Source organism: Rhipicephalus microplus, chromosome X (genome assembly GCF_043290135.1).
Source record: "Rhipicephalus microplus isolate Deutch F79 chromosome X, USDA_Rmic, whole genome shotgun sequence".
In the NCBI taxonomy this organism is placed as follows: Eukaryota; Metazoa; Arthropoda; class Arachnida; order Ixodida; family Ixodidae; genus Rhipicephalus; species Rhipicephalus microplus.
Window position 1 is genome coordinate 126,874,812 of NC_134710.1, and position 112,365 is coordinate 126,987,176.

General features: G+C 45.2%; 1 protein-coding gene and 1 pseudogene across 2 annotated transcripts; one reads left to right on the forward strand and one right to left on the reverse strand.

The window, feature by feature from the left end:
• Positions 1-30,656: 30,656 nt before the first annotated feature.
• LOC119176414 (uncharacterized) lies at positions 30,657-98,164 on the forward strand. Of its 2 annotated transcripts, XM_037427674.2 has the most exons (8): positions 30,657-30,977; positions 34,355-34,477; positions 40,692-40,887; positions 54,275-54,464; positions 65,368-65,631; positions 72,513-72,639; positions 88,174-88,369; positions 97,784-98,164. In XM_037427674.2, exons 1-7 carry the CDS (start codon positions 30,867-30,869, stop codon positions 88,357-88,359), a joined length of 1,197 nt encoding a protein of 398 aa, XP_037283571.1. In that variant the 5' UTR covers positions 30,657-30,866; the 3' UTR covers positions 88,360-88,369; positions 97,784-98,164. The 2 variants fall into 2 exon arrangements, with proteins under 2 accessions (XP_037283571.1, XP_075733756.1); XM_075877641.1 differs by lacking the exons at positions 88,174-88,369; positions 97,784-98,164 and adding an exon at positions 73,488-73,798.
• Positions 78,293-80,045, reverse strand: LOC142776889 (uncharacterized; annotated as a pseudogene).
• Positions 98,165-112,365: the final 14,201 nt, after the last annotated feature.

The following is a 112,365-nucleotide window of genomic DNA, read 5'->3' on the forward strand; positions in this document are numbered from 1 at the left end:
TCTGCAGGGCTAAAACCAGTGCTCTCATGAGGAGCTGATCTCAAAGCAAACATAGCGGGAGGAATACACGCTTCCCAGTCGCATTTGTGCTCGTAGCAAAGAGCTCTCAGTATCCGTTTCAGAACAGAATGCATACGCTCTACCGGATTAGACTGCGGGTGATGGATCGAGCTGTGCACTACTTTTATTCCACATTTATCCATAAATGTAGAGGTAAGGCAGCTGGTGAACACACTACTATTGTCGCATTGGACTTCAGAAGGAAATCCGACGCGTGCAAATATAGATAGCAATGCATCCACGACATGAGGGGAATTGAGCTCCTTAAGTGGTATTGCTTCCGGAAATTTTGTCGCTACATAGAGAGCCGTCAAGATGTACCGACAACCTCGCCTTGACTCTGGTAATGGCCCGACGATATAAATTACTAGGCGGCGAAAAAGTTCTGTGATAATTGGCAAACGCTTCATGGGTGCCTTCCACTTGTCCGTGGATTTCCACGCTCTCGGACAAGTGTCGCATGAGCGTACAAAGTCTTTGATATCCTTCCAGCACTTCGGCCAATAAAACTCAAGGGAAACTCTAGCCTTGGTCTTTTATATGCCGAGATGCCCTGCCCATGCGTTTTCATGCGCTAGTTCTAATAGTTGGCGACGATACTTTTGTGGCACCAAGAGCTGCTCATACTTGCGACCTTGCGCATTTGTGTAGCTCCGATACAGGAGCCTTGCTTTCTTAAAAAAAAGAGGCATTCTTTTTCTTTTTTCCCAAGTTTACGTTTTTCATTAGCGCTTTCATCGAGAGGTCCTCACGCGCGCTGCTCTCGAATGAGCGTTTCTTGATCAACCCTCGACAGCTCACTCCAACTTTCCGCTACAGGCGAGAGCATTGCATCCCTCTCGCTCTGACTCAATGGCGCCATGTCGTCTTCTCCTGCTACGGAAACCGCGCCAGTCGCTTCGGCGACGGGCCGCTCAAGTGACTGCTCACATGACTCACCCGGAGAATTTCCTCTCTGAGGTTCCGTCGACTCGCCGCCAAGGTCACTTGATGCTTCACCGCGTTAAACAACAAGATACAGCTCCTGCGAAAGCTTCCGCGCTTGCGATCGCGTGAGGGCCATGTACGCTAAGTTGGAGAAGAACGCTTTACCCTGCTCTTTCAGAAGCTGCTCTGAGTTGTTAGAGAAAAGATAAGAAAAACGATCAGGAAGCGCGGCAGACACAGCCGCTTCGGTGCAAAGCTTACCAAACGGGCCTTCAATGACAACCGTAGCGATTGGTAAGCAAGCACTCTGCTCCTCGGCGACTTGCCCGATCCACGCGCATTCTCCTGTAACGTCATCCGGAGACACCAATGAAGGATGGACAACGTCCATGGTTGCCGCTGAGTCTCGAAATGCTCGACACGTTTTCCCTTTCACACTAATTTCTTGGAGATACGGCTCTAACAACCGCATGTTCTTTTCCGATTCTCGGATTGTTGCGAAAGCAAACTTTTGCTTACAGTTTCTCGCGATGTGCCCTTTCTTTTTGCAGTTGTAGCAGATTAGCGGCTTCCGCGATTCAAACGCCCGTGTGGTATCAGTGCGTTGTTTAGGAACCGCACTCGATTTCTCCGTTTCCGTTTGCCCTTCCCCTACAGTGTCCTTCGTAAGAGACGGGTCCTTCTTGAAATTACGGTGCGGAGCGGGTTTCTGTCGATCAGGTTTCTTTGAAAAGCCCTCTTTCCTTTCACCCTTTTCAACGCGCACTGCCCTGCTATGCAACTTTCGGCGAGTATAATATTCCTCAGCTAACTCTGCTGCCTTGTTTAGCTGTACTTCACCAAGTTTGTCCTGCAGCCAAAGCTCGATATCCTTCTCGATGCAGTGGTAGAATTGCTCCAATGCAATGCATTCCACCACTTTATCGCGATCGTCATAAACACCTTCACCTTTGAGCCATTCAATTAAATCGGCTTTAAGACGAAACACGAAGTCAACGTGTGACTCATTCCCTTTTTTAGCATACCGGAACCTTTGCCTTAAACCCTCAGGTGGCAACTTATAACGTCTCAAGAGCACTTCCTTAACTTCGTCATTGCTCTCAAACGCTTCCATCGACAAGCAAGTTATCGCGTCGGACACTTCACCGGGAAGAAGAGCTAACAGGTTCTGCGCCCTAAGAGACCACTCTAAAGCATTTCGCTCACAGACGTGTTCAATCTTGACGAGATACTTCGCCATGTCCTCGCCTACTACGAACGTTGGCAGTTGATAGCGAATTCTCTGACCGCTGACCCTAACTGTCGCAGAAGCTACGCTAGGCCCCTGCGAACACATTAGGATTGCCAATTATATTCGTTTCAACTCAAGGCGCTCCTGTCTCTCGGCCTTCTGACGGCGTTCTCGCCTTCAATCAGCTTCTTCACGTTCGCGAACTTCTCGCCTTTCAGCCTCCTCGCGGCGTGCTTTGATATCCACCCAGGCCTCATCGACTTCCTCAGCCGACACTCCCTCATTCTTCATGATCACAAGGATGGCTTGCTTTCGTTTCGCACGGCCCAAAGTAATGCCGAGTTCCTCACAAATTTCGATGAGTTCCTTTACTTTAAGGTTCTCCATCGTTCACACTATAGCCTCTTGCTGTTTGCCCCTGTTAAGGATCTACTTGCCGTACCCACTATAAGTCTACCAGCAAGACGTGCAAGCAATTTTTAACACTCCCGTGTTTGCCCCTTCCGCATTAACTTTGGTTTCAAAGCACTTCGACTTTGCTTGAAACCATCAAAGCTCACTCTAATGCTTCACACAGCCCTTCTCTGAACTACTATAACCTGAGCTAGAGTAGTCTGGTGAACTGAGGGGAAAACATCAAGCACTCACCGCATCGATGTCGTTGACGCCGGCCGATCCCACCGCTGCCAGCCACCACTGTTACAAAAGACGGCGACGCCAACACGGTCCCGAAGGCGCCACTGCTAAAGTGTGATTCTAGCTCACTTTACCACTGCTTCGAACTCCGCCGGGAATGTCACCAGCCGTCTGGTAGCGTAGGTTTCTCAGCTCGCGACTACTTCTGTGCAGAGCTGATAGACGAGCGGACGAGACGACGGTAAGTTAAACAAGATTTACGTACAGCATATATACAGAGGCGTTACAAATTCGGCACTGGGGCCGACAGTTTAGAAACTCAAAGAGCCGAGCTCTTTTCTCTGACTTATAGGTCTACTGCTCGCGCCGCGCCGCAGGGCTTTTTTATATGCACCGGGTAGATTCATTGAGTAACCAAATGTCCAACCAAAAGCGCCGCTGTTCGTGAGATCAGAATCCTCCAATGGGGTCGCCGCTGGGCCGCGTCATTCGCATCAAATCCGGAGCCGCTGCACGTGACTGCACCGAAAGACGAGTGACATCACCACGCATTGCGTAAGACTCGCCAGACCGGAAGGCGCCTATTGCTGTAACGGGCTCGTGTGCTGAGGTGGCTCGCTGTGCGTGCGCGACAGATCGGCGCCGCCGCGTGATGACGCCGTTGAGTTGTTGCGTCAGGCGGGCTCGCGTGCTGGCCTTGACACAGATTGCCTTTTTCAGGGGCATGGACGTTCGGTGTGGACTCGCAGGCATAACAGCGCTTGTCTATTCGCTCGTGGTGCGCAGTGCGTTTCAATGCACGCGGCCGGCACATGCCATATCATAAAGGATGAATTCCACTCACATTTCTGTGAGCTCGTTTTATTGCTCTGTTTACGAAACTCAAGATTCGAGCTTTGTGTTAGTGTTTTGCGCCACTGAGGATGTGTCGTGGTGTCTCGAATGCCGTGTGTCGCTGAAAGCCTTTTTTTTTTCAGCTACAGCTGGAGTCCGTTCTTTGCCAGATGCTCTTGTTAAAGGCGGTATTTAACGACTTGTCTCGAGGAGGGCGCCTCGACGAAGAATGAGAGTCTGAACCGAGAAAGCTGCATCCGGTCGGTCATTGTGCGCTTCACGCCAAACCAGGCACCGCGCCGTGCTTCCGACCGGGCTGCATAAATTAGGTGCTTTTTTTCCTTTTCTAACCACTACCACCACCACCCCAAACGAGCAAACCGTCCCTTGCATCCTCCGGGGCAATCAGGGAGCGACATTTGAGCACTTTTTTGCGCGTCAAGGCCGTTTTAGAGAATGTGCCCGTTTCAAAAAGCCGATACAGTTTTGTTGCGAGGCAGGCTTCACGTGACGATGAAAACTTGTGTTGGATTAGTTATAGGCACCCGACAGTGGACCAGAGGGCGTGACGAAGCTTTTCGGGCCGCCTCAGCATTGTTGGTACCGACCGCCAGAGATACTAAGAAAAGGAAACGCTCGTTGAACAGAGTGACACGCTGAAGTATCAATGCCCTTTTTGGCACGTTTTCAAAGAACGCTTCCTAAGCGCTTACATAATCAGTCGTGAATCCTCTGCTCACAACTAAAAAATAAAATGACATGCACGTGCAAGTCCGATTTTGCTGCGTCTACTCGCTAGGCTACGCATTGGAAGACTCGGTTTTGCTACACCTACTCGCTAGGCTGTGTGTTGTGGCGCTACCATCAGATCTCGTAAACTGCATTGCCAGGTGCCTATACTCGGCTTGCCCGATTGGTCCGCGCACCCGTGGATGCTGGAAAACCCTATTTAAGCAGCGACTCGGGCCCTTTTTGGGGTTGAGCGGACTTGGGGTCAACAGCGCATCCGAGACCAGTCATGCAAGCCGAGGGGTATACCATCATTTTCTATGTTTCGTATTTGTGACTTGGTGCATTGTATAAATTTAAGTTGTATTATGTCGACTTGTCATCGCTTGCCTGTGCGGAATTGCCCCCACGCTTCTTCGTCTGGCTGGTCTTCAGATGTGCCTAGCTTAAACAACCCCGAAGTTTAGTTACAGTGGGCTAACCTCTTGCGAACGCTAACTTAGCATACACCATTCTAAAACTCATGAATGGTTACATTTGATTGACTGATGTGAGGGGTTTAACGTCCAAAAACCACCATATGATTATGAGAGACACCGTAGTGGAGGGCTCCCGAAATTTCGACCTCCTGGGGTTCTTTAACGCGCACCCAAATCTGAGAATGTTTACATTTGGTGGTAAATACGCATGAGGCTGACAGTGCAAAACACACTCGCGGAACAAGATTTCTGACACAAAAACGTGGCGGCATTTTTGCAAGAATCTCTAGCATATGTATCGGCCTGTAGTGCTTTACAAGACCATGCTGAGAGCACAATAAATTTGCTTTTTTGCAGGACGCAACAGTAAGTTCAATGCGGACCACCTAAAAGATGTATATGCCAACAGTGATCTTTTTGAGGCATGGTGTGGGAATAGTGAAAGAGAATAAGGTGTTTTTTGTGTCATGTGTTGCCAGACAATCAACACTGCGTTTCATGGTGTGACTGCAGTGAAGCGCCACTCCAAAGCAAAAAGCACTTGGAGCGTGCGAAGCAGCTACGTGGTCCTCATTGGAAACTTAAGCGGCCAGCAGCGATTTAAGCGGTCCTGAATTTTTCAGCTGCGTGCACCATTGCATCGTATAATGATCGTGTGACAGCCAGTGAAGCACTGTTTGTCGGTTGTCACACTTAAGGGGGTTCCTGATAGTTGGAGAGACACAGCTACACCTCTCTGCCAAGCAATATTTTCTGATTCGAAGGTGGCAAAATACTTTTCGTGTAGGAGAAAAAAAGTGCCTTATGTCGTGTCAGATGGCCTTGGACCCTACTTTAAGAGCCTTGTGCTTATAGAAGTCAACCGACCGAGTGTTTTCGACAGGATCTGTATAGATTGCTTCAAACTGCTGCGCAGTGTGGCCTGCTGAAGGAGCAACAACAGGTGCTTGGATTGCCTGAAGCCATCTTTCCACGGCATGCAAATTGCTGCTGGCTGTCACTCGTGCCAGCAGTAGACAGACTGCTTGAACAGATCGATGTCCTGAAAAGTGTCCTTTCCACCAATACTCCAGTACGCACTGGCGGCAACATTGCCAAAAGGCTAAGGAGCAGTCTAAATGACAAAACCCTTTTTGCCAAAGCTCTGTTTGTGAAAAAAGCTGAACTTTTTACAAGGTTCCTAAAACTCTTTCAGGGAACCGTACCCCTGCTTCACATTCTTTATGATGAAATGGTGATGCTAAAAAAAATCTTGGAAAAGTTTTTAAAGGGACACTAACGCCAACTATTAAGTCGACGTTGATTGGTGAAATGGCGGTCCAGAAATCTTGTAGTGTTACTTTCGTGCCAAGGGAGGGCCTATTTTGAAATAAAATCACGTTTTACCGCTCCGCATCGGGTTAGCGCACTTCAAATCACGTCTCAAACGGACCGACCGGACCGTCTGACGTCCTGTTGCCGTGCACGTTGCCTGGCAGGCTCGCCATTTATTGTAATGAAAATATTCTTCTTTATCGGGGATAAGGCTCGTCAATGCTTGTTTTGCGTGTCATGCGAGGAGAAACGGACCTTGAGAAGACGCGGTAACAACACACACCACGTTTATGACAGAACACGGACACTAAACATATGAAACACTGGGGCCAAAAAGGTGCATACAATGCAACAGAGTGAACTATAAGCTTCATTGAAAAATGACCAATTAGTGTTCAAGTAAGAGCGTTCGAAAAACCTGAGGGCCAGATCGGCGGTAAGACAGACGCCGATGAGGTGCAGGGCAGGAGGCGGTGGAAAGGCGCTGTAGAATGCGCTCACTTGCCGATGTGCGACGCTCTGGTGACGACGGCATTTGGCGGCGTGGGTGCGACTGCGGAGCAGTCAACCCGCATCGGAGACGCGATGCTCCATGCGTGTAAATGGCCAGCCCGTCCAGCGAACAGCTTGCGTCGAGACGCGATGCTCGGCGCAACCGTGACCATTAGCCAGGCCACGTCCGCTCCGAAAGATATTTAAAACAAGAGCTTAATCCTGGCAGGCTCGCCAATTATTGTAATGAAAATATTATTCTTTATCGGGGCCAAGGTTCGTCACGCTTATTTTCCGTGCCGTGTTAGGAGAAATGGACTTTGAGACGACGCAGTAACAATACACACGACGTTTATGACAGAGCCCGAAAGATAAAAACAGAACATAGAACCAGAAAAAACGTTAAGCCGAATAAGTAGCAAAACTGTCTGATCGAACGATAAAACAAATGAACGCGAATTCAAGGCGCAGAGTTCCAAAACCTCACAATGAGATGCGGGCCCCGACGAACGCCGAGGTGCAGGGCAGGAGGCGGGCGACAGGCGATCGGGAGCGGGGTGCGTCTCGATATGTGACGCTATGGTGACGATGACGCTTGGCGGAGTGGGGGCATGGGTACAACTACGAAGCAGTCAACCCGCATCGGAGACGCGATGCTCCATGCGTGTAAATGGCCAGCCCGTCCAGCGAACAGCTTGCGTCGAGACGCGATGCTCGGCGCAACCGTGACCATTAGCCAGGCCACGTTCATCGCTGTGCCGAACGGCTGACCGTGGAGATGCCTCGCCGAGATCCGCGATGCCCTCGGCAAGGAAGAGAACAGCAGGCCAGGCCGCGCCCCGAGATGCAGTACTCGTGCCGGCAATGCCGCCCCTACTGGTGGTTGGACGGCAGCAGCGTGGACGGCCGCGTTCCCTGGCCGGAACCTGGATCCCCTGCGTCTGACACTTCGGCCCGCTGTCTCCCGTCTGCCCCTCCTTCGGCTCATCCCCAGCCACAAAGCTTACCGCCACGTAATGGTCACACGTGGCCCAATCGTGGCACGCCACCTCTATGGGCCACCACAGGTCATCAGCTGATTGGCTGACCTCACGCGCGCAGTTGGCTCAAAATCCCACGCGCCTTGTCCCGCACTTCCATCGTTGTCATCGTTTTCTTCACTCATCACACCTGGCTTTACTGCGCTAATAGCAGCAGACCGAAATCAGCGGGAGCCACAGCAGCAACAACGGCCATTGATCAATTTCCCGCCATTGGCTTCAAGATTGCAGACGCTTTTGTTTCAACTGCGCTCCGCTAGATAGCACGACCTGTCTCGTGTAACCACGCGAAAGTTGAATTTTTAAACCACTCAGGCCATTCCCCATAGTATCGTCCGGCGGTTCTTTTTTCCATGAATTAAATAGCAGCATTTTATTGCTAGCAGCATTTTATTGCGTCTCTTGATGCACAGAAGTTTCTTTATTTAGTGCAGTTATATCGATTACTAGTGATTAATTGTAGGCGGTCCATATGATGTCATCGGAATCATTTTGAAAATGTCCTACTGCGGCGCTTGTGTCCTTGTGCATTTACCTTAATTTCTCAGTAAAAAGGGCACGGTTGTTGATATTATTGTCGTTTAAGATATTGTCATACATTGAGCTTTCACTCTGACGTAAATTGTCAATTGACTTTAGTGTCCCTTTAAGGACCAAAGTGTTTCAGGCAAATTCAGGCATTCAGCTTGCATCCATGGACGTTGAGTCCTCTCGGAACTGGAAACAACATCTGGAGGTAGGCGCAGACACCAAAGAAGCTATTAAGACCTGGAGCTGCTGCAGAGAAAGCTGCGTTCTGGCTAGGAGCAAGGTCGTTCTACATTACATGTTCGAAGTAGTTGATGGCAAAACTTCCTCTTGAGAATCAGATGCTCCAAAATGTCAGGTGCCTGCATTCGAGCAATCATAGTATGGAATCAAGAGACTCCTTCAGATATCTTGCAAAGTGTGCACCCCAGGTGGTTCAACCTGCAGAAGTTTCATCTCTTCTTGATGAATAGACGGTGCTAAACTTGAACCAGTTAGATGCAGGTTCTGACATGCCACTAGACAAATACTGGGATCAAGTTTTCATCATGAAAGATGGTCAGGGTAAGCCAAAATATCCGCTATTGTCCAAGCTAGTCAAGGCACTTCTATCACTTCCGCATGGCAATGGCAATGTTGAGCGTGAATTTAGTGAAAACTAGGAGTCCTGCACGACAGGTCAAATCTTTCTCACTGAAGTGTAAATGACATACGTCACATAATGACATATTCAAAGAGGTTTGACAGTGACCCTTGCTCATTTGCAGTTTATTCCAATGTCATCAAGGCTGTCAAAGGGGGCATCAAGACGGTATGCAGAGAGCCTTAAGTGCAGCTAAAGAGCGACCATCAAAGCGCATGCGTATAGATGCAGAGCAAAGTTCACCGAATGTGGAACTTACCAATGACAACGAAAAAAAAAGAAGTGGCTGAGGCAGAAGGGATGATTAAAAATGCTGATTTATTGATTCAGCGGGGCATGAAGTTGAAGAACTTCTCTGACATCGAGAGTGGGTGAGCAGTGCTTGCTCAAGCACAAAAAAAGATGACTGAGTGTATGCCACACTTGCATGCCATGCAAGTGACATTCATGTATTGTGTATCTGTGTCTTTGTGCCAACCTATCTTCATATATTTGTGATACTAGGCTTTGTTTAAAGCTTGCGTTAGTTGCACCGTCAAAACTCATGCGCACACTGTATTTATACTTCATTTTATTGAATAATAGTAGCATTAAAATGCCATTTTACCAGTTTTTTTTTCATTTTCACAACTTGCTACAAAAATGAGGGCAGCTACTACAAATGATCATTTTTCCTGCTACAAAACTTTATATAAAACACTTTTGACCATTTCCATCACTGTCGCAGCAGCCTACTTCAACATGTGTATACACTGAACATCAGTAATTCTTTTTTGCGAGTGCACTTTCATGTGCCATGCATAATGACGTCTTCAGAATCCTCAAACGTACAAAAATTATTCAGTGTCTCTGTGCACCTAGACAAAAAAAGGAAATTTATGTACTCGGGAATGCAGTTGTAGTCGCGAAAATATGTGAGGAAAAGCGAGCGAAGCATGCCTACTAACACATAGAAAGTTCTACCCGATGTTTGCTTCACACGATTAACGCAATCAAATGCTACCCAAGAGCCCACCATCGTCGTCTCGAAAAGTAATTGCAGACGTGTTCAGGACCATCTTGTTCAATTACAGGCGCCACACACAACATTACTGGCACAAAAACGACACGAAAGCCACGTACGCTACAATGTGCCCATCCGCTTTCTGCCCTGAGCAATACGGCGGCACGGCGGCTTCAGCCACGGAGCCCCTCCAGAAGTTTTAGTATAACCATAGAGTTTTCTAAAGTGTATATTAGAAAACTCTATGAGTATAACCACAGAGCACCTATATACTACCACTTAGAGAAGAGAAACCTTTGACAGTGCAACGAAAATAAGGGTAGCGGTGGCATTCTGAACGAACTTATTCGACCTAGGGATGGAGCTGGTAGGCCTATCATCATCATTGCGCCAGGGCAATATGGAGGCTGCTTTGGAAGAGGTTAGGAGGTCCAACATTTCTTTCCTCCATGGGGTCCAAGGAGGATTAAAAAAATTGCTGGAGTGGAAATGGTTGCGCAGAAGTGAAGCTGTTTCTCTGGCAAGACGGCGGCTGTGGCGGTCATCTTACTAGGGGCACGATAAAGTATCACCGTTAAGCGATTAAAAACGAAGCGTTTCCTTCGCACGCCCAACGTTTTTATTGTGGGAACTTTTTCGGGGCGCATAGTGCACCAAGTGCGTCTTACAGTTACTAGTTTTTCTTAGTTAGCTTCTAATTGGAAGCAAAGTTCTCTGAGGATTCAGTCATTCATACTCGTTTCTGTGTGTTATTTTGTCGGGAACAACTAACCTTTAATATATAACTAACGTAGCATTTACATAATATATCTAAGCCATTTGATCTTTAAGTGGGCACTATCACAAAAGAGCATGTTTCCGCCATCTTGGCAGTGGCAAAAGGTGGCTTCAGTTCTGCTAGCAAGGCATTGCGGGATCTTCCACTCCAGCAATTTTTTTAAATCCTTCTTAGGGTGGTCGCGGTTCGCGCCCGCAGGTTTATGGGTGGTTATTCACTGCTATTGCAGGGTGGTATTCAGCTCACAACACCTTAACGTTACTATAAATATTTCAGCTATGTCGCCAGGTGACTGAGAGGCCTGAACTGGCAAAAAACACGCCAAGCAAGTAAGCGTACATTGTTTATTGACAATCATGAATGCAGCAGTATACATGTAAACAAGGAACACTGTCTCTCACAGAGTTGAGCAATACGCTGCTCTTCAGGTATGCCTGCATATAACATTGTTCTCCATATTGTGTTTATAATCTGGGTTCTTGCTTGCGCGTCCGATCTTTTTACGACAAACTAGATCAACTTCCAGTTGTGGCAAGCATGTGCATCTTGGGAAAACACCATTTACAGAATCACAGAATTTACAGAATGTTGAAAAGGAAACTTGCTTTATGTTTCAAAAGAGGTAAAAGGGTTGCAGTGACAGGCACGTTAATTGAGTAACAGTTGGCGAATAATGAAAGCCTGAGTGAAACATTTCAACATTCGTGTGAAAGTTGTCACGGATGACAAGTTCAGAGAATGAGCTACCCTTGCGCTTGCTCACTCATTGTTGATGAGCTGACACACGAGATAATGGATGCTTGCTTGTATACTCCAAAAAGTAGTCATTTGTAAAAAAAGAATTATGCACCAGTAGATAGCACTCGCAATACACTGCACACAACATATACGCATACAATAAGGACATATGGAACACTAGTAACACTAGACAGCTGCGAAGTGCTGGAGGTCACGGTAGCAATGTTAGAAAAATAGGCAGTGAATAATCATTGCAGTCAAATCTGCATAATGAAATTTTCTACAATGTTTATTCACAAAGTGAGGGCCATTTCCCAATCCTTGCAAGTCAGACTGAAGAGTTATGTGCACAGCACAATCTGCTACTTCTCAGGGAAAGTCTGAAGTGACTGTTCTGGCTCAGTAGTCATCCGCTTGACGGGGAACGCAGACAACAATGTTGGCGAATATTGTTGCTCCTGCCTGTTGTGGGGTGCACACTGTATTTACATTTTTGCATGCAAAAGAATCACTAGCTTTTCCAATTTACGAGGAGTTGTGCACAGTTCATGGACCAACTGTGAGGAATAAAACAAGTGTCGGAACACGGTGTTGAGAGTTGCGAAACGGCTGCACAAATGTGTATGACAAAAAGTGGAGCACCACGGCAAGCATCCAGACCAACCAAACTGTTCAAGAGGACAGTATATTGCAATAGATTGAGGACTAACAGTTAGTGGTCTGTAAGACAATGTTCCCCTTGTTGGCCTTCCTCCAATTTCCACAATTGTAGCCGATATGCCCAGATATCACAAAGCTAGGTTCCAAAAATGCTTACCGACCAACTCAAACACTAAAAGACATCAAGTGGATCAGCGTTTTTGGACTGCTACCGATAAAACAGGGATGACTTGATTTCGCACACTGTTGCACAGGTGACGACGCTTCATAGTGTATGCAATTGCAGAAACAACACAGTAGTGCCGCCACTCCTTTTCTCAAAAACCCAAAAAAGCCAAGCAATTAGCTTACTCCAGTTAGAAAATGATGGCTAGCATTTTTCAAGTTAAAAAGGAAATTTTTAGAGTTTAATTTCACAAAATGTATGCCACACTTATAGCTGGCATATACTGTGAAACACTCACCACAGTAATAAGTACGATAAACAGTGATGACTTCACAAATTCTCGTCCGTAATCGGCTTCCTACATGACAATGTGCATCCTTGTACCACAATCAGAACCAATGGGAAGATCGAATATTTTGGTAGGGAACACTAATTGGTCGCCCTACTGTACTGTGCCAGAACCGTGCGATTATTTCCTATTCTTAACTTGAAACAGTGGCTCGGGGTACAATTTGAAGACAATGAGAAATTCACTAACACCGTTCACAACAGGTTCAATCACCAAGTGGCGATCTTTTATTCAGATTGACTAAAGAAACTAGTGCGACGGTACAAGAAGCACTAGAAAGTTAGCAGTGATTCTGTAGAAAAGTGAAATATGTTTTTGCTAAACTAAGCCCACCAATAAAAGTTTTTGCTAATGAAAATTTACTTGCTTGGAACTAAATGGCCCTTACTTCTTGAATGACCTTCAAAGTTTTTATGCTTTGCATTGACACATGAATAAATGAGTTTTTCTTTTGTGCCAATGGTGCATAGTCATCAAAGACACTGCTCAAACGATGGACAATGGCAGAAGCTGAATTCACATTACATTATTCACTACTTCATAACTGTCTGCCTCACTCTTAACACGGGTATCATACAACACTAGTCCTTTTGGCTACATATTTCACAAAAATATCAAGGAAACAGCTGTTAGTAGACAGTCGAATCATCAACATGTACAAATGCTGGCCAACTTTGATTATACCTACTGAGTGCACTCAGTCATTGTTCTGTAAAAATTATTATACCTTTAAAAGAACCTTGTCATATGCCAGGTATTTTACATAGAACAAATAATTTTATAGTAAAAGGTCCTTATTCAAACTCGGTTAAGTAAAAGCACACAGCCCTGCGTATTTCTATTGAGGGAAATCTCTCGACAATTTGAACACATTGCTATCCACAACAGCTCATTCAGACCGGGAGACCCTTGTTTTCGTTGCTGCTCGCATAAGTCTGTCTAGAGTGATCACAACATTTTGCAAAAACAAACCAAACTAAATTTACTAAACGAAGAAAACAACCGAACAGCAGCATTTCTCACCAGATGAGATTTCGGATGCTAAACTGGAGCCCTTGGATAAGCTACAAATGATGGTCATGGAGTCACAGTGGAAGAAATGCAAGCGAATGCAAATTACTGATTACTTCTCATTTCGATTGCGTTAACTCTCATGTGGCGGCTGCTGCATTTCTGATGGAGGCGGAAATGTCGTAGGCCCGTGTGCTCAGATTTGGGTGCGTGTTAAAGAACCCCAGGTGGTCAAAATTTCCGGAGCCCTCCACTACGGCGTCTCTCATAATCATATAGTGGTTTTAGGACGTTAAACCCCACAAATCAATCAATCAACTCTGTCATGTGAACAAACATGTTTTGAACCACAAATATTGACATACGTTTCAACACTAAGGCTCACTGCTTGTGTGCATGTCGGTGCCTGTTTTTGGTGTATCATCAGCCTGATTACACCCACTGCAATCAACGGCCTCTCCCATGATTGACCAATCAACTTGGTCCTGTGCTTTCTGCTGCCATGCTACACGTACAAACTTTAATATCATTGGCCCACCTAACCTTGTCTTCACTTCGTACGTTTTCCTTCTCTGTGAATCCAGTCAGTTACCCTTAACCCATTACCGCCCAGCGTACTTAATCAAGTACAATGAATAACAAATTTTTCTCTCTCATCGAGGCGAACATATTTCAAAATTGAGTTCAGATTGCTGCCACCAGGGGGTTTCTTTACCGCCCCTGTGTAGGTGGTCATCTCTCGATTCCTCCTACTAGGTGGTTTTTCCCGCCAAATTCCAGGAAACTGGACGCCGCCTCGCTAGCTCCGTACGTGCGCGCACTTTATTTCATAAAGTTTTTCAGCGGGCTCTGTAAGATTCAATATTTGTGTGGATTGTTTATGAAAATGGGTGCTCGGCACGCGCATAATTTTGTTTGCGATGTTTGGTGATAATAACAAGTTATGTTGGATTGAAGTTAGGTGTACTTGATATAGTACAATGGGCGCTTACGTGTGCTACACTAATATCCCATTGCAGACGGTTTGCGCCATGGAGGCTGACTTTTTCTTTGGCCCGAAAAAGTTCTGCCGACTTCAAGAAGCTCTAGAAGAGCTTGACAATGAAGAAGAGGCAGATAATGATGTTGACTTGGTGATCGTGCCCCTGGAGCCTGCTGCAGAAACCGATGAAGAAGAAGGAGATGACGACTGCATTGAAGACCTTGGGATGAATGACGTATGCAGTGAGTGCTACTAATCTTGCAACGATTTTAAAATTGTTCATGCAGTTGTAAAGCTTCATTCATTTTCTAGGTTCGCTAGAGGTCCACGGGCTTCCTGCAGATCCTCTACCACATGCTCAAAGTGCTCCCAAAAAGGCGAGGAGTGGGACCGCCCCTAAATGGCAACATAGTGCGCCTCAGTACTTGGTCTGCGCCTACGAACGGAACTGAAGACCAAAGAAGCAGTTTGAAGATGAAATTTGAAGAAAAATTGCCGAGTGAGATATTTTTCACCATTTTTGATGAGAAGGTCCTCACCCAAATAATAGTTCAGTCAGGGACATATGCGAAACAAAAACAAATGAGCATGGCTTTTCTCTGAGCACAGATGACCTAAAGAAATTTCTTGGTATTCTTCTTCTGAGAGGGTACAACAGATTGCCAAGTCAGAGGATGTACTGGTCTCTTGACGAAGATGTTGGCGTTCCTTGCGTGTTTCGGTGCATGACCAGGACGAGGTTCTTGGATATCAAGAGATTCTTGAATTTTGCTGAAAACAACGCTATTGTTGGAACAACCGACAGGATGTATAAAGTTCAGCCGCTCATGAATTCACTAAACAAAAAGTTCCAGCAGCACGGGTTTTTTTACAGAAACCTTTCCATAGACGAATCAATGGTAAAATATTTAGGACATAACCCGTGCAAACAGTTTATTCGGGGCAGGTCAATACGATTTGGCTATAAAAACTGGATGCTCTGCAGTTCAGATGGCTACTGCTACGCCTTTGTCACCTATTGTGGAAAGTCGTCGAACTCTGAAAACTTGCCCCTTGGCACCCGAGTAGTGCTTTCTTTTTGCGAGAACATTTATATACCTTCGGACCACATCCCTTACTTCGACAATTTTTTCACCGGAATCGATCTGTTAGTGGCTCTTAGAATGAAGGCTTTCAGAGCGACCGGCACTATCCGCGAGAAACCGCCTCAAGAATGCTTCATTGACAGCGAAGTGGAAAAGCGAGATAGGGGCTTCTTCGCTGGCTGCTTTTACACTCAAAATGAAGTGCTCCTCGTGAAGTGGCGTGACAGCAGCGTCGTCACAATGGCCACGAATTATGACTCAGTTGAGCCCATTGGAGCAGTAAGCTGGTGGTCTTCTTCAAAAAAAGAAAAAAGTAAAGGTAGCCCAGCCAAGCATTTTTGGCACTTACAATAATGAAATGGAAGGCGTGGACCTTCTCGATTAACCACCTACAACTACAGGATTGGCATTCGCTCTAATAAGTGGTGGTGGGTATTGTTCACCCAGATGCTAAATATTTCCGTGGTGAATGCGTGGAGGATTCACCAAAGGTCGTCTGAAAACAGACTGGATCTTCTAAATTTCACTAGACTGCTTACTTGTCACTTCCTGCGCCTCGGAGTTCAGAACCGGAACCAATGACGAACATCTGCAAGAGTCCCAATTGACATCATTCTTGACCCCAGAGGGCACTACCCCAGGAATCCGAGAAAGCAGCTCAAATGCAAAGTTTGCCATATGCGAGCCATGTTGGAATGCGGAAAATGCCAATGCACTTTGTGCCTCGAGCACGGTGTAAGAATAGTTTAGGTGAGAGAACGGCGCATAGGGGAGGCTTCGTGGGGAGAGGCGCATGCTGTTCTGGTTAGGAAACCTCTCCAGAGATGGGGGGGGGGCTGAACTAGCCACCCACCGCCGCCGCTTGCTCTCCCACCGCATTCTTGCTGTCCCTTCACTCCACGCTGGACATGTCATTGCTTGTTTTTCTGAACGTGCTCGCGTAAGTTGGCACTTCCACGTCCTTCGTTGTTCAGTGTACTAGTGTGCTTCGCGATGGGGAAGTGCTTTGTACCCTACTGCAACATAGGCTATAGGTCGTGCAAAGAAAAGTTTTCGCTTTTTACGCCACCGCAAGATCAAGCCAGCCTTGAAGCATGGAGGCGGGTGATCCCACGCAAGGACCGCGTCCTTCAACGGACAGACCGTGTGTGCGAAAAACATTTCGCCCCGCATTTTATTTTGAAAGTGTGGTCTGCAGAAACTAATGGCCACGTTCTGATGTCTGGCAGCAGAAGAACAGGACTTTCAAAGGACGCCGGAAGGACTCTACTCACAAGACCCCACCCCATTTCCACTCACACAATTCACCTAAATCCGAGACTCCAGGCTCTGCGATCAAGCAAGCGCTCGAACATGGCGAGGTAAGCTATGCACGAGTTGCTTCTCCCGCTGCTCCTATGACGGATTGGAGACGGCAAGCTGGGCGAATTTTCGCGACTCACTCCGAGGAACCTTACCCACCTCCAAGACATGGGCAATACTGCGCAGCATAATGGAGCTTGGTAAAACCAAAACGGCAGCAAACTGAACTCTTAAGAAGCTCGCTGTTGAATTTTCAGGAACAGATGACGCCCTCCTCACTAAGCTCCGAGATAAGTACATAGGCGCGGTCACCACTCCTCCGTGCACTTTAGCATACCAAGGCCAGGAAAACGCAGTGCTCAATGCACCGATCACCAAGGCAGAACTATTCGCAGCCGCGCAAGCAGTAAAGCGCAATACTGCCCCTGGACCTGACCAGCTAACAAACGCGATGATTCGGAATCTGAGCGACGAACACCTGGAACAGCTTACGCGGTATTTTAATGAACAGGTATGGAAGAAGGGCGTGGTTCCACAACATTGGAAGGAAGCCAAAATTATACTTATTCCGAAGCCAGGAAAAACACCCGACCTAGAAAATCTAAGAATAATATAATTAACATCCTGTCTTAGCAAATTATTCGAAAAGGTGATTCACCTACGTCTTGCGACTTGCATTGAAGATCAGAACCTTTTTCCAACTAGAATGTTTGGATTTCGCCAACATTTGTCACCGCAGGACGTCTTCCTTCTACTTTGGAAAGAGGTCTCTGCAATACCACGGTTGGTGCAGAACATGTTGTCGTAGCTCTTGATTTGAAAAGCGAATTGGACACTATGTCCCATAAGCTCATCTTATCTGAGCTAAATGACATTGGTTGTGGGCAAAATATATATGACTAGATTCGCTCTTTTCTAACCTCTCGCACTGCTACAATAGGTCTAGGCAATACACTCTCAGATCCGTTTCCTATGCCCAGTAAAGGCACACCACAAGGGGTGATACTATCCCCTGTTCTCTTCAAAATCGGCTTGAGACGCTTAGCAAGAAGACAAGATGGCATTTCAAGGCTAGGGTACGCATTCTTTGGACTGCGGCTACAAAGCAACAAGCGAGTGGACCACACAATCAAAACCCTCAGAACAATGGTGAAGCAGATCTCCCATATTATTTATAGTCACCTATTACCAAAAAAATTTCAAGGAAGCTGAGACGCTCCGGCTGGTTCAGGTTTTTCTCCTCAGTCGGCTAACATATAGTCTCCCTTTCCAGGAGATCAATAAAACCAATGTAAAGGCCCTAGATGCGTTGATACGAACATCGTACAAGGCGGCTCTGCCGGCCTACCACTTGGAACGTTCACAGAACGTCTTGAAACCCTCGGTATACACAATCATTATGAGAAGTTACGTGCAGCGGTGCTAATTTCTCAACGGGATAGGCTTACCTTAACCACTACTGGGAGAAAATTGCTACGCCGTGTAGGTTACCCAGCTCGTCCTCAGTATGCGGGTTAGGAACTGGAGTCCATGGCTAAACAGCTACGTGAAAAGATTCTAGTATCCCCCATCCCAAAAAACATGAGCTCCCGATATCACAAAGTTTGTGTAGGAGTGCGCGAGCTCGCAAGTTACAGCGGCAATTCAAGAACAATGCGGACACGGTGTACACAGTTGTCGCCCTATGCGACACGAACAAATACGCGCTCGCAGTCATAGGAGCGGACCCGGGTCAAGGCCTTCTGACTTGCGCCACGGCTCGAGCCGCATCTGCGAATAACGCTGAGGCTTTAGCTATCGCACTTGCTATTAAAGCTAAGGATATAGTGCGACGATCGTCCCTTATTCTCACCGATTCCATGGTCGCATGTAGACTCTTTCTCACGGGAAGACTACCACACAACACCATCCGCCTATTAGGACCAGACCTAACGCAGGACCATGCTATCATTTGGTGCCCGGGTCATGCAGGACTTGATGGCAATGAGAAAGAGGACGGTGCAGCTCGTGTTTTAACCAACCGAGCGGCCTACCACTCCGACGACAGCCCCTTTTTACCGCGAGATATCCTTGAAAACCAACGGCTTGAGCGACGAAGATACAGTGTACCACACACAGTTTTAACCGGACGGCACTCTTATGACTGGCGTCGTATACAAACAAACACATATCCAAATGTTTTGTTGAAGCATGCCAGTCGCCCTGCGATGTACAGCGATAGTTGTCTGTGGTGCGGAGGCAGGCCCACTCTCACCCACATAACGTGGGATTGTCAACCGAAATTAACTCGCCGCTAATAGCCAGCAAAATTTCCGCAAAAGAGCAGTGGGAGACTTTGCTCGCCAGCGAGGATCTAGGGGGTGCAACTAGCGCTCCTCGACGAGGCGCAACTGGCCGCTAAAGCCAGTGGAGCCCTGAAATAGGGGTCCACCCACATGCTCCCCGTATCTGTTTTTCTTTATTTCTTTTCAAATAAACATTTTATTATATATATATATATATATATATATATATATATATATATATATATATATATATATATATATATATATATATATATATATATATATATATATATATATATATATATATATATATATATATATATATACTCTACGGAGTATCACTATCCTTCGGGTCCGCGCAGAGATGCGACATGTGGCGTCTTCATGCCCCGGTAAAAGCCACAATGCTGAGCTTCCGCCGATTACGGACGTCAGACCATCACGCTGTGCGTCTCTGACTGATGAGCCGCCGACGCTCAAATCAGCAACAGATGTCCAGGCATGGCCTCTCGGAGGCACTTAGACCGTGACTGCCGTTTGACAAAGCATGGGTATTCGGCCCGAGCGACGAGATGACAAACTCATTTCACCTTGCTCAAGCAAGATTCGCCGAAGGAGGCAGCATCGCCGGGACGATACACATGTTCGGTTTGTGTGTTTGTGTATGTTGGGGGCGGTGCCGGCATAATGACACTCGTGTGTGCTGCGGGAGATGTTATTAGACAGTACCGTATGGACCTATTCTCCGATCTAGAGATCTGGGGAGATAACCCTGTATTTAAGCAGCCCTCGCAGGCTGCTTAGTGTGGCTCACGGAGCTTGTTCAATAGACAGCCTTTTTCAACGTAGAGCTTCGGGCCAGAGAGCCCGCACCATGTAAATAAACCCTCTCTACGAAGTTCAAGCTCCTCCTGCCTCGACATCTTGATCCCGGATCTCCGGTGCCGCAAACCCCGGTCGCAACAATGTGACATTCTATGAAGTTTGACAGGTAGAGTGAACTACAGTTATGTGCACCCCATGACATGCACTGTCCAAGAATTTCGAAGCCTGCACATTTCCTCTAAACTGAGTAATTCATAAAGCAAGAAACAAAAATCTGTGCACCCAATTTCGTACAGCTGGAACATACTGTACGCTGCTTTCAGTATAAGGCTTCCATTTGTCTGCCTGGCATATTGGTGGCGCATGGGGTTGTCACTATGGCAACTGTTGAGATTCTTACTACTGGATGTTGGTAGCTTGAAAATCAATGGTCTCTCTTAAGTCCAGTTTTCTGAGGAAAACAAAAAAGTTATGAGCAGGGTAATACAGAAATGGTTGCACAAAATATGTTGAATAAATAAAGTGTTTCCAACCATACCTTGCGAGGATTTTGGCCCATGAGCTTGCTTTTTAGTGATGACACATTTACTGCTGATTTGAGGTAGGTTCAGAGCGATGAGGCATCCAGGCGTACACTGATATGAGCAGTTCCTTGGAGGCTGCGGTTGGGTTGTAAGAAAAAAAAAAGAAAGTCCAGGTTACTCTGGTAGAAGCGTGAACGGATTTGTGATGCATGACTAAGAAGAATGTATATGGGAACACTGCATATAAGAAAGATAGTGTGGACATAACATTGCTGTTTTTTGTTAATTTGTCACGTGGATCGCATTATAATGAATTTGTTTTAGTGACGTTCTTCAGAGGACAAAGCTAGATGATTCCCCAACTGGATGGATTATATGGATCGTGCAAATGTAATATGCTTCATTGTAAACTTACGAAAAATGTACAAACATTGTTATGGCGTTTATTAGCCGGCACACAGCGAGTCTACACAATGGCGACAGTAACGGCCAAAACACGGGGTCTCCGCGCGAGCGGCGTTCTCTTTGGGCAGACCCACTAGAAAGCACATAAGAGTTCGACCCACTTCAGTGTTCGGCGGCTTCTGTACAATTACCCCGGGGTCGAAGAGGGAGCCGCCTGGCGACCTAACAGCTTGTCACTACGAGCGGGTCATAGTAAGCCTTCAGACGCTCCACGTTGACTATGTCGCGCCCGCGGCGGCGCATGTCCGAAGATTGTTCAATTGGCTCGATAAGATAGTTGACCGGAGATGTGCGCTCGATCACACGGTAGGGACCTTCATATTTCGGGAGTAGTTTGGAAGAAAGGCCAGCTACAGAGGTCGGGATTGAGAGCCATACAAGGGAACCAGGAAGGAAGGAGGAAGGTGGGCTCAGAAGTGGCGGAGCCATCACGAATACTCTTCTGCCGCTCTTGCTCATGCGTCGTAAAAGTCTTGGCAAGCTCGCGACACTCTTCAGCAAGCCTGGCGGTCTCGGAAATAGGTGTACACTCAGATGGATCCGGTGTGTACGGGAGTATCGTGTCGATGGTGTGTGACGGGTGCCTTCCGTACAGCAAAAAGAAAGGTGAAAAACCAGTCGTGCTCTGAGGGGCGGTGTTGTAGGCGTAAGTGACGAAGGGCAGTATGGTATCCCAATTCGTGTGGTTGGCGGCGACGTACATCGACAGCATGTCGCCGAGGGTGCGGTTAAAGCGTTCGGTCAGACCATTCGTCTGCGGGTGGTAAGCAGTAGTTTTGCGATGGACAGAATGGCACTCAGTGAGAATGGCATCGACGACTTCTGACAAGAAGACACGGCCTCGATCGCTGAGAAGCTCCTGGGGTGGACCGTGGCGCAATATAAATCGATGTAGTAGGAAGGACGCAACATCACGCGCAGTAGCCGCAGGGAGAGCGGCGGTTTCGGCGTATCGCGTTAAATGATCTACGGCGACGATGGCCCAGCGGTTGCCAGTGGACGTCAGAGGAAGTGGTCCATACAAATCGATACCTATGCGCCCAAACGGACGGTCAGGGCAAGGTAGCGGTTGCAGACCGGCTGGTGACATGTGTGCGGACGGTTTGCGGCGTTGGCAAGCGAGACAGGAGCGAACGAACTGCTGGACGTAGCGGTACATTCCGCGCCAGAAGTAGCGTTGTCTAATGCGATGGTAGGTTTTGAATACCCCAGAGTGCGCGCACTGTGGATCAGAATGGAAGGGTTCACATATCTCCGACCGCAGACTGCGGGGTATCACGAGTAGCCACTGCCGGCCATCGGCGTCGTAATTGCGTCGGTGTAGGAGGCCGTCACGAATGGCGAAATGGTGAGCTCGACGACGCAAGGCACGCGTGGATGGCGTTGCGGACGGAGCAGAGAGCAAGTCGATCAGTTGGGCGATCCAATTATCCTTTCGCTGTTCGGTAGCGATGATGTCAACATCAATGGCAGAAACAACAACCGAGGATACTGAGCAGAGCACGTTAGCTTCAGGCAGAGGGGAGCGCGAGAGGGCGTCGGCGTCAGCATGCTGGCGTCCGTTGCGGTAGAGGACGCGGATGTCGTAGTCTTGTAAGCGAAGAGCCCAACGGGCGAGGCGGCCTGAGGGATCCTTCAATGATGACAGCCAGCATAGTGCATGATGGTCAGTGACGACATCGAATGGGCGACCATACAAATAAGGTCGAAACTTTGTAAGAGCCCAGACGATTGCCAGGCACTCTTTTTCCGTGACGGTGTAGTTTGTCTCGGCTCTTGTGAGCGTACGGCTTGCATATGCCACAACATAATCAGGGAACCCGGGTTTGCGCTGCACCAGGACAGCGCCGAGGCCTACACCACTGGCGTCCGTGTGCACTTCTGTTGGGGCCGTAGGGTCATAGTGGCGGAGAATGGGAGGAGACGTCAACAAGTGGCGGAGCTTCAAGAACGCGTTGTCGCACTCTGACGACCACGAATTGCGGGGCCCGTTACTTCCGAGGAGCTTCGTCAGCGGTGATATAATCGTGGCGAAGTTTCGTATAAAGCGTCGGAAGTATGAGCACAGGCCCACGAAACTACGCAGTTCTTTGACGGACGCAGGTTTTGGGAATTCGGCCACGGCCCGAAGCTTGGCTGGGTCAGGAAGAATGCCATCCTTGGACACGACGTACCCTAGGATGGTGAGTTGGCGTGCTGCAAAGCGGCACTTCTTCAGATTCAGTTGCAAGCCGGCATTGCTCACACGTGCGAAAACTTCTTTTAGACGTTGGAGATGGGTGGAGAAATCTGGAGCGAAGACAACGACGTCATCGAGGTAACACAAGCACGTGTGCCATTTCAAGTTGCGCAGTACGGTGTCCATCATGCGCTCAAATGTCGCAGGTGCATTACACAGACCAAACGGCATGACGTTGAATTCGTACAAGCCGTCGGGTGTGATGAAGGCAGTCTTCGGTCGAGCGTCATCAGCCAGGGGTACTTGCCAGTACCCCGAGCGCAGATCGAGAGAAGAAAAAAATTGGGCTCCGTGAAGGCTGTCAATTGCGTCGTCGATGCGCGGCAGTGGGTAGACATCCTTGCGAGTGATCTTATTGAGCCGTCTGTAGTCCACACAGAACCGCACAGAACCATCTTTCTTCGCAACAAGAACAACAGGAGACGCCCATGGACTGTCCGAGGGCCGAATGACGTCGCGTCGGAGCATATCGTCAACCTGCTCGTTAATTTGCCGGCGTTCAGCAGGCGACACGCGGTATGGACGTTGCCGTAATGGTGGATGGGCACCAGTGTCAATACGATGCGTAACAGTGGACGCGCGACCGAGAGAACTTCGCCCGACATCGAAAGAAGAACGGTATTCTTGCAACAGGTCTAAAAGCTGGGAACGCTGCACTGACGTAAGGTTGTCATCAATGAATGGGCCAAATACATCAGGAGATGATGGGTCAGAAGTAGAAACAGCACTGATGGTACGTGAATCGGGACAACGCGAGTCTTCGGGCACGTCCAGGACTTGTGCGTCGTCGACTGCTTCCACTCTGCCGAGACATTCCCCTTGAACCAAGGTAACAGTGTACGGGGATGGGTTGGTCACAAAAATAGCGGCGTTGCCTTGGGTGATTTGCACGGTCGCGAAAGGTACTAGCAACCCTTTCCTCCTGGAAGCACGGTAGGATGGCGAAACAAGTGCAATTGTGTCGGAGAGACCGGTGCAGTAGACCGATACGCCCATCGTCGAGCTTGGAGGCACTATAGTATCGTCTTTCACAAGAATCTTGTTCAGTGTCGAGGGACCGTCTTCTGGCGTCAAATGCGAGAAGGGCGAGAGTTCAATTTCGGCGGCGGCACAATAAATCACGGCGTCGTTGCGGGAGAGAAAATCCCATCCCAAGATGACGTCATGAGAGCATGCAGGAATGATGATGAATTGGGCGACATACAGAACGTCCTGAACGACAACGCGAGCTGTGCAGCCTGCTGTAGGATTAATACGATGTGAGCTAGCGGTACGAAGGGACAGTCCAGAAATCGGCGTCGTCACTTTTCGAAGCAAGCGGCAAAGGTTTTCGCTCATAACTGATACCGCAGCTCCAGTGTCAATAAGAGCAGATGCATGAACACCGTCCACAAGCACGTCAATGACATATAGATGGGCGGCTCTGAGGGCTTTCACAATGCGATAGCGTCGCAGTCCTTGCCTCTGGGACTGCGACGACTAGTTTTCCCGCTCATGAGCAGAAGAACTTGGCCGCATGGGGGACAGAGACCGACGTCGTGAAGACGGCGACCTTCGAGCAGACGGACCTGGGCGAGACGACAGTGGCACAGACGGCAGTTCCTCGTTATACGAACGGCTAAGGTGGCCAGCAACAGGAGAAGTGGGAGCCGGCTGTAGTCGAGAGCAATAACGGGCTGCGTGACCGGCGTAACCGCAAGCAAAGCAGATGGGCCGGTTGTCGGGTGTGCGCCATGGGTTTCCGGGGTGGGTCTCGCCCGGAACGGTGTCTGGAAAGGCTGCATGGTGGGCTGAAAATGAGGCTGAGGGGTTGCACCAACATATGCAGCCGGCATACCCGCTGCAAAGGACGGAGGTCGTGCGGCAGCTTCGGCGTAAGTCACTGGTGCAGGCGCTTGAACGACTGGAGGCGGCCTTGCGACCACTTGGGCGTAACTTGGGGGTGCAGGGGCCGGAAGTTGTTGTGGGTGGTACGCAGGCATGACCTCCGCTATTTCCTGCTCAATCGCTCGGCGGATGGGTGGAAGAATGGTAGGGGCCGATTGTTGAGCAGCCGGTGGGTGGGCAAAGGGCAGGAGAGAGAACTGCCGCGCGATTTCCTCACGTATGAAGGACTTGAGATCTGCCAGCAGTGCCACCTGATCACAGCTCGCTTCCAAGCCTGCAAGCCCTGCATCTCGTGATGTGGAGCGACGGGTCATCGAACGCTGCCGGCGGAGCTCCTCGTAGCTCTGGCACAGCGTGATGACCTCAGCTACTGTGCCTGGGTTTTTGGCAAGCAGCATCGTGAAGGCATCATCGTCAATGCCCTTCATGACATTCCGGATCTTGTCTGATTCGGACATGCTGTCGTTCGACTTCTTGTACAAGTCTAGGACATCTTCAATGTAACTGGTGAATGACTCACCGGCCTGCTGAGCGCGTTCGCGTAAGCGCTGCTCGGCTTGCAGCTTGCGAACGGCAGGGCGGCCAAAAACGTTGGTGATAGCAGTCTTGAAACCGGACCAGGTTGCAAACTCGGACGCGTGGTTGGTGTACCACAAACTTGCAACGCCCGCAAGGTAGAACACCAAGTTTGTCAACTTGCCGTCCTCGTCCCATTTGTTGGGGACGCTCACGCGCTCGTAAATGGCGAGCCAGTCCTCCACGTCAGTGCCATCGGCGCCCGTGAAGACGGGTGGATCGCGGATCCTTCTGTACAACATGTATATGTACTAAGGGTTCACTTATTGGCTCTACTATGCATTCAATTTATGAGCATATATCGCAGCAGACTTATTTTGAGCAGGAACAAGTAGAACTTATGCTGTGATCTGCGTTACAAATTTCAGCAGTAAAGATGTTTCCAGAGAGTGTGACAACGAAGTAAACGATCTCAAACATTCACAAGGTGTGCATCTCATTAGCTGTACAAGTCGAAAAGCCGTACGAAACGATAAAAACTGTACCGCGTGCAGAAGAAAAGGGCCGTGTTCAGATACACAGCAGCGCATTTTCCCTCACCGGCGAACAAGCCCACATTGTGCGAGCTTATTCAGTCTTCGGGCAGGGTTCTGTTCACGACCTCCTATGAGGTCGTGGTTTTGTTGGTCGTCGTTCTGTTTGGCGTTGCATATGTTGTTGCCAAACTTAGAAAGTCAGTGTTGTGAGATTGCGCTAAATTTGGCAGAGAAATTTGCCCCTGTAGTGGTTTTTTCGTAAGAATTTGGTGTCGTCCGCGGTGCATTTTGCAAGTGCATGAGCGACGCTGGCCGTTTTAATTACGGAATGAACCGCGACTTGCAGACGTTGGGACGGGTTTTCTTGGTGTGTGCTGCTGTGCAATTAAGGGGTCGTTTTAATTAACGGAATGAACCGCGCCTTGCGGACATTGGGGCGCGTTCTCTTGCTGTGTGCGCTGCTGTGCAATCAAGAGATCGTGTCTCAGTATTAGGAACGACGGGGAAAACTGAATATAGTCACAGCAGGCGGTGCGCTGCGCCTCCCCCCTCTTCTTTTTTTTTTCACAGCTGATCTTGCCGCGTCGACCGCGTACCACGACGGGTACTAAGCTACCCCTAGCTGTGTCAGCACAAGACATGTCGTTCGGACTCGTGCACATGTGACGAATAAACGTCTCAAGGCTGGCTAATCGGGGTACGTCAGATATGCCTGGAAGGCTGCTTTATCGACGCAGTTAATTGGAGCGAATTAAGCGCGACTCGCGCGTACCTGTAAATAGGACCCGCCGACGAGCCGCCGTCGCTTGCAGGACCCCACCCACAATAAGCACAAACGACCAAAATTCCAAATAATGAATGCTTATGCAGGGTCTTATTTACAGGTACGCGCGAGTCGCGCTTAATTCGCTCCAACTGCGTGGATGAAGCAGCCTTCCAGGCGTATATTGCTGTAGCATATCCGACGTACCCTGATTAGCCAGCCTTGGGACGTTTATTCGTCACATGTGCACAAGTCCGAACGACATGTCTTGTGCTGACCACGACCTGCTATATAGAAGTTTATATAGAAGGTCGTGGTGCTGACACAGCTAGGGGAAGCGTAGCGTCCCCGTCCTGGCACGCGGTCAGCTGTGAAAAAAAAAAAAAGGGAGGGGGTGCAGCACACCGCCTGCTGCGACTCTATTCAGTTTTCCCTGTCGTCCGTAATACTGAGACGCGATCTCTTAATTGCACAGCTGCGCACACAGCAAGAGAACGCGCCCCGACTTCTGTACCGCGTGGTTCATTGCGTTAATTACGTCGCACACACACTCGCGAACAAGCACGGTGGGCGACGCGTCGATTCCCCAACTCTGCGACACGATCTATTAATTGCACAGGAGCGCACTCAGCAAGAGAACGCGCCCCGAATTCTGGAACGCTCGTTTTACATTCATTGTGTTAATTAAAACGGCCAACGTAGCTCACGCACTTGCGAAATGCACCGCGGATGACACTAAACTCTCACGACGAAGCCACAACTAAAGGGGCAAATTGTTTCGCTAAATTTGGCAGCAGTATGGCAACTGACTTCTTAAAGTCTGGCAACTGACTTATGCAACGCCAAACAGAGCCTTGCCCACGGAGGAAGGACCCTTTTCCTTCCTCCGTGGCCTTGCCCGTCTTCGTAGGCCACGGAGGAAGGAACTCCGTGTCGTGGGCAGTCTCCGAGCAATTTGCCGGCGTTGAATTGGCAGCGTCTTCTGCGCCGCGCGGCGCAGCAGCCAGCCCCACACAGAAGTGGCTTCTGCACCGCACAAAAGTGACGTCACTTAAAAAATTATTACCTAAAGCTAGTTAATTGTGTAAATTATTCAAATGTAATGCGTTAAACCTACAAAAATTTTACTAAGCAGGTGTTTAACGAGTTAATTAGTCTAGGTTTGTTATTTAAATACTTATTACAAGTATTTTAAATACAGGGGGCGCCATGGGCGCTGCAGCTGCGAAAGGTAAACACTGCGAAATGGTAGCCGCCTGCGATGTGTTAGGTGGTGAAAACTCCGATGAAATCGTGGCCATGGCCACTCCCAAAGAGGACTGGAGTGTCGTAGCTGCTTCATGTGATTGCTGGATGCTTAGTTGAACCTGGTGGTTGGAGCTAGTGCGGCCGTCCACCGCGCCGCACCTTCATCTGAGTGTCTGCGCCATAAAGTTTCTCAGTTTGATGTGCGGATTACAGCTGTTGGACGTACTGCATTTTCTAGATTGCAATGCCAAGCGTGGTGTTGTCAAAGGTGAAAGTGTTCTTGCTGCCGAGTTTTGCTTGTCTCGAAGGACAAGGTCGACGATGAAATAAATGCTTTCGCACAGTTCACGTGTGACTGACCGGACGCACATGCATGAAACCCCAGTGCGTCGGCGAAGTGTTCATACGGTGGATGGAAACAACTTTATTGTAATGTTCTTACGAAGCCTGTGATCTACGAAGGCCAGAGCTACTGCATTGCCGTCTGTTTTGTCAAGTGCGAACACGTACGGCCGTTCTCATCCGTTGCTACTTGAATGCTCCCGTGCTGTCACAGGCCGCGCGTGTTATTGAACAAGGCAGACAAGCTGTTTTGTAGTTAGATGGGCTAATGCCGTCGGCACTTGCCCTTGGGCATTGTTTATCAAGTGCTGATCGCCTAGAACATTGCGGTGACACGTCAGTATTTTTAAAGAAAGCGGCCTGCCGGTTACCACGTCAGGTGATGGTACACTGGCCGACATAAAAAAAAGTTGCCAGAGACTACGTTGCAGTGCACCTTTCTGTCATCAAAACTTTGATAAACCGTGGAAATCAACATTCCTGACACCTGTGCCGAAGAAACCAATGCAGCCAGCTGCATTCGAATTTTTTGTGTTTTTTACGTCTCGCCGATTAAGAGCACTAATTCGCATAACACTTTATCATAATAAATATAGTCATTCCTGCAAGAGTCATCGAAGATCCAATATTAAAGGGCCTGTGGACGGGACCACCACCACCAAGTCGGGCTGATGAGGAGGCGCAAATGTTAAAAGAATACATGAGTGAACAAAAAAAAAAAGAGAAAGTATCGATAACTGCAATGAAACTTGAACCACCGACCTCACCAGCTGAGGTGTGGCTTTAACCAACTACGCCACAGCTGCCCTTTTTTTCTTTATTGAACTACGCCACAGCTGCCGATCAGTTTGCGATGGCAAAGAAGCCGGTTTTGTATTATTGTCACGCTAAACCTAACTAACATTTTTGTTCACTTTTTCGTTTGGACGTAATTTTAACTGCTTTTATTGTTAAGTCTAGATGTACCGCTAGACACTCCCGACTAATCAAACAAAGCGCCTAGCCGGAAATTGCATGACATCACTTCCGTGCGGCGCAGTTGCTGTTTCTGTGTGGGGTTAACTCACGTTAACTCGTGCGCCGCGCTTTGCAGCAGTCTCTGCCCGTTGAATTTTCACGCTGGAGGCTGCGCAGCCGGACGTCGGTGAAGCACACCTGACATGGTTCACAGCCTCTAGACACGTTCGCATCGTCGTTGCGGCCCGAGAAGTCTGACACACAAGCTCGCATTGATATATCAAAGCAGAATTAAAACGGAGCTTCGTAATGCCCATCGACAAAAAGTACCTTTCCTTCCTCCATTATTTGAACAAATTATTCGACAGCAATTCCTTCCTCCGTGTTCGACAGAAACGAAATCGATGCGAATGGGCTGCTGCTTTTCGAGCGTCAGGATAATCTCAATACTTGAACTTAAAATGTCACAGTCCTTGTAATAACAGTAAATATAATACAAAAATTTTTATTTATTTTTTTTATAAAAAAACGACGTGGTCACTACTCTTTTAACGGTCTTTTGATACATCTTAAAATAAATATTTTAGTTGCGTGAGTGCCCCTAGCAGGGAAAATGCACACTAACTTATCCGATCACTAAAAGAACAGTTAGTAGTTACACTGTATGCGCACATACTGAAACTCGCCGCAGTCATTTTTTTTTTTCCCTCTACGGCCAACGCGGGAACATGAGAGTTTGCGGGCCTGTGTGGCGCCATGGAGGAAGGATAAACATTCCCTCGTGCGCCATGATGCGTAGCAGGTGTGCATACACTACTATGGCCTCAAAAATGCCTTGAACGCGCTAAAAACGAGCAATTACACTTTGTCGCAGGCTATGGAGCGCGCGCTTCTAGTACAAACGCTCCCGAGATCTTCAGTACCATGCGACTACAGCGCTGTTACTGTCACCTGCCGGAGAATCAGCCGAGATGCGGCGCGGCCGTCTCGTTCATTCCACTGTTTCCTTTTAGTACACTGTAGCGTTCCACACTAGGTGTTCTGAGACCACACGCGACCACAGAACACCTATCAGACGCGGCCAAGCAGGCGGGCAAATGACGGCTGAGCTGATAGCTCGCGCAGCTTTAGTGTGTCGTGTTCTTATTTCTCCTCCCGGTTTAGCTTCGTTGCTGACTAGGTGAACTCTCTGCTAGGCCTGAGCATTTTTCTGCCAAAAGAGTAGCGATGCAGTCTTGATCTGTCGTTTAAGTACACCATTTTCATCTCGACGGCAGCGCATGGCGTAGGAAATGGCTGCCGTGAACTGCAATCTCCAGCGCAGCACGGTATCTGTCAGGTGTCCTGCGGATGGTCGACTGGAAGAAATAACTCGGAACGGACACAGATTATTCCAGTTGAAGGTATGCCATTATTTTATGTGGTAGCTATTTCGTGGCACTTTGTATTTTCTTCCCCGGCACTCCAATCTTAGCGCCGCGCGTCTCTAACGTTCGCAAGTAGCCCTCGCGTCGCTTAGCGAAATTGTTCGATATTTCACGAATCGACGCTGCAGACAAACGCATGTGTGCTTAGTATTGCAGTTTACTGCGGCTAGTTTATATTTCAGGTATAGCGATTTATTTTTTCCTTTATTTCTTTAGTCGCCTTCCCTCGTCTGGCGTCGCGTTCAGGGTGCGACATCCTAACTATATTATGCTAAGCGCTGTGAGCCAACGATTTGGCATAATCACATCCTTACATACGCTTGAGCTTTGTAATCTACGGATAATAAATATTCGTGGGAGACTTACTGTTATGTTCGAATTTGTTCCCGCTGTTAAGCGCGGTATGCAATCTTACCAAGGCATAAGCGATCGGCAACTTCATTTACACAGTTGATGTTTGCCTTTGCACTCGCGCTGCGCGAAGAGGTAGCCTGGAGCCTCTTGTCCCCGTATTCAGAAACGATCCTCGACTTGACTTGCCACCCCTTTCAATTAAGCACGCACGCCTTTCGAACGCGCTGCTCTAGGCGGTGCCAAGGCACACAAACGCGTATCGAACGCGCTGCATCGAAGGCGGTGGCAAGTCGAGGAGCGTTTCTAAATACGGGGGTTAAGCTACCAATTGCAGCGTAGTGGCAGCGGATTGGTCTTTTCCGTCAAAGATTTGCTCTTTTTAAAAGCGCAATGACTATTTAAAGGGACTGTCTAACGTCCTTCAATGCTCTCCTGTTTCGTATCGCACTAAAGAGCGTACCATGTGAAGTGTCTAACCTTGCAGCGGTTTCTCTGTAAAGTGCGTAGACATTTTAAAAAGAGAATTTTTCTGTCCGCGTTGTGTCAAGCCGTTGATCAAGCCTGCAAAAACCGCGTGCGGTTTTTCCAGGCTTGATGAAGTGGGGTTATTAATACAACAAATACCTCGGTGGTCAATTAAGGAACGCACACACTTTTTTGTTGTTCACATGAGCGGCGGCGCAAGCCGTGGTCGCGTGAGGAATAAAAAAAGCAAAAATCGGTCCCTGGCGCAACTTGAAGCTACCTCAAGTGCATAAAATACAAATTCAAGTTAAACGTGTTTGTTTTTAGGCAAAATAAGTTTACATGCGAGGATTTCTTGTCCTACCAATAGATTGTCAAGATTGACCACATTCGCTGTTCACCAAATTGACGCGAGTTGTCACTTTGTATCGACTTTCAAGTTAAAATTATAATTATTTTTTTCTGGCACTAAAGCATGCTCGTTGCCGCCGATGTGATGAAAGTTTTTTTTTCATTTGCGCCCCAATCAGAAAAACTTTTCCGAGCAGTAGACAATTTCTTTTAAGTGTTTTAGTGATCATTGTCGTGTATGTTGTCATTGTAAGGCAGTATTCTTTTTTAGTATGTTGTATAGGCAGAGTTAAGATAAAAAAGTGGCATATTTTCAAGGCCTTTAGTTGCTGACTGATAAATGTGCCACCTGTTAGCTCAGTCGAAATTACCCTGTTCATAGCCTGAGGCCAAGAACTTTGTCTGAATGGTCAGGCCAAGTTATCTTTTCGTAAACTTTTCTTTCTTCACAATTACATTACTGTAAAATGGGGTTACATTGTGACAGATTTTGCACATTTTCCTTCCTTTGCTAGGAAATCGTCAATATAAAGGCGAATGAATAATGGCACGTTTCTGAAACCTTTCCTCGCACAATGAAATGTTCTACAAATCGGCATTTTTCAATGCAAACGGCTATATTCAAGTTAAAAACTGTTACAATGTTGCCCTATTGTGTGGGGAAACTTTGTGATGATGTTTTTGGCTGAATATGATTGGGAAAAAAAAAACTGGCAAAAAGTTACCCCATAAAAAGTTTGAGTTATCTACAATTGGTTCCTGCTCTAGCAACATCACAATTGTACGAAAACTTTTTCATATACGTACCTCCTCAATCGAGATCTTTTACCTCAAAAGATGCCCCATTTGCCTACGGGCTTAAGGGATTCACTTGAGTACAGAATTTATTCTTTTCAGTACAAAATTGCGTCTTCACAGTCCGGCCACCTCCAATACTTCTGGGTCCTCTTCATAGTGCTGACCGTCAGGTTTGACTGCTGTAACTCTTCCCTGGTAAAGTTGTCATTCGAAGTTTACTACAACAAAGTCGTCCTTCTTGAAGGTTATTCCTCCAAAACCTGCACCATGGACCCTTAAGACGTTGGTAGTATGTAGTATCACGGAAGTGGTAGGAGTGTCCGTTTCAGATAAGCTGTCAAGACTCCTGGAGAGTATCTCGGAATCACTTGTATCTCCTTCTGACCACCTTTCGTTGTCGCCGTGCTGACCATCTGAAGACAATTCGCTATCACAGCTTCTGCGCTGTTGTCCTTAAGAGGGGACCCCTTCCTAGGTCGTCTAGCTCTGATACCGGAGGAAGAACTGCCCTTATTGGGGTAACTTTGCGACAGTTGCATGTCACAAAGTTACCCTGTCAAGTGTCAACATTTCAGTTTTCTTTCTATTACCTTAAACATGACTTGATTAAATTTATATTGCAGTTTATTTTAGCCTTTATAATAGCAATCACGCTGTTTGTCTCGTGGGGCCGGGTCGAGCACGCAAAGTTTATGAACCTCGGCTGGCTGCCGCTAGGTCACTTGGCATCTCAGGCAAGCTTTTTGAGTGGCCTAATGCTTTTCAGTGGCGCCTGGCCGTAGCGCGAGATTTAAAATACAGAAACCTGAGTGCATGTCGCAAAGTAACCCCATTTTATGGTACATTTTCTGCTAACATCCTCTATACTTTTTTTTGACAGTGTTGTCTGTTAGTTTTCATTAAAGTTGTGTCTAAGAAAGAAAAATGAGCCCTTGAAATTTTTTTTGTAAATAGCGAGGGTATTGTTCTAGCATACTTCATGCCTTCAGGTGGTATGTGAGAGATTATTGGACAGCTGCCAGGCTGTAATAAGATCACATGCTACATTATGCCAAAAGACAAAGTGTTCCACACTCGCAGTCATGGCTACTGGCGGCACTGACTGCCTCTCCCACATTTAAGTGCGCATATATGCCCCCATGAAGTGGATGGCGGGATGGTTGCTGTGGTAGCTCAGTTGGTGGAGCATTGAATGCGTTATTTAAAGGTTGCAGGTTTGGTCCCTGCCCACGGCAAGTTATTTTTTCATCCACTTTCTTTACAATTACATTACATTTACTACTAATAACATGCCCTCTACTTTCCATGGCATGTTCTGTTCTCTTTGATATTGACTTGTTTCTGGTGTCATGTTCATTGCAATCATGTTATTTTGCTCCCGGCAGCAAACTGTGTGCCATGCATGCAATGGCTTTTATGGACCATCCTTTGGCCATCCACTGTGCAGCACCTGCCATGCTTTTTTGTATCCTGATGTGCTCACCGAGCTGTATAGAGACCCAGGCTGGGTAAGCAGCAATAATGGGTTTATGTTTCTGTCTGTGGTTGTAACATAGCAGTAACAAGCAATGATTACTCAATGTATTTTTTGGTCAACTATTTAGCAGGGCTTGAAAGGCACATGGTGACATTGCATAGTGTGCCTTTTCACTTTGCTTGCTCTTAGTGAACAGTTCTCATCTGTTCACTGTTGGTTTTTCGTGCATGCGAAACAAGGAGCCCAGCATTTTAAGCTCCGGCCCGCCCGGAGCTTGAAATCATGCTTTGTCCTGCCCGAGCCTGGCCCGGTGTTTAATACGACCCGGGCCCGAAAGGCTTGGGCCAGGCCCGGCCCGTTTGAGCCAGTTATGCCTTGAACAGAAACGAGGCACTGTCCACATTTCGGTAATTGTGAAGATACCTCACTTACACAAGATATATTCTAGTGAGTGTTTCCGAACTTCTTTCAGTGTCGCGACTTTTCCCAGGTATACATTGTGTACTTTCGGTTAACTAGACTCGTAACACTTTTGCGAAATCATTACAGGGTAATATAAAATATAATTGTAATTATAGCCAGCTGCCTCATTTATGTGGTGCTAACAACACTAATATTATTTTTGCATTAAAAAAAAACGACTGCAAAATGTTTTACACCCATGAAGTGGAAAAAAAAAAAATAGAAGGCATTGATAGTTTGAGTGCATAAATTGCATGCGAGCCAGGGCTGTTCAGTAAAAGTAACATGTCTCCTGCAAAGGTCATTTATTGCACCATGCAATAAAAAAAACACTCTGGCTACTTTTGGAACGTACACTCCAACGTACACTATGTTTCAAGCCCAAAACAAGAACGTTATTTGCCCCACCCTTCTTCGCAAAGTTGCCGCCACCCCAGTTTTATAATCTGTCAAAATGAGCCACACCCATTAGCAAGCGAGCCACCATCCTCATTGTTGACTGAAGATGCCTATTTCGTTGTCTTTTTGTGACAGTTTTCGATCTTTGAAAGTGTTGTTTTTGTCGGAAGATCTCTCTGGAGCCTATATTGGTGCTCAGCGCAGAGCCTTCTACAACATGGCATACATTCGAATAGTCCAAGAACAAACAAGCCTCTGCCCCACTACCGCTCTCCGTCTTTTCAGTCCGTGTCGCGCACAATTTTCTACATCCTCCACCCCGACTACTTCACTAACATTGCCTTAATATCTCCCCAGGCAGCCTTTTACAGTCCGTATCATCTTTCCACAAATCCTCCTTACAATGAATAACACTCGGCTACAATTTTCAGCTTATTTGCACGAGTGTAGAGAAGTCGTGAAATAATATGTCTCAAAAGCATCGGCTTCAGTTCACGGCTATCTCTCTTGAGCATTTCTTCATTAGCATTGAGCATTTCTCTGTGGAAAAATTGTTTGTACCATGATTTACTAGTGTCTATAGCTCTTCTTGCCTGCACTGTACCTTTTCTATCATTGTATAACGTGTACTACTGCATTGTGTCTTTTGCGTGTACTGTACCATTAGTCTGTCCTCGATTGCGACTGCACTTTTTCACATTTTTTATTGCATATTTTGTAACGCAACCACCCTGTAACGGCCTTCGGCTACAGTATTGATAAATAAATAAATAAATAAAAATTATCAGAGTTTGAAACTGCGCGAGCAAAGGACGGAAAGCCTTCAAAGATGTGTTAGCCTCAATGGCATTTCAAATATGTGCACTGCTCTAACTGGCCCACGTTTAGCAATGGCACTATATCCTTTCATGGTAGTCCCCCCCCCCCCCCCCCTGCAGCCACAGGCACAACATTGTCGACACTGTTGACTGTTGCAGCTTCGATTGGGACACAGTCTTTTGGAATGGGGTTGTAGCTGCTCAGGGAGTATTGAGTCTAAATCGCGCACGTGCATCACAATTACTGAGCACCTGCTTAATACGTGAAGACGATAGCATCAATGCATGTCACTCGAATTGAGGTATGCAAAATGCTGATATTGTGGTAGCTACAGGCCAGTTGCCATATTCCGAAGTTGTCGAAGGGAGACCTGACGCCAAGATTGTCTTTGACTTCAACTCCCATTTCAAGTTGGACATTGAGTACTCTTCTGCCCCTTTCGAAGAGGCGCAATACACAACTGTGGTCCTTATCATACCTGTTTTGCGGATCACTTCAGGCATTTTATCAGTGGTGATCTTCTCTGCATGTCCATTTTTCTTGTTAGGCCTCATACTTTTACAGAAGGTTCAACTGTTCTTTTTTTTCTTCAAAGAAATGGCAACACTACCATGATCCTTCGGTGATGTCTTCGGTTCATCTCGACCATTTTGGAAATCGAACGGCTTCGTTGAACCTCCTGTGTCAATGTCTTGCTTCAGGAATGTGTTTCCTGCAACACCACTCGTGTATCGAGCTCGGAAATTTGTTTTGATGAGTAAGATAAATCCTCCTCCACTTACACGTCTGTTCGCAGGATGCATATATGACTGCTCGAATACTGTTCATTTTGCTCCTCGATGGATGATGGTCCTTGTAAAGTCCACGTCATTTTCGTGTTAATGGCAATTAATGGTCTGTTAACTGACATTTAACGGACTTTGCTATTATTTGGAATTACTTTCCTCCATTGGTCCGACCCAATCAGAAGACTTACTCCGGGTTCGCAGGTGATGCTTAGGAAAATAACTGCATCCGCCAATGGTTTACCTTCTGCGATGATGACTTTGTGAAATTCATTCACTTTTGAAGATTCAATGATATCGCCGCAGATGAAAGGAATGACGATAGCTTCTGTCTGCACTAATTAAGTGAGTAATTAAAGAAATTGAAATAATTACCCTTTTAATCAGTACATATAGCCAGTCGAGTCAAATCGGTGACTTAGTTTTTCCTGCGAATAGTCTATAGACAAACATTTTCGAAAGGTGGCCACAGGTAATCACCGTAGAGCGATGAAATCTGGCTAATCTAGCTGACGAAATAGAAACCGGCGCACCAAACAGGGCATCTACCATTCACTTCGAAAACGCCCTCATTGAAAAGGTAGATTCTGGAACAAATAATTGTTTTATTTTTAATTTACTGCCATAATTAATGTTTATACACTCTGAATGCCTTCTGCCAAAGTAAAGGGAACGCCGCAGGTAGCATGCAGGTACCTCCTTTCTGTAATTTTTAACTAATATTAGACACATTCCTTGAAACACCCCGTAAATGAGACCCGGGCCTATTACGGGCCCGACTCGAGCCCAAAGCTCATAGGCCCAGCCCAGGCCCGATCCAACAGAGCGTTCGGGCTGGCTTGGGCCGTGCATTCTTATGTGGCTACACTAACATCCATGTTTGCCAGGTCAAGAAGATGGAAAATTGCCTGAAAATTGAGAGAACTAGCCAACTTAAACCATGGGCCAATAAAGTAGCCAAAAGTGTCAATGAGTGTGAGAAAACGGGTTCTACACTTCGATTTAAATGGCTAAATAGAAAAACCTTTCGTTGTAAATAAAGACATGTGCAGCACAAACACTTGAGTATCACAATTCATGAGATTCTTTTATAAATTGTTGACTTTAGCAAGTGCTTTGTGCATGAAGACATACTAGATAACTCATATCTGGGCCATTTGGTTACTTGAAGAGTGGTGTGTGCGTGTGGATACAGTGATGTGTGCATCTGCCTCTTTATTGTGTTGCGTGATTTTGCTGGCCTTTCTTCAAGTAACACGAAGACGTAGTGTGCGCTGTGGAAAAAATGACTTCATGCGTCTTGCAAGATTTTGCTAATTATTAGAAGTTGCGACGATAAAAATCTATGCAAGGCATGATAAGCATGCTTAAAATTTCAGCTGCTCGCACTTAAGCATAAATTGTAGTAAATTTCATAAATATTTCTTCAATGATAACTAATCAAGAATTGCAGTTTTTACCTAAGCCTGAAAACTATACAAGTAGTTAGTTCGTCAAATAACCAGAAAGCTTGATCGACGGGCGATTTGGTACAGCATTCCAAAGACAGCATTAAAAAACAAGGACATAAAGAAAATGCGGCAATGAAATGCTCATGAACAAGTGCTTTTAGTGCTTCTGTTGCCACTTTTGCCTCTTGTCTACTTGTTTTCAGCGTTCATTTGAAATGTGAGATACCAGATTTTTAATTTTGATGGTTGCAGAGTGCCCTAAATGTGGAGCGCTTTTTATTAATGGTCACTTTCAGTTGTGGCTCAAGGCACGTCTAGCAATGGCTTCAAAAAGAGGCCCCACATAACTGTTCTCATAGGGTTCCATACAGGTATTTTTTTTTGTGTGTGTGTAAGGCCTGCCTGGGCAGGAAGCTATAAATGCGTGTTTTTTTATATTTATGTAATGATGCCACCATTCACCTTTACACCTGCTTAGGTCTCTGCATAATCAAAGTGCTAAATTCAATTTTTGGAACTGCAAGCATGCTTTGACTGCTATGTGTTGGCATCATATACTTGGACACCAGCAGGTGTAACCTCACCTGATCTTGATAGGTTTTCTCCAATTGAAGGGACAGGAAAGTAGCCAAAATGATTTTTCTGCCACTAGTGGCCTAAAGAAATGGTGCGACATAGCCAAACCTGGCAACCCTGCCAGTCACATCTATCTCGATAAATCTCGTACTTTTTCTTTCATTTTGCCTTCCCTAAAAGGCATGGTTGAGGGCACCAGCCCTGGTGAGACATAAAGTAATTGTGCTTGTGGACTTTCTTCTTTCTTAATAATCTTCACCCTTTCCAACCATCCTAGGGTAGCTTCTCGCAATATCCCTGCATATTTCTGTCCGAGAGCTGCAGCCTTGCGGCTTTAACGCTACACCTTGTTCGGACTCTAGCTCTTGTGTCGCAGGTTTTCTGTGCTACGTGATGGCCATGTTTCAAGAGTTGCTCAAATTGAATTGACCAATTTGTGAGTGAATGAGTGTCATGCCATGAAATAATGCATACATCTGCAAAACCAAGGGCCAAGCATGAATTATTCGATTACCTGAAAAAATGATCGACCTTTTTGAATCTTTCAATTTTTTTCAACGCATTCAAGAAAGATTAAAGCAGCCATAGCAATCATCACGAAACAAATTATTTGAATATATTAAGGGCTCCTACAGCTTCTCCGTTTAAAGTCCTTATGTTTAAAAATGTACTTTAAACATTTCCGATAGAGGCGGAAATGTTGTAGGCCCCTTTGTGCTCAGATTTGGGTGCACGTTAAAGAACCTCAGGTGGTCCAAATTTCCGGAGCCCTCCACTGCGGCGTCTCTGATAATCATATGGTGGTTTTGGGACGTTAAACCCCACATATCAATCAAAAATGTACTTTAAAGGTTGGGTAATTAATGCTAATATGGGCTCTTAATTTTAAACCTTTGCGTGAGTTAATTGAAACATTTTATATGTTTTGCAATTGCTTGTATAGACGACTTTTCTGAAAGCTGGCTTGTAATGACCTAGGCCTGTAGCATCACCTTAAAATTACTTCCTAATGTTTGATAACTGTTGCATAACGGTGTGTTTTGTGTATTATGAAGCATTCTTCTGCACATTATTATTTTTAATTGCAGCTGAAAAATTCTTTGAAGGTGTCATATTTATTGTGCAGGCTTCCCAATACTCAGCCTTGAATATTTTATACTCCCTTTCTCTCTTTTCTTTTGTCAGAATTTGTTGTTGGGGCTGCAAAAGCACTTTATGGATGAAGTGGAGCTTTTGGTAGATCTTGCTACACCTTTTTCATTGGCAGTCCTTAATTTAGGACTTACAGTGCTTATGTACTAATTATGTTGAATTATGTAATTGGAGTAAGAGAAATAGCGAGTTGTAAAAGTGATCAAAAACTTGTAACTTTGTGTTATAGTGAATTGGCATAACTTTAAAAACCTGAAATCTATGACACTCAGTGCATGCATGCTCTATACTTTTATTTTACAGTAATATGCTCTAAGGGCATTTTATTTCTTGTTTAGTACTGCACTTACTGAGCTATCTGTTGAGCCTTGTATAATGAAAAACTCTGAAATTTACCAAATTGGGAAGCAAGCTTGGAAAAGACTTCAACATGGGCATGTGTCGTGGTCTTCATCAGTCTTGGGATTTGCAGCTACACTTTGATGTGTAGTGTTTTTCTTATTGATATACTTTATAGTAGTTTGATTGTGTTTTGAACAAGTGGAAAGGAATGCAGATCAGTTAACGCCCCTGCATAACTTTTGTGTTTGCTTTACTTCAGAAAAGTGACTCTGAAGACTCAGGGAATGATGAACCAGATGACTTTTATGACATGGTGAAGCATAATGTTGAGCGCCCAAAGCTGCCAGCAGGAGGGCCAAAAACGGATAGACTAGCAGAATGTATATCTGCCCTGAGCTGCCCAAGGCCACAGGAGTCGACGCCCGATGGTGTCCTGGCCCAGCTACCACTCGAGGGTAAGTACATTGGCATTAATTTGGAGGTATATTTTATAGCTGTGAATTATATGCCCTATCATGATTCTTTAAATTGTGTAATTTTAAAGCACTGACACACAATTTTGATGGCAAATAACTTGTGGTATAGATTTATTTGAATACACGCATATCATCTACAAAATATCAGCGTGTAATATAGCCTAGAACATACTTTAAAATTTACATTAAATGTGTCTTGCAGCATCGTACGTAAACTGCACCTATGTCTCGTTACGAAGAGTTGTCAATGTAGTGCTTATGTGCACACAGTTCTTTGTGCTCATGTAGCCAGCTATATTTATCCAAAAATAACTCAGGGTTCTATTTCACTCAGCACTTACTGAAGCCGAAACTACAACTGGGTGCTATAAAATAGTCTCCAAGTGCACTCAAGCAGACGAGCTTTCTAGTTAGAGTAAATGGGTTGTTAGCTACTTATTATAAAAGAAAAAAAAAATGATCCAAACTTTTTATTTTAGTGCTCCTCCAATGTGCTAAATGAACCAACATCAACCTAGTATTTGCCCTGTGGAGTCTCAACTAACGGAGAACAGCTAATTTCTAACTACTTTTTAATGTAGTGTTCTTATCGTACCATTTACTCCAGTTACGCACACATGCGCTGTGGCTGTGCTGAAATGCAGGGTTCACTTAGTGCTTGACTAGACGGGAACAGGAGGGGTGAACATGTTCCTCTGTGAAAGCACAAGCTTAGGCTGGCAATAGAAGCGAGCCCTCAAGTTAAATGATGTGAAAAGGGTCTTTTTTGATGTCTGAAGCATTTCTTTACTTGACAATAATTTTGTGCAGGCCATATAAAATTGACCTTAGTCAAAGTTACTTTTATACAACAGAGAATTGTGTACAAGAGACACCAGTGTGCCTATATCTAAGTAAAGGTTGATCAGGAAATAACTTGGTACTTTGCTCATAAGAAAGAAAAGCTTCTTCCCGGTGTGTTTCTTTCAAGTTGTATAGGTGTGCTTATGAATAATTTAGGTGCCGTGCTGTAATTACGTCGTTGAGAGCTGCTTAAAAGTGCCTCGCATGTTTATTCTATGCACATTTATTGGATTTACCCTCTGTATAATTTTCTCTTTTGACTATGCATTCTGAATTTACGATAGCATGTTCATATTGTAGTTATCTTTTTGTTGTACTTTGCGTTGTGTACAGCTTCATAATCAGTGCTCTGTTGCTCTATTTTTTTCTATTTGATCTATGTAAGATTAAAAGTTGTGTTTAAATTATCCAGAAAAAAAGTGAACTCAAGTACTTTTTCTTTTGCTTGAAGTAGTCTGTAGCTTTCGCAGAAGGCTGCAGACCACTTGAAGGCATTGTGTAAGTGGAATAATGTTATCGTGTTACGTTTACAATAAATGAGACTTATCACATAAACCTAGGGTTGCCACCTTTTCTCGAACAAAAAAACCGGCCCTTTGACAAGTGGGGGGGTAAGAGGAGCTACCAGTAGATGGTGTTAGTGTTGACACGACATGTCAGGTCTTTAGCACGTAGTGCTATTTAAGGTAACATTGCTTCACTTGAACCTAATAAACCTGGTGTACAAACAAAAACTGTGAACTGAGCGAACCTACTGGTCCAATTGCTACCATAAATATACCCATAATAATAATGACGCTTCGTTTACTGCCAAATGATGGTGGGTGCCAACCAGCAACCGGCCCGCTGTTTAAAAAACTGACTGAGCCGATCTAAAACTAGACAGGTGGCAATCCTACATACACTGCAGTGCAATTCATCATTGTTGTGGTCAGATATATTAGTCCTGTCACTTTCGTCGCATAAATAAGCAGTAGTAGTAATAGTAGTATAGTCGATCCCGGATATATCAAACTCGAAGTGGATTGCGAAATAGAATTCGAAATACAAAATATGCATGTTTAAGGCATAAATGGAATAATTTCAGGCCTCTGAAATCGTTATAAGAGCTAAGATAACGATTCGCTCGAAAAAAAAGGTGCGAACTGCAGGTTACTGCACTTTGTTTAGTCCGTAAACTTGTATTGCTTCTTGCATGCTGTCAAGTTCCAGTCATTCTTAATATCATTGAAGCTTTTCAAATAAGCGAACTTAGCTCCTTCGGCCACAACGTTGGTTGACGCAGAACGCCGATGCAAGCTTTGTAGCGCGGCAAAAGCTTCGTTAGCGGCCGCAGCGAAGGCGTTTGCATCATACACGCACGAGTACACTTCCGCGGCACCAGAAACGGCAGCCAAAATTTCGGCATCGATGCAGTCAAAAACAGCAACATTGTCATCTGTACCGATGAAGTCGCTACTGTCCGAGATGGTGCCCCGAAATGCTGATAAGTCGCAGAATTCACTGAGGCACCGTACGCCGTTGTTTAGCGGTCATGACGCACCCGAAGTCATCACCCGGCTCGCAAGGAACTTTTACCCAGTGTTTTACTTGACGCCGCTCCAAGCGCTAGTCATAATTTTTATCGCTACGTGCTTGTCAACGTTCAGTTAAGCTCCCGAATGAGGATTTATTCTCGTATTCTCATAACGAGGTGAGAAGTGCACAAGACCGCAAGTTGCAAAAGACGCAACGGCGATATCGATGTCACTGTGGCTTTGTAGCTGGCAGCCGCTGCTTTTAGCGGCTTTGATGCAAAAAGATTAAAAGAAGCGTAGCCTCTGGACACGTGTTTTGAAACCGAAAACACTAAAAATAAATGCGTGACAAGGTAGCACATCTCGAAGGCCAATATTTTCAGGCTTGCATGTCATGGTGCCCCAACAACAAGGAAGGGAATGCGAACCACATGCGAACATTGCACTGAGATTGCCGAGTCACTTCCCATTCTCATTTCGGTGCCCTCGGCAATCTGTCTTTTGGAAAACATCATGTCCACGCGCTAAGACCTGCAGATCGTGTGTCAAACGTACAGATGTAGCAAGTGCCGCGCAACGAACCAGATCAGTGCGATGGAATAACACCCGTATTTTTCGTCGCACGCGCCCGAAAAAGGATAGGAACTTGTTAGAACGTGACCTAAAATTGATCAATATTTGCTAGGAAAAATACACTTTCTGGGCTTCGGCGTGGCGCAGCGTTCAATATAGCGGATGTCCCGTTGTGCAGGAGTTCGATATATGGGTGCACCGGTCCCATACTTTTGCATGGGAAGTTCAAGGGGATTTTTAACTGTTCAATATAGCCAATAATTCAATATATCAGAGTTTGATATATCTGGGATCGACTGTAGGTACTGTCTGCGAAATTTCGGGGGCTTTAAAAGGAGCATGAAACTGTTTTGTGTAGTTTTTTCAGCATTTAGGCTAGAGCATGATCAAACCATTCACACCACAAATCTAGTGACATGCCATGTACCAAGGCCACTGTGGACAAATATATTATACCTCCCTTCTCACTTCTACCAGGCCTCCTCATCTTATGAGGCACGCTGGCATCGCTGGCGATCGCAGAGCTCTCATGAGCGTGCTCAACAATTTTAGCTTTTACTATTCTAGACCTCTGAGATGGCACACCAACAGGTTGAGCGTAGCCTCGGAGGCTATCACATAGTGTGCCCAGCAGCACCCATGCCGTCTGGCAACAGAAACGAAGATCGCGGAGTGGTTCATATATGCTCCAAGAGGTGTTGCCACCCCTGCCAGCACACCTTACTTCCGCGCTTTCTACAGTTCATGAGAGCCTGCCAGATCAGCAAATGGCGTACCCTGTGAATGGGTGGTTGAAAATGCGTCTGGCCGAGTCGCAATGATCTGCACCGATCTGTATAGACTCGCAACTCAAAAAGGTTGTAATAACCCAGGTGAAAATCTTCTAACTAGAAACAACTGGAACCTGTATAAGTTGTTTTATGGTGAAATTCCGAGTGGGGACCAGTTGTCAGGGGGTTAAAACTGGTACCTGTTGGCAACTGGTCCCCACAGGGAATTTGACCATAAAACTCTTCAACTGGTCCCAGTTGAGATCCACTGGCAACTGGTCCCCACTGGTAATTTGACCATAAACCACTTCAACTGGTCCCAATTGTTTCCAGTTGCCAGTGGACCCCTGTGGTTCATATAGACAAGGAAGCTTGGCGTTGAAATTGGACTTCATTTATTAGAAACTTTGCAGAATGAGTGTACAGGGGCTGTGAAGCATCTTGATTGCTTCCTTGGATAGTTGGCAGACGCTCGCTAATTCGTAGATCTCGTGCATACAGAACCATCTCAAAAAATTTTTACAGTTACGAAACTGTAATTACTATGTTATACATGTAATACTACCAGAAATTAAATTTCATCTTACTAGAAAATCGTAAAGCCAATTTTGCTGTCAACCAAAACACAAGTACTATAGTCGCAATTACGGACGGCTCCTGCAAGCAGAAACTGTGGCTCTTAATTCACATCTCTTAATACGTGACTCGATTGATGACTATACCATTGTGAGATATTTTTGTGAAGCAATCATAAGCGACATTATGTTCAATTGTGCCTTTTAACGTGCAATTGCAGTTATCTACAAATCTTTCTACCATACAGTCAACAATGTTTGTGAATAGATAGGCATACCTTTATTGAACATATCAGTAAAAGGTAGAGATACACCACAGCATAATTTACAACCTTGCACAGCAATTATTAACACAATTGACTCGTGTCACATATGATTGGAAGTTCTAATTCTCTTGAGAATTCATATAAATGTCACTGTACTTTCATTTAACACTATCTGTAGAGATCACGTCTTGGTTTATTTTGATTTTTAAACAGTCGAGTTTATCTCCGTGGCAAAAAAAAGGCATTGGACAGTAAAGCCGAAGCTCACACACACAGACAACAGGTTCGGGAATATTTAATTACCGAGCAAATATGTGCCCATTTCTAGTACTTTGGATAGAGCTATAGGCCTGCACAAGTATACTTCATAGTTATTTAGCATGCTGTTGAACACAAGTATACGTGATCGACAGTCGTATTCTATCCAGTCCAAAACAAGTGGCCGCGAAACTCCCGAGTCTGAAGCATTGTTTACAAGGCAACTTTGCATCATCTTCACTCTCGAAACACTCTGTGTTGCATTATATTGTATCTACATCTTAATACACTTACTCGAAGCAGAACAAAATTACCTTCAAACGGCTGCATTGCGGACAGGGCAGCCAGCGCAGCATTCCGAACACGATAAATCCACATATTCGTCTTGTCACAGGCAAACACACTCATTTGACGATCGCCTGAAGTCGTAAAGTCTTTTAGAGATGAAACAGTCAAGCACTAATCAAAATACCGAAATTGTGCATGCCATGACTCCTTGGTCCTTGTCAAGAACAACACAACTGCGCCACGCTTCCGTGCTTATTTATGGCACGGTAGCTAGCCCTAGCCACATGTGCTGTTCGAAACTGCTCGCCACTGTGTTAAAAATTTTTCTGCCTGTGCACGACTTTCATTGAAAATTGCAAAATTTGTGCTTAATAAATCATTTTAGTCTATTTCATATTTAAGTCTGATTATACTTTACTGTTTTATTCAGTATTTGAGCATAAGATTAGACGCGTAACTACAGTGACGGCTGCCGGCCATTCAGGTAGAACATAAGAGGAAGCAGAAAAGAGTGGTAGATGTTTGTGGTGGTGTACGATGCACATATGCGCTGGAGTTAGGAGCATTATAGGATATTGACTGTCTCAGTCGTGGTAGCTATAGGATATTGACTGTCTCAGTCGTGGTAGCTCCAGGCTCGAAACTGCGTTTTGTTTTTTTTTTGTCTTTTTTTTTTACTCAGAAGTAATGCGCCTGTGCAGCATACAAAGCTGTCAAGCAGGCATGCTCGCTGCGAGATAATTCGGCAATATTACAGCCTGACATGCGTCAATTGCGACCACTTCGCCTGTGTATTGTCGCCGCGATGGGCATAAAAATATTGGCAACGGCTTAATACAGTTTAAATTACTGGAGATAAAACAAGCGTATGTTTGAAAGCAATGTGTTTTTGCACTTGTGCAACTGAATATTCTGGAATAATATTATTTTAGTAGAGTCAGTGAGGTTAAAACAATGCACAGATGATGAGAAAAAAATATATAATAGATTCGCAAGTCATGAGATACTAATTTTCTTATCGTCCTATATGCCCTACTAGCCTGGTGGTCCGGTACACTTCCGTGTGCTTAGAAAAAAAAACAACTTTGAAAACCATATTTGTTGAGGTGCAACAATTCCACGTCATACACTATCAAGTTCAACTTTTTTTCATCTTTCACTGTGAAGAACTAGAACATGGCATACTTCCAGTTAGAATATAATAACTGTGACCAACAGCTTTCAGTTCAATCGGTGATGGTCCCCGTTGGCATCCAGTTGAGCTGTAACTGGGACTAGCTACTAACTGGAACCACTTGCAACTGGGACCAATTGTTCCCTTTGATTCCCAGCTAAACCAGTTGGGCTGTAAGTGGGACCAGTTACTAACTGGACCCACTTGCAACTTGGACCAACTGTTCCCAGTTGATTCCCTGCTGAAACCAGTTGACCTATCCTAGTTAATGCCCGTTGAAACCATTTGGATTCCCAGTTACACATTTCCACCTGAGAAATTACACAGTTTACGCAGAGAGCTCAAATCGGTCTCTAAATAACCTTTGTAACTTGATCTACCGGCCAAATGTGTTTGTGTGAAATCGCCAAAGCTGTTTCAGGGTCCCTTTAAGCTTCTAGTAACCCCTTTGCATATGAGTACTGGGGAGGCATGTGTTCTTGATTAAACCAAATGAGTTTTTCTTCAGCAGCAGTGCCTGGTTTCTTACCGGTCCCTCACAATGTATTCGAATTAAACAAAAAATCAGTCTAAGTGAGCTCGTATTAACAGTTGACTGTATATGTGTTTCTGGTAGTATTGATTATATGAGTAAGATAAGTGTTTTTGCAACTTTAGTAAAGATGTAGGTGTATGTTCATCATATGTATTGTATTCGTGAACTTTTATGTGTTTTTTTCTGTCTCAGTAGAAATCACTCAAAGGTAGCATGTTGACAAATTAAAGAGTTGTAATTATGTGACATACCGGTATACTTTTGTTTGAATGCAAATGGGAGAAGCAGGAACCTTCTAAAGGTGCTTACACAGCAGCTTTTTTTTCTATCCTGTGTTTAGGATGATACTGTAAGCTATTCTAAATAAAGTAATAGGAAAGTGATTTAAGACATATTTGTGTTAGCACTGTGTTGAGAAATTGCAGAGTACAGTGAAACCTCGCTACGTACCTGCTGGGAGTAGCGCTGTAACTATTCACTACACGTACTAAGCATTAACCACCGGCTTCAAATTTACATCTCTTCTGGTGTGTACCATTGCCACCAACAAAGGAATAAATTCAGTGCCACAAGGAATACTGCTTAAAGTGCCCTCTGCAAAGTCATTTTTCCTTTTAGCAAAGTTCATAAATAATTCTGTCATCCTGGCATTGCCATTCTATAGCACATGATGGCAATACCAAAGAGCATTTTGAAACTACTGCGGGGGTCTGGGATATGCAGCATTGTATAGCGACAGAACAGACATGATCGGCTGTTTATGATACATGCGTTTTGTGGTCTGCTTTCAAGGGAAATCAGTTTTATTTTCAACACTGTACGATCACAAAGAGCCCAGTCGTCTATTGCATAGCTAATTGTGTGCAGCACTTCGCCTACTCCCTGTGACTTCTGATCTGCTTGCTGTAGAGGACGCCCACTATACTTCAGACCATGCACAGATGTGGCGAGTAGCCTGTTGGGCTAACGTGGTGATGACGAGCTTTCTGAAAGTTATGCGCCCTTTGCAATGGTTTAGCAGTCTTGGGAGTGGATGGATGTGCATTTGGGTTGTCACGTAATAAAATTTTGCAATATGGTTGCAACAGCGTTGCGCTTGTTGTACCGGGTGCATGTTAGAGTCAACAGATCTTTATCGCGGAGAGAGGCGTAGACTCAAATCGGTGCATTTTATTCCCTCTTTCTCGTGAATCCGGTCGCCCCACCACTGCCACTGGTGTGCGCGGATTCCCGCGTTTTGCATTGTGTGGCAGGTAAGAGGACAGTGTCTTTCAATTTTTTGACACACTAAAGCAATTGTGCTGGCGAAAATCGAAATCTCGAATAAGAACAGGTTGACAGGCTACCACTGTGCTTTGTTTTCCTTCAACAACAACAATTGGAAGCATCAAAGACTGGCAGCTGAGACATGTGAAGTGCACCATGCTGAATTCGCTTGGCACACCTCTTTCAACTAATAGTTTATTTATTATAGGCAGTGTGCACTTGTGGCCAATTCTTCGTCACACCAGTTGTGATTCGGCTTGGGTGCTGGTACACTTCATCATCTGTACCAAAGAGAAGCGGTGTCAAAGCTGACGGTTAATAACAAAACACGTGCTGCCAAAAATTCTGTAATATCAACATCTCTCATTCCCATTCTATGCAACAGCACATCACTTACAACGCCTGTGGTTAGCGAAATCTAAGTGCATGCAATTTTTTAATTATAGAATTAGCGCTTATGCTACATGACAAAAATGCCCGCATGATATGTGTCCTCTGGCACAGTAACGCACGTGTAGTGTTGCTTCAATGGCACATTGTTTCTCGGCTTGTCAATTTTATAACGACAACTGAGGTAGCATTACGACAACTGCACTTTCTTTTTCTGCGCCAACATGGCACTTGTGAATAATCTACCCACATTCGTTAAAGCGAGGTAATCACCTGAAGACATGCACTCGTGATGATTCTTAACTACTCTTCAAAAAACAAACTGATGTTACCAAAAACGGGCGGACTTTCGGCGTATCGTCAGGGGTGGGTGCTCATGCCAAAATAGAACCAAATGATTTGTTCACGATTATGGATTTACGTTGAACCTAAATAGTCACAGCAAAGACACTGAAGAATCATTTTAAACACGAGTGCACGCACTTAAAGGGACACTAAAGGCAAATATTAAGTCAATGTTAATTGCTGAAATCGTCACAGTACTGTGTTCTCACATGGCCAAATATTGTGCACAATAGGTGATAGCTGCACCCGGCGGCTTGTCGTTTTTGGAGCTCGCCTAAATGGAAACTTAAATTCATCAGTAATGAAGAGCCTGTAATTAATTGTCTGTCGTAAGCTACCACAAACGGTGTGCCGTGTTATGACTAGTAACAGGCCCCCAGCAATACGTTACATGAAAAAAAAAAACTGGAAACCAAAATTTTTGTGTCAGTAATAGTACTGACACAATGCTGACTTAAAATTTTAATGTATTTGGCTTGTTACCCTAATAAAAACACCATTGCCAATGAACAATGAAGCGGTACCATGGTTCTGGTTTTCCTTGTCTATGTGACTTGAAACACTTGGAGTACATTTATTATTTTTCATACTCCTAGGTAATTTATCTTTGAAATGTTTATTCTGAATTTTTCGTTTTGAATATTTTTGTATATATAGCATTTTTTATTGCACTGTTTACCAGCTGGCAACCAAATTTTGCACACCTTTCGCATTTTCATTCATTCTGAAATATTTTTGTTGCTCTACAACATAAATATTTTAGAAAGAGCATTTCATTTCGCACAATTTGGTATGCTTCATTGGGTGCTAGAGCCCTTTTCAAAACTGGCTAAAGCTATCTTCCCGAGACATATTAAAAGTTAACCATTTTTGCGCGGTAACAAAAGAGTTATGCGTAACCGACTGGATTCCCAGAGAAGGCAAAAGAGCGAGGGGGAGACCGAAAGTTACCTGGGCCGATGAGGTTAAAATGTTTGCTAGTATAACATGTCAGCAGAAAGCACAAGACCTGGTTGATTGGCAGAAAATGGGAGAGGCCTTTGCCCTGCAGTGGGCATAGTCAGGCTGATGATGATGTTTGCTTATGGCTCAGGTGGGCAGAGAGCGTTAATAGTGCATATCACAGAAATGAAAAATGTCTCTTTTGGGGTGTCTCAAAATTGTGCAAGTACACTTTTAATATCTACCGACTTATTAACAGCAGCAACGGAAAACGGAACTCTTTTGCCCCAGCATGAGATGAATGTTTAATTATATATGGTCATATGGTACGAATGGAGGCAATTTGATTTTGAAGAGCACACTGGGACCCCGTGAAATACTCGGCCTGCTCGTGAACAAATACTATCGGGTAACTGCAAATACCAGTGACTTCACTGGCCTCCTGTTGCCATGTTGTCAGCGCTGGTGTCTACTCCACTGTATTGAGGGCTGCTAGTGCACTTTTTCTCTATCACATTGTGTTGCTTGTTTAGTGCAGTGATTCCTGGAAGTGTGTAAGAATCGGTTAAAAAAGCCCGATTCACATAGTAAATCTTGCCGCTGGCTGCTTTTTTCTTCTTGCCGTTGTCCAAACGAGACGACGATTTCCATGAGCCCTGGAGCAGCCGCGGTATTAGGTCCACTGAAATATTTTAGCTTTAATCATTTATAAAGTAGCAGGTTGAAAAAGGATGAAGGAAGTAGAGGTATTGTAACATGCAAGTAGCGTGATATACAGAGGGGGTCAAAAGTTCTCAGGCCGTAATTTCATGTACTTCTTTCTTTGGAAGCGTGGCCGGCGAACTTTTGATTAACTTTGTACATTTTATTCCCCTGTCACACGGCAGACCCAATGCCATTTACAACAAATCACATTAAGCGGACCGAGTGCCAATTTACCTGCGTGCTGTTATACGACGAAAATAAATGTCATCTTGAAATAATGGTCATGACCTTATCCCTTTTGAGCTGTGGATTTTGGAACAAATAAAGATGTGCTGAGACTTGCATGCAAAATTTGTGTATCCATAAAAATTATTTTTGTGGGTTAAAAGGTGCTCCTAGAATGCCTTATGTTGGCAGTTTCAAGTTCATGAGAAGCGATGTACGAAGTCATTAAAATTAATTAAGTGGTTGTTACAGGTAATAATCTTCGGTTAAGTCTGTTGTCAGCAGCTGCTGTGTAGCCTTGTTGTAAGTGCTTAACTTTAATGAAGAAATAAAGAGATTGAGTGAATTAAGAAAATGGAGACGCTCGATGGTGATGGGAAATACTAACAGGTTGTACAGAGTTCTTTTATGCAATGTATTTTAATCCTTACATTAATAAATCAACATTCTCGGACTTATTCATGGTCATCTGAAAGTATGCTGAACAGAGAGTAATCATACTAACGTCGATAAACACAAAGCTTTTGCATCGTAAAAAAATGTATTTGCTATAAAAGAGTGTAAATCACTCTCAGCTGACCATTCTCATAATGCTCTCTTACTCATTGGGCTAAAACGATTTGAACGCCTTATTTTCTTCTTTTTCTTCAGTTGATGTATTTGTTCTCCCGCAACCACTCTGAAAGTTTTTTGGGCTTAATGTGGTTTTGCACTGCCTCTGTGATCGGTGGGATCACGAAGGCAGTGCAAGATGACGATGCCATGTGGCAATGTCATGTTGTGTGATGCCATCATTGTGTTATGATGACATCACAATTTTTTGTGATCTGTGACGTGATCACGGGAGGGTGATTTTTTTATCTCGCTTGAGCTGACGAGACCATTGCAGGACACTGACAATCATTTTTTTGCTTTCGATAAAAAAAAAAGCAATCTTTTACTTTAAAATATTGACTATTGTTACAGCATGGTAAGGAAATGTTATAATCAGTCAAAAGGGGCCTAAAGAATGGTGAGAAAGAGTGATCTTCCTCTTCCTGCCCTTTTAGCCGATTTTTTTACATTTACCAAGTTGTGCTGTCAATGTCAAATGAAACACGAACAGCGGAGCCTGTTGCCTAAGCATTAGTAATTGTACAGTGCACGCCATCCTTTCATCACCACTGACAGCTATGCTCACCTGTTGAGGCAGCACTGTGCAAGTGAAAGAATCGCGTGGCTCGCGAGTAGTAGCACTCGTGAATAGGGTGCAAACTGTGCCACATGCGCCACTGCTGGAGTTCCTCTAATACATGTAGCATGTTTTCATTTGCCCCGCCACGGTGGTCTAGTGGCTAAGGTACTCGGCTGCTGACCCGCAGGTCGCGGGATCAAATCCCGGCTGTGGCGGCTGCATTTCCGATGGAGGCGGAAATGTTGTAGGCCCGTGTACTCAGATTTGGGTGCACGTTAAAGAACCCCAGGTGGTCAAAATTTCCGGAGCCCTCCACTACGGCGTTTCTCATAATCATATGGTGGTTTTGGGACGTTAAACCCCACAAATCAATCAATCAAGCATGTTTTCATTTGCTTAAAACTCTCCCTATCCACACTCGTTGTCAACATTAACCAGCTGATTGGTAAAATTTTGTTGGCAAACATTTTATGTACACAAGTCTGCATGACCACAGCTAGGGGTGTAGTGAATTTTTATTCAGCTTAAGTCTGTTTATGCAATGGGAATGTTTGGGAATGAGCACAAAATTTGATCATGCTGCTAACTCAGGTGCAAGATCCTGGCCACAATGACTGTAGGTATATAGAACATGTGCTAAATGTAAACATTTTTTAATCTCATGTAATAGTGGCAGCCATCTATAGAACTATTGCTAAAAAATAATGCAGCCAGTAGTCTAGGAGTGCCATCCAACGTGGGTAAATATAGAGAAAATACTGCTAGCCAAGACCTAGCAGACAACCAACGGCGAATCCTAAAGTTAGTGTCACCTGAGCTCTTAGTGAATTCGTTTATTCAGAGTTAGTAAGTGGGGATGTTGCACCAGTGTGATGTTTTTTGGTTTCTGGTTACGCTCTGCATCATCGGGTGTTGCTACCAGCATTTTCCATTTCATACACATCTCCGGTGGCTTGGATGGAACTCCATGCATGTGTTGCTTTCAAGGCATGGCCGCGTTACACCTTTATGTCCCCATCTGTGCAATGTAACAGTCAAATTGTGTTCAGATTTTTTGTCACCACTCTTTTAAAAAAAAAAGTGATATTATTGCAGTCTGGATCACCTGCAGTTTTGTCACTGAAATAAACCAGGTTTAGAACCATTTGGTGCATGTACCTAACTCTGGGCTGGCTGCAGATGCGCATGATAACTTTGTGAAATCTATTGAGGTCAGCCTTAGCTTTAAAGGGTGGTCAGGACCATGTTATGTTTTGGTTATTTATTTGTATATACATTAGCCTCGTAGTTTCCAGAGCTTGGACCACTAATTGGGGGGGGGGGGGGGGTAAGGGGGGTGTTCGGGAAGTGTGAAGAAATGTGTGCAGTGTTTGTCTAGATAAAGGATGCCCTCTTTTTAAAAATTATTAGGCACTGTAAGTGCAACTTATTATTCTAATAAGCAAAGCTTTTTTTATAGCATTGTTGCATACTGATGCAGTTGTGCCGTGCTTACACATTCTTGTCTTTTCCACTTGTAGTGCTTTCCCTCATCTTCAGGCGCCTGGATGATCTGTCGCTGTGGCATTGTAGCCAGGTCTGCCAACGCTGGCGCCAAATCCTCGAGTGCGAACTCACTGAAGATAATTGGTTTGTGTTCACCAAGCATCGTTGGCCTCTCTTCAAGCCTCCTCACAAAGTCACTTCTTGGAGGACCCTTTACAGTCGTCTGTGCGTACCATTTATTTACTGAAAAAAAAAGTGGCTTGCAGTTAATTGATTGCTTCTGCTATGGGGCATCACATGTTGCATTTGTTGGGCATTTACATAAATGCATATCGTAAAATTTTGAGCAAGTGCCCCCCTTCCCCACAAACAAAGTCGAAATTGCCGGCAAAGTGTGGGGGGGGGGGGGGGGGTGCTCTATCTCAGAACGGCACTGAAATTCAAGACGGGAAAATTTTTGCACCAAAAAAAAAAACAAATGCAGTGCAGATGGATTAAAATTTTAGTTAACTTTATTTAAGGCCAGAATTTATTGTAGCTTTTAATCACTTTTAAAGCCATTGAAAGAGTCCTCCGAATTGGTTCGAAAAAACTGGTTGCAGACTCTTGACAGCCATTATTTTATTTTTTCCGATGTCACCCAGCCGTTTTTTGAGGTGATAAAATGAACATTTGCTACGGATGAAAAAAAAAAAAACATTCTCATTTGGTATGCGAAGGCTCACAAAGGCCCTGGCTGGAATTATCCCGCTTTGCTCTTTGAAGATAATGAAGGTCGGGAGCTTGTGGCCGGTGGCACAAGTGTGAAGCTTCGCCGGGCAGATCTTGTGTTCGCAATCCATATGGTGCTTTCGCCGACCTCATTGTTTCTCCTGTTGGTGGGGCCGTCTATTCACACCATCGTCTAATTCATGTTGGCCATGTTATATTAGGTGTAGCCATTGCGTCGTCGCAACAAGTTCACGGAAGACCGAAAGGCACTTGCTGCCTCCGAAAGCTTCTCGTGTGTTTTCTGGCTCTCGTTTGTAGCGCGGCACATTGCAATGCTGAACTGCTGTTTCCAGTGATTCATGCAATGGCTGAAAGTTACAAAGTTTCCCAACTGCGTGCTGTTGGCAATTTGGATGGCCTCTTGGAAAGAATCCAGTTCCTGACGGCATGTCCTGCCCTTCTTTGACGCTCATGGTACTTGAAAAGTGCATCGTCTATGTGTTTGCTGAACACTGGTGTGCCGTTACTGAGCTTCCGTTTGAAGTTATGCCTTCCCATAGTTTAGCTGCAGCATATTATCGAAATTCTTCTCCCATTCCTGTGTCAGCTTCTGGTCGAGCTTGAAATGTCAAGACGTCTGGTCATGTTCTTTCCGTTTTCTCCGTCATCGAATAACCTCAATTTTCTTCGCCACTGTGTAGGGCTGCATAAACATAGCTGGCCTCTCATCTCAAGCACAAAACAACTAATGGCACCGAGCATGCGCAGAGCAATCGGGCTGCACTGCAAAGCAGGATTAAATAGTAGGGGGTGAGGGCACTTGCTCGGGATTTTGAGGTACTCACCAAGACTCTCTTGGAATAGCTTCTCATTCCGAGTCTGAGTGAGGTTGCCGACCTGTGCGTAATGTAACCCTAGTAGCAAAAGCAGGTTGCTATTGGAATCAAAGAGTTAAGGAGTCGCCCCCTATGTGACACACCTTGTTCGTGTGCTGTTTAGGTGCCAGGTTTAACATTTGGCGCCGCTCTACTGAAAACACACGGAAGCCCTCCTGGACGTTGCAGTAAATACTTTCAAAACGAGAGAAGGTTTTAGAGTAAAAAAACACAGAATTGTGTTTTGTGCACAGATATTCTTTGTGCATGGATTGGTGACGTCGCTAACCATATACATACATACATACATACATATATATATATATATATATATATATATATATATATATATATATATATATATATATATATATATATATATATATATATATATATATATATATATATATATATATATATATATGTATGTATGTATGTATATGTATATATGTATGTATGTATATGTATATATGTATGTATGTATATGTATATATGTATGTATGTATATGTATGTATATATATGTATATATGTATGTATATATATGTATATATGTATGTATATGTATGTATGTATGTATGTATATGTATGTATGTATGTATGTATATATATGTATGTATGTATGTATGTATATATATGTATGTATGTATGTATATATATGTATGTATGTATGTATATATATATGTATGTATGTATGTATATATATATGTATGTATGTATGTATATATATATATGTATATGTATGTATATTTATATAATTTTTTGTGCATATATAGCTAGTGCATGTTCAAGAAAAACCTTTCATGTGAACAACGTACCCACACAGCCTACTCAGAGGCCCATCTTTTTTTCGTGGGAGCTTTTCTGCTGCAAAATTCTAAAAAAAAAAAGGAGTCCAAGCGGGCTTTCAAGAACAATTGAACCTTTATTATCAACATATATCAAGCCTAAGATGCACATAAATCACAGTCTGCAGCCGCGATTGTGAAAGTGTGTGTGTACAAAGTCTTGCAAGATTTTAGTGTTCAATGCCCTTTCGCCCTCAAGTGCGAAGACTTCGTAGGCGGCAGCAATTGCTTCTTTGAGGGTAGATTAAATTATTAGCAACAAACCCTACTTGGCGTGTTTATGCCAATGTTATTGTAGTTACCACAATACGTACATATAGACAAGCACAGGATGAAAACTAATGGGTGTAGCACATGCTTCTAAAAAAGGTGTACAGGCACTGACCAGGTGTTCGTCTAATAGCAAAGAATATGCGAGCAAATGAAAAGCTGGAAACATGCCACGTATCAACAGGGCTTATACAAATTATAGACAATAATTAACGTGTACTAAGAACAGATAAATGTCTGATATGAGGCGTAAAGAGCAGGTATGTAACACGAGGCCTTATCTGTGCCATGCGAGTGAGTGGGGTTGCTGCTGCCTGCCGTTGTAATCTCTGCTGAAAACATTGGTGGGCTCATGCTGCGTTTCGGTGTTTCTTGTATAAAAGTCATCCTTTGTAACTTCACGTTAAAGCAGTGAAGAGGAAACTTGGGATAGGCAAAAATCGGATGTATGCACTAAGGGACAAAGAAGGCAAAATAACTACCAATATGGATAGGATAGCTAAATAACGGAGGAGTTTTACAGAGATCTGTACAGTAGCCGGGACAACCACGACGTTAATACTATAAGAACTAGCAGTAACCCAGATGACATCCCACCAGTAATGATAGAAGTAGTCAGAAAAGGTTTGGAGAGCATGCAAAGAGGCAAAGCTGCTGGTGAGGATTGGGTAACATCAGATCTTCTGAAAGATCGAGGACAGATTGTGTTAGAAAAACTAGCCACCCTGTTTACGAGGTGTCTCCTGACGGGAAGAGTACCAGAGTCTTGGAAGAATGCTAACATCATCTTAATACATAAGAAAGGAGATGACAAGGACTTGAAGAATTACAGGCCGATCGGCGCTCTCTCTGAAGTATACAAGCTATATACAAATTTAATTGCTAACAGAGTAAAGAAAACATTAGAATTCAATCAACCAAAGGAAAAAGCAGGATTTCGAACAGGCTACTCAACAATCTACCACATTCATACTATCAATCAGGTAATAGAGAAATGCTCAGAATATAACCAACCACTATACATAGCCTTCATAGATTACGAGAAGGCGTCTGATTCAGTAGAAATATCAGCCGTCGTACAGACACTGCGGAATCAGGGCGTCGATGAAGTATATATAAACATCCTGGAAGAAATCTACAGGGGATCAACTACTATCATAGTGCTTCATAAAGAAAGCAACAGAATACCAATCAAGAAGGGCGTAAGGCAGGAGGACACAATCTCCCCAATGCTATTTACCGCGTGCTTACAGGAGGTTTTCAGAAGCCTAGAATGGGACCAGTTAGGGATAAGTGTTAATGGAGAGTACCTTAGTAACCTGCACTTCGCCGATGACATTGCATTGCTGAGTAACTCGGGGGACGAATTGCAACTCACGATTACGGAGTTAGACAAGGAGAGCAGAAAGGTGGGTCTTAAAATTAATCTGCCTCGGAAAAGAGCAGCGCTTCGACATAGGTAATAGTGCACTTCAATTTGTAAAAGACTATGTCTACTTAGGGCAGGTAATAACCGCGGAGCCGAACCATGAGATTGAAGTAACTAGAAGAATAAGAATGGGGTGAAGCACATTTGGCAAGCACTCTGAAATTATGACAGGTAGATTTCCACTATCCCTCAAGAGAAAAGTATATAACAGCTGTATCTTGCCGGTACTTAGCTACAGAGCAGAAGCCTGGAGACTTACAAAGAGGGTTCAGCTTAAATTGAGGACGACGCAGCGAGCAATGGAAAGAAAAATGGTAGGTGTAACCTTAAGAGGCAAGAAGAGAGCATAGTGAATTAGGGAACAAACGAGGGTTAAGGATATCATAGTTGAAATAAAGAAGAGGGAATGGACATGGGACGGGCATGTAGTGCGTAGACAGGATAACCGCTGGTCATTAAGGCTAACTACCTGGATTCCCAGAGAAGGCAAGCGGGTTAGGGGGAGACAGAAGGTTAGGTGGGCAGATGAGATTAAAAAGTTTGCGGGTGTAAATTGGCAGCAGCAAGCACAGGACCGTGTTAACTGGCGGAACATGGGAGAGGCCTTTGTCCTGCAGTGGACGTAGTCGGGCTGATGATGATGATGAAGATTGTAACTTCACATGGTGCTGTTGATGTCCACACGAGCGCACTTCAGAAAAAAAAAAAAAATCTGCCTTCTGCCGATTCTGAGACCGGCTCAGCGTACATACGTTCGACGCGACACGAACACCTTCCTTTCCCCTGTTCCTTCCCTCAGTGCGCGCCGCTGGTAAAGCAGGTTTCGGAACAATAGGCACGATGGCATGGTTAGCATGACGTGTGCGTTTGAGGAATCTGAGCAACTGCGGGGCGCCACTTGTTGAGAAGTGCTGAGGCTGGCGCATGGAAGTTTGCCTACTTGATGACTGAAATGACGAGCTCATTCCGTATTTTTGTCAGTTCACATGCGATAATAATAACACTAAATACATTGTTTCTTATAACATACGATACACATATTGAGTCAACTGATTGTTTTGCCTCAGGTAGCAAAATTATTTGGCATCCTGGGATCAAATGCTGTGTAGAAATTTGAATTTTATAGTAGCATTTTAAATGAAATTTTACAAGATTGTCAGCTAGGATTCTGCAGGTCTATATATATTTTCACTACATTCTAATTTTACAATAATTGATGAGCAAATGCACATATCCTTGGCATGTCCTTGTATGGACAGCCGGTCAACGTTTAAAACCTAATGTCCAGTCGGACATCCAGTTCGGCTGCCCAGAGAACAGCCACACGGGACATAGATTTTCATAGTACATCTATTGGCTATCTCTTGGGTATCCACACGGCTGGACATATGTATTGAAAATGAACAGCCAGTGGATATCAATGGCTACTTAGGTTTATGAAATATTTGCTGTGGCACTATATTTAAAATTTTCTTCTCTAGCGGCGATGGCTCACGTAAGGAAGCTCAAATTGGTACTTTGTCATAGGCGTGTGCAAGGAGGAGGGGGAGAGGGCAGGGGGCGCAAAGCCAGCCCCATGCATCGACATGTAATAGGGAAGGGAAGCAAGAGGGGAGTACAATGTCAGCCTCATACATTGACATAATAGGGAGGGGAGCGCTGCAACAAATCTTTGTCGCTGCTCCGCCCCCCACTGAATGAGAACCCTGCGCACGCTTATGTACTTGGGGCTTAATGCATACTATGTTTAGTTCGTTGTTAGCTGCGTTCACGGCAGGTTCTCGGCATGTATGTACATATTAATGAGGTTTTACTGTAATGAGCATTGCATGTGTCCCTTTGTTCATGCATGTGTGTGTGTGGGCACGCTGTTACAAACTTCATGCTACAGCTAGCTTTTTGGTGCAATATCCTTCGCGATCTTATGTCACGGTTTACAGAGCGAAGGAAAGTGTAAACTTAAGGGTTCGTTCTCTTTGTTAGACACAGTATTAATGAGAACCAACAGTAGAACTTGTTTTGGGGCGAGTAGGTGCCTTAGTTTGCTGAACATTTCGTAACTGGGACAAAACTAGGAACATAAAAATGAGTGGAGGAAAGAGACAGATGGGCGCTAAACTACCAAATGTTTATTGCCGGTGCAGGCTGAAAAACAGGTAAACTTTTACTCATGCACAGAGGCGTGGAAGAGTTACCTAAAACATGTCATGTGTTGTGTGTTCATTCTTTTTCTGTCCTGTTTTTTGCTTTGTTCCCTTCAGTGTCAATGTAATCACGTTTGGCGCCCGCCCCACCGCGGTGGTCTAGCGGCTAAGGTACTCAGCTGCTGACCTGCAGGTAGCGGGATGCTGGCTGCGGCAGCTGCATTTTTGATGTAGGCGAAAATGCTGTAGGCTCGTGTGCTCAGATTTGGGTGCACGTCTAAAAACCTCAGGTGGTCGAAATTTCTGGAGCCTTACACTACGGCGTCTCTCCTAATCATATGGTGGTTTGGGGACATTAAACTCCACAAATCAATTAATCAATCAACATTTGGTGCCCATCTGTCTTCTTGCTCCCCTCATTTTCATGTTCCTAGTTTTGCGCTAGTTACGAAATGTTCAGCAGAGAACAGACACTAATGCTGGGTAAAGCATAGGAGTTGTTATTAGAAGTAATTGTAACGCAAATGTGGAGGAATGAAAGTGGACGAAATGATAACGTGCCACCGGCAGGATCCGAACTTTCGACTGTCGAATCCGATGCCACTGAGCTACATTAAACTAAGTAAAAGCTAAATTTTCTTCCTCTGTGTGCGTCATGGAAATCCCGTGCATGCACCAAACACAGAGGTAGCTACTCCAATGGCTGCTTTAAAATGCTGGAAAGCATTCCCACCACTGGTAGGGGGAACGGTTGTGGCGCCCAGTGGATTTCGACACTCTTACCAAAGAGGAATTTTTCTTTTAACACCGTTTTTATCCTTCTGCTTTCTTTGTTTACAACATGTAGTGATTCTGCTGAGATAATTCTAACATTTCCTGATTTCGGGCGTATCAATGCCTTCAAAACATTGCTGCTATGCAAGTCTCTTACCTCCGAGACATTTTTAAATGCAACTGCCTTTTATAATTCTTAGTGGCAACTAGAGATGCTATTGCACTGTATGACCTGTACGCAATGCATATCTATTGGCCACCTCCCAAGAGTTGCTGTGTGATGCCATGTAGCAAAGGGCTGCATTCACGTTTATTGTGGATCCTGTGGCTTTGCATGCGCTTACAGTTTCGGAGACTAGCTACAAGTTCACTGTGGCCTGGCCTTAGCTATTGGGCTACTGCGCAAGCTCATGGGAAACATCAGGAAGTGGCTGGATTGACTCTTGTTGAAGGAGGGGGCTCATGCTACACAAGTTTGCATTCTCTGCTATGTAGTAGATTGTGTGACAGATATCTCGCAGTGTGTAGCAGGTAGTTAACAGAAGTCTTGTCAGAGTGCATACAGGTCCTTGCAATCCTTGAAAACCCTTGAATTCGAAAAATGTGCTTTCAAGGCTCTTGAAAGTCCTTGAATTTCCTGTGCCATACACACTCATATCAACATTGCGGCTTCCGAATAGTGGATTGACATATCAACCTGTCAAACTCTCCATTTGAAGAGCAGTAATGCGGTGTGGGCTCACGTAATTATGTTTTGCAGAACTGCACGTGAAAAAAAAAAAGTGTCAGTTTTGTGGCGAGAGCGAAGCAGTGAAAGTGATAGCAACAATGTTACACAAACAGAAAGCGGCTCGGTACATGTAGTGCTCTACTTAAGCACGAAAAACGCATGAAAATCACACGCACAGGATGAATGCTAGCGAACAACTGTCACTGATCGACACTTGCCATGTGCTGCTTAAATACAGAGAAGGATGCTTGAAAAGGATGTGTGTGTGACGCCCCGCTGCGGTGGTCTAGTGGCTAAGGTACTCGTTTCATACAAAAATACCTAGAGGGGAACCTTGCTCTAGTGTCTACGTGGGTTCCTTCAACGGCCCTTGTACTCATAGTTTCTCACGAACTTACCGAGAGTAAAAACGGGTGCTAATGAGCTGCTGGATGCAAGGCAATGACAGGATATGTGAGCTTTGAACTTGACACGAATTTTATACTTCGAAAACGAGTCTGACTTCACGTTAAAATGATTGGTTTCTTACTAAAAGAGCACGTGATAAGCTATTTATTTTTGTCATTGCACAGAAACAAGTTTTACATAGCACTAGAACCTTCTTCATAGTTGTACAATTTTTACAAAGCTTAAGAAGTAATCAATGGCGGCTAAACCTGGCAGGCAGACGACAATGCGAGTATTCCCTGCGCCATTTTTATGTTGTCTGTTTCTTTTTTTCGCCGTTTGGTTGTGCTGTCAAGGTAAGTGGGCTTTTATTATAGAATATAATAGGCGTGAATGAGATCTGCTTATAAACGTTTTGTTTTAGAGAAGCTTTATTTATGCAGTCATATTCGCTTTTGAGCCTAAGCCTCACTCAACAACAGCCAACACAAGCCTCACAGACACATATACCGTCATTCCCAGTGCGGGACGCCTCGAGAAATTCGCATATACGGTGTCGCCACACCTCCCTCTTGGTATTTTGTGAGGAACTCTATGCTTGTACCCCCATGGGAATTATAGAAAGTACAGGCTTAGGATCCACTTCGGATGGATTATATTCTTGAGATTCGCGACACTTCTTTTCCAAGTGTAAAACTAAGTGACTTGAACTTATATTTAATTGAAACTTGCTTAATTTATTTATGTACAAAGTTTATTGCAAAAAGTTTTCGTAACGAGGCCGCAAAAGTGAAACCTGGGCAAATTGAACCATCAGAATATGCATTGCTCTGCCATTGCATTCTAGATTTGGCATCAAGATTCAATGAATTATTTTTTACAACATTTGAAAATAAGCATGCTTGTTTTTCTCTCAAAAGTGCACATTATCCATTTTTGGAAATAACAGTACAATGTTAAGTGAGAAACACTGAACGTTTCTTCTTCTGTGACGCTAGGTGCGTGTGTCCAAGTGGTCTGCCCCCAACATACCTCCGGTTTGTTGTGAAGTCGAGTCAGTGGAGCATGACGATGCGTCTACTTAGCTTCGTCATCATTTCGCAGTCAATTTCAAATGAGTTTAGGCAAGACGCGCTCGTGAAAAAACATGAAGTCGATGCAATATTCTGCACTGGCATGCAGTGGTGAGTGGACGACACTTCGTTTAAATTGTCGAATACGAATCGTGAAGCTTCAACGTCGCAGCAAATTTTAGACCTAGTGGTCTTAAGCCTCTTTGAACAACAATGGTGCTGCTTCAGTGCTTTTCACCGTACTCACTACCCGCACCGAGCGAAGAACGAAAGTTAAACTGTAGAAAAAAGTCTGTAGAGAGTTCGCTAGCTAACTCTATTCAATCCGAAGCCTGTACTTCCCATAATTCCCATGGAGGTACACGATCGCAGTTCCAGATTCTTCTCTAGGTATTATTGTATGAAACTCCATGCTATCTGCTGTCCCAATCGTACTGAGCTGCACAATTTCACAGGTGAGCATGACTGACTCCTCTGCACCGCGCCACTCACCACTAAGGCATTAACGAGGCAACCGCCACAGTTTGGTGCAGCTTCGGATTACTAATATGATTCCAAGCTACTGAATGATGTTCCACCGAATTATAACTGGTCATTGTGTGCAGCAGTAATGAATGTGTTAGGAACTACACAAAAACATATGTGCACAGTAACTGCTGAAACATTCAGTTTAAGCTACATGAGCTCGTGAAAAAGAAATCGGGTCCAGCCCAGACTGAAGAGGGGCTGTAAAGGAAGCGATTGAACCTGTTACCCAGCAACAGACATGCTTTCTTCCCGCTACGTCGCCACTGCTGTCGGGTCTGAAACAGCCAGGCAGACCTGCTTAAGAGGCGGAATCTGTGCTCGCATAGCTTTCCAGCCTCTCCAGCACACTGATTCGTGCTTTTCTGATGGCTTCCTATATTTCGCTTCCATATTGGAGGGGGGGGGGGGGGGGAAACGCTTGGGCATGTACTGCATGCTTTTTTCGCGTGCGGCTGGTGCACAGACCAGCAAAATGGCAACCCTGTCGCTGCTGCTCCTCGCACATGACGTCAAGTTCATGTCTCCTATACGTTTCTTAATCTTTGTTAAGGTCAAATAAGATTAGGCTGAATGTTTTTGAATATGTTTGATACAGAGCATACAGTGGAAAAATCTCAACTGCTGCTGTAAGAGTACACTGTGTTGAGAGTTTTTTTTCTGTTTAGGACTTGCAGAGTGATCTAGGCTACTCATTGCTACATTATTAAGATATGCATTTATTTAAGTGAAATAACGCTACACAGGACGTTTTGAATGTACTTGAGTAACTTCAAGCCTATGCTGAAAAAATCTCGACTGCTTTTGTGAGCTTTGTGTGTTGCGATCGTCAGAAGTTATAAAGACTAGATGTTTTTGTTATAATTGCAATATCCATTTTTCATTGTAAGCAGGATCAGTCATTTTTGATAATTTTGTAGGGGAAAATTGCAACTTTGCATGCTACTTTGAGTTCTTGAAAAACTTTTTACAAAAAAGTTCTTAAATATCCTTGAATTTTCACCTTAAAAACCGGTACGAACACTGCTTGTGTATCTGCAGTGCTCAAAATCGAAATTTTGCCATATAATTTGACAGCTTGTTATGTTCTTCCACTATCTGCGTTGCTTGCTGTTCTTGAAGCATGAAACATGGCTTTCCAACTGCCTGTAGTACTTTTACAGTGGTAAAGCAGTGTTTCTGTTCTGTAACATATACAGCATGCAGCATTTGATGGAAATGGAGTGGCAGATATTGTGGGTTGTCACTAGCACTGTACTTTCATTCATTGTCTCAGTGTCACAGAAGGTACAATGCAGAAGTTTGTTGTGGTTTTGTTCCTAATTATGTCAATATTGTTTATGAGGTGGTTCTCCCATATGCAGGGTCACCAGTGCACCATGCCAGCGGTGCCTACAGGAGCTCACGGAAGGACCGAAAGGCCGTTTTTTTGACTGGGGCCCTGATTGCTCCTGGCGCACAGTGCGACTGCAGCAAGAGCTGCGTATGTTACAGATAGAACCTCCTGAAGGCATTGCAGCTCAGCCACTGGACCCTTTGTGTGTCCACTGGCAGGCAGTTATAGCTGGACCGCCAGACAGCCCTTATGAAGGTGGCCGGTTCCTCCTCTTTGTGCAGATTCCGAGCGCGTGAGTATCAGTGTTTTATTGAACTATTTTATGCTTAAAGGGGTGCTAAAGGCAAATAACAATTTAAGTCGAAGTAAAAGTTAAATGTTTAGCAACATCTAAAATGGCAATAGTATCAATAGAGGCTTGGTTTTTAGGCACTAAAAAGTGTGTTTTAGACGCCAAAGACAGGCAGGTAAAACACTGTTTTAGGCACTCAAAATCATAATTATAGGCACAATAAGTTTTTACGAAAATTGAAATAATGCAAAACAATGACGTCGGTGACTTGTATCTACGCCAAGAATAAAAAAAAACAATATTGTTTAAGATAGCAGAAAGGTATCAACGATTGAACATAGGCATGCATTTCCGGCGCGATTCACAGTATGTGGTCTTTTGTTTTATTGTTTAGCATTGTGCGTCAAGTGTCCACCATTCAATTAACACTTTCCTGGGTCTACTTTTCATTGTGGGTGGGAAGGGCAGCGCAGGAGCAAATAACCAGGCCACTGATACCCCACCCCAGAAGAGAGGGATGCTAGGTCTAATCGCGTAGGACAGATTTCTCTCCTGTCGGTGAACACCTCAAAGGACTCCTCACTAGGTTTGGGCATTTCGAGCTGACAAGCATAATGGTGCACTTTGCACTCCGGATTATTCCTGTTAATATTTGCAAAATTGCATGTCGCGGAAAAATGCTCAATTTCTAAGAACGCCACTTGCCCTTCTCGCGGGCGTGCGCCCCAAGATCTAGGGAGTGACGTACACCAAGAAATGGTCCTGTTTTTACGTCGCTCCTTTACGTTGACATTGGTGGGCTGACGTTGCATACCATAAGCTCTTCATCAGAACTTCGTTAAATGCTAGCTGTATATAGAAAAACAGACAAAAATGTCCCGCTACCTGATTATATCCTGCATTTTAAACGGTACCTCATTAAGAGCTTTCACGTGGCATTACTTGGCACAAACAATTATTGTGTTCTGTTGTGTAGCATGAATGAGGAGTAGTTTGGTTTGGGCCAGCTGATTCATATTATTTTGAAAAGGAAGTGCAAAGACAAAAGACAGCGCTCTTTGTCTTTATGTGTTTCTTTTTCCTGTGTCTTTGCACTGCCCTTTGAAAATCAGTATAATGAATGAAAGCTGAGAAAAATAATAAAAAATGCAAGCGGAATCTCAGCTTGTTATTATTTCTATTTTCGTTTTGAATAGCCTCGAGATGCTATTCACTAATCGGCCCTCGTATCGCGTCCGCTTCGGTGGACCAGTCGCTATAGGGTGCTCCGCTGCTGACCCTAATGCTACGCGTTCGATTGTGGCCACAATGGTCACATCTAAATTGAGGCGAAAAAGTAGACGCCCGTGTACTGCGCGATGTCAGTGCACGTTAAAAAGCACCAGATGGTCAAAATTTGCGGAGACCTCTGCTACGACATCCGTCATATTCATATCGTGTTTTTTTTTAAATGTAAAACCACACATACTACTACTACTACTACTACCCCATTTCGCTTGCGTTCGTATTCTCGTCGTTCCTGCATAGTGCCTTTGCCAACACTGACAATGCTTAGCTTATGTTTAGTGCGTCGTCTCTGAACACAGTTTCAGCAGAGTGACGTGGTGTATCGCGGTCACAATGCATGATCCTTGCCAGCCTCTCCTAAAGTACACACACTGACTGATCCATCCCACAGAAACTGGTAATACACAGCAGAGAACGCCGAAACGACAGATGGCGTTTGTACACAAGTAGGCTGGGGCACGTCATGCGCGTGTAACCTTGCGTACGTATGTTGTTCTCGTTGCGTATGCGTCATGTGATTCTCCAGTCCCAATACCAAAGAGAGCAGGGAAGGATTGAGGCTCGCGATGGCTACACGGGACGAGAGGCAAGGGATTCAAGCTTGCTTCTTCGCATCATGCTTTGGTGGCTCATAGTGAACCAATTTGAAAAATCACCGTGGTAGAATGCTTTTCATTAGACACACAAGAAGTTCTAAAGTCTAAATACAACTTATTATGTCACCTAGAGAGAGATGCTTAGAAAGTAAATTACAAACAAAACAAGAGTCGTATGCTCATAACATTTTTTACCTGAAGGCGCTGCAGCAGATGGGTTATAACGTAAAAGAAAACACGCCTTCATTGACACAACACACTTTGTTCTCTTTATAAGCCATTTCATTCTGTCATGAAACTAACAAAAGACGAATTATTAAAAAAATTATATCTGATACGACATTCTAAAATCTTAATTACAATATCGCAAAGAGGACTGTTTAGGTACATTCCTTTTCGAATGTGAGTTTAGCATGAAATACTTGAAACAGGAGCTTTAACCGCAGTTTCATTTGACGCGATGATAGTAATTCCCATCCTAGTTAATTTTTTATATTGTTACAGCTGTCATTTTTGAGTAATGGCTTAGGGCAAACCTTGAAGCGCTGTTCTTTATTTTTTAATGTTTGTCACTTAAAGACACATGAAAAATAGATCTCATACGGAACAAGTGTATTCAAGCATACGTTGAATGTATGCTAAGTACACCGTTGATTGTAAACATGCCGGCGCCTGTCTCAGGCTTCGCTGTATAAAGTATAACGATTTGGCGATCTTTGCCACCACTGAATCAACAAGAGCATTCCATGAGTGGCCCTTCACTGTTTTTCATTCGTTCTCTAGCTACCCTTGGCTGCCCAGAAAAACCTGCTCTTCTTTTCCCACCGCAACACCAGGTTTTTAGGGTGGTTCTTCAGTTCCTTCAGGGCACTGGACAGCTGTCTGTAGAAGGTGGTCGCCGCGTCCTCGGCCATAGACGTCACTTTTATTTTGTTACCCCATCTTTAATTTTCCCTCCTCGTATACTCCTGCAGACGCTGAGACGTGCTTCCACTTAGGGCTGCAGAAATAGCGTCTTTTTCACTCCTTATACTCTTTCTCCAATCGCTTGCTGCTTGTCAGCTTTGTCTTAATTTAATCATATAGTGTTTGGAAATAACAATGTTGCCTTTTTTCATGAATAACGGCTTCACACCACGCTCGAAAACAAAATTTGGGCTTGAATAGTGCTCATATATGCGCTCATTTGAAAAAAAAGGCATTTATAGGCACTTATAGGTATTTAGGCACGAACACCCAAAATAGGCATTTGCAGGCACTATAAAAACACCATAAAAGCCCTTCTTAACCTTTAATTCATGCTTATATATCAAAATGGCACGATAACAAGGCAAGGTACAAAATTGGCATTTGCCTATTATCCGGTCTCTAATTATCAACAGCAGTGCCCTACTTACCGAGAAATTCAGCTAAATGCATTGCACGACGCGTGCCATGAGCGGGACATTTTGGGAATGATACAGATGACGTGAGAGCGTCCGAATACAATTGATCACTAGTAATCGAACCAGCTGCCATAAAAAAGCTTTCCATGCATCAAGAAATGTAGTAAAATGCTGCTTGTCTGTTTCTCATAGTAATAATAATAATAATAATAATAATAATAATAATAATAATGGTTTATTCCCTTCAATACACTGTTGATGGAGGCAGTGAGGCTAAAAGTGACTATCCGCTTGATTAAGTTCTCACCCCCCCCCCCCCCCCCCCCTATTTACACAAGGCAGTGGCAGTGGTGGCAACAGAACACCACAGCTGACAAAAGTACACAACATAAACAAAATTAAGAATAGTAAAACGATCAACCTCACTGAATATGGTTACTCTGACAAAAACAAAGCAAAAACACGCAATGCAATAAACATATATAAAATTGTAAATAAAAAGTCGCAATTTGTAAACCACAAATACACTAAACATATGATTAACGTGCAGCAGTGATTGCATTTTTATCCCTTGTGTTTTTGTTTATTGTTTTTCCTACCTTTTGCTACGAACTTTGAAGTTAAATCTTAATTGTCAGAAGCATTAATAAAATATTCACAAAGTTAAGAAAGGGTGACGCCTGATGAATATAATGTCTAAATTGTAACGGTAGCTGTAATTTTTTGTCCATCATAGTTGGTTCTTGTACGAGGAAGCATCCAAGGTGGCTGATGACGGTGTGGGTATTTTGGATGGTAACGTTTCATAGAAGCAATATAAACTTTTACGTATTTTACATTTACAAGCTGGTTGTCGGTAGGGACATGCGCAACGCGCTAATCATATTTTGAAGATATGCATGAAAGAGCCTCGCTGACGTTTTTTACCTAAGGCTTGGCTGCACGTGCACAGGTTGCTGCACTGCTTTGTGAGCTTAGCTGTAGTCTTCGGGTTTTAGTTTTGGGAATGACAGGATCAGGATAGCTGTTGCGGCTTAGCTCCCAATGGATCGCCCGTAATTCTTTCTTCACTGCATCATTATCCGAGCAGACCTGTACGAAGTGCGTTGCTAAGGATGACACGAATTGAAACTGCGATAATAGCTAGTTTGCGTGGGCTTCCTATGTAAAGAGAAGGTGAGGGCGCTTCCATCCCAGTGAACCTCAACGTCCAAAAGAAAGGCAGGACACTTTGGGTGCCGGAGTTAAATTCGCCAGGACCTTTCCTTTCAAGGCTTTCATTACCCGATTAGCTATGGTGACTGATATTGATGCTCTCATTGCCGTATCTTGCATTTTCTGATAAATGATGCCGCTTTATGAGAAATATGTGTTGCTGAAGCAAAACTACAGCAGCTCACGAAGTTCTGGAATGTCACAAAGAGTGCCATCAGGAAGACCACAGTCTGCTTTTAGGGCTTCTTCGCCCGTGGTTACTGCAAAGTCCACTAGAACACTCGTAAAAAGTGATAGTGACATTGAATGAGATCATATTGTCATCCTCACTCAGTGTGACATTCTGTACCTTTGAAACAAATGCAGACGAATTCTTGTCTGCATTATCATTTACTATACAGACGAATTCTTGTTTACTGTGAAACAAATGCAGACGTGCTTTGACGTCTTGCCGGCTAGAGGACTCGACTCCTGGTGAAGGTAGCTTAATAGTCGGTAGAGGGGTGATCTGGTGAGGTCTACAATAGGCTGAAGTGGAACGCCAGGCTTGCGGACTTTAGACAGGCCATATATTGCAGGGGCTAAGTATACTGTAATTACTCGAATCTAACGTGCACCTTTTTTCCGGTTAAGCGAGTTCATAAATCGCATGCGCGTTAGAATCCAGTACGAAAAAAAATGAATACGGTCATTCTATTGCCATCGGCATTTCCAAAATGGCATTTCCATGGCGCATTGGCCATTTCTGCCTATGTGTTTCCCATGTGCGGCACTTCATACATGTGCTGAGGAGTTGGTCATCTTGTAGTGCATTAGCATCGACGGCATGAAAGGGCAGACTCCAAAAACTCGACGACTGCAGCACGATGCTGCTTTTAAAAGAAAAGTCATCGCGTGTGCGGACAGAAATCGGGCCGCATCGCGGTCGTTCGGAGTTCCCAAAACGTGCGTGCGGGACTGGCAGAAACAAAAGCAGAATATTGTCGACAGCAAAGATTCACGTGAAGGCTTCAGTGGACCACAGCAGGGTCGGTTTTCGCAAATCGAAGGGCTGCTCGGCGAGTATGGGATTGAGCAGTGAGCGGCACAGCAGCCTATGACGACAGAACTGCTCCAAGTGCAGGCTATGCAGTTAGCCTTAAAAAAAAGGGCTAATGCGGAGCCAGTTTAAAGCGAGCATGTGCTGGCTAACTAACTTTATTAAGAGGAAAGGCTTTTCCCTCCGAAGGCGAACGGGCATATGCCAAAAGTTGCTGGAGGAGTACGAAGAAAAGCTTCACAGTTTTCAGAGGTTCGTCCTAAACTTGCGGCACAAACTACCTGCTTGGGCAAATTGGGAATGCCGATCAGACGCCTCTTTACTTCGACATGCCTGGCACCACAACCGTCGAAAAAAGGGGGCGAAGCAAGTTTGCGTGCTGACATCGGGCCACGGTAAAACTAGAGTGACGGCAATGCTTTCTTGCACGTCAGATAGGCCCCATACCGCATATTTAAACGGAAGACGCTCCCGAAAGGAGTCGTTTTCCCGAGTGGTGTGATCGTGCGGGCCAACGAGAAAAATGGGTGCGCGTTGCAATCGATCTCTTATCTTTTTTTTTTGGTCATGGAAACCGGGTGCGCATTACAATCTAGGGCGCAGTAGAATCGAGTAAATATGGTACATTGCGGGTGCGAGCTCATTCTCGTACTACTGAGGGAAGTTTGCTGAAGAAGCTCGTGTGCTATTGGTGTGCTTTTGGGTTTATGAAAATGTGGCCATAGACACGGTCCTCGGTAGCCCAGAAGGAAGCCATTCAAAGTCTACAGAGTAAAAAAAGCGTCCTCATTCTACCCTTTGACAAAGGAAATGCTACGGTCTTGTTGTACAAGAATGACTACCAGTAAAAAATGCTGGCCCTTCTCAGAGACCATAAGACGTCCGCTGCCATACCTTACGACCCTACTAGCAGGCTACAGACTAAGCTGCAAAAGTTGCAAAATTTAGTGACTACTTAAATGCAAAACTTCTTGCTGGAATGCTGAAATAACTAAAAGCTTTATCTGTTGTAAAGTCCTGTTTTAGTTCATATGGCTTTTGCTGGAAATATGTGATTTTTTTTTTTCAAATTCAGGTATAGGTTCCTCTGACCTCGCAATTGTGAAGTGCAAACTTTGTGGCTGTTTGAAACAAGCAGCAGCAGTTTTTCTGTTGGTGATTGTGATTTCTTGCAGGATAACCTTCTCTCTCCCGGTGATTTGGATCACTTGCGATACACTAGCCTTCTTGTGTAGAAACTGGAGGTTGTTGCATTTCGTACTGCTACCACTTTACGGCTTCCGTGGCTTGTTTTGGTTTCCTGATAAAGTTGTTGGTATGCTTTTTTAAAATTTTTGTTTTTTCATGGTGCCTATGCAGGTACCCCATGAGGCCTCCCATTGTGAAGTTCCTGACTAAAATCTTCCATCCTAACATAAGCCGTCATGGGGACATAGGCATTGATTCCATACAACACAACTGGAGCCTGGCACTCACCATATCAAAGGTGAGTGAGCACCTATTGTGCTACTCTTGGAGCACATGGCATTATAATTTCAAGTCATGTTCTGTTTAGAATTTTCAGGATCAAGGAAGCATAGAGACCTCTGTGGCAGAAGAACTCTCGTAAACTATAATTAAAATGGCAGTGACCATGCGACCAATCATAGAGACAGTCTGAACATCAAATGGGGCCTAGACATTGAATTTGAGAGGAAGAGAGCACCATAAGGAGCCACCTCTCTTCATTTTCATTTGTTATTAGTGACATGACAGGTGGTGTTATTAACATTGCTTGTTTGTGGCATCAAATGTAAATTTGATGTTTCTGAAGAAAAAAAAAAATACTGCTGCTGTGTTGTGTGAGTTGCTTGAGGACTGTATTGTAGCTTCTGCAGCGGATAAGACATGAACATGTTTTAAAAATTATATGATCCATTTGAGCTACAGACATCACTACTAAAAATTACTAGGACAGCCTTTTGTAAGCATGTAAGGGCCAATGGGGTAACCATATGGCACTAGAAATAACTTCAATATGTTCGATGCCGAACGCTTACTCTGCCATCTGTATGTTTCAAAAGTGCACCAGTTTTCACTTGCCACGCAAGCGCTGTCATTCTATGCAGCTGCAGGGGATTTTCTTTCTTGCATCGTTAATGTTCAATTTTCATTTCAAGGGGTTTATTTAGGCCAGCGTGTCAGCTGTATTGCTTGCATGTCCACATGGTGGTAAGTTTAGTTTTGTCTCACGGGCAGTCATCGCTTGTTGCGCTTGTAAAAACTGATGTCTACAGTAGAATCTGTGATATGATCTTTGCTTGTACGAATTTGAAGATTGTGCAAATTTTTCAGTGGTGCTGGCCAAGGCCCTTGGCCTACAGTGTGCTAGACCACGGAGCAAGAATTCTCGAGGAGGTGGAACTGTGCTCGCTTGAGCGCCCTGAAAGCGTCACAAAATCGGGCACAGCACTTACACGCCTTCTGTTGTGAAACTCCGCTAGCTGAAGGGGGAAATGCGCGCGTCGCTCTCCCCACGCTCTCGTTTAAAGCCACTTTGCTCTCATTCGCTGTTCACGCTTCGGGTCCAACTGGGTATGTTCCTGTGCGTCCTTGCCTGCTTCAAATGTTTACGCGACAGCATTAAAGGGCTCGTTTTGCAGAAAGGTTGGCGTCGTTGTCGTTACTTGGGAAAGAAAAGTTAGCGTTGTCCGCGATTACGAAATTGAGACAGATGCAAATGTCTTCGGTACCAGGAAGGAATCGCACCCACGCATTCTTCATGGCATGCAGCTGTTCAACCACAGAGCTACAACACTGCTGAAAGCTGCTTCGAAAAGCAAACGTGTCTATATGTCATGTAACATGACATGGCAGAGTCACCGTTTGAGAAGTGCTTCTCACAAATGTGGCATCAGCTTGCGATCTTTTCTAGGTATGCTTCGAGCCCACACTTCCAACCAACCTCACCAGATCACTAGGAGCTCTGAAGATAATACCCCTTCTCCTTGCAGGACACATAGCCACTGCTGCAGTTCGGCACAACATATTTCCGCCCCATCCTGAAGGAACATAGCTCGAATTCTGCAAAGTCCTCTGCTTTGTCGCGGCCTGAAAAGCATGCGCAAACAGTCAGCGCCGCTGGCACAGCACACTAAAGCCACTGAGAGCTTGTGGGGAACTTTCTGTCCCAAGGCCACCCACGCATGCGCACCCACAACATGCCAGCAAAGAGCGAGAGGTGCGTGCTGTTGCGAATGGGGGTCTACCCGGTCTCTTGTGGTAGCGTGGTGTAACCGGGTAGAGGAAACGAACGCTAACAAGAAGAGGATACGAAAAACAAATAGGTTTATGGCACTATTTACACATACTTACAGCAAAGAAAGGTTAGGGGTTTCCCAAACCACGAGCGTGGTGGTTGAACGTTAAATAGTTCAGAGCGACGTCCAGCACTCTGTGGCGTCGTTTTAAGCTCTGTTGGGCTCCTCTTTGAGTGGAACACCAATCACACACACACATCAGGTGAGGGGGACGAGCATGCACGGTCCACGTGAACGTCTAATATTGAGTCGTGATCACTGCACTGCAAGGTGGCGCCAGCGGGGCTCTTCCTCGTCGTGTGTGTACCGCTAGTCGAGAGGTACCAAGCTCCTGACAGCATACATCAAAGGGTTCGCCGATCTTTTCGCTTAATTAGCGGGGCGATTTGCGGCGGCTGCCACGGTCTCTTCCAAGGAAGATGCTGTCTTTGTTGTCCTCTCTCGAACGGTTAACGGCGTCATGGCGACACGACGTCTCACCCTCGGGCTAGCAGGGACAATGCCTGGCGAGCATAGGCAGCCCGCCGGTCGGCTACGTGATTGAGGATTAAAAGAGCGCCGCTTCCCGTCAGCTCTGGCACCGGTCACAACAGCTTCCCCATCGCCAGATGAGTCGCCGAGGCCATCAGTCACCGCTGCTGCTGCTCGAAGGGACGACGAAAGGGTGCGTAGTTGAAAGTCAGGAACTCGCCTTTGCTTGCCACATGGTCTGGGTAATTGCCGAAATCTTCGACAGCGTCTGGCAGACTGGGCGCCGAAGGTGTTGAGAGCCTCCCCAGTAAACCGGCTTACGCACAATGGCGTCTGCCCAGACGAATTGCCGGGCCAAACGTAACAGCTCCTCCGCCGCCCGGAAAAATCTCGGCTGGCCAGCGCTCCCAACCGCTGGGCACGAAGAGAACGGCTGGTGACGAGGATATGGCCTGGTTTTGACCCTCCAGCTGCGAACTCGTAAGCAACTTTCAAACCAGCTCACAATGATCGACAACAGCAAGGCGAACCATACAACACAATACCATGCTGCAGTCAAGCACATTGAACCCGCTTAAAACCCTCCAGGCTTCTCAAAAAACACAAACAAAAGAAAAACCTGTATGCTAAAATTTTGAGACAATTTGGTGCCGCCAAAGTTGCAACAATCATGGAGGAAGACGTAAAAATTAAAATTAACTGAAACGAACCACTTTGGTCATATAATGCTAAAAGCCGTAAATTTGAAGTGGCCTTTCATTCCCTAAAACAGCTCTTTTCAGACGAGTCTACTAAGGTCATCTGCATTGTTGTGCAATTTACCTTTCTTATAACGAACCTCGAAGTTATACTGCTGGAGGGTGAGGCTCCATCGGAGCAAGCGACCATTTTTGTGTGACATTTGATTGAGCCATGTCAGGGGACAGTGGTCTGTTTCAAAGATGAACCTCGCTCCGTACAAGTAACATGACAACTTTTGGGCTGCCCAAACCAAACAGGCACATTTCTTTTCGGAAGCGCTGTAGGCTTCTTCTCGGACCGTTAGTTTGCGGCTGGCATAAAGAATAGGGTGCTCTTCTTGATTGTCGTTAACCTGGCTAAGCACAACGCCCGTGCTCCTGTCGCTCATGTCGCACTGAACTATAAATTCCCTACCATAGTCCGGTGCACGTAGCACAGGTCGGGAAACGAGTGAGGCTTTCAAACCCTGAAATGCGGCTTCTTTGTCCTCATCCCATTTCACGCGGTTGGGCTCCCCTTTTCTTAAAACGTCTGTAAGAGGACTCGCTCATTGCGAAAAATTGGTGATGTAACGCTGGTAGTACCCCACAAGTCCCAGGAATGACCGAATATCGGTCTTAGTACGTGGACGTGAAAACCCGGCAATCGCGTCTGTCTTTATTTCGGCCGGCTGCCTCCTTCCCTGCCCCACAACATGACCTAGGTAAGTGACTTGAGAGCAGCCAAAATTCCATTTCTCAGCTTTCATTGTCAAACCTGCCTCTCTCAAGCGCGAAAATACCTTTTTTAGGTGCTTGAGGTGGTCCTCCCAGCTGTCGGAAAATATTGCGACATCGTCTAGGTATAAGAGTGCAAAGTCTTGCAGTTCTTTTAGTACAATGTCCATTAACTTTGAAAAGCTGAAAGGCGCATTTTTTAGACCGAAGCTAAGAACTAAGGGTCTAAAGGTGCCAAAAGGTGAAATGAATGCCGCATAACGGCCGGCACTTTCTGAGAGAGAAACCTGCCAGTATCCTCTTACGAGATATAGCGTGGAAATGTACTTCGCTGCGCTGACCCTTTCGATTCGCTCCTCAATATTGGGTATAGGGTACAACTGATCCCTAGTGATAGTATTCAATTTCCGGTAGTCTACACAAGGACGGGGGTCTTTATTAGGGGCTTCCACAAGTATTAGTCGGAACGTGTAGTCACTTTCAGCGGGCTCGATTACCCCAAGCTCCAACATTCGCCGTATTTCGACCTCCAAAATCTTTCTGTTTTGGAGACATTCGGTATGGCTTGGATCTTACCGGTTCGGCTGATGTCAATTCTATTTCTTGGGTTATCAATCCTGTTCTACCCGGCCGACGACTGAACCTGTCTATGTACTGCTCCAGAAGTTCTCTTAGTTCTTTTACTTGTTCAGGCTCAAGAGCTTTAGTGTTTAAAGAGGAAGCTACAACCTCTTCTAGGCTCATTTCTGAGTTGGAAGTTCTCGTGCATTCGTCGAACTCAGGCTGAATTTCTTCGGGCTCTTTTAGAGTGAGGTTCACAAGTCCCCGACGCTATATGTAGGGCTTCATCAGGTTACAATGGTATATTTTTACCTCTTTTCTTCGACCTGGCATTTTCAACACGTAGTTTGTGTCAGAAAGCTTGTGCATCACTCTGACAGGCCCGTCCCAATGAACTTCCAATTTGTTTTTTCGTGGCGGTTTTAGAATCATTACTTCATGCCCGATATTAAAGGTTCTAGTCTCGCATTTTTGTCGTAGTAATGCTTGGCTGTCTTTTTAGCTCTTTCCATATTCTTTTCTATCAGCCCTTGCATCGTACTCAGCCGCTCTAGCAACTTCAGCACGTTTTCGACCACAGTTTGACTCTCCCCCTTTTCTTCCCACATTTCTCTCAGCATCCTAAGTGGGGAACGCAGCGTTCTGCCGTACACTAACTCTGCTGGCGAGAACCCCGTGGCCTCATGCGGGACCGTACGCAAGGCGAACAAAGTAGCGGGAAGACAGCTTTCCCAGTCTTCTTTATGCTCATAACAGAGTGCGCGCAACACTCGCTTCAACACTGAATCCCATCTGTTGACGCTATTTGATTGGAGGTGGTATACGGAACTATGTATCAGTTTTATCCCGAACTTCTCCAGAAACGTTGCAGTCAATGAGCTCGTGAAAACTGACCCTTGATCGGCCTGTATTTCTGCCGGATAGCCGACTCTCGTGAAGACTGACAGAAGCGCGTCTACTATTTCTGTCGAAGAGAGCTTCTTCAGAGGGATTGCTTCTGGAAACTTTGTTGCAGGGCACAACATGGTGAACAAATACCTATAACCAGACTTAGTTTCCGGCAGGGGACCCACCGTGTCGATCACCATACGTCGGAATGGCTCTAATACTATAGGCACCAATATTAGAGGAGCTTTCTACGTTTCCCCAGGCTTACCCGTGTGTTGGCACGTGTCACATGATCTTACGAATTCCTCTCTTTGAAGCACCCTGGCCAATAGTACTTCATTACCAATCTCTCTTTTGTTTTGTTTATTCCTAGGTGACCAGACCAGCCGTTTCCGTGGCAGAGGTTCAAGAGATCCTCGCGATATTTTCTAGGAACGACCAACTGATCCAGAACCCTCCCTCTCTAATCTCGGTAGGGCCGACATAACAAGCCTCCTTTCTTGTGTAACGTCACGTTGCCCCTAGCAATCCCCTCTTTAGCGCTAAACTGCAGTTTAGCTAAGCTATCATCACTGTCTCGCTCAGCTGCCAGCGATTGTCTGTTTACCTGTACTAGCCGGCCAAAGTTTTTTGACGCCGGTGACAATACTGACCCCGTTTCACTCGTGGGTGCTTCGCCTGGCTCTCCCTCTAGGTCCCCACCTAACTTTGCTGATAAAGCCTCACGTTTCCGATCAGCTGGCTTTCCATCTATGTTTGGTGAAACTTCATTTTGCTGATCAGTTGCCGATTCTCCCTGCGCCCCTGAGCGGTGACCTGAGCCTGGGTCTGTTTCCATTGGAATTGTTTTTTCTGATGCTCTGGACGCGATTTCACGTGCTTTGGAACGAGTTAGCGCTTAAACCGTTCCTTCTCCAAGTTTCTGACCTCGCTCGCGCAGTGTCCTCCCTGAACGGTTTGAAAATATGTACGGGTACTGCAATGAGAGTGATGTTGAGACAGCTGCCTCTGTAACAAGCTTTCCGAACGGCTCAGTGATCGTTACTTTCGCCATGGGAAGACAGACGCTGTTTTCCTCTACAACCTGTTTGATCCATGCCACTTCTTCAGTCAAGTCATCTACAGTAATGCAAGATGGGTGGACAATGTCCATGGTGGCGCCGCTGTCTCTGAGTACCTTACAGGGTTTTCCGTTGACCTCCAGGTCATGGAGATATGGGCGTAAAAGCACCAAGTTCTCGTTACTTTCATCCATGTAGGATAAAACTACCTTAGGCTTTCTGCAGTTTATTGAGATATGGCCAGTCTTCTGACAGTTATAGTGCTTAACAGGTTTAAAAGCCGTAAACTCTTTTCTTTGCGACTGCTGGGATGTCCCACTGTTCGAGTTTTACCCCTTGTTTTCTGGCGTACTTGTTTCCCCCTGAGTATTGCTCAATTTTTTCGTCTGCGAGCCTTTCCTGAATACAATCTCTTTTCGCGGCCCTTTTCGTCCGTGCGGCCCTCCATACTATATGCTCAGTTTTCTACACATTGTGTATTCTTCGGCTAACTCGGCCGCCTTTTCCACAGTGTTTACATTGTCTCTGTTTTGCACCCACAGCCTCACGTTCGGAGGTATGCTTCAGTAAAACTGCTCTAGACAAATGGTTTCGATAACCTTGTCTTTACTCTCAAAGGCTTCCGCGCCTTTTAACCACTCAATTAGGTTTCTTCTCATGCCGTAAGCAAACTCCGGATATCCCTCACTATCCTTCTTTTCTGGGTTTCGAAACCTCTGGCAGAATGCCTCGGCCGAAAGACGGTACTTCTTCAATAAGGCGGCTTTAACCTTCTCATAATCATCTGCTTCTTGCGCACTGAGTCTCGTGATCACTTCAGCGGCTTCATACGGCAGCAGAGAAAGCAACCGCTGTGGCCATGTGCTTGGAGCAAAGTTCGACCTCACACAGCTCTGTTCAAAATATGCGAAAAATACCCCTATGTCCTCGCCCACTTGATATGGCTTGAGGAATTTATCCACGCGGTATGATTCTAACTCGCTCGCTCGTTCTGGAGCCCCTCCACTCGCTTGAGCCATACGTTTGCCCACATTCTCAAGAGCGATTTTACGCAACTCAAATTCTCTTTCTTTTTCCCATTCCTCTCGTTCTCGTTCCCGTTCCTCTCTTTCGCATTTCTCTCGTTCTCTTTCCTCTCTTTTCCGTTCTCTCTCTCGCTCCTCCATTTTCTGTTTTTGTTCTGCCAACCTTTTGAAAGCTTGTGACGCGTATCTAATCGCCTCCTCACTGGCGTTTTGCAAAATTAGCTGCACAATTTGTGACCTGCCAATTTCTTCCTCAACCTCAATACCTAAGTCATTACATAAATACAAAAGTTCGTCTTTTAGCATTGCGTATACCTCCATGATTGCCATTTGTCTTTGGTCCTGCCTCTCGCACAAATGTAGGAGATCCCTAAAACACACTCAGAATTTAGACTCGGCGATCTTTCTAACTTTGAATCAAACAATCCAGTTTCTACTAAACTCACACAATGAAACCTGGAAAGTTAAAGCAAGGACCAAGCACTCACCTCAACACAGCACCATGTCGCGAGGTCCGTCTCACCGCTGCCAACCAGTTGTTGGGAATGGGGGTCTACCCGGTCTCTTGTGGTAGCGTGGTGTAACCGGGTGGAGGAAACGAACGCTGACAAGAAGAGGATACGAAAAACAAACAGGTTTATGGCACTATTTACACATATTTACAACAAAGAAAGGTTAGGGGTTTTCCAAACCACGAGCGTGGTGGATGAACATTACATAGTTCAGAGCGACGTTCAGCACTCTGCGGCGTCGTTTTAAGCCCTGTCGCGCTCCTCCGCTTTGAGTGGAACACCAATCACACACACACATCAGGTGAGGGGGACGAGCATGCACGGTCCACGTGAACGTCTAATGTTGAGTCGTGATCACTGCACTGCGAGGTGGCGCCACCGGGGTTCTTCCTCGTTATGTGTGTGCCGCTAGTCGAGAGATACCAAGCTCCTGACAGCATACATCAAAGGGTCCGCCGATCTGTTCGCTTAATTAGCGGGGTGAGACCGTGGCGGGTCTCTTCTAGGGAAGATGCTGTCTTTGTTGTCCTCTCTCGAACGGTTAATGGCGTCGTGGCGACACGATGTCTCACCCTCGGACTAGCAGGGACAATGCCTGGCGAGCATAGGCAGCCCACCGGTCGGCTACATGATTGAGGATTAAAAGAGCGCCGCTCCCCCGTCAGCTCTGGCACCGGTCACAACAGCTTCCCCATCGCCAGATGAGTCGCCGAGGCCATCAGTCACCGCTGCTGCTCGAAGAGACGACGAAAGGGTGCATAGTTGAAAATCAGGAACTCGTCTTTGCTTGCCACATGGTCTGGGTAATTGTCGAAATCTTCGACAGCATCTGGCAGACTGGGCGCCGAAGGTGTTGAGAGCCTGCCCAGAAGACCGGCTTACGCACAATGGCGTCTGCCCAGACGAATTGCCGGGCCAAATGTAATGGTGCATGTGGCAAACGTCGTCTGCTCCAGGCCATTACTAGCAGCTCATTTCAGGCGTTTTGCAGTCGTAATTCTGGTAGTATCAATTTATAACTACCGCTAAAATACTTTTCACGTCTAGTTATTCACGTTACTCACAATTTTTTCAAAAATTGAGCAGTGTACGAGGCGCTATCACGATATTTATGCGTCGCAACCATAGAAGCACTTGTAAAAGATGGCAACACGTCGAAAACGTCATCTGCTGATCGTTAATGTAAACCACATTGCTTCATGACGCTATTGCGTCGCCCTCACATGCTGGTGTGGCTTGAAAGTTTTTCCTCCTCAAATAGTTTTTTCTCCGTGTGCTAGAATATGGCAGTTGAGAACCAATTTTCATTCCATAGTGTTCCATAGGTATGTGCTCGACCTTGCTGATACTAACAGGTGCTGCCCGTGCACCCACAATAGTTTTGGCAGTTCTACACGGATGCTTGGCAGTTCTACACGGATGCGCGTAAACTGCAGCACAGTCACGCACGCTGCACAGCAGATTTCGCTGGTGGTCAGCATTGCCCATCAAGTGCACATTGTAACCCTTCAAATGGTGCACTTGAAGGCCTTAATGCACCTTTATATGTCTTGGCTTTGAGCTTACAGATGGCAGTGGCTTTGCGCTTTTTTCTGTGAGGTGAAAGTGTGTGCTGCTGCACTTGAGCTTGTGTTGTTTTGTGTTTATGCCTGATTCCTCATCGAAGCAAGCCATGTCTCGCAGATGGACATCCTACGGACAATAGATTACCGTATTTACTCGATTCTACCGCGCCCTCGATTGTAACCTGCACCCGATTTTCAGCGCGAAAAAAAAATAAAAAACGTAAGACATCGATTGCAACGCGCACCCATTTTTCTCGCTGGCCCGCACGATCACACCACTCGAAAAAACGACTCCTTTCGGGAGCGTCTTCCATTTAAATATGAGGTACGGGCGAAGCTTTTGCCCATCTGACGTGTAACAGAGCATCGCCGTCACTGTAGTTTTACCGTGGACCGATGTCAGCACGCGAACTTGCTTCGCCTCCTTCTTCTCGACGGTTGTGGTGCCAGGCATGTCGAAGTAAAGAGGCGTCTGATCGGCATTCCCGATTTGCCCAAGCAGGTAGCCGTTGTTGTGCCACAAGTTTAGGACGAACCTCTGAAAACTGTGAAGCTTTTCATCGTACTCCTCCGCAAAAGTTTTCGCATATGCATGTTCCCCTTCTGAGGGAAAAGCCTTTCCTCTTCATAAAGTTAGTTAGCCAGCACCTGCTCGCTTTAAACTGGCTCCGCATTAGACCTTTTTCTAAGACTAATTGCATAGCCCGCACTTGGAGCAGTTCTGTCGTCACGGGCCGCTGTGCCGCTCGCTGCTCAAGCACATACTCGCCGAGCAGCTCTTTAATTTGCGGAAACCGACCCTGCTGTGGTCCACTGAAGCCTTTGCGTGAAGCTTTGCTGTCGACAATCTTCTGCTTTTGTTTCCGCCGGTCCCGCACGCACGTTTCGGGAACTCCGAACGACCGCGATGCGGCCCGATTTCAGTCCGTTTCTGCACACGCCATGACTTTTCCTTTAAAAGCGGCATCATGGAGCACTCGGGTTTTTGGAGTCTGCCCTTTGATGCCGTCGATGCCGTCGATGCTAATGCACTACAAGATGACGAACTCCTCAGCACACGTACGAAGTGCCGCACATGGGAAACACATGGGCAGAAATGGCCGACGCACGTAGCGGGCGGCCATTTCGGATTTGCCGATGGCAATAGATGGACCGTAATTTTTTTGTTCGAACTCCATTCTAACGCGCATGCGATTTATGAACTCGCTTAACCGGAAAAAAGGTGCGCGTTAGATTCGAGTAATTACGGAACCATCTAAAGAGGAAGCAAATGGACTTTGTGAAGTACAGTAAATCCTTGTTGTAACGAAGTCAGCGGGACGGGAAAGAAAATTCGATATAAGCGGTAATTTCATATGTGCGACTGCCTCGTAAAAGCTCGGCAAGTACTGCTAATTTAGCTGTGGCAACTTCCCAGAAGTAGTATTCGGTGAAACAAACCTTTATTCACACACAAAAAAGTCAGTCAGCTGGCTTTGTTGGGTGCTTCGGCTGGGCACGAAGAGTGCCTGCTCCAGTTTGTTCAGGAGAATTATGAGGTCATGGTTGCCGCCTGCGCACTCCACTCTATTTTGCAACAGACGGAGGCTCTTTTGTTTTTGTGCTACTCTTAATATATACGAGGCTGTTCGTCTAGCAGCTCATCTTCCTCGTCAGGGCCTCTGAGCAAATAGATTATTCGGCTGGCTAGTCGATCGACGATTTGCCGTCTTCCCCAGTATCAGCAAAGGAAGCTTGTCCTCCCCTGTCGCGTCAGCACAGAACAGCACTGTAACGTGTTCTTTGCTTTGTATACTGTTAGGAATTCGCTGTGTTGCGATGGTAGCGATAGCCAAGAGCGGCGAGCAGTCAGACTTTGCTGAACCCTTCGCCCAAAGGGGAAACAGGGAGGCAATTCGTTTTGAAAACAGCAACAAGAAGGAGCATTTTTATTGTAGCAGGTTGTCGTTTGTACAGTGCCGGCCAGCACGACGTCGGCTGGGGCAAAATCCTCTAAACATGGGGCCGGCACGGCCTAAAATAACGTTTTTGGGTCCCTTTTCAGAGACCAGTTCCCAGTGCTCGGCTGAGGAGACGCAACCATACCCGGAAGTGCACGGTGCCGCCTTCTGCATGGAAGGTGGCGCTGGGAGGGGGGAGACAGTTCGCCGGAACAGGGCTCGATCTCGTTAGAAGAAGCACTCCCGAGCTAGGACCATGTGTGTGGCATAACCCCCCCCCCGTCCCCGTCCCCGTCCCCGTCCGCCAGACAATGCATCCGGAGTTTTGAGCCGTCTAGCGCGGCTCGGAAGGACGGATGCTGGTTGACCGTCGGTAGCCGTTCCGCTCTCTCTGCACGTGGAGACTTTCATAGCCCTGCAGAGGTTCACTGGAACGAAGGAGTCGAACATAAAGCCAAACCACTCTGGCCAAAGCAAGCACCCTCGAAATGCTGATCAGATCGCCAGACCAGCATAAACGAAAATATTTCCTCGAGATTTAGCTGAGCTAAAAAATAGCATCACGAGCAACGTATCTGAGGAGGAATACATAATTTGGACACACCTTTAGCCAAATGTCAGTGCATGACACTGTTCAACCAAACAGAATTTTTTTTGAGCGATTCTCAATTGTGATTTAGGCAGATCATGGACGATCGATGCTGCTGAGGTTAACTCAATTTGGCCCCGAAACTACAATTTAATATACTAAGCAATTCTGAATCACGCACATTAGCGTCGCTTGCAAGCGTCATACTGTTAAACATAACAAAGTTCGTCATCCGACAAGCTATCGTTCAATGCGCGCTGCCAACGATCATCATGACAAGAGAAAGCACGCTTGAAAAAACTAAGAAAATAAGACTGAAAATCAAACTTGCGCGCATTACACACAACAAAGTGAAAAGTTAACCTATACCGACGTGCAAACACGTAATGCCAAATGCGGAAGGTACTTCAAACAGGGGCTTTTACTCGGTCCTCTCTGTTTCCCGGTCACGTTCTATGCGACGTTCCTCTTTCTCAGCTCTTTCGCGATCACGCCTCTCTTCCTCCTCTTTCTGCTGTCTCTTTCTTTGACTGATGAGGTCCCATGCTTCACAGAGCTCCTCATCATCAGCCCCCAAATCATTAATCACTTGTATGATTATGGGTTTTCGTGCCAAACCCTTTTTATCGATTCCCGATTCCTCACACATCAGCAACAAGTCCGGCCTTTGCAGCTCCCGCAAATCCATGATCATACTGAGTGACCGCTACTTCCAAAAAAAAACTTCCCGAAACGGCACAACTGAGTCTTTTGGCAAAGTTAACTACCAGTTCTAAAATTTACCCTCTTTTAGAACCTGGTTTACTCAAAGGAAAAGCCAAGCACTCACCCATACGTGATCCATGTTTCGAGCCAGCTGCTTCTCGTGGGCCGACTATTGTTGTCTCTTCTAGCTTCGTATCCGACCGCTGATCACCAGTTGTTGCGAATCGGCTGTGTTGCGATGGTAGCGGTAGCCAAGAGCGGCGAGCAGTGAAACAGACTTTGCTGTAGCCTTTGCCCGAAGTTGAAACAGGGAGGCAATTCGTTTTGAAAACAGCAACAAGAAGGAGCGTTTACTGTAGCAGGTTGTCGTTTGTACAGAGCCGGCCAGCACGACAACGTCGGCTGGGGCAAAATCCTCTAAACATGGGGCCGGCACGGCCTTAAATAATGTTTTTGGGTCCCTTTTTGGAGACCAGTTCCCGGTGCTCAACGGAGGAGACGCAGCCATACTCGGAACTGTAAGGTGGCTCGGCGGAGGAAGCGACGTCATTCCCGGAACTGCACGTTACCGCCTTCTGCATGGAAGGTGGCGCTGGGAGGAGGGAGACAGTTCCCCGGAACAGCGGTCGATCTCGTTAAAAGAAGCGCTCCCAAGCGAAGACCATGCCTGTGGCATAGCAATACATTGTGATAAGGTTCAGCCCGGTGTAGTGTACGTGGGCTTTGGCAACTGTTTGTAAAAGAATGCTACCTCGTCTTAGTTGTGAAGGTTTCTATCTTCTTATTGCTGAAGTAGGGCGCTCAGCCGATGCTTACGGCATCCGTCCACAACATCGCGGTCCACGGCTGCACTTCTACCAACGATCGATTTTGAAGACACGCCGTGCCGTCTCTTGAAACGATCAAGCCAGCCATTGCTGCACTTAAAATCTTGCTTGCCCGTTAGGGCGGCTAGGGCTTCGACTTTTGCGGTCAATGCAGGCCCATTTACAGGAATGTTTGCGCTTATAGCGTTTTTCAGCCATTCGAGGAGTGCTCTTTCCACTTCAGGATACATGCACTTTCGTTTGACTGGGAAGCTCTTTTCGAAGCCGTCCAGTACGGCATCCTTATTCATCAGAACAGTTAATAATGTTGACGGCAGTATTGCGAATTGTCTTGCAATTTCATACTTCTGCCGGCATTTATAGCTCACTTATCAGTTGAACCTTCTGCCCAATGTCAGACACTTGCGTGCAAGCGCCGGCGGTGCCATGTTCACTTGACGGCAACGAAATGCACTCATGATGCGCACACACATCATCACGGGGTCACACAGATCTCACGGGTTCACATGTGTGTCTTCCAACCACGGATGGAAAAAAGCCGCAGCAAAGGCGAAGCAATGAATGCGATGTCAACTAATTGGAATGTCATGCTAAGATGGCAAGCAGATCAAAACGTGCCCTGTGTTGCTTACGCACAAATGACGCACGAAATGTACTCACAGGTACAGATGAACGTGAATAAGTGTCCAAGTTGTTACTTTGCTTTGTGTGAAAAGTGTGCCCTTTTTCAAACGGAGACTGCAGCGAGCCCAGTGACCTTTGTGCATCCGGTAACTACAACAGAATCGTTCCAGTGAAAGCTCAAGGAGTACGGTTATTGCCATCGTGAGATAAGCTCGCGCAGGCATGAGAGTCTTTGTCCCTTCGCGGAGAAAAGTATGCATAGGATATGAACGTATGAGCGTGCGTCGCCACGTCGTGATGATCTGGCGACGCACGCTCATTGCGCCATCTTGCTGGTAATGCTGAAAACACGATAGTTTTCCCGAGATTGGCATTGCCAGCGGTAAGTGATATATAACTAGCGTGTCGTTTCAATGTTGAAGGAGGCGCCAGGCCTCGGAGAGTCTCAAGTTCCACGCATCGCCGAGGGGTGGGGGGTGAAAAAATCAACAGCTAAGAAGTACCATGGCGGCTTCGTTCGAATCTGCCCTAGGGCACGCCAAAAAATCCGCTAGAGGCACCATAGTAAGCTCAAAATTTAAAGCAAAGAGAGCCACTATTTTCGCAAAAATGTGCTCTTTTCTACACAATTGAAGGGTAACATTTGAATTCCGTGTTGTGCATTGACTAGTACTTCTGAGAACTAAATTTGTTTAGTGATTGTGGTGCCATGTGACTCCTATCGTGGATTCTTTTATTGGTGACGAAGCGGAAAACATGCGGGGGGGGGGGGGGCGGTAACAGAATGATCATGTGCCTCTGTAGACAAGCCTGTCTTCTAGGGGTGTGCGAATATTGAATATTTCGAATATTTTGCAAATACTGTTTCGAATAATGTCAAATAGACAGTGGTCTCTTCAGATTTTTAACATGCTTCACCCATCACACAGTCATATTGCAGCAATGCTGCCTTTCAGGTTCTGCTACAGTTGCAAATGCATTGACTCAAGAAAATGGTAGTTCCGACATGTAAATGGTAGATCTGGCTTCCACAGAAGTTGAAAGAGGAGGAGAGGCTGAGGAAATAGCATCATTGTCATTCACATGTAAAGTGTTGTCGGCAACACTTTAGTTGCACCAAATCATCTGCATAAATACTATTCGCCCTCAGCATTGTCTCATTCTTGATGAGATAGCTATGAAACGCCTACCTGCCAGTGCTTCATCAACCTAGCCAAAAGAAATGCTATCATGTTGCTATCTTGTAAGCATATGCCTAAGAATCTTCTCCAATTTTTTTCTCTGCAATTTCATTTCGAAGTATTCGAAAGACATACAAGAAATATTTGAGAATTATTCGATTCTCACTCACACTTCAATATTCGAATTTGCTTTGCACCCAAAATTTTGATGTGATACGTAGAGTTACATGTTGCATGTTTTTTTTTTTTTATATATAAGCTGAGCTCGCTGTCTTCTGAAAGTTTTTTGCTGAGCTTGATTTGTTATGTGTGCAGGTGCTCATCAGTATCCAGTCCCTTTTGACAGATCCATACTGTGTTGTCTGTATGGAACCCGAAGTGGGACGACTGTACCTTGAAGATCGTCTGAGCTTTGAGCGTACAGCTAGGCTCTGGACAATACGCTATGCCATGCACGGTGGTCCTAGTGACTTCCATGGCCACGCCTTGGAAAGTGGCTGAATACTTCAACGTATGTAAAGCATCTTGTCAATATATGTTACAAATATAGTATGCTTGAAAGTACAATGCTTTTATATATTTTCGTGTGGTTAGTGGGATGCTTAATTTTAAGAGAGGCACTGATCTTAAAAATATATCTTTGTTTTTTGATCAATTTTGATGAAACTTGGTGAGCTTAATGTGTACTTCTAGTATAATGCACAGTATTTAAGACACAAAATATGTCATGTACCTTTCAGGCACCAAGATCATTTCTAAACTGAGATCTACACAGTAAATCAGCATATCATAGTACACTCGAATGTCATAATGAAGTCCGCTACAACGAAATTTCTGCCACAATGGATAATTTTTATTCCCTGTCAGGTTGCCTATAGAGAAAAATGCGGGAAATGTCTCGTCACAACAAATATATTTACTGGATACTTCCGCTTCAACGAAGATTTTGTCGGTACACAAAGGGGAAAGAACTTGCCTAGGATTGCCAAAAAATTTCGCTACCAACTCAGCCATTGCTAATTAGCTCGTGACTTTGGCTGCAGCGGCTGCATTTTCGATTGAGGCGAAAATGTTTTAGGCCCATGTGCTCATATTTGGGTGTATGTGAAAGAACACCAGCTGGTCGAAATTTCCGGAGCCCACCATTAGGGCGTCTTTAATAATGATATACAGTGAAAGCTCGCTAATTCGAACTTCAATAATTTGAATTTATGGATAATTTGAACTGTAAGTTGTGGTCTGGCCAAGTTCAATACAAGCCTATGAATAAAAAGCCTGTTAATTTGAACACGAGTAAATTCCACAGCGGATCATTCGAACTACGCGCCACCGCGCTGGCGGCTTGGCTAGTCACTTGTTAGGGCGGCTGCCGAGTTACGAGGCAGCGTTGACAGGGAGCGGAGAGAAAAATGGAGAAACTGGCACGGAGGCCGGAGTGCAGAAAATAGCGCCACTTATTCTTCACCCCCCTCCCCCCACAATCTCTCTCTTGGCGGCCGCCTGCTCTTCGTCCTACGTAACCTCCAAGATTTGTTTCTTTTTTTAAGCGCCAATCTCGGAGCCTTTGAAAATCCTGCGTAGTTGTCGCTGTTAGATGACAGATGGCAGGACCAGCACGCAGCAAATCGGCTGCGTCGTAGCTTTGGCCAGCCTTCTCTGCAGTCTCTGTCTCGGGCGTGCATCGTACACCTCGGTTGCTGGTGCTGGGAGTAGCTTCCGACTGTCGTGATTCTTTGTGTTGGTGTTAAGCCTCGGCTAACGTTTGTTGCGGTAGCGCCGGTAGTAGCTTTCCGTCTGTTGAGATTCTGCTGCTCTGACTTGATGGCGTGTGCCCGCGGCAAATACCGTGCCAAAACACTTGCAGCAAACGCAACAGCGGTACTGCAGCCCATGGACCTGGGTACAATTAGAAATTTAAAATCATTTTATTAGCGTCATATGCTGGAACGAATTATTTTGTGCAATAACTGCCAAGTGACAGCGCTTACGATAGCGAATTGCTTTAGCCACTGTGGCTTCAGCACTGAACCTCTGCAAGCTGTCGAGCCACCAGTGCTCGAACACGGCGTCACCGCCCCCATGGCGGACGTTTTGGAAAAAGTCTGCTTTGCGGATTACGTCGATGTGGACTCAAGTGCAGTGGTGCGTGGTGCACTCACGGATGGCGACATAATATGTCAGGTTAGAAGTGCAGAACCTGTCGCTGCCAGTGACGATCAGGAGGAGGACAAAGCACCAGTGCGGCCCTCTGCTGCGGAAGTCATGGCCGGATTGAATGCCGCCCATCTTTTCTAAGTTTTGAAGAAGGTGGAGAAGAGGCCTACCGCCAAATTCGCTTGTTAGAGCAAAAAGTGCTGGCTGTCGCCTTCAAGGAAAGAAGGCAGACCGCGATCACAGATTTTTTCTAAAAATAAATTGTTATGCCCTACTCGCAGTGTACTATTGTTGTTCTTCACTTTCGTTAGTTAAACTTTCGTTAATTCGAACTGAAGCCGCTTCTCCTTGTGGTTCAAATTAACGAGCTTTTATTGTAGTGGTTTTGGAACTTTAAACCCTACATATTGGTATGGGGAGAATAACTTTACTGGACAAAATACAGAATGAACTGGGGGCGGACAAAATAGCGCCAAGCTGGCTCGTAGAGACTGACCATGTCGTCTTCCTCCCTGTCCTCTTCGCCATTCTTGTCCAACCGTTACATGATTCCCCCTGCGACTGGAGCACCGACCCGGTGCTAATCAGGAGGTACTGGAGTGATATGGCTTGAGGCGCTTTATGTCAGTGTGAGGGTGAGTGATGGCGGGGTCCGTAGGGGTGATTTCGTAAGTGATGTCAGTGACTTGGCGTAAGATGCGGTAGGGACCTGAATAGCGTGGGAGTTAAGGCTGGTGCACACCGGCGACTAGCAGCGGTCGCGCGACCATTTGTGACTGGCGACCAAAAAGCGACTGATGTTCACACCGGCAGGGGCTGCATGCGAGCGACCTGAAGTCGCGAAAGCGGAGAGTCACGTCCGGATCTCGTTGTCAGCTAGAACTGTAGAGACCGGCACCGATCAGCTGATCACCACTAGCTGAGTGAGCGGAGCAAACCGGGCGCGTCGCATTTATTGTTTTCGTCCGTTCTCGCACAGCGTTCCCAACAGGGTCAAGTTCGATTCAAGCAAAGAACTAGACATTGTCATGGTGCTGATGCGCTGTGCCATGGTGTCAGCGCTGGCATCACAGATGCCTCCAAAGAAAAAAAAGCCGGTAGTGGGTGTGACCGTCTTTTCGATCGCGGGAGTTGGCCGGCTATGCAAGCCGCCTGCCTCCCGAGCTGCGCTGAGACGACGAAGAGTGTTTCCGAGAGTCGTACGTATTCAGAAACAGTCTTTGAATTTAAATTGACTTGCCACAGCCTACAATACAGCACAAACGCGTCTCGAACGTGGTGTCTTAAGTCGTTGGCAAAGCATGAAGCACAAACGCGTTCCAAGCGCGCTGCATTGAAGGCGGTGACAAATCAAGTTCAAGACAATAAAACGTTTCTGAATATGGGGAAAAGATAGTGCACAATTTATTTTCTCTTTACTTTGACGGTGTTTACCTTCTTGCAAATACCGCCACGTAAATTCGACACTTTGCTCGAGCTGCTGCGCCTCGCCATCTCCAAGCCAAGTATTCCGTGGTGGCCATGCTGCCACAGACCCAGAGGAACGCACTCGTTTGTATCTGGCGGCAGGAAGCCAGCGCAATGAAAAACAAAAGAACAAAAATTGAGCATCGCTGATTGGTTCCAGCAGCTTTGCGACTGCAGTCGCGCGACTGAAAAATCGGTCAGGAAGCGACTAGCCAAAGCAGTCGCTTTGCGACCGTTCGCGACCGTTCGCGACCGTTCGCGACCGTTCGCGACCGTTTGCGACTGTTTGCGACCGTTCGCGACTGTTTGCAACCAGTCGCAAATGGTCGCGCGACTGCTGCTAGTCGCCGGTGTGTACCAGCCTTAACTTCTCCGAAAGTCCAAGGCAGCACGAGGGGGACCAAAGCAGAATGACATTGCCGGGTGCGAAGTAAACACCACGATGGCGGGCTTCATATATTCTCTTCTGATTGTTTTGGGTGTCCAGTAGTCGTCGTCAAGCAACTTGGCGTGCTGCTTGGGCCTTCATTATTGCATCTTGAGCGTACTCAGACATGTCAGTCCGGTCGGCAAAAGCGTCTCGAAAGGTAGCGCAGGGTCACAGCCGAACAACAGAAAAAAAGGAGAGATCCCAGCGGTGTCGTGTCTAGAGGAGTTGTACGCGAATGTTACAAATGGTAACATAGTGTCCCAGTCGTGGTGATCGGTGGAGACATACTTGGAGAGCATGTCGGTGAGAGTGCGATTGAGGCGCTCCGTTAGATCATTTGTTTGTGGATGGTAAGCAGTCGAAAGCTTGTGTTTAGTTGTGCAGGAACGGAGGAAGTCATCAACCACTTTGGAAAGGAAGTAGCTGCCTCGGTCAGTAAGGAGTTGTCGAGGGGCGCTGTAGTGTAGGATGACGTCCTCCAAAATAAAATCGGCCACATCAGTTGCACAGCTGGTTGGAAGGGCCCGTGTGATCGCGTATCGGGTAGTATAATCGGTTGCTACTGCAATCCACCAATTACCTGCAGCTGACGTAGGAAAAGGGCCAAGCAGGTCCACGGCAACACAGTAGTGGGTTTCGTGGGATGTCTAGTGGCCGAAGACGTCCGGCAGGAGAGGCATTTGGTTTTTTCAGTCGTTGACAAGGATAGCGGGCTACAAGATGACAGCAGACGTCGTGGTACATGCCAGGCCAGAACAAGTGCCGGTGAACTTTGTCGTAGGTCCATGGCACGCCGAAGTGACTGGCCATCGGTGCATCATGAAGCTGGGCAAGAACAGTCTGACGCAATTGAAGGGGAATGACGACTAGTCTTTCTAGGCCGACAAAACGCATATTACAACGGTACAGTACACCATCATGTAACTCAAACATTCGAAGGGAAGGGTCGGGCGTCACCGATGTTAGCCTTCGGATAATACTGTACAAGAAAGCATCCTGTCGCTGCTCGATACCAATGTCATGAAATGCGGATAAAGAGAGAACGTCGGCAGGAAGGGTGGTTGTAGAGGAGTTGACGTCTAGAGGGTCGACAGGATATCGGGACAAGCGGTCGGCATCTTGATGCAAGTGGCCAGTTTTGTACAGGACTGAGTAGTCAAATTCTTGAAGGCGCAGCGCCCAATGGCCAAGACGGCCTGAAAAATCTTTCAGAGATGAAACCCAGCACAAGGCGTAGTGATCAGTGATGACTGTGAATGGCCGGCCGTATAAATAGTGACGAAATTTCCTGACTGCCCAAACAAGTGCCAAACATTCGCGTTCAGTTATTGAATATTTTCTCTCAGCAGGCGAAAGAAGGCGGCTGGCATAGGCACCAACACGGTAGTGTCCTTGTTGTTTCTGGGCCAGGACTGCATCAATGCCATACCGCTTGCATCCGTACGGACTTTTGTTAGAGCTGAAACCTCAAAGTGAACGAGGATAGGAGGAGAAGTAAGCAGCCGCACTACATTTTGGAACGCATATGCTTGCTCAGGGCCCCAGATAAAGCCAGCGTCTTTTTTGAGGAGTAAAGTGAGAGGGCGTGCGACGTCGTTGAAGTTTTTAACAAAGTGGCGGAAGTAAGAGCAGAGGTCAACGAAACTGCGAACATCTTTGGTACAGGTTGGTACAGAGAAATCTTTTACTGCCCATATTTTATCTTGATCAGGGCGAACCCCTACAGAATCAACGAGATGTCTGAGCTCAAAAATTTCACGACTGCCAAAGTGGCACTTCGCCGAATTTAGTTGCAGTCCCGCCGTACGAAAGATAGATATGATTTTCGATAGCCTTTCAAGGTGCGTCAAAAAATGAGAAAAAAAAGATGACATCATCCAGGTAGCACAGGCGATAGCCTTTCAAGGTGCGTCAAAAAAGGAGAAAAAAAAGATGACATCATCCAGGTAGCACAGGCAGATGGACCACTCGAAGCCGTGCAGCAGGGCGTCCATCATACGTTCAAACGTGGTGGGCGCATTGCATAAATGGAATGGTATCACTTTAAACTGGTAAAGGCTGTTGGGAGTGATGAACGCCGTCTTCTCATGGTCCATGTCATTAATGGTTATTTGCCAGTGTCCGGAGCGAAGGTCGATGGAGGAAAAATATTTTGCGCCATGAAGGCAATCTAGGGCATCGTCTATGAGTGGCAAAGGGTAGACGTCCTTCTTCGTGATCTTGTTTAAATTCCGATAATTGATGCGAAATCTCCAGCTGTTGTCCTTCTTCTTGACAATTACAACAGGGGACGCCCATGGGCTGCAGGAAGGCTTGATGATATTCCGAAAAAGCATTTTGTTGACCTCCTGTTGGATGATGCGCTGCTGAGCATGGGAAATGCGATAGGGTCGCCAATCGATGGGACTCTTATCACCTGTATCAATCCGATGCTTAAAAAAAGACGTCCGGTCGAGGGGGCGGTCGCCAAGGTCAAAGATGTCCCAAAAAGATGCAAGGAGGAAACGCAGGTCATTAGCTTGTTCTTTCGATAAGTCGGGTGCAATCATCTTTGTTAAGACACTTTGGTTTGATGGACGAGTAGGCAAGGTTTTCTTTGCACTCGGGATGCTGTCATAACTTAGAGTGCGAATATGGCACTCTGCTGCCGGCATGATTTCAGCAAAAGATATGCCACGAGGGAGGACTTGTGTACATAGGCGGAAATTCACTAGTGGTAGGCAGGATGCGTTGGCTGTTATAGTTACGACGGTGTGAGGAAATGCAACGTTGTGCGAAAGCAGGACGTCAACATTGGGGGATACAGTATAAACACCGTCTGGCACAGGTGGGACAGGGAAAACATGTAAGCAACTGATCGTTGAGGGAGACGCAGGTGTTCTGTGGAACAGAGCAGACTTGGAGGGCAACTTGGAGGATCAAAAATAGTAGGTAGAGCAAGTTGCACTGTACCGGCAGAACAGTCTATCAAGGCTGAATGTTCAGACAAAAAGTCGTGGCGCAAAATCATGTCGTGAGAGCAATGTTCTTAAACACAAAACAGAACTGATGTGTCCGGCGGCTGTTCCACCATCGAGAGTTCGGACCACAGGAGTTGGGCCAGGAGTTAGGTCTTTCTTCAGCCGTGTTCTAAGGTCAGCATTCATGATAGACACGTGTGTGCCAGTGTCAATAAGGGTCGTAGTTGGTACACCGTCGACGTCAACATTGATAAGGTTCCAATGTGCGGGCAGGGTCAATGGAGGATTTTGGCATCGGGTCGGTATTGCAGCATCACCTCCAAGAGCTGCTCCTGTCAGTTTTCTGGAGATGAGCGCCGGAAGGAGCTAGGGGATGGCAATCGATGAGATGGGGGCGAGCAGGAGAAACGGCATTGCAATGAAGGGGAGCGGCTGGATCGAGGGGGCGAGAAATCGTCGGGCGTGAGCAGCTCTGTTTGTGGTGACGGGTGTGAATTCCAGGCAGGTGGGTGATGAGGGTGAGGCCACAGAGCAGAGGTGGACCAAGCACGGCAGTGGCGCGAAATGTGGCCTATAGGAGCACAATTGAAGCATATTGGCCGGTCGTCTGGGGTGCACCATTCCATCGCGTTGCGCCCAACCGACCTTTTTCTGCAATCCCACGTTATCACAACAGTCGTGGGTGGATTTGGTGGGGCGTAGTCTGAACGATGAATGGAGCAGGTATTGTTCAAGCTGGGGCTCGCCGATTCTTGACTCGCGACAGTCTGGATGAGGGAGACAGTGGCGTGATAGATGTCGGAGTTGGGGGAGGGTGACGCGAGTGGAGCCGCGGCTTTTATTTCCAGACGGACAATACAGACGTCGCCGGGACTTTCTGTAGAAGGCAGGCGAGAATCTTCGCATGTGGATTTTGGAGCCGTGTTTGGAAGGCAGGCAAACTGGTGAAGAACATGGTGGCTTTTGGCTTCTTCAAAGCGCCGGCATTCAGAAATAATATCCTGGACCATAGATGAATTCTTGAACACAAGAAGGTAAAAGGCATCATCTGGTATGCCCTTAATAACATGGGCACCCTTACCCACTTCGGACATCTGAGAGTGCACCTTGCGGCACAAAGCAGGCACTTCCTGAATGTATGCGAGATGGGATTTGGTGCACGTCTGAACTCGACATGCGAGCTCGTTTTGGGTGACGCATTGACATTCCACAGGCCTGCCGAATAGCTCCCGGAGCTTTTGCTTGAATAACTCCCAGCTGGTGAGCTCTTCCTCGTGCGTTTCATACCAGACCTTTGCGGTGCCTCTGCGATAAGAAATCACGTTGGCCAGCATGAGCATTAAGTCCCATCGCATACGTACACCCACTTGCTCGTATGACTTCAGCCAGGCTTCCGGAAAAGGTACCTGGATCTCTCAGGGGCTCCTAGATGAGGGTTGACGGGCCAATTGGAGAAAGCACAGAAGTGGTTGGAGAAGGCACGGTAGTTGGAGAAGAGTTGGCATTGTTGACTTCAGTCGCCAGGGGGAGGCCACTAGGCGCCCACTACGAAGCTCCGTCTTGTGTGAAGTGAGTACCCCATATTTTCCACCAATGATTTAATGGGGAGAATAACTTTACTGGACAAAATACAGAATGAACTCGGGGCAGACAAGATGGCGCCAAGCTGGCTCGTAGAGACTGACCGCGTGGTCTTCCTCCCAGTCCTCTTCGACGTTCTCGTCTGCCCGTTACAATATCAATCTAATCATTCAATGGCTCGTGACTTCGGAGTGGTGAGGCCGCATCGCAACACCTATGCTTTCATCAGAGACTCGCTTTTTACCACTACACGCATGTACCGATAAGTCTTTAGCCGTTGACATGCTTGACATAATCTTTCGGAATAGCAGGAGAATCTAGTAAAAGTGTACTCTTTAATTCAATATGAGTTGTAACACATGATGTATCTGCCATCATTTTTGTGTGCAGGGGTGCTAGCGCACAAATTGCTAGCAATGTGAATTGAATGTGAAGAATGTGAATTGTGTTTGGTTCAATATTTTGCACCACTGCATGCTTCCTGGCATGCAGTGGTGGATATACTTGTATCAAGCCTAGGACCACGCGATCGTGTGTGATCGTGTGTTGCAACTTAAATAGAACATGGTACCCATCAGAACACACCAACAGAGAATAACTGCAATAATGCATGAACCTCATAAGGTTAAATGGAAGGAATCATTGTCTTCAGAGTTTCTGTTCACATGATGTGCCTTTTAAAATGTCCGGTTTTTGTCTGAGCCAGATTTACTGTGGCCATCTTTCTTTGTTGCATCAATTTTTTAGAAATTTACTCGCGTGTAAAAGTGTTGCACGTAAGAATTAATATGGTTTCTAAATGCTGAAATGACTCCATCTACTGTTTGTAGATAGACCTGACATTTTGGGGCCACTTCGGTCCCTTTTTCGGGGATTGATTTTATCAGTTCTGGAAGTGGTGACATTGATTTTCTTTCAGTTTGGTTCCTCCTCTTTTTTTTTTTAACTATGACACAATGTAGAAGAGCGGTCGAGGAGGAGGAATCGAGGTCCCCCGGTCAGACAGATCTCTTTCAAAGACGTTCACATGTACCACACACTTCTGCTTATGAGTGAATATGGGGATTGAAAGGTTACACTGACAACGAGGAGTTGAAAGTACTGAGATCCCTGATAGTGTGATAATAGTGTGGCATCTTCCAAGTTGTGTTTTTAGTTCTAGAGCGGCTATGCTTTGGCAAAAAAGTGCACGATTGCTTTGGAAGAGCTGAATATGCTTAAAATATAAATAGAATTGAACTTATCCTCATGAATTCTATGTCTCAAACCAATAATTTTTGCTTTTTGTTGCACTGTATGACTTTTATATTTCATTGCTTCCCTCGCTTTGCAGCAAAGTGCTCCATAGCCATAGCCGCCCATGTGTCCTTGTCAACGTGTGCTGCAGTTTATGCACGAAGGAAGCCAGTCAACATTAAGTGAGGAGTGGCTGGCTGCAATTCCACAAGTGGCACAACTTCTTGCCAACAGGGCCAGGCAGGGGACTGGCCAGCCTAGTCACTGCATCTGCAGGCACCCTTAGAATGTCTGCACTTTCTGCTCACCTTCCGCCAGTGGCACCTTCTTGTTTTCTCTCAGTTCTTTCTCTATCTTTTTTCTTTCTTTTTTTACCTTGCATTAACTATTTTGTTAAGGGGGAAAAAGAAACTTTGTTTTTTGCAAATCAAGAATGGCAACAAGTTGGGATCAGTGACAAGTACAGAAGCCGGATTAACAGCCAGGTATATGTTCTAAAGTACTTAGATCCTTAAAGGAACAGTCATCTCTGAAAAATGTCCAACAAAATGTACTGTTGAAGTACTGTCGAGTGAGGTGGTTTACCTGTTCCTCTGTGTTGCTTCAATGTAGGTGCACTCTGTTTCCATCTGCAATATCGGATTATTTGTTCATTGTGGTGACGAGTGTTGTGAATTCACACAGCACAGGCCACTGTAGCATTTTCTGTAAGCTCAGAATAACCCCATTGTTGGCATGCAGAAAGGAAAGCAATATTTATTCCTCTGTTAAGCACTTTGCACCAGGCTTCAAAGCATTTTTTTGACTGCATTGAAAACTGGGACAGCATTTGTGAATGTTGCCATTACAAAATTTAGAGTTAAAACAGAATGGCTACATACGACTGTGCTCAATGTACTTAACAAAGCAATGTTGCACATTGTTGGCAAAAAAGGTGTCCTCATTTGAAACCTACCCAAGTTACTGCTGTAATAGGAGATAGAAACTGTGTTAAAGAAAAGCAGGCTTTTTTTTTATTTCAATATTATTAATATTGTTAGTCTTTCATGAAAACACAGAGGTGAAGCTTTCCAGAGTTTTGTGTAAGCATATCAAGAAGAAAGCCTTATTGAAGAGAAGACACAAAAAGAGACTGGACCTGCTATTACAAGCATATCAAACACTCCTTAGTAAGCTTAGCTAGAACATCTTGGACTGCGTTGGTGTCACCCTCGTCTTTGCACCCCCTTTTTTCTTTCTTTTTTTTTGTGTGTTGTTGGTTTGTTATTAACCTTTTTCAGCATTAATGTGTTGGAAATTGATATTGTGGCAACACTGTTGCTTCAAATATTAATTTTCTTATATTGTAAGTGTAGTATCTTGTTTTTTATGACATTCATTAGTGATAGTGATAGTATTGCCTTCCCTCCTCCCCCATCTCTTCCCCCCCTTTTTTTGACAAACCTTGTAAGCTTTTGTGGCTAAAGGGCTTTCTGGCTTTTGTAATATTAATATTGAACTGGAGTGCTGTGTTTCATGTAACTGGAATCAAATATGAAGCGGCATATTGTAAACATCAAATGCCAATAGCAGATTGAACATCTGGAGTAATTTAAAATCTTCTGCACTTTTAAATTAGCTTTGCCTCGTATGCATATATGTCACTTTCCATTTTATTTTAGCACATTAGTTATGTTTGAAGCAGCTGCAAATTGTATTAAAATGGCTCAGAGAAGAGTTCCTTACTTGCAGCACTTTTTTCTTCGTTTTAATGTAGGCTGCAAAGTTAGAACTGACATCCTTAAACATTTTCATGCCAAGCTTGCTAAACAAGCCCGCAAGAGGATGTGATGCAAAATGCTCAATACTGGAACATTGTTCTGTTCGGTTTCATAAGTCTTAAAAAAAATTGTGGTCTTTAGAAATGACAATGTTTGGTTCAAGTTGCACGAAACCCAGCATGAAAGTGGCCAATTCAAATAAGGTGAAATGTACTGTATCTTTGTGTGTTTAGTATTTGTTGAATGCCACGCCTTTTGTTTTGAGAACAATTTTGTAAAAGTTGATTATATTTTGATAACATTCAAAAATCCTTGCCATATTAGTCAAGTTTGTATTGCTGTATGATTTGGAATAGTTTTTTTTGCACAAATTGCCTTCATCAGCTGCTGCGTAAATCTGAACATTTGACACTGGTATTTGCAGTCACTTCTGTATGGTATTCATGTTCCTCTGCTTGTGCTAGGGCCATATGAAATGCTGGTGCTTGTTGCTATGGTACTGGATCTGTGAATACTTGCTTGCTTATTGTCACCCCCTTCCCCCTTTTGTTCTTTGTTGTCTGTTTTACTGTACAGCTATATTGTTCATTCCCTTTTGCGCTGGGCGCATTGGGGAATATAATTTCCCTGCATTGGTAGGAACCCTGATGTTCTATCACATTCAGTGCGACTGCGACCAGCAATACACTTGCCATGGCTGAAACCCGAGAGAAAAGGTTGGGAAGGTGTTGCTGTTACAACAGTATGTTCATCCCTTTGCTTTTTTGTCCTTGTGGGAGACTTCTACTGAGAAGCACGGATGGCCTGAGTTTTTGATGCGGTGTGCTGTGACAGGGTGCACCGCTGCTTTGGCATTGTAACTGCTCCTATTTTCTTTAGTTTTCACGATGAAGTTACGGCTGCTTGGTGGGCTGGTGTAATATCCCTCCATGCACACACCAGACATTAGAACAAAAGCATATTTATGGATTGGCAAGAACCCATTGTACTCTTGTTTTGCAAGCATTGTTCTCGTCAAGCTCGCACGTTGCAGCTCATATTGAATGTGATGGTACTACCAGTTTGGCATGCTTCGAGATATTCTGAGCTGTTTGCTAATTTATTTGCTTTTCCATGCAACACATACCAGCACTTAAATTTTCTACGTAACATACCTACACTCAAGCTTAATTTCAAGAGTCCCGTTTCTAGCTTAATTGTGCAGTGGTTTTTGTATTAGCCTCATAGAGTATTTTTGGTTTTCATAGAGTGCCAGAAAGAGGAAGAAGTCCGACACTACCTTAGGAATTTCTCTCCCCCTTTCGCCCCACATTTCTCTTTTGTTTGCTCAGTGGAATTAGCTGCTCATGTCTCCCATGTTCTGTATAGCCTTCCGTGTTGTGGTGTCTGCCTTTCGAGGTAGCAAGCTTTGTGCTGTTTCATTCATGAATTCTGCACGGTTGGCCAGGACTGGGAACCATCTGGATCTGTTGTGTGTGATGTTGTGGTCATGTGTGCAACGTGTTAATGCTAATTTTAAGTGGTTGGACATTCATTTTTCACATAATCATATTTTTGTACATTTGTTGTTTTTTTTTATGTGTGTTTTCTGTTTGCCTAAGCTCTCTTAATAAATTCAGTGAAGGAGCACCGGTGGGAATTGTCACAAAATGCATGTGCACATGTGTGTGCATAAGTGTTAACATAGTTTTGGTGTGTCCAAAGGCATTTGCATGTTGCACTAATGCTAAGTTATTGTTTCAAGTACATATTGACGTCCCAGTATTTTGTCCTCGCACCGTGCTCCAGGTGTGGCATTTTACGATCAGCTGACAAGACTCCTCCTATGAGCTGGTGCTTGTTTATTGCATGGTCACATTGTTTCCCACGACTGCAGAAACTCGGCATTCTCTGTCCTTTGCATCTTGCAGTGGATAAACCATAGTTTTCTCTCCTAATTTGTTCAGCTGTGACGCTGCATGCACTGAGCGCATTTGTATTGTCTTTTTGTGATAAGTGCACCATTGGTGAGTTTTTGCCTTTGTATTTAGGCACCTGTGGTGGGAGAAATGGCTGATGCAGTGGATTCTATAGGCAATGTTAAATAAGAAACCTTTTCTTCCCCTTACCATTTGCAAACTACAGTGAATTTCATTTGGGTATTCAGGTGTATGCACTGCGCCAATAAAGAAGGGGAAGAATTTAGTATGTGTTCAGAATGATTCCGTCAAGGCTGAACTTCATTTGCCGATATATATAGTAAGCCAGCCATAAACAAAAACAAAAATGCTGGCATTCCCTTCTGTATTGGTGCACTGGGTACCTAGTGCTCCTCATCAGGGATATATAGACCTCTGATGTACCATAGTACCATACTGTAAATACATGTTAAACCTTAGTCTGGTTGTCTTGACTCCAACAAACTTCACAAACATAAGTTTCTTGACAAGTGGATTGCAAGGTTGCGTGATATTTCATTTTCCAACAGCCTGCCTTTTCCCCTATGTGGGCATTGGATTTGTTTAGGCTTCTGCAAATAGTCAGTATTAGGTTTAAAGCGAATTCGAATAGTATGTATAGCATATTTTAAAGAGAAATGAGCACATTTGTCATGACCCAACTAATTAATCATGCCTTATTTCAATTGTAAAGGAAGTGGATTCAGCTTTGAATAGTGGCAGGGTTTGACATTCGGTAAAATGCAGGTTATAACCTGTAAAATACTCTACTATTACTATACTCTACTATTACTAATTTACTATAGTCAGAGTAAGCCGGCATAACAAGCTTTTAAACTAAAAAAAAAAATGATGAATTGATGTGAGGGTAATATATTGATTTAACCACCTTGAACTGGCACTTCATGGCAGTGCGGATTTCCCCTGGATATGTTTTTTTCATGGCTGGGCACTCCTCCACTGCAGTAATGACACCTTTAAAGGGATTACATACGGACTAATATACATATATTCGTTCATTTCAAATACTGTAATATTCGTTTGAATATTCGCACACGATTAGTTTTGTTAGGTACACTCCACCGCGGTGGTCTAGTGGCTAAGGGTACTCTGCTGCTGACCCGCAGGTTGCGGGACCGAATCTCTGCTGCAGAGGCTGCATTTTCGACGAAGGTGGAAATGCTGTAGGCCAATGTGCTCAGATTTGGGTGCACGTTAATGAACCCCAGGGGGTCGAAATTTTGGAGCCCTCCACTATGGCGTCTCGCATAATCATATGGTGGTTTTGGGACATTGAACCCTACATATCAAACAAATCAGTTTTGTTAAGTACACCAAATCTTGTTGCTGCTCTATCAGTGAACGAAGGAGAGAAATTTTCAAAATTTGTGTTTTTTACAGTGCTAGTACAAAAAATTGTAGCCGTATTGTGATGGGGGCAAAATGCAAGAACTTGTATTTGGATTTTGTTACTCGTTCAAGAATCCAATGTGATTGAAATTAATTCGGGATTCGCCGCTACGGTTTTTCTGGCAGGATTGTGGTTGTGACCCGTAAACCGCCAGAATTTAATATTTGTTAGCAGCGCAATGCTGTGCCCTATGCAGAGCAAAGGAAGTCTCGGCACGAAAGGAACAATGACGAAGAAACGCAGACCACGAGACAAGTTCTGACTGCCAATTGAATGTTAATTACATTCTTTTATACAGTCTCAGAAGAGCATGCACACATCTAATACTCGCTAATCGCAATTACAATCTGCCTTTCAGGAAGTCTATTTCCTTCTGCGATAGTTGAAGTAAAAGCAAACTTGACACATCTGCTACCTTATGACTTATGACTCCTCTACAAACTCTTTCTTACTCTTTCTTAGATTTTCCTTCTCTTATTTTGTTTTCGCAAACATGAAAACACATGCGCACTTCTTGAAATCATCCCCTAAATGGCTACCCTATTCATTCTTAATGTTATTGCCGTGTTGAGTGCGATCTCATTGAAACATTGTTCTGGTTGACCAATATAAACTTCCTCACAGCTCATGGAAATTTGATACACCGCATTACACGTGCAATTAGTGTACTGTGGGTTTTGTGATTAGTATCACTCATGGGGAGGAGGAAGGCTGTTTTTTTTTTCATGAGTGCACATATCGCAGACCGCTTGCAAGGGGCATTGAAAAGCAAGTTAATTTGGCGCCTATTTGAAACTTTTCTTTAATGATATGTCACTAGTTGTGCAAGTACAAAACAATGTGCACTGGCCTCTCCCCTCTTTCTTTTGTTGCCACGTTCTGTTTTTGCTTTCTGCAAGATTGTTTCGCAGACGGTTGTAATGACAGAATGGGATAGCCTGTCTCTCGTAACCATGCTAGCCGATTCATCGGGCTACATTCACATTCATGCTGACATGACCAATTTAATGACACCTTAGTACACGGGGTGGCTGTGCCCTTCTTAATCACTTTGGTCTGCGTGCTGTCATTGGGCAACAAGGTGTTCTTTCACCTAGGCTGACAGGCACAGCATACATGCTTTCTTGATGCAAACTAAATTCGGTTACTGATTGGCAATGCATGCATGAACTTGAGTCCTCCTCATGATGAAAATGTCTATGGTCGGTTACAACCAAAGAATAAATACATGCTCCGCCCCCAGTGCTGCAGCATGCCTGTCATTTATCTGGGCAACGGAACGATAAGCACGTTTTCAATGGTAATGCAAATACTACGCATGTTGCAAATTGAGTTTGTTGCTTGTAAAAACATTACGTTTAACAGTTTCGTAAAGTCGGAATTTTTAATCAAATTTGTAAAGAGTTAAAACTTTCAACCGCAAACTAACAGTATGAACACAGCCTGCACGGGCAAGTGATATATACGTCTGAAATCCGTGAAATCTGTCAAGTCGCATAAATTACAGACTGTAATTGAGTAAGACATGTATGCAAATTCTGGCATTGGGGTGGGATGGTGACCGCTGTGAACAGAGCTTGCATTTATTCTTGAGCTGTAACCGACTATAGTGTGTTATCGAATCGGTCGTGTAAATTGTTGCAATCACTCTTCTTCGCAGCAATTAACTAATCATCTACGTACCTGAATGCCTGTGCTACTGACGAGTCTACCAACTGAGCTACGATAACGTTGTCAAAAGAAGCTAAAAATATGTCGCACAATATAGGATCTGTGGCTAAACCTATACCGATGCCTGTTCACTGAATGTAAAAGTTGCTGTCCAACTGGATGGCTCTTGAATGAAGATAAAGCAGAGGAAGTAATTTTCACTATTCCTAAGCAGACGAGTGGTTCTGTAGTAGAACTCCCGCTTGCCATGCCAACGACCTGGTTCGAACCCCACGCGAACCCAGAACTTTTTATGAATTATTTTATATGCATATTTTTCGATTTTTTGGTCGCGCACAAGGTTTTTCGCTTTCAACTGCTGACACGCAAAACGAGCGCTTTAACGCTATCGAGTTAATACAAGTCCTGCAGTTCGATCAGTCCCTTGAGCTTCATTAATTGAAAAAAAATTACTTTGAGCGTCTTACCAGAAAAAAAGTCCATTATCGACAGCTTCTTTAGAGAGTAGAAATTTGCCACGGTGGCGCTGCAAAGATGTCTGCTCGGACAATTGTTCGAAGAGTGTAATCAGACTTGTAGGTTTTGCTCGTGTAGAATACCTCTAGGAACTCTGGATCTGCAATGTTGACAAGCTGCCTTGTTGAGTTCAGGTGCATGTGCTTGAGTAGCTTCATGACGGCTTTCTCTTGTTCTTTTGGTTCAGAAGAATTGTCTTTGAAGTTCTTTAAAACGGCATGCCTGTATTTTTCCTTCATGGAGGTTTTAGGCAGAACACCGATTCCACCTTCTTTGTCTGTCTGTATCACTTGAAGTACATATCTCTTCAGGCAAGAGACGGCACTCATTAGGGCACTGTTCCAGATTTCTTGCTCTGAGTGTGCTAAGGTTTTGGGCAGAACAACAATTCCACCTTCTTTGTCTGCCTGTACCACTTGAAGTACATTTTTCTTCAGGCAAGGGATGGAACTCATTAGGGCACTGTTCCAGATTTCTTCCTCAGAGTGTGTTTTGAGGATTCAGTCCACTGCTTCGCTCATAACTCACTCGCAGTCTTGGTCCTCTAGCCTCCTATTCTCCTGCCCATGGCAAGAAGCTGTGTAACAGCTAAACGTGGCTCAAAACTGTACTTGGGCCTTTTTCCAGAATTTTCTCCATACGGTCTGGAATTTTTGCGTTCCCAAGGGTAGTTGCCTCATTTGGGCTGGCTGTCTTGGCTGGTGCCTTAGGAGCCCCGCCTTGTAGCTCTGTGATCGCTCTTCCGATAATAAGTTATAGATATAAATTTATATATTATCACTGCGATTGCAAAGCAACATGCCAATGCAATTATTAAACCTAATTATAGCGAGATGTTAAATATGTAAGAGCCTAGACTATCTAGCAGCCCCACATGCTTCTCAAAGCAAAGGAAATTCACTACTAATCACTCGTGAACCTTCTCCAAGTAGCTTTTCCCACGCATAAAAGAAGCTGTTTTTCGAGATGCAATATCTGGAACGTAAGAGTAGGTATAGACAACGTATATGGGACGATGAAGTGGGCAAAGTCCAAGCCCGGCCCCACCCGAGCCCGCCACCTCAAGCCTGGGCACGCCGTGCAAATAATTTCACCCAGTGGGGCCTGAGCCCGTGGTATTTGCCCCGAGGTCGGGCTACAAATGGCGGAACCGTCGTTACGCTCGTGTAGATAGGCGGGCGGCACGTATACAAATGCACGCAATTGCGCTTTTTGTGAGCTGTGTGCATATGTGTATGAGCCGGAGGGGGGGCAAGGGGGGCGCAAGCCTCCCACTGAAAGAAGTTGAGCCCCCCCCCCCCCCCCCAACTTTCGACAGTGGTAACTCTTCGCTGCACGCTGGGGAAACCAACAAGTAAAACGAGGTTTTTCGTCGTAACAGTAATCACTTATATGTTCTTACGGGAGAATGAAAATGTTACGAGGCTATGCTACAACATAGTAAAATTTTGCCAACATTTCGGATCCGCTGTGATGATTATCCTTGTAGGTTCTTTGCAGTGCGGGTCGTATGCGATGCTTTCGCGTCTTGTGCTGTAGTATTGCAGAGAAGGCAAGTGCTGAAAAGGGCTTGTAATATTACATCACGTCTTCGTGCTTTTGTTCTGCTGTGACTTGTTGATGCAGGTACGGATGGGAACGAGCAAACTTTTTGAAGACTGGTCAAAGCATTTGCTGCTTCTGGAAAATAATTTTATTCAAAAAGGATATATCATCACGCTGCTCTGTCGAAGTTGTTCCAAACCGATGGGTGTGACAAATCGTTTTTAATGTTTTAGTTTTTCCGTACTGCACACGCGCCAAAAATTGTTTCCGCTTTAGTCTCTGATAAACCCGATCAGCTTTGCTTATGGTAACTTGGAGCCATAGCGGCAGCTTGTAAAGTGGCCACGAATAAATCTCAGTAGGAAGCTCAGCTTTTAAGCTTGCCCCACAAGTTCACCTCACCGGACCAGGGAGACGGTGAAAGACCGTGGTTTTTAGCACTGTGTAGGCTTGGATAAGAGTCGTGTTAGTTGGTTTTCACTTAACTTGAATTGTCTTTTAGAGATCTAAATACATTTCGGACAGCAAAGAAGCATACGCGTGCAGCGCTGCCTATTTCTCTATATTCCTCTTTCTCTCGGCAAGTATGAACTCGGAGAAATGTGGACGCGCCCAAACTACTTAACATCGGTATGCTGCAAGTGGAAATATTTTATTATACTCATATCCATCTTGCCAGCTGCTATAAATAGCCGTTGCTGATGTCATTGACAGCTAGCCTACTTGAATTACATTTAGAAGGAGATGCACTCCGGCTTCGTGACGTCATGTAAGCAGGCAATTTTGCGGCACACAGAAAATTTTAAGTGCCTAAGAACCAACGGCAAACACTATGCCGTATCGAAAAAAGATTATTCTATTTTTTTCACGTGGTCACTGGTCGTGCATAAGCGGTCATTACGCGATGGATCATCTTCGCGTCATTTGGTGCCTCGCGTAACAAGCTGGTGCTGTGTGCATGACAAAGACTGTTTACACCAATCATATACAGCTAACGACCATTTCGAAAGGAAGCAACGAGGGATAGCTTAACGGGATAATAACCGACATTTTGTTCTTTCAAAGGAAAACTTTGTTTACACCGTTTGTATTGCCATATTTATGCAGGTACCTGGGGGTCCCTTAAGAAGTGTGAATACAAATACAATGAGTGTAAACAGTATAGTACGCCCCTAACGCCCCAAATTATACATTTTAAAAGAAAAGGGTAGGGAAGTTGACAAGTTAATAACAGTAATATAACAATAGAAATATTAATGATAATTGTACCCTCCTGAAACATCTAGTGTTCTGATTATTAGCAAACAAAGCAAGTTATAGTACACACAAGCCTTAATATATATGTAAGAAAGTGTTATACTAATTATAAAAATATAATAGCAATCATTCGTTGAAATAAAAGTCGCAGCTTTGCCGCAAAGACGAAGCAATGAACGCGCTAGCAACAAATTGGAAGGTCACACGCAGAATGGCAAGCACATCGAAACGTGCCCCGAATTTCTCACGCACAAATGACGCCCGTAACGTACTCACAGGTACAGAAACCTGAGTGAGTGTCTCAGTTGTTACCTCGCTGTGCCTGAAAAGCACGCCATTTTCGCAAACAAAAGGCTGTGCAACGATTGCAGTGACCTTTGTGCACCCCGTAACTACAACAGAATCGTTCCAGTGCGAGCCCAACGCCAGCCAAGACGTATCACCCTCGATTCCCACTGGGAGATAAGGGCATGCGAGAGATCGTCCACTCCCCTCCTCTCCGCGGGCCAAAATACGCATGAAAGATTAGAGCCGCCGCGCGCTGATATCTTGCTGATAATGCTGAAAACGCGATAATCCCTCCTCCCCCCAGGTGCCCGCCAACAGCGGTAAGTGGTAGATATAAATAGCTTGCCGTTGGAATGCGGAAGGAGGTGCCCCTAGGTGGCTCAGTGGCTAACACCTCGCATTTACGACGCGGATGTTCCCCATTTGAGTCCGCGCACCGGAGTCTTTGAATTTTTTTTCCTTGCGTTTTGATATATATATATATATATATATATATATATATATATATATATATATACATACGTATACATATACGGTGAGTGACGGCGACGCCGGCGGCAATATACAGCCGAGCGGGTCCATATAATTGCAATTGCAATAAAATCATGGTTGATCCCCGCGTCACGGGAATCGGCATACAATGCGAAAGTAAAACGCGCCTTTACAAGGGCAATTAAATGTCTACAGTACATTGATAAAGAAGGGCTTGCCGAATGTATGTTTTGGTGTTTGGCAGCCAAAGCCCCGTCCAACGTGGATCTATCCTCGTTGATGCTTCATTGGTACATCTCCATCCCGACGACTACCATCCATGATAAATTGATTAAACAAAGTATTGTGGTATCTTTAGATGTTAACCGCCAAAGCATAATCAGAGAAAGGGACGTGATAGCAAGATGAGCGTCGCATATTGGACGCGGAAATTTGGCTAAGAGCGCCATTCCTTGGCCTGTTAAAGTGTGATTAAAAAAAAAAACGCGTCGTGTAACACATGTGTAGGAAAATTTTTGTACGCCACTGGCTATGTGAGTTGATTGTCGGCTAATAATCGATGGTGAAGTTGCCGATGGATGGAAACTTAGCAGGATGAGCATGATTTATAAAGGAAAGGGGGACAAAGCTGACATAAACAACTACCGTCCCATAACAGTTACATCAGTAGTCTACAGGATGGCGATGCAGATTATAAAGGAAAGACTGCAGGCATGGATAGAGGATGAGGGGGTGCTGGGGGAACTGCAGAATGGGTTTCGGAAACACAGGAGGCTGGAAGACAATCTGTTCTCACTGACGCAGTGCATAGAAATAGCAGAAAAGGAACACAGGCCCCTGTGGCTAGCATTTTTGGATATCAAGGGAGCGTACGATAGCGTGGTTCAAGAGGAATTGTGGGGAATACTGGACGCACTAGGCGTGGAACATGTAGTCACTAATCTTTTAAAGGGTATCTATTAAAGTAACTAGGTAGTTATAAAGTGGGAAAAACAGGTATCCAAGCCTGCGGAGGTAAAACGGGGGCTTAGGCAGGGGTGTCCCTGGTCACCCTTATTATTCATGATGGACCTACAAGGATTATAGGCCAAATTAGAGGGAAGTGGACTGGGCTTCAACCTCTCTTTAGTCAAACAAGGAAAACTCATTGATCAGGCACTACCAGCATTAATGTACGCAGATGATATAGTGCTAATGGCCAACAACAAGGAAGATTTGCAGAGATTGATGGACATCTGCTGTAATGAGGGAGATAGGTTAGATTTCAGATTCAGTAAGGAAAAATCAGCAGTCATGATTTTCAATGATAACGAAGGTAGTGAGCTTAGAATACAGGAGGTCACGCTAGAGACAACAGATAAATACAAATATCTGGGCGTATGGATAAGCAATGGGACCAAGTACCTGAGGGAACACGAAATATACGTGACGACTAAAGATAACAGGAATGCAGCAGTGATGAAAAATAGGGCACTGTGGAATTACAATAGGTATGATGTTGTGAGAGGAATATGGAAAGGGGTCATGGTTCCTGGGCTGACGTTCGGCAATGCGGTCTTGTGCATGAGATCAGAAGTTCAAGCAAGATTAGAAATTAAGCAACGTGGAATAGGTAGGCTTGCTTTAGGAGCTCACGGGAATACACCAAATCAGGGAGTACAAGGTGATATGGGATGGACATCATTTGAGGGCAGGGAAGCTAGCAGCAAGATAAAATTTGAGAAGCGATTGAGAGAAATGGGGGAAGAGCGTTGGGCTAGGAAGGTTTTCAGCTACTTGTACATGAAGAATGTCGATACAAAATGGAGGAAGCGAACCAGGAAATTGACTGGTAAATACTAAGAAAAGAGCAGGTGGCCAAACCAAAAAGAACTATCGGTTAAGAAGAAAGTGAAGGAAACGGAGACTGACATGTGGAGAATGGGCATGATTAAGAAGTCCGCACTAGAGATCTATCGAACCTTTAAGCAGGAAATTGCCAAGGAAAGGATCTATGATAATACTCGGGGTAGTTCTCTACTGTTTGAGGCCAGCTAGGACGGGAGTACTGCGGACCAAGACATATCGGGCCAAATACGAAGGGGTAGACACAGTATGCAGTGCGTGTGGAAAGGAAGAAGAAACTGCCGAACACTTGATAATGTTCTGTAAAGGGCTTCACCCTATAGTTCAGGATGATGGCGCAGAGTTTTTCAAAGCACTGGGGTTTAGGGACCGGGAGGGCAAAATAAACTTTAAGCGGGTAGACTTAACTAGAAGAGGGTTATCTGATTGGTGGCTAAAGTCAAGGCACGAGTGAAAATGAAACCCTTCACTGCAAAGTACGAATCCTCAAACTCACTTTTTAAAGAAAAAAAATAAATCTAGTTTTTGGTTCATTAAGTATTACGGCTTGGCGGTGCTAGCCACCGCCCGATCTAAAGGGTACAGCCATGTTCATCCATCCATCCATAGCAGACGACGCGCTGACGTAGTAGTGCACTCGCGTGTGCGCGTTTCTGCAAGTTTAAAACTTATTTATAACGCGTCGATCGAGCAACCCACAGATTCAACGAACTGAAGCAACATTCTAGCTGTGACAAGCACCATGGTGGTTGGCTCCGGGATGTTCATTACAGGAACTCAATCTGCGTGAGCGCTAGCGTGTCCCCGTCTAAGCGCATGCGAACGCGAGCAATATGCGACACAGCACCCGTTTGTTTTGCGCTGTGCACCCCGCCTAACCGCTGTCTAGAAGGTGCTGAAATAATTTGTCCGTGGGAAAGACTGCGATCTTGTAACGAGTTGCAATCTGAAATCAGTGTTTCGGCGACGCAAATAAAGATGCATACGGTACTAACAACGCATGCGATGACCCATGTAAGTTTTCATTCCCTGCAGCATATCGTCCTTCAACGATACTGTTCACGGATAACAATAGAAGGGAGTAGTTGTGCTATCGTCTGGCGAACGTCTGATGATCGATGGAAGCGGGCGATAAAGCCGGCGGATTATCGCAGTGTTGTGACCTGCAGCAGTTCGTTGCAGTTATTGCCCCTGTTCAAGCGCCGCTGGCGCTTCCGTGTGGGTCTCACCGGCGACGTCACCAAGCTTTTATCACTGGAGCAGAAAAATACAGCGCATAAGTGACAACAGCTTTTGTCACGCTTCATTTCCGTAAAGGGAATAGTGTGTTCTAGAAACGCGAGTACAAGTCTAAACCATGCGCTCTAACTGGCTAAATCACTTTGAATTGTCCCTCTTCTATTCCACGAGTTTTTAGCATTGGCGCTGTCGAATCTAAGTGACGGGAAACTCGTAAAACGATATCCCAGTTGACCGCCGGCCGCTCGACTTGCAGAATGGGACGCAGCAGTACACCATTATGTGAATTGTGCTGTACCTGTCGTAGCCTAACGCTCCCGAGGTCTGAACAAATATCCTGACAAACGCTATCCTTCAAATGGCACAAAAAAGAGTCAACGCACGTATGCACCACACAGGAAAGCGCTTTGGCGGCTGCAGCGATGAAGGTTAGTTGTCGCGCCATGGCGTGCTGCGGCCCTTTTGAGAACTCAAAAAATAAACAAGCAAAAGCAAACTTGGTGACATGGGGAGTAGTGGCATGAACAGGGCGTAAGTTTATAGAGGAGGTCGTCTTACAGGCGGACGGACAAGGTGGCAGCTAAAGGTCCGTTCGATTCGCCTGCACCACGTGAACCAGTTCACGAGGTGCTGCACCTTGCCATTCGTTTCAGCGGTGCAGCATTGACGACCGCTGAACCCTGCCATTCGTTTCGAAAGGTGCAGAAGAGGTGCAGCA

What these genes read in the sequence shown, in the direction of transcription:
- LOC119176414 (XM_037427674.2), top strand. Translation starts at nt 30,867, where the DNA reads ATGGCTGCCGTGAACTGCAATCTCCAGCGCAGCACGGTATCTGTCAGG. An exon ending in AGGACCCTTTACAGTCGTCT is followed by an intron (nt 54,465 to 65,367) that starts GTGCGTACCATT and finishes TCCCATATGCAG; the next exon opens with GGTCACCAGTGCACCATGCC. An exon ending in TTTGTGCAGATTCCGAGCGC is followed by an intron (nt 65,632 to 72,512) that starts GTGAGTATCAGT and finishes GTGCCTATGCAG; the next exon opens with GTACCCCATGAGGCCTCCCA.